At 44.0% G+C, this 121896-nt stretch overlaps 1 protein-coding gene across 4 annotated transcripts; it reads right to left on the reverse strand.

The window, feature by feature from the left end:
- Positions 1-29096: 29096 nt before the first annotated feature.
- ZCCHC2 (zinc finger CCHC-type containing 2) lies at positions 29097-116307 on the reverse strand. 4 transcript variants are annotated; one of them, XM_006122892.5, is made up of 14 exons: positions 115225-116306; positions 100940-101045; positions 96852-96928; positions 92987-93058; positions 89399-89511; positions 85932-86026; positions 77417-77500; positions 75130-75187; positions 62755-62890; positions 57584-57648; positions 55892-55986; positions 36334-36462; positions 32121-33617; positions 29097-31116 (listed from the first exon to the last, which is right to left on the reverse strand). In XM_006122892.5, exons 1-14 carry the CDS (start codon positions 116053-116055, stop codon positions 31049-31051), a joined length of 3426 nt encoding a protein of 1141 aa, XP_006122954.3. In that variant the 5' UTR covers positions 116056-116306; the 3' UTR covers positions 29097-31048. The 4 variants fall into 4 exon arrangements, with proteins under 4 accessions (XP_006122954.3, XP_075777492.1, XP_075777495.1 ...); XM_075921377.2 differs by having other exon boundaries at positions 77399-77500; XM_075921380.2 differs by lacking the exon at positions 36334-36462 and having other exon boundaries at positions 77399-77500; positions 115225-116307.
- Positions 116308-121896: the final 5589 nt, after the last annotated feature.

Here is a 121896-nt window from a genome sequence, read left to right on the forward strand (position 1 = left end):
CTGGATTGGGCAGAGGCGGGGCCGCGCATGCGCCGGTGCCCTGGGGGTGGGGCCATGCATGCGCTGCACTCTCGGGGCAGTGCCGCGCTCCTGGGTCCCGGGGCACACGAATGGCTCGGGCCAGCTCTGGGCCTCCCTCGGGGCAGCCAGACCAGCATGGCTGCAGCAGATGCTGCAAGAGAGCACGGAGCCAGGTAAGGTTCCCCCCCAATCCCATCACTTCCCTCCTCCCAAGACCCAGCAGCCCCAGCTTGCTCTGACACCCTCCCCCGTTCCTGATCCCTCCATCTGGCTAGACACACTACTGCCAGCCTGCTTGTGCACCCCAGCTCTCTCTTGCACCCCACCCAATCCCTATCCTACTTGCTGGCAGTCCAGTCTTGCACAGTGTACCCCTCATTTTTGTCCCTATCCCAGAGTGTAAGGAGGTCCATAAAATCCACTAACACCAGAACCCCAGAAAAGTAAATCTGGTCTATGGGAAGCCCTGAACCTCAGTTTCCCCCTTCCCTTTCCCTCACCCCGTGAGACTGGGGCACCAGAGGAGTGAGGTGTCTCATTTGGGGCCACATCAGTGAGCATTGGGGGGTATAGAGGAAATTTTGCTTCTTACTTGTGTGGTCCCTAACTGATTTTTTTTGTGGTCAGTGACTCCTCCCATAAATAAAGAAAACATTGAAACCTTTTGTGTTGGACATGATATTTTACTTTATTTAAAATGAAGTTTGATAAACTAACATGAGAATGTTAAAATGCTTAATCTGTTTCATAATTTAAATTAAACTGTTCTTATTAGCTGCAGCTGGTTCAGAAAATAAGGTCACCGTACCCAGCAGGGTAGTACTTAACCTCGCCCCTTCCACCCGAGGCTCCGCCCATTCTGGGTCAGCCACTTCCAAAATTTGTGAAGTGGGCCCCCTTCCAAAATTATTGCCCACCCCTGGGATAGAGAAATGAATTTTGCCAGTTCATAGCCTGCCTCCTGATACCTCACATGGCATACTTTGTGTGCAATATCACAATTATATACAAATGAGGAATATGGGTGTCACAGGGTGCTCTCCCAATGTATAGAATGTTGCAATATGAATCACTTGGACTGTCTAAGTATAAACAGGACATATGATCACTTTCATAATAATGCTGTGACGCACAGGCAGGGTGCTACCAAGAAAAAAAATGTGCTTCATGTTCCAAGTCTGGGTTAGAATTCCAAAGCTCATTACCCCCTGTGACGGGGTGCCGAGACCCCGCACCCGACACCCGGGACTCTGAGCCCTTGCAGAAGGGCAGCAGAGCGGATACCGGCGGTGCGCCGGTTGTTCCCGCGCCGTGGCTCAGCTGAGCGGCGCTGCGGCTAGGCGGAGCGGCACCGTGGCTCAGCTGATTAGCGCCGCGGCTCAGCTGGAGGAACGCCGTGGCGCAGCTGAGTCCGCCCCAGGCCCGCCAGTCAGGGGAGGCACAATGACGCGCCGTGGTAGACGTCAGGGGGTCAGGGTGCATAAACCCCTCCCGGGTCGGCGGGAACTTTAAAAGCTCGCCAGCCACCGGAGAAGGGGGGGGGACACAGAGAGGACCAGGGTTCCCCGAGGAGTGGAGAGACCTGGACGCACTCGGGACAATCTCCCGGGGGGGAGCCGACCCCGTGAGTAAAAGGCATCCTGAAGACAAAGTGGGGGAGGAAGGAAGCAGCCCAGGGCAGGGCGGTGAAGTAGCCTGTGGGCTGGTGTGTTTAGGGGCACGACCCCGCCAGCCGGACCGAGACTGGAGTGCAGTCTCTGTCCTTAGGGCCCTGGACTGGGGCTCCCCTTCCTTCCCCCAACCAAGGAAAAGGGAAATGTAGTCGGATTTGACACACAGAGATAAAATTAATTGGATTGGAGATGGCCGACCGCACCCCGGACCAGACCGAGGGAGGGGGCACGGTCACACCCCCAATCAAATGACAAAGGGTCAGCAAGCACCAATGTCAGTGGTTACTGTTACATTTATGTCCCGTCACAAGTAGGGGTACATAAAGCTGCCAAAACCCATGCATTTCCCCATGCTGGAGATCTCCAGCCTCCTCAGTAAGGCACTAAGTCAATAAAATCAGAAAGTAAGTATTTACATCTATGGCTGATGGCTACTCCCAGCCAATGTCCATCTTGCTTAATTTTCAGCAAATCTATTTTTTTTGTTCCTTTCTGATGCTTTGTTCAATTGTACTTTCCCAGTCTTTACCTCATGATCACAGACTCCCTAGACATTGTCACCATGCCTTAGTAGGTCACAACTGAGAATACCCAATTTAGGAGAAGCTGCTGAACAATAGGAAAGACAGACCCCCAAACTTATGGTTATTCTTCCATAAAATATACCTATCAGCAACAAAAGCAAACATCTGTCTCACCACACTGGCTAACAAGAAGTCAGAAATGCAGCCTCCTGAAGTATTCCAGTCTTCAATTCAGGACACAGACACTAGATTTAATGATAAATGGTTATTTAAAACCAGTTTCATTAGCCAAAGGTTTTTCTGATCCCAAAGGACCAGCCACATATCCAGGTCAATATATAATTCCCATCTTACCCAATAATCATGCTTTTGCCATTCCTTTAGTATCTAAAGTTTTATTTATAAGAAAGAAAGATGAGAGTTAAAATTGATTAAAGGAATCAGATATACACAGTAATTGCAAAGATCTTGGATCAAGCTTTAAGCAGTGATGAAATAAACTTCTAGCTTGTTAACTCTCTGGTTGCTTCCAAATGATTTTGAAGGTCCTCAGTCCCTGGTTAGAATGCTCTCATTAGTACAAGTCCAGCATCCAGAGATCAGAGTAGGACAGAAGCAAAACGGAGATGTTTCCAGGGCCTTTTATTGCTTCTAGCATGTGGAAAGAAAGCTCTTGGTCTCAATTTGTGGGAAATTACAGGCACCCAAGATGGAGTCTGCTCACAGCCCCTTTGATGATTCACAGCATGGGCCATTACCCATATTCTAGCTAGAACATTCACAGAAAGGTCCATCGGGTATGGATAAGCTTCTTTCATGGTTCATCATGTCAACTGATGGGCTGTCAACTTACATATTTCCTTCATAGTGTACTAGCTTGACTGGATGTGAATACCTTGTGGGTGTAACCTAGAAGCAAACATTTGAAATATAGGCATGTAGCCAATATTAATAATTTTAGATACATAAATGCTACATGCACACAAATAATCATAATCATCACTTTTCCATCAACACACTTTATACAAGATTTGTTGCAATTGTGTAACAGCGGTAGCAACAATGATTATATTTTAATCATAATGTCTCAGTCATCCTTGGGCTTTGTCTCATATGTCATAAGCAAGTATTTATTCACCTGTTGTGGAGGAGTTCAGCATGTTATTTTCCATTCTGCAGTGTTTTAGTTCAATAACTGAGTAGTGCTAGATATGGATCTTCTCTTACATCCATTGTGCTTTCGAGGAAGTTCTTCACTACATATGCTTCCCATTCAGGCTTGATGATTTTTGGAATTAAATGTCTTGTGATGAAAACCATACATTTAGCCAAGTCCAGGAATTTCTTTTTCTTGAAATGTGGCAGTGATATTTTGGGGTTTCATTTGGATCAGTAAGATATTATGTCACTACCTGTAACCCTGAGATCCTCCAGGCTTAGAGCCCTGATACTATGGTCTCCACCTGGCTTCTATTAGCCCAGTTACTCCTTGCAAGGTGACTCCAATAATCCTTCTAGTCCCAAGTTTTGCCAAAACCATGTCCCATGCAGCATCCAGTCCCTCTTCCTGGATACTTAACAGAGAGGTGACATTGCTGCCTCTTAAGAGCCAGTACAAACAACTGCTTGTTAGCCCAGCTGGGGTTATACATTTAACCTTAATAGAGAGGTCTGAGATGGTTTGTAATTAAACTAAGAACAAGTTTGGTAACAAAGAACAGAGACTGAAGCGATTTCAAGCAAGAGTTAGGAAAGGGTTAGAAACAACAAAAATAACAGGTTTTCTAGCATCTAAAGCTTACTTTTATAACAAGATATAGAGCTATGCCTAACAGTTCCATGCTCACATCAACTTGTCAGCACCCCTTTTAGTACAGGGGTGGGGAACCTCAGGCCCAGGAGCCAGATGCGGCCCCCAGCTTGCCTGGATCCAGCCCCTGATGCTCAGAGCCCCCCCAGCGTTGGGGAGCCTGGGCAGGCACGCCAGTCCCCGTGCTGCCCCACTGAAGGGCTGGAACACACAAAATTGAGTGGGCTGGGCCCCCCCCTAGGTTCTGGTGGTCAAGGGGAATGTGGGGAGTGTCTTTCTCCTCAGTTGGGGGCCATATCAATCAGGGATTTTTTTTTGCTTCTCACTTGTGTGGCCCCTGATTCTTCTGTAGGTCAGCAGTGCTCAGCTCCCTGTTTTAGTGGGAGGACCCATCTTTCATAGATTTTGTCTCTCAGGCTCTGTCTGCACATTAGAGCTCTTAAGAGCAAGCCTGTTATATTGAAATATAATGGGCTCGCTATTGACATCCCTGTAAACCTCATTGCATGACGGTTAAGGGATGTTTTGGAATAGCACCTTATTTCAAAATTTGGCACTGTGCAGAGAGCACCAAATTTTGAAATAAGCTTTTTTGAAGTGTGATTGAAATAAGCTACACAAGTCGCATAGCGGAAATTGCGTAGCTTATTTAAAGGAAGGGGTGCTGTGTAGATGCACCTTCAGTGAATAGGAATCTCAAAGTCTTCCCACATTTCCTTATATCCCAAAATTCATGTCTTTAAACTTAGAAAGTCATCCTGGGTGCTGAGCTTTCTGTGTCCACTAGGCAGGTAACAGCATGTTCATTTTGCAGTCTCCTGTGATTTAAGATGCATATGATCTTCCTGCAATCTCCAAGGTAAATGTCCCAGTTCCTGGCCACACTTGGCTCAATTTACAACTGAGCCAAAGGGAGGTTTGCCTTGCTCCTTTGCCTGGAAGAAAACTATTTTGCCTTCTTTGTCTGGTTACAGATTCTAAAACATAGTATCAGAAAATCTGTCATTTCACATACAGGGCTGTTACAGACACTTCACAGTGATATTAATGAGCAGTGTGGAGGTAGTTTGCAGACAATAAATAAAATAAAATAATAAATAAATGATAAAAAATAATTATAAAGATAACTGTATGTGAGGTGTATTCAGTGGGTTAGACCAGTTGAGATAAAACATTTCTTTGAGATGTGTTGCTTATGTCCATTTCACTGTGTGTGCAGGCATTCTGCATACATGGATGTCTGAAGATTTTCCCTAACAGGACCCATTGGGTCGGCTGTGGAGCCCCCTAGAGTGGTGCCAGACCCATAACAAGGGTGGGCCACTCGCCCCAGGCACAGTACATTTAGGGGCGCAAAATAAAAAATTAGAAAGTTAAAATATTATTTCATGTATATCTTTACTATCATCTATTTGCAATCTCAATATATGTGCCATTAACAACATGTGCAATGAATAAAATTAATACAAAAAAATACGAATTTTATCATTTTTTCGGGCGGGATGGGATGCAGTTCAGTAGCTTGCCCCAGGTGCAGAAAACCTTAGGTTTGGCTCTGAGTGGTGCCTCCATGAGGCAGTATATAATACCCTGCTGCCTCAGCTCCCAGTCAGTTCCTTCTTACCCGAACATTCTGACAGAGGAGAGGTGGCAGGGTTTGGAATGGACACGAGCAACACATCTCGTTGGGATGTAATCGGGAATCCCTTCATTTTCTCAGCTATAGCTATGAAGAGGTGCGGTGATTTGTGAACTAGCTTGGTGCATGTAATGTAAAAAGCCAGGGAACACCTCACTTTCAGGGAATGGAGTGTGCTCTCCCTGTTGGTAACATGGCGTTTCAGGAAGAACACCAGCAGAAAGATATCCTGATTAATGTAGAAAGGTTGGTAGGAATGCAGGGTGTGGACCCAGCTGTACCTTGTCTTTGTAAAAGAGGGTGTATGGGGGCTCTGAGGTGAGCGCCCGCAGCCTGACATCTATTTGGTCTATGTTATAGCCACTACGAAGGCCACCTTGTAGGACAAGTAGGCAAGGGGACAGCTATCCATGGGCTCAAATGGTGGTCCCACTATCTGGGAAAGGACCAGATTGGGGTCCCACTAAGGTACTTGGTGTCCTACCTGGAGATACAGTCTGTCCAGACCTTTAAGGAAGCGTCTCACCATTGGGTTACCAAAAAGGGATCTGCTCTCTGAGCTCACATGGAATGCCAAGATAGCTTCAAGGTGGACCTTAATCGATCACACACGCCAGATCTTGGTGCTTCAGGTACAGGAGATAAACAAGTAGCCAGAGGATGATAGTGGCTTGCTTCAGGTACATACTAAAGGAAAGGGACTACAGCAAAAAGTGTTTCCATTTTGCCAGGTAGGTACCATGGGTGGAGGGCTTATGACTGCCCTTTAAGATCTCCCTGATGAAGTCAGGGTGCTGCATCTCAAGTGTGTTCAACTGTGGAGTTCCTATGCTGTGAGATGGAGCAACTCCAGGTTCGGGTGCCATAGCTGGCCATGATTCTGTGTTACGAGGGCTGGGAGCAGAAGACACAGTGGCCTGTCCACCAAGAGGGGAACAGCATGGTGAACCCAGTGCTGCCTGGGCCATGCTGGTGCTATGAGGATGACTGCTGTCTTTTCCTGCCAAATCTTGAGGAGGACCTGTGGATCAATTAAAATGGGGGGAAAGCATACAGGAGTTGGTCCAACCATAAGCGATGAAAGGCAGCTGTGACGGCACCACAGATGTGGCTCTCAAAGGAGCAGAACCAGCTGTACTTTCTCTTGTGCCGTGTCGTGAACAGGTCAACCCACGAGTGATCCTCAGGAGTAGGTGGTGGTGCCAGAGCTATTAAGGTCGCTGAGCGAGGTGCCCAGGTCAATTCTGGTGGTAATCCCATGGAGCAAGATTGGTTTCATGTCGACAAGCCCGGATAGCAGTGCTGATGCACCTTTTGCTCATCTCTACGTGGTGCCAAAACTTCCAGTGCTGAGGCCAGTGTACTTCATCCGGCAGGAGCTGGCACCATGTACTGCGATTGTGGCTGGAGTGCAGACTCCATGAAAAGTTTAAGCTTCTGGTCCCTTTCTTATTTAATCTGTGACTAAACCCTCTGTAGATGCTACATTTGTCTTGCAAATGACCTTTCCCTGGGCAGTTAAGGCAAGAAGCATGTGGGTCTCCTCTGGACATATGCTTGCCACACATGCTGCACTGTTTGAAGCCCTGGACTGCTGCATGTCCCAAAAGGGGAAAGTTTTTGTAGAAAAAGGAGAGGGAACCATCCCCAAACTAACATAACTATACTACAACAACTACAAGAACAACAACTACACTAGGGAAGAACAACTGTATATACTAGAGGCCAATGACTTGCAAAGCAAGAGGTTAGGCGCTCCAACAACTTTTGCTGGCGGAAAGAAGGAACTGAGTGGGAGCCGGGTCAGCAGGGGATTATATACTACTCCATGGAGGCACTGATGGGTACTGTGCCGGGGTCCCGCACTCCCGCACTGTAAGCCGCCTGAGTGTGGCTTGTCAGCGCATCCCGGCAGGCGAACGCCGAGCCTACTGCACCTGTGTGGAAGCTACCCTCCCCAAACGTGGCGCATAATGAGGTGGTACTTATTCTTACAACAGTATAAATTTCAAGTCCTGCATAGATCGGAGCAGACCCATGGGAATGCAGATTTCTTATCTCGATGTGAAAACTGGATGGGGGATGGGGAGAGTACAGAGACACTAAAGGGGGAGGTGTGTGACAGGGTTCCGCACCCCCGCGCAGTAAGCTGCCTGGGCATGGTTTGTTGGCATGCCCTGGCAGGTGAACACTGAGCCTGCTGCTCCTGCATGGAAGCTACCCTCCCCAAATGCGGAGGCATTAGGACACGGGGGCTGCCGCACGTCCACTGCATGGGGACGCCGGGCCATGCAGAGTGGGGAGTTCAAAAGGGAAGGGGAGGAAGAGAACAGGGGGAGAGCAGGGGCTGGTTGTGCTCTCTCCTGCAAAAAGGCCGGCAGACACCGCTGTAGCGGAGGAGCTGGGAAGGCTGACACTGAGCCTCTTGAACCAAGGCTCTGTAGAGCATTGACTGGAAGACGTGGGCCAAAGCAGATGGTTGTTGGCGACCAGGAACGAACTTGTGGTGACATTGTGGGTGGAGCACCCATGAAAAAGAGGCACTAGGCGGGGCGAAGAACCTCAAGAGAGCAGTAGCAAGGCAAGGAAAAGGGGACGATCGGAGACCCTGAAACGGACCGTGCCACAGGTACCACTAGGGGAAAATCTTCCAACAACCCTGCTTGGACCATGTGCACACGCACGCACACACCCACACGCAATCAATCACTTGAAGAATTACAGTTACATACCGTGAAGGGAGCAAAGGGAGCAAGGGATGCTTAGTGTCAGAGTGGACCATTATTGCATTGGAATTCCATGATATGTAAATACAGATTCAATATGCCTAACAATTGTTGTTGCTATGATATCTTCAAGTGTGGACTCCTTCTGGGATATTAGTGAAGTAGTCTATTATAACCAGGTGATCAAGCCTCCCGAGGCTGAATGGGTCAGTTCTAAACTGTGTCCTGTGGAATTTCAAGTTCTTCATGCCATGTCTTTGGTTCTTTCTGCTTGGATTCTCTATACTGCCAACATGTTCACACCCCTGTTCACCATTTCTTTTATATCACTGGTCATCTCTGGCCAACATGCAACTTCCCTAGCTCTCTTTTTTCATTTGATCCTTCCCAGATGATCTTAATATATTTGTCCCAGTGTTTTTCCCTCCTCATCACTGCGGGAATCACAATCTGTGTCCCCTTCAAGGAAGCTTCTGAGCATAGGTGCTGGGACTAAGGGTGTGGGGAGTGCTGCTGCAGCCCCTTGTCTTGAAGTGGTTTCTGTTAGATACAGGGTTTACAGTTCAGTTCAGTGGGTCTCAGCACCCCTGCTTCTGAGATTACTGAAAGATCCTTTTTACAGTGGGAACAGGCAGATGGGAAGTGTTGATTTGTTTCCTTTATCACTGCAGCATTCATTTCTCTGGCTCTAATTCATCCCATATGCCTGGAGAGACAGCACATGACACTTACGTTCACATGTATGTCTCGATCCAGATTGTCAGGCTGGGTGTATGGCTATCAGTGGTTTGTCATCATTTTCTGTTTTGAAGCTGAACCATAGAGAAAATCATGAAATCACATACATCCCGTACTCCAGATGGAATGTCTCTGCATTGGCTATAGCCCTTGATGCCTGAGAGTGGCAACTAGTTAATGTGATGTAATCATACTGTTCCCAGCCCGCCTTTTGAGGCATCGGTGAGTGTAATAAATCTCAGTGGACCCTCCCCCCAAAAATACAGCAGTGAAGCTGATGTCAGAATATTCTTTAAATCATTGAACTCTTTCATGCTATGACATCTATGTTCATTCAGTGACTATGGAGATGTCTTGAGTTGTAGGAGCCTGTAATGGGCTGGTTATCCTGCTGGCGATCCTGGGAATTAGGTTTCTGAGGGTCTGTCTACACTACAAAGTTAATTCGAACTAACAGCCGTTATTTTGAATTAACTTTAATAGGGGCTACACATACAAACCGCTAGTTCGAATTTAAATCGAACTAGCGGAGCGCTTAATTCGAACTAGGTAAACCTCATTCTACGAGGACTAACGCCTAGTCTGAATTAAGTAGTTTGAATTAAGGGCTGTGTAGCCACTTAATTTGAACTAGTTGGAGGCTAGCCCTTCCCAGGTTGCCCTGGTGGCCACTCTGGCCCAAACCAGGGAAACTCTTCTGCCCCCCTCCCGGCCCCGGAGCCCTTAAAGGGGCACGGTCTGGCTACAGTGCTTGTGCCAGTTTTAAGCCTGCCAGCACCCAGCCAGCAGACCCTGCACCTAGCACAGCATGAGCCAGCCACCCGCTGCCACCCAGCCCTCCGCCTCTTCCCAGGACCAGGCTGGTGGCTCCCAGGAGCCCACCCGGGGCCGCAAGAGATGGGCGCCACCTGGTCTAGTGCAGAGATCATGGTCCTCACCAAGGTTTCGGGGGAGGCCTCCAACGTCCACGATCTCCACACTAGGCACAGGAAAGCGGCTGTCTAGGGCAGGATGGCTGCCAGCTTGGCCACCAAAGGCCACATGCGAACCGAGGAGCAGGTTTGCATGAAAATCAATTTGGTCCAGTGAGACCCCCGACCCTGAGCTTAGAACATAAGAATGGCCGTACTGGGTCAGACCAAAGGTCCATCTAGCCCAGTAGCCTGTCTGCCAACAGCGGCCAACACCAGGTACCCCGGAGGGGATGGACCGAAGACAATGACCAAGCGATTTGTCTCGTACCATCCATCTCCAGCCTTCCACAAACAGAGGCCAGGGACATCATTCCTACCCCCTGGCTAATAGCACTCCATGGACCCAACCTCCATGAATGTATCTAACTTCCCTTTAAACTCTGTTATAGTTCTAGCCTTCACAGCCTCCTGTGGCAAGGAGTTCCACAGGTTGACTATGCACTGTGTGAAGAAGAACTTTCTTTTATTAGTTTAAGCCTGCTACCCATTAATTTCATTTGGTGTCCTCTAGTCCTTCTATTATGGGAACTAATGAAGAACTTTTCTTTATTCACCCTCTCCGCACCACTCATGCTTTTATAGACCTCTATCCTATCCCCCCTCAGTCTCCTCTTTTCTAAGCTGAAAAGTCCCAGTTTCTTTAGCTTCTCTTCATATGGGACCTGTTCCAAACCCCTAATCATTGTTGGCAAAAAGTTGCCCTTTTCTGAACCCTTTCCAAGGCCAAAATATCTTTTTTGAGGTGAGGAGACCACATCTGTACACAGTACTGAAGATATAGCATACCATAGTTTTATACTTCCCCTCCTCCTTCTTCCCCTGGCTTTCCCCTCCCCTCTTCCACCCTCTCTTTTCCCCTCCCACCTCCTTTTCCCAGTCTCCCCAGAGGTTAATCCCCCCCTCCCAGTTTTATTAAATAAAGAGAGTTTCTATTTTTGAACACACGTGTCCTTTATTTTTTACATCAGGAAGGGGGGCTAGGCAGGGGTAAGTGGAAGGAGGTGAGGGAGGATTGGGGCATGAGCCCCTGATGGGGAGGACTGGGATGGTTCTGTGGGCTCCTCGGGGTGGAAGCTTTCCTGCTTGGCCTCCTGGATCCTGACAGCCCACCCCCCCACGGATGGCAGCCTGCGGCAAGTGCAGCCGGGCTGATGGCCGAGTGCAGTGATGTGGCGAGTGTGGGCACTCAGGGCACTCCAAGACAGGACTGTTTTGCTGTCCCTTATCAAGTTAGACAAGCAAGCGGGGAACCCTGAGAACTGTCTGTCCGGGGTGGGGGTCATGTCCCTTTAAGCACAGCCCTCGGCTAGCCTGAGGCAGCAGCTCCATACTCTAAATCCTAACCTGATGCCCTGCCGGCACTGGTTCCGGACAGCCTTAACTTCAGTTCAGGGTCCACTCAATGTGGACATGCTATTTTGAATTAGCAAAATGCTAACTCGAATTAGTTTTTAGGTCTAGATGCACTAATTAGAATTAGCTTATTTCGAATTAACTAATTCGAATTAAGTTAATTTGAATTAGTGCTGTAGTGTAGACACATCCTAACAAAGTGCCTTCCTTTAGCGGCATCTTGCTATCATCACTTCTTCTGTCTCCATGACTCTTGGACCTGCATTGCTCCCCAGACCACAGCATCCTCTTCGGGGCATAGCCCTCCAGCTATGCCTCATTCACCCTTTTCCCCCTTTCAGGGGACTGATAGTCCTCTTTCCTGCCTTTTGCCTTAGTGGCCAACTGCAATCTAGATATTGACCACTCACTGGTAAATAGGTGCCAATGGATCAGGGGAGGGGGAGAGGGAGGACTCTGGACTTATACACGACATCAGGTCCAATACACTACCCCGGGACCTTCAAAAGGAAAGCCATGCTGCATCTCCTTCAACCCTCCTCCCATCAATTTCCCTAGGCCACTTCTGTAACCCCCAGCAACTTCCCAGCCTTTTGTATCAGGAACCTCAGTCTGGTAGGCTTCAGTTTAGAGCTCTCTCTTGCTCCACTGACCCTGTCCAGCACTGCTCTGTCCATAGTGCTGGCAGTCAGCCCATCTCCCTTGCTTTCCAGATTGCCCTTTGCTCTGCTGAGGAGTCCTTTATTTATATATGGACATCACTGACCCTGATTGGATTGAAAATTAGATCTAAATAACAGCACAGAACAGAAAGTCAGGACTGATGACTCTAAACAAACTTTATGGGACTGTGAGAAACTTGGCCACACCCATGATAAGTGGACATCCAGCTAACTAAAATCATGCTGAACCATGGATCGTGCCACACCAGAGAGTGCTGGACTTGGGAGGTTCAACCTGTTGTGCTCAGTGGCTGAACTGTCCCAAAATTAATATGTTATCAATATACACTTTCACACCAGCTAGATACTCTAGTATTTTGTCCACAGCAATACTTCTGGAGATAAATATATTACAAAATGCAGTCTTAAGAAGCTGTGTCTGCCAAATAGTATGTTGAAAGTGCAGATCTTGGAGCTCTGTGTCCAAGGAGATCTGCCAAACTCCTGCTGAAGCATCTAATTTCCTGAAGAATTTAGTTCCTACTATTTCAGACAATAATTCACTTCCTGGGAGGCAATTGAAAGGGATAGTTTTATATATTTTTATTCAGCTTCCCAAGGACCCACACACAATCATAGCCTCCTTCATTTTTTTCTCTACAGTTACTGGGAAGCAAACCTAATCTATTGGTTCTTCTATTGTCCAAATGATACCATGTGCTGTCATGTTTCTCAGCTCTTGCTCTACCTTCTTTCTTAATCCCTTATTAAACTTCTTGTTTAGCATGAACCACAGACTTTGAATCTTTTCTTAACTTGTATGTTATTTCCTGTGAATACATCTTCATATGATGCTATTAATACTTTCAGGACTGATTCGATGGTGCCTGTCTCCCCATCACATACATCCTGTTAATGAGACCAAATACTTCAAGTGTGTGTAGGCCCAAGACTGGTTGCTTGTCTGGGTATACCACCCCACACACTTTGTCCCTGTTTTCTCCCTAGCACTGGAATTGTTTCTCCATTATCTTTCACAGATACTTTTGATTCATCACTTTTATGTGCTCCTTACACATCTTTCTATTTCAGTTTCTGTAACTACGTTGTCTTGTGTTTCAGCGTCTATCCTGTATGCCGCATAAGTGCCCTGTTTGCACATTTCAACAGCCCGTCTTGAGTTTTCAGCCTCCTCCATTATTGTGTTTAAGAATATCTGTTCCTCTTCACTTAAAGAATCCATTTTTTTGTTCTGAATATATGCACTTACTTGTTTTCTCTGCATTTCTTAGCACAATGGCTAGGTTTAGAGCAGTTTCTCCATTTTTTGCGGGAATGCTGAGCATGTCCTAAAATCTTGCTGAATGCTACATTCTTGAAATTATTTCCTGCTTTTCTCTTTTCTGTCCCTGCCCAGTTTAATTTCTGTGAACTTCTCCCTTGTTGATGTAACTATGCTACTCACAGTTATGCGCCGTGCCTTTTTCTAGCCTGATTATTTTGGTGGTCTGCTGCTTCGCAGATACAGATTACCCTTGGTAGTGTCAGATCCAATCTTTCATGTTTTTATTGTTATATCCAAGACAATCTGGGCACGAGACTGACTTCAGTGTTAAGACTGTGACAAACTACTTTATTATTTCCCCTTCATTTTTTTGATCTCAACCTGAGCATATATATTTCAAAAGTAAAATTTGTTGCAGGGACACAATGATCCTCAAGAACTTTCATGATTTATGTGATACTTACCTCTCCCTCCTCCCCACCCCGCCATCTGTATGGAATATGCTATCTAAATGCAGGGCTCCTGTGCCCGAAACAGTTAAGAGCAGAACAATCCTTTACTCACCACCCAGTTCATTGTGACATTGCTTTGATTTTCTCCACAGCTCAGACAAGAGGACCTCTTTCAAAAGCTACATTAGAAACAGTCAAAAGTGGACAAGTATTAATTGGGAACAATGAATCTCAGATATCATATTATGTGGAAATCCTCATATATAAAAAAATTATCTGTGATCCCTGATTTATGAAAACATGTATTACACTTGATATAAAGAATAGGCTGTTTTCTTGAAGAGAAAGAGAACCCATTCCCAGTATATATAGATACATACAGTGTATAGCTATTTAGTGTACGCAGAATACTCAATTTTTTAATCTCAATTAGCTAGCATCCCTGCTATTTACCATAGGATATTGTTCACTCAGGCTACGTCTACACTACGAGTTTTCTCGGCAAAAAATATGCTAACGAGGGACTCGTTTGCAAGAGTTGCGATCTCATTTGCACATTTTCTGCCGATCCATTTTTTTGCTAGGGTTTTTGTGCAAAAACAAGCAGTGTGGATGTTTTCTTTTTGCACAAAAACCTCTTTTCCTGCAAGATCCTTATGCCCCCAAAAAGGAAGTTTACCAATCTGACAGGAAAAGGGGTTTTTGCACAAAAAGAAAACATCCACACTACTTTTTTTCCCGGCAAAAACCTTTTGCTCAAAACCATCTTGCATAAATTATGCAAATGAGACATGGTGATATGCTAATTCACACCTCATTTGCATGCTCACTGCAGGCAAAAACGGAAGTGTAGATATAGCCTCAATGTTTAACTCTAAAGATACTAAATGATGTAACTAGAAGTTCTCTCCTCCCTGCCACTGTCATCAAATGCAATTGGCTAATCAAAGTTAGAGTCTGAGTGTGTATATAACACACATAGGTCCAACTCCAGGTGTGTATAGAGGAAGAATAAACTTATCTAATATATGCATATACCAAATCTTTCTTGCTTGTCTTGGACAAAACTAAGTTTCCATTCAGGCTCAGAAGCTAAAGAAAGACATGGGCCATCTTTCTCTATTAATATTTATACAACCAACGTGCTTACTGTTTTACTGACATGAAAGATGTCAAGATCCTTGTCCCTCAGTGTTAACTTAAACTGTTAACTCCCAAATGGCTCATGGGGGGATTCTCATTCTCTATCCACTGGTGCATCTAGTTGACCTTTATTTCTGGTTTATCATTCTGCACTTATTAATCAGGAATTGCATCCATTTATTGTGCATCAGAAGGAAGAATGAAATCACCACCACCAGATGGCACTTGTACCCTTTTAATGGTTCTAAAATATGGCCAAATTTTTCTTACTATGCAATACCTTGTGGGTCTGGATGCAATAACCAGATGGCATAAAAAAGTATGTAATGACCATGGAGTCTAGGCTTACACCTACTGAAATCAACATTCTAAAAAATGGGCACTTAAGTTAGGTGCCTCTATCTATATTTAGACACCTTGCCTAAGTTTTCAGAAGTTCTGAGCTCTCACCATAGCTATTTAAAACAAGATGCAATCAGTCACTATCCATGTTTGAAGTTTCAGTATAAGAGGTAAAAGTAAGTGGCAAGAGCTGGCTGAGCTGCGGAAAAAGCCAGCAGGGAGCTATTTAAAGAGCTAGCAGGAACCCGGGTTCCAATAGGACAGTACCTGTAAGAAATGTTAAGTTACTTTCACTGTTGCTATCCAGAGAAAATAATGCAAAATTCCAGGCCCCAGTGGCAGCAACCTCCGAGTCGGACTTAGACTACGGCTCGGTTTTGTTTTGTCTGGATGGTATAAAAGAGCTGTGCCTGCCTTGTCTCCAATGCTATCACGGGTTGGTGGTAAGGACCATGTTAGGGAAGGCTGAAGCATAGGAGGTCGGTGAGGCTGGTCGGTGCTTATTTCTTCTAGCCGAGTCTGACATGGGTCGGGAAGGCTGCAGTGCTTTGCCGAAAAGAAGCATTCTGAGCCTCATCTCTGTCTCTGTGCGCTCGCGCCGTCAATTTGAAGCAGTGAGAGAACTTCTGGGGAATGTGCCCTTCTCCGAGACATCGTATGCAACTGGAGTGCCTGTCCGATGTGGGCATAGGCTCCCTGTAGGTGTCACATTTTCTGATCTGTGGCGCTGGGACAAGCCAGACACCTACAGTGGAGCACCCACGGGAACATAACTTGAAGAAGAACTTATATTTATAAAGAAAACATTGCCTGCATTGCGTTTCTCTCCAAGACAGCCTAACCGCAACTTTGCTTTTGGATAAAGCTCTATTAAGAGCTTGCCTGAACTAATTTGAAATACAAAGGCTTTCCTTGCTCTTATTGGTGCCTATGAAACAAAATGAAGGCGGCAATTTCTTAATTTGCATCTTTTTCCCCCCCTCTTAAATACATACCATGAACATAAGAAACTAAGCTGTTTCCTTCACCTTTGCTCCTGTCCCACAGTGGATAGTTGTGTTGATGCCACGGAAAATCTTCTTCCCCTCTCCATATATTACAACTTCTATGAGGTCTGGTTTATATAGATCTGCAACAAATTCCCTCTGAACACTAACAGAGCGAAGTGGACTTCAGCTCAACATGGTTCATGACCTCATTCCCCTGCGTCCTTTACTCAACTTTGAGCTCATGCAATACCCAAAATAAAGTCCATTTACAGCCTCACCACTGAGGGGTACTTGAGTCAGCTTTTGTTTGTATAAATAATCAGCTGGAGCAGGAGAGGGTGAATTATGTCATCTCCACATATTAATATTTTCATAACCTACAGGAATTTTCCTTCACTATTATTTGGTAGAGGCCTTGTGCCATGCAGCCTTGCCCTTTACAATAGCCCACCAAACAACTGGAGACCAATAAAAACAGAAAGTTCTGAGCCTTCAGCCTGAGCTTTAAAGCCAGAGGAATGGCCCCAGTGTGCACATTCCATATACTGTACAATGGACAAGGAACAGACATGCAAATTAAAAAATCCCAGATTATACAGACACACCCAAAAGTCAACGGACAAATCTCATCATCTGAGATTATGAGACCGGAAGGAACGTGGTTGCATCGACAAAATAATTAAGGGACTTGTTGGTAGCTTTTGTACAGTCCTGGAAATGGAGTGGGCTACACATCTACATGGAGAAACTAACTGGGGAAGAGACCACATAGGATGAAAGAAAAAATAAAGATTTGGAATACACAGGCTACAATATCATAGCTAACAACTTAGAAATTTAGCATTTATTTAAGGGTGTCAATGAGTCCTAAAAATAGACCTGGTAGTTATAAAATTGTGAAATGTGGTCAGAAAATTAAAGGCAAAAAGGCCTCCTGTCATCTTGTCTTGATCCAGAGGAAATCTGACCCATGATAACAGCTGCATTTTGCTGATATAATTAAAAAGATAACGTGATTAGGAGTTTCTGCTTTACTGGAGCTGATCCCTAAACTTGGAAATAGTGTCATCTAGTGTTTAGATAGAAGTAAGGACTGGGAAGCTAAAACCTGGGTTTTATTCCTACCTCTATCACCAGTACTGTGTGATCTTGGGAGAGGCATTCGACCTTTGTATAGATAGATGCTGAAAAAGGCACACAGGCAATATTAATACTCACCCATTTTACAACATGGGGACAGACTATAGCTCTCCCATCACTGCAAGTGTAGGAACTGTCCTTTGAAAAAAATGGAGATGACAAAGATAATCATTTTCCTATCTGGAATGCGCACACCTGTTCAGTCCACAGTCCATGGCCCTGCCACTATATGGCTTTGTCCCTACAGTGTTTTCCAATACTTTGCCCTCAGTAGTTTTAAAGGACTCAACCAATAAGGTTTCCACAAGTGAATAGGGAGGTTCACACCCCCTCAGGATGTTTTCCCCAGAGTACAGTTTATTACAAGATAGAAGTACTTGGCAAAAGCCGATTGACTTGCAAGCTGAAAATTCAATCTTTTGGGTTTCATTTACTTGCATATTAGGAATTGACAAGCCTGATAGTTAAAACGGCTTAAAATCAAATGTTTGGGTTAAAGGGCATCTAGAAGATCACCTTCTTCCAGCTCCATTCAGGCTGAGTAGGTTCCTTCTTGTGCGATAATTCCTCCTGTCCTCCTTCAATATCTTCCATCCAATAAGTCTCTATGAAGTTACAGTATCTGAGTTATGGTGCAGTAAAGACAAAGCTACTTATTCATCTTCCCAGTTGCTGGATCTCGTACGTAACAGAGCCAATTCAGGTTGAGAAAGCAAAGAAGTGGATTAAAAAAAATAGGAACTCATTATAGAAGTGCAGGACAGAATGAGAAATGAGATGTAAAGAACATTTACGTAGATGGTGGTTTAAAGAAAGGTAAGTTATTGATCACAGCAGAACTCTATTCACTGACATTAGCCAAAAGTAAAAATAGCAGAACCTGTACAAAGGAACATACACGGGTGTGAAAACAGCAGCAGGGAGGTCAGGCCTAGGAAATGAACCAGGGATGGTAAATTAAACAAACTGGTTCCTCTTGACCACAAAAGTAAATCATCAGCTGCAGGCTAAGTTCCAAAAACATGTGACCTGAGTAACAGCAGACTCATATTTTTAAAAAGCAGACTTGAGGGAATGTAGGAACTGTTAAATTAGTTACTGACTCCATTTCTTTTCTGCAGATGGAAGCTGAAGGTTTCTATATACTTTCCAGTATATTGATCAAGACTCCGTGTCCTATTTGACATAGACTTAAATTAGATGTTCAGGTTCCCATACATCCATATGCCCTTCCAAGCCCTTTCCCACTCTCAGTTCCGTTCCCCAGTTGAGGTCAGCCATCCTTATTTGGAGATCAGGTTCAATTTATTTTACATTGTCCCCAGATTTTCAATATTTGGATGTAACAGGGGAAACTAGACTGGGGTAGCTGTCAGGAAGCCAAGACAAAAAGAGGGAATGTTACGGGTACTTACAACTCAGCAAGAGAGGGTAGCGAGACCGTGAATACAGTGAGAGACAATGGTAGATAATTTACCCACCAACTCACTGTGCTGCCTGGGGCAAGTTTCAAACTCTGCTTCAGTTTTCTCATTTGTCAAATGAGAACAATTCCACTTCGGTTACAGATATGGACTTAGAAATTCTCCCCCTTACCTGCTGATAGGGTTCAGAAACACTGCAAATAGCTGTTGATTCCCACCATCATTTTCTTTCTCCTTCAGAACCCTAAGCCTTTCCTTATATCAAAGGCCTGGCCAGCTGCAAAAATAATGTACTGGCAGAGCTAAAACAATTACTACCAAATATGCAAGCACCTAAGCAAACCAAAATAGCATTATGTGCAGCAAAAGACTCAAAGAGAAATGCATTTTGAATATAATTAATGGTTTACAAAGAATTGAAAGGAGCTTCCTAGATTTTAGTACAGCAATAGAACTAGTCTAGCTTTCTGCAGATATACTTCTGTTTGACTAAAAGAGCATTTCAAATGAGCATATGGAATATATTACATTGGTCATTGAAGTAAGAAGCTTTAATGAGTTCAAAAGGAAATTAGATGCATCTCTAAACAAAGAAACTGAAAAATATGGGGCAAATAATATATGGAAATGAAGAGAGCAAACAAGAGGCATTGAGTAGGCTTGCCTTTTTCTTTAATCAGTTCTGAATATTTTCATATCTAAAGCTTTAATATTTGATCCAGATATAATCTAAAAAGCCAAAAATAAAACCTTTCAAGCTGTGAAGTTACGATATAAAACATGAAACATCAAGGCATTAATAAAAGAGTTTTGAAAAAAAAGTCTTAAGAGTCCGTTACTAATCAAATATTCTATTTACTACTGTGTATACTCAGATTATATTATAATATTAAAAAGTTGTCATATATTAATAGCTTGAGTTTAAGTTTCCCAAAGTCTGTTTCTTCAAAATTTGAGCAAAACTGGTTCAGCAGTATGGGAACAAAGCTTGTGAAAAATAAGTAGAATGGACTAATGGCCAAAAATTATTGAAGAGCTTTAGCACATGGCATGAATTGGAACTATAACAGACAGGAGTGCTGACCAGGACCTGGTGACTAAGGAGATAAGTGCAGGTAGCTAGTAAAGGGGTTGGCCAGGGGGCCGGGAGAACAAATTGAGATAAGAGTGCTGAAATTTGAATTGGATATAGATTCCTTGCCTGCTTTCTTTGTTAAGAGAGAGAGAGAGAAAATGATTTAAACCCAGGCAGGACTACCATGCCTGCAAGGAATTCAGGTCATGGAAGTGGACTGAATAAAGAAAAGACTGGAAGTAAGTGAAGGAAAAGTGAATCTAGTCATGATCAGGGTATTTTTCTTTATTTTGTGATTTGGTTTAAACTGCTCTATGTGAATCTATGCCTTCCCTCTCCCTTTAACATCTCACATTGTGCCCAGAGACTTTTCTATGTGTTTTAATTTATTTCCCTTAGTTGCTATGTAACATCTAGCAGCCAAGTATGCTTTATCAAGTTTATCTTTTGTTTTGGAATAAAAACATCACTTTTTTAAGGTGATGATTTGATTAGTGTGTCTTGGAAGGTTTGTCTGTGTGTATCTGCATGCCTCAGATTGAAAGGTCAGCTACCAGAGACTGCAGCTTGTTTTTCTTTTCTTTTTTCAAGCTTGTTTGGGGCAAAAGAGCTTGGGGTACCCCTGGAGGTGGATTCAAGCAAGGCTGGCCTTACCCTGAGGTGAACTGAGGCAGCTGCTTCAGGTGCCAGACTGTGGTAGGGCACCACTAGGACCCAGGGTGTAGAAAATTGTCTGCTGCTGGTGCGCGGGGGCATGCAGGCGGCTGCCTCAGGTGCCCAAATGTTGTGGGCTGGCCCTGGGTTCAAGTGTTCACCTCTGGTTTTAGGAAGTTTTGGTCTATAGAGGCAAAGTTTTTAAGCTCTGTTGTAGGCCCTTACCTTCTGCACTTGGAGTGCCAGAGTGGGGAACAGCCCTGACAGGAGCAGAAATGGGAAGTTTGACAGTCTGCAACCTCAGGATTTCTGGTGTTCCTGGAAAAACCTATCCAGAGTCAGTCAGCTCTGAATCTATGAAAGTTGCCATCTACAAGAGCTCTCTTGCTAGTTCTTGTATGTTCTGACATTCTAACTGTGCTGCACATGCTCTCAAACCACGCTAATTCTCTTATATTCTGGGTGTTTGCCTCTGAGGACAGAGGCCTACACAGCAACAAATAAAACCACCCTCCCAAACTAACAAAAACTCCACACCAAACCCATAGCTAACTTAGGTTCATGTGGCTCCTCTGTAGACCCCTATTCCAGTTTAGAAGTCTACAAAACAATGAAACCGCCCCATAGCCCACTCCCTGGGAGCAGAGGTGAAAGGAAGGGGGGGGAGGATGCCCTAGTGTGAAGTTCTGGCAAGAGCTGGCAGGAACCCGGACTACAATAGGACAGTACCTGTAAGAAATTTTAAGTTACTTTCAACACTGCCTTTGAGCTCAAGTTGGCTGGCACAGGCCAGACCTGGGTTTTTGTTCGCTGTGAGGACATATCCTGACACAGAGCTACAGGATTTCAGATGAGACACACAGCAAAATTCATCCTCCTAATCCTCCTTCAGAAAGGTACACTGAGCTCTTCACAACCCGTATTACAAATGAGATCACATATTCCAACCTTTGGAGGCAGACAGGTATACACTTTAAAGGCATAACAGAGAAACAAGGTAATTTCTGGATAGATTTGGGGTTGTCTCTAAAATGACAGCTGTTTCACCTACCTAGATGCACTACTTCTTGGCATGCTCATATTGAATCTACATGCTTGGCTAACACAAAGGGTAATAATGTAGACCTGGTTGATGATCCCTATTTGGGGTTGTTACATTGTCTGCAAAATGTGACTGCTCTTGCATAACCTTGTTTGAAAAGAATTTTGAAACCCACAGATGCTATATAAATACAGAACATAATTAAAAAAAAGACAAAATGAGAGATATCTACCATTTAAGCCCGTTCTAACCTGTGTAGACCAAACTCCTCCCAGAGACGTAGGAAGAGCCTGTTGTCTTTGCTAGGGGAGAAGAGATACAGAGTTACTAAATACTTGTGAAGACAATGCAGGATGCAGTTGCCCTATGAGTTGAAAAGACCACAGGGGAGATTACTAGGACTAGATGATCAAAGATGTTTTAGGTGTCTAAAGCTGCAGACACACAATATTCTATTACTGTGCAGTGAACAGCTACAGATGATAGATTTTGTTTTCAATATTTTATACTCACACAGTGAAGATTACAGATATTTTGGGCAGTGATCATATCTTGATTAGTTTCTATGAAGTACCTACCATGCTTTTGATTGCTAAGAAACATACAATATATGTGCAAGCTTAAAATTTAGTAAAATTCCTTTCCTCTTACTTGTCAGGCCCCAAGTTCTCTCCCTTCATCACGCCCCTCCCCAAGCAACTGCTGACACAAAAAGCAACTACCATTGCAGGGAGTGAAAAATCAACAAGAACGTGTTCCAGGGGTGATTACAGTACTGAGTCAAGGGAACTTGATTCTATTTACAGCTCTGTCATTGATTTTTTGTGTGACCTTGGTTAAGTGAGTCAGACGCTGCCTGAGCCATTTGTATAGTTTGTTACGGAGGTACTTACTGCACCTGGAGATTGCTTCACAAACCTTGTTTCACTTTCCCTGGAGAGAAGGCAGAACTAGATATGCCAAGTATTTTTGAATAACTGTTGCAGAGAAAATAGTGCTGTGAAATGAGACAGAGGCAAGCTAGAACTTTAAATAAGTGTTTCAAAATGTAAACCTATTTATCAATTAAGACTAAGGTATGTCTACTATTATTGACCTATGTGAACTGCAAAAGCTCACCCAACATCCTCTCTTCCATTGGTTCTGAGCGTAATAAGTCTCTACGGCTTCAGGGATCTCCTGAATTCTTCAAGTTTTGAAGGCTGATTTATGTTAAAGTGGTAATTGTCTTTGAAAATAGCTGTTTAATGCCATTTCCCTGCTCAACTCAAACTGAAGAATGGCCATATTCAAGATTACTACCTCCTCCCTTGTATTCATCAGGATTTAGGGATGAGAAAAGAAAGCAACTGGCACAGGAGCAGCTAGTCTCTCCACTGTGACCCAAGCAGAGATTCTCTATCCTACGTAAGGGATGATCTAGACAGTACTGGGTCCTGCTGTGAGGTAGGGGACTGGACTCGATGACCTCTCAAGGTCCCTTCCAGGTTAGTGGTCTGTGATTCTAAGTTCTTGCACTATGTTGCATCACCATAATATCTGAGCCCTTTCTAGGAGCGCATTAAGTAATGTGATGAGCAACTGCCATGCATGGTTTATTCTCTCATCTTCTCTCCAGGGATAGAAGGCAGAGTATTTTTGGTAGATACTTTTGTTTTTAATCCACTCGTGTTTATGTTGGAGATGCTACAGTGAGAGAAATGCACCTTGAATCTAGAGCAGAAAGGTACTGAAGTTTGTGGTGGCTCTCGGTTCTTATGGAAATTTATTCTGAACGTGGCCTAGTACTGTACTTGAGAAAGCTGTCTGCTGCTCAACCAACCTTCCTCCCACAATGGAGAAATTTCCATTGTTCCAGAATCATTCTAGTCCTATAGCTGGAGAAGCTCCAACCGATTGTGTGATCCCAGGATGCAAAGAAACGAAGGAGAGAGAAACACGCTGAGAGACAAGAGTTACAGTAAAGCTTCTTGGGGAGCTCACAGTTCTCTAATTCAAAGACCCCTTTCTGTTGTGGCATATGACCTCTGAGGAAATCAGATCACCAAGTACCCAGAATATGTGCCTCAGAAGGTGGCATGTATTTGTTGCTGAGTAGATTCCTTAGTAGGCAAACAGACTGCTTCCTTTGCTACATCAAGAAATGTTCTGAAGAGAACTATATAGTAGGGTATGCCAACTACAAATACTCATCTTTCAGGTGTTCAGCAACTGCAGCTCCCAATGACTATTAAACTCTACTTATTTAGGTACCAAGAGATGGAGAGCCCAACTTTAGGCTATTTTTAAAAAAAGACAGGGAATCTGTTTGGCAGTAGTCAAAAGACTCCTGCTACCCTATCCCTAATCCGCACATGCGTTGCTATTCAGGAACATTTTCTCTCAGTATTATTCAGCGGCTTTTCTAACTTATTTTGTTCTGTGCGCTTCATCAAGGAAGTACAGTGGAGAAAACAGATGCCTGTAGATAAACTACCACACGCAGCCACTCTTTAATAATCTTTGTTTTTCTTAGGAGGGCAATACAAATCTTACATTATGATCTTAACTGGTGGATGAGCAGTGTGGGAAAATACATGCACACAGTAATATACCTCTATCCCATAACTTATATATTTTAATGCATTTGGCTAGTGCTATTTGAGTTTTTTGCCAGTTATCTAAATTAAGGTCTCTGCCTTTCCCTGCTACCGTAGCACATCCACAAATAATATAACCATAGAAAAAGGAAGCAAAAGTTGATGACTCAAAGATCCTTCAAAACTGGAAGACTGAGCAATGAGAGATGAAATTCAATGTTGGTAAGTGAAAAGCAATGGACACTGGAAAAAATAACTATACATACAGAATGGCTTCTATATATGGAGACACTAAAAACATGAATGTTCAGCTTCTAAAAGAGGTGACTGGGGTGTGAGATATAACAGTGGTCTTATAAAATCATGAATGGAGTGAAGAAAGTACTATTTAACCGTACCCATAATGCCACCAGAGTCACCTGATGAAATTAACAGGCAGCAGGTTTAAAACAAGAGAAAGTACTTTTTCATACAAAACGCACAATTAACATGTGGAACTCATTGCTCTGGGATACTGTAATGGCCAAAGGCCTCACTGGTTAAAAAAATACCCTACATACATTTATAGAGAATAGGTACATCACTGGCCATTACTCAAGCAGGATGCAATCCCTTGATCAGAGATAGACATGTAATTAGGCAATTAGCACCCATAGTGAGAATGCATATTTGGTACCCACTACTTCCCCCCCCCCCCCATCACTTTCTACCCCAGGCAATTGCCTTGCTCACCTCATCCTGGTTATAGCCCTACTAAGGGCAACCCTGAGGCTATGTCTATACTGCACCCTTCTTCTGCAAAAAACTTATGCAAATGAAGTGCAGATTAGCATATTGCTGCACTTCATCTGCATAATTAATTAGGGGCCATTTTTGCGCAAGAGGCTTTTGTGCAAAAAGGAGCTGTGTAGACAGCTCCTTTTTGAGCAAAACCCCCCTCGTGCAAGAGCCGTTCTTCCTGAAAAAAATCAGGAAGCTGTCTACCCAGCTTCTTTTTGTGCAAAATGCCCCCTAATTAATTATGCAAATATAGATTAGCATATTGCTGTATTTCATTTACATAATTAGGGGGCATGTTGAGCACGAGGCTTTTGCGCAAAAAGGAGCTGTGTAGACAGCTTTCTCTTTTGCATAAGTTTTTTGCAGAAGAAGGGTGCAGTATAGACATAGCCTCAGGGTTGCCCTTAGTAGGGCCATAACCAAGAGATGAAGTGAGCAAGGCAATTGCCTGGGTTGGAAAGTGATGGAAAAAAAAGTAGTGGGTGCCAAATATGCTTGCTCACTATGGGTGCTGTATAGATGTAGCCAAACTGATCTACAGGCAGTCCCCGGGTTACGTACAAGATAGGGACTGTAGGTTTGTTCTTAAGTTGAATCTGTATGTAAGTCGGAACTGGCGTCCAGATTCAGCCGCTGCTGAAACTGATCAGCGGCTGATTCCAGGAAGCCCGGGGCAGGGGCTTCCTGTAGTCAGCCACTGGTCAGTTTCAGCAGCGGCTGACTTGGGGACGCCTGGGGCAGAGCAGCTGGGTTGGTCCAGTAGCGCCGCTGCTCCTCGGTGCTACTGGACCAACCCAGCAGCACCCAAGCTGCTCTGCCCCAGGCGTCCTGATTCAGCCGCTGCTGAAACTGACCAGCAGTGGCTGAATCAGGACGCCTGGGGCAGAGCAGCTGGGGTGCTGCCGGGTTGGTCCAGTAGCACCCAGAGCGGCGCTACGGGACCAACCGGCAGCGCCCCAGCTGCTGTACCACAGGCGTCTGGAGCAAAGCCGTGGAGCATGGGGGAAGCAGGACAGCCCAGACGCGCCGTAGCTGTCCTGCTGCCCTTGGGCTCTGTGGCTTTGCTCTGCTTTGCTCCCCGTCCCCCGCTTTGCCTCCTCTCCCTGGTCTGCTGGAGACCAGGGAGAGGCAGTGCCCCGTTTGTAACTGCGGATCCGACATAAGTTGGATCCGCGTAACTTGGGGACGGCCTGTATTCTGTATACTTCTGATGCTTTGGTACGGGTTACTATCAGGAGACAGGATAATGGGCTAAATGCTCAGTTGGTCTGACCCAGTATTGAAATTCTCATAGATTTTAATGTTTAAAAAAAATATAGGTTGACTCCTGTGCTAATTATTCAATGAGATAATGTATTTGAGATGGTTAACTACCTAATTATAAAAACAGTTATCTGCATAGCTAATTGATACAATTGCTGGTTTTAAACTTGTCAATAACTAGATGTGGTTATGGGTAAAACAGCCAATGAAATCCAAAAGACTAGCTCATCTCTAGTGTATTCCAAACCCTACTTTTTTTTTTAAATTAAAAAACTCTACTTCTACTCCACCCACAATGTTAGCATGAAGTATAATTCAAGAATTTTGCACATTGAGGGAACGGTTTAGTGGTCTAGTTTAGAATCCATAGAAATTATAAGTATAAATCTTAGTAGGGCTGATTCAACCCTTTCTCCTTCATAAGCAAATGAGTTCCCTGACCTTTACTGATTGTAGAGACTTCTGGAGGAAATCTTAAAAACTAATGTTGTGTGGGCATACTGCATAACTACATTTCAACGCAGGGGCATATGGCTATGCTATAAAGAATTTCAGGATTCAGCCCAGATGAAAGATACTTTTACAGTAATGAATAATTAACTCTAGAGCCTCTGGAAACTTATTACAAAACTGATTTATTTCAGAAGCTTGGAGTCAATTCTAATCTGAACAGTTAGGGGGAAAAAGTCTCAAAGTTTTTACAAGTTTTAAGTTTACACATGTTCAAGAGAAGGAGTATTTATCCTTTGTTCTTTATGCTTCTCAACATGTTAATTACTTCAGGACTCCCCTCCACTCAATTATCTAAGCACTTGTTAGCTTAAAACATACACCGCATCTTCAAGTGGCTGAGCCCTCCAATATTAGGGGAAAACATGCCTTGCAACAGAGCATAGAAGTTGATAAAGCAGGACTATTTTATACCCAGGAAGAGTATTCCAAAGCTAGGGAATAAATGATATTGCAGATATAATGCACTCAAATGCTATTAAACTATCATATTTTACCAATGTAAATGATTTATTCAATGTCATTGTGCTAACCTGCTTTTCGTAAGTTTCTTTTTAAATCATTCATATGGGACATTTTTAGTTCACTTGTTCACTCACATTAGACAAGTTATACCAGTATAAAGAGAATACAAAGGGTGTTTTTGGTACATTACTGCACATCCTCACCAGGTACGTGCACAATCTGGTTGTAAGCACTGTGCTGTAGTAGATCCTAAAGTTAGGAAAGTACATTTGGAAGAATAAATGAAACTTCTAGAAGGACAAAGGAAGTCTATCAACCATTCCGAAGGTTAAGGAAATGCTACTTTTACCGTCCTAGAATCTGTCTACAATCTATGCATTTATTATATGAAATACTCAGTGTTACTAGTACCCAGATGCCTATGATACAGGTTTTGTTTTCAATTGTCCTTATTTCTTCAATTCTCACTATGATAACTGTGTATACCAAGAGCTCCATCTACTAGAGATGAGTTTAATAAACTAGCATCTTTGATGTCTCTAAGTATAGTGTTTACAATGCAGTTCTTCTACAACTGAAGGTCTTCTCAGATCATAAACCCAGCAGAGTGCAAATTAAGCAGACTGAGTGACTTGCCTTTTGCTGTTCATTACAGATCATCAATTCAAAGGTCTAGATAAAATTATTTGGTTTATGGTAGCAACTAGGAATCTTGATCACATTGCTCTTTAGAGAGGCCTAAACCTTCAATGATCAGCAACTGACAAATCTATTTGTAATTAGAAAAGGGGAAGTTAGCACTTTACAACAGGCCCATGGAGCAATTGGCAAGTATAGGGGGGGCCAAGCCAGGTGGAAATGTGAGCTTTGCCTCAGACAGCTAGTGTTAGTGTACCAGTCTTTGGACCACACATCTTATGTGTAGACACTGCATTATTTACATCACTTGTTGATGTCCAGCAGCAGGGCTCTATCCAGAGCAGACAGCCCTGGCTGTTGATGCACAAGGCAGACAGCTTGGGCTCTGAGTCCCCCCACACTGTCCAGTGGGGAAGCACTCTAGTGGCAGAAGGAAGGTAGCATGGACATGAAAAACTGCAGTAACTATTGCATTGGCTAGGAGTGAACCTAAGATTGGTGTACTTAATTGTGCAGTCATGACAAGGTGCATGGTTTTAACGCTGCTACTAAGCTCTGGAACTGTGGAGCTCTGCATATGAAAAAAGGAAAGTCAGGTGACAGAGGGAGCAGGATGCCTTCTGTTTTTTACTTAGCCAGGACTGGCTGCACAATAAGTTACCCTGTTATGGAGTTAACACTGAAGTACCACTTGGCAGAGGCTTGGATTTTCAGCCATTGCAGGCCTCTGTGCCTTCTATTTTCAGCTGCAGAATAAGGAAAATGATAAGACAACTTACTTGCCAGGTACTATGATTAGGTATGTTGATTTCTCCATAGAGCATTAGGGACTCAAAGCTTTCACTTGAGCCAAAAAAGCATATCAGAACAGAGGCTGATCTTAAGTCCAAGACATGCCCAACCTAGATTTAGCTACATTTTACTGAGATCCCTAAGGCTTTAACCCATTGTTGCCCCAGACCACCTCATTCCTTCATTTATTTTCATGTGTTTCATAATAGCCTGTATTTATTTAGCCAGTCCAAAATACCATGGCCTTACTTAGGATATGAAATCAAAGTACTTCATACAAAATGGTTCAATACATGCCACTTTCCAGTCAATCAATCAAGTTCCTTATTAAAAACAAGTGGTGCTCTGCTCCTATTTTATTAATGTTATTATGAGTGATAAAGAACAATAGTTACAGATAGATGCTTTTTTTCTTTTTTTATTGCTGTTAATTCAAGGAAAAAAGGTTGCATAAAATCCAATCTTTTCTAGAAATATAAGTGACCTTTCCAGTACATAACATTTCAAATATCAAAGTATATGGTAAACATACAAATAAAGAGAAGGTAACATACCTCCTATTTACAGTACAGTATTTTAAATCATAAAATAAGTTCCATAAAGTACAACTGGCAGGTAATTCACAATGTGAGTCCATTGGTGCTTTAACACCCTCACTTAAACTCAAATGCAGTTAATTCATTCCATAATGCGGTCCAAAAATACCCAGATCAAATAAAAGATTTTTAATGAAAATAATTTCCATTTACTACTTGCTTTTTCTTTTCTTTTTAAATTAAAGCTTTCATCTACCCTCTCCCAGCCTACCCCAAGGGGGGGGGGGGAAGAGTCAATGTATACTGATGCTATAAATATAAATGCTACCCATGAAGAAGTTTAATAAATCAAGCTTTTTTTCCCCCCTTCAAGTTTGTTTAGCAATTAGGCAGCTGAACCCCAATACAATTTTTCTTTTGTCCCTCTACTGCATACCAGCATCTTAAAAAAAAAAAATCTTTCATTTTGTGAGGAATGCCAAAAACCTATGGATATACAGTGGTATTGTTCATCGGTGTTGAATGCAGCAGTCATGAAAAATACACTCAATCTTCCAGATAACCTCAGTGCACTTCAGGAAATCAAATATTACCTGGAAGCAATTTAGTACATATTGGCTTTTAAAAATAAAAATACAGCAGCATTAAACTTACTGACATGACACCAACATGATTAATACCATCTTAGCACACGCTTTTCAGGCTCTCACATTATACCATAATCACACAGTGGTAAATTATTATAAAATAGTGACTTTGCTATTTGGTAGACAGGTCCTAAAACTAATACCTGACTATTTTGTAGAAAAACATAACTTTTGTTCAGACTGAAATAAACCATTTACATTCTAAATACGATGCAACACTAATAGTTTAGGGAAAAATCAAATCCATCAAGTAATCATTCTGTGTTCACACAGAAGTAGAATAGCTTTTTTTAAAAAAGGACTCACTGTCAGCTTTTCATGAGAAATGCGAACACATGGAATGCAACATACATACCAGTTTTCCCCCCACCCCCACTTTGTCTCTTGGAACAAAAATCAGACTAACCACTACAATGGAAGCAAAACCTTTCAGTTGAAGCTTGTTCATAAATCTATTCATGTCCACAGTTTCATTCCTTTCCCACCTGAAGTACTTCTATTTACTCTGGACCCAAGAGCTGTGTGTATGTATTACAAAGACATTACATATACATACACATACACACTATTCTGCCAGTCTTTAGTCTCACTCCTCACAGGAAGACTAAACAATTTCCCCACATAATTCAGGACTATAACAATTTAGTAAAGCATGGACAAATTCTGTACAAGTTGCCAAATATTCTCACTGTCCAATGAAACCATGAGGACACAATGAAAGTGTGAGAGAAAAATACAGCAGCATAAGGAGAATAGGCTGGAGGCAGGATGGGACAGAAGAGGGGTTTTGTGAGGGAACATAACTAAGTTTCTTCTTTCAACCATATGGCTGCTCCACCAGTGATGTCAGAGGTCATAGGACATTTTAAAAAAATGCAGTAAACATTGCACATGTCTCAAGTCTTCAGTGCAAAAGTATGGTTCAAATGCTCTTTTGATTGTTTGGCTGTGTGTTTGAGTTACATGCATTATGCAAGCTTTTTGCAGAACCAGGAGATCAAAGACTCAGTTTTCTTCTTTTGTATTGAACAGAGGTGCAAGAGCAATGAAAAATTCCAAAAAGAATATAAAACCAGGAATATCCCAAATGCAAGACCACAGGAAACATTTCCCTTCTCCCCCCACCAATTCCCCAAACTTCAGTTAGTCATGTAGGCAATGTTTACTTGTTTCAGTCTGCAGAATCCAAGGTATCATTGGAAGGGGGAGGGGGAGGTGCGTATCTCAGTCTGTAAGTGCCTAAAACAGGAAAGAGAACTACTAAGTCACAGCTTACAATTAAACAGATTACAAACCACTATAAGGTATCAAAATGGACATGCTCTTCAAAAGGCACTATCTTGTTCTCCAATCTTATTTAAAAGGAGGGCTCAAACTTCTTAGTTTTTCATCTCCTTGATGAAGTGTCAGCATAAATGAAATCCAATGTGAAAATGTAAAATACTATTTCCCCTGGAAAAATGCTAAGTAAAAACGATCCCAAAAAACACCAAGATAAATTTTTCATGTTCAAGTTTGGCAAAAATGATTGAAGTCAGACCAGACACACACACACAGAGCATCAGAAAGGAGGTAATGGAAAAAATGTATTTAATGTTCTACAGGTATAAACATTGTTTTCCCCTCTTTTTTGAATGGAAAGAGGATAGAAGTTATAAAACTGACATCACTTAAATTTTGATTTCTTAGTAGTGTCTATGTCAACATCTTTTTTTGCGGCAGCTGTCTTAGAAATCAAACAAAACCCACCTACATATAATAGGTTTTACAGAGGTAAACGTATTTGAACGACCAGTTTGTTTTCCAAATCTTCACACACTTTAGAAATCCAAGCCATGTATCATAGATAGTACCTAACAATTTCCACTCCTTTTTGCTACTGAATTCTCCCAAAACAAAGGGGATAGAAGACTTGACATTAATATCATGCAAGTCTAAAAATATTACCCAAAGCCAGAGAAAAGAGTAACAGTTTAGAACAGAGACGGGTCAATTTCCTAGCCTCTTTTCATACCCCTTTTAAAATTAGTTTAGTACCTGTGAACTCAGTTTCCCCCAGTGTTTTGATTATTGGGCCTAGATAAGCCTTTTTGCAGTTTTATAGCAGACAACTAGTGCACAACGTACATTTATACAAACACACACGCACACACCTTTCTGCATGAACAGAAACAGCATGGTCAGTAAGGTAAATAGAAACTAGTAAACTCAAAAACAAGTCCGTTGGGAGTTATCATGATTACCTTGCTGATTGGCCTCCATAGATGACTGCTTACAGTCCTGCGCATAGTGTCCACTTACACCACAATTGTAACATGAAACATTCCCATTCTTCTTGGGCCCCGATCCATTTGTGTTGGCAACTACATTAGGTGCTGGATATACAGGATAGTACCTCCCAAATCCTGCCATCTGCTGCATACCATAGTTGGCTTGGCTTCCCATTACTGGGTCATGCATCAGTCCATTTGCATATGGAGTCTGAGGCAGGAAAAAAGGAAGTTGTGTTCCATTGCTTTGATGTGCTTGGTTGAGGTAGCTGCCATTGCAAAGAGATGGCAGAGTGAAGAAAGGTGGAACTCTGTAGACTTGTCCATGAATAGGATTATGATAAAAATAGCTATTGATCTGAAGGCTTCCATTGGACCCACAGCTGCATCTACGTCCACAAGAACCACAAGCCCCAGACCCCAACGGTTGTGGAGGCATTAAAGTCCCATTAGTGTTAGTATTTCCAACAGCATTTATATAGGATGTGCTGTCACTCTGTGCAGTGCTGTGTGTTAAAGCAGGGCTTGGGCTAGGGGCAGGGCCTGGTGTGTGGGTAGGTATTGAAGGAGGAATAGTTGACTGGATCTGACCAACACCTAAACTAGCTGATTGAGGTGGTGTAGGACTTGCTACACTGTTCAGCACATTTGTATTCTGGTTGGGCAACCCACTGGTAGCATGAGGAGTGCCAGGTAAAGTATAGGAAGCTGGTGGAGGTGCTGTTGAAAGACCACCTGTGGGAAGAACTACTTTTAGACTGGTAGGCTGAGGGATTGCTCCAGTGTTCCCCTCAATATGAGGCACCATTTGATTCAGTCCTACCACTTGGGATGTCGGTTTTGTGATGGCATCTGCATTAGGAACTGGGGATCCTGGAAAACTACCTGGGCTGTGAACTGGGATAAAGGCAGTATTCGGTGAGCCAATGTTTAAGTTTCCTGTTGGTTGCTGTGTTCCATTTACCGTGCAACTTTCAGACGATCCCTGCGGAGAGGGTATTTTCAATCTATGTATTGCCAAGTGCAAAGCTGGGCTACCAGGCTGGACAGAATGTGGCAGGAAAGTGGACGGTACTGGTAGAGAGGAAGCCAACAGCTCAAGGCGTTTTTCGGATTCACCAGAAGTCACTGGCCCTATTCCAACTGGAGTTGAATTTGCAGATTCTCTCATTGGTGATATAGCAACAGGAGTGGTAACAAGCATTCCCATTGTTTTACCATCAGCAGATATAGGTGGTGGAACTACAGCTTCAGGTTTCTGTGCACCATTGTTTATCACACAGTGTAAGGCAGGCATAAATGAAATGTGTTGAAACTTAGAATTTAAAGGATCCTCTGAAATGCTTCCATTCTCGTTACTCACTGAAGAAATCTGAGCTGCTGTGTTGATGCTTGATGGACTGACAGCACCATAAACAGTAAACCTAGATGCGTTTTGTTTCCCAGAGTCCTCTGAATTGCTGTCTGTATCTGTGGATGAGAAAGCATTAGTGAAAAATTAAAAATGCAAATGAGATTTACTAAATTTCATGGCACAAATAAGTGTTATTTCATCTCAACACAGAATAAATTCAAGACTGTTTATCCACCTTTTCAATTTGAGTTACTGTTTTTCCTCACTTCAAGTAGAGGCATATCTACTTTGTTCTCCATTAGTTGCTTACACCAAATAATCTACTTGCTATTTTGTGTCTGAGACTTACATATCCATAAGTTTAAGTGGAGGGTGCAGATCATATTAAAAACTACTTCCATCCACCTGGAAAGATGGGAAGTCATTATATCCCCAGATGGCACAGTTCTCAAAATATGGGTGGCAGGGGAAGAGGAAAGATCTCAGATACACCATACATATTGTGACAACTTTTCAGCTACAGTACTTTATCTTTAAGGACAGTCAAAACATTTCCATCTGCTGCGCTGTCAAATACAACTAAATCTACAGCAGGGGCTCTCAACTGTTTTCCTTTGACAACCCCCAATGTGCTCCAAAAAATCCATGACCCAGCTGCGGCACAACTGTTTTTCTCCATCTAAAAGCCAGGGCCAGCATTAGGGAGAAGCAAGCAGGGCAAATGCCCAGGACCATACATCACAAGGGATTCTGCAAAGCTTAACTCTCCTTTGAATTCAGTCCTGGGTGATGGGGCTTGCGTGGATTTTTAGCTTTCTGCCCTGGGCCCTAATGCTGGCCATATTTGGCAAAACCCCTGAAACCTAACTCACGGCCCCCCAGAGAACCCTGGACACCTGTTTGAGAACCACTGACCTACAGCACTGGAAACAACTATGGTTAGCATTGAAATTTACATACAGAGGTTTGCTACATTTTACAACACCAAGAAATGTTTTTACTCATCTCTTAAATACAAGAAATGCTTTGAAAATTAACAGGTCTTTACATGTTAAGAGCCCAAATGTAATATTAGTGCATGAAAGCCAGAAAGCAGACTTGACTACTAGACCACCATTCAGAGCAAATAAAGCACAAGTAAATGGTGAAAAAAAAATCAATTCAGATGACAAAAGATGAAAATATTATCAGTAGGGATATTTAAAGATATATACAATAATATCTTGACAGTGTTCCTAAAAACTAAACATGTGATGAAACAATTTACTAGTGTCTACATAAAAAAAAAAGCGCTAAGTCCATCTTATGCAGTGCATGCCACAAAGCGTTACTCCCAATGGTCTCCTTTTCACATCTGGCTTCTACCCCAGCCTTGTGTTTATCCAGCTCCACAATATATTCTGTATATATCCTCACTCAACATCACATTTGGTTTTGTTTAAAAACAAAAACAAAAAAACCCACAAAAAACACTGAATGTAGACTAGTATAAGGCACTGAGATAGGGCTACTTATAAGGAACCTACAGAAGAGTTTAAAAATGCTATGCAGGAAGTCTGAGGCAGGAACGAACTGAAATCTTTTACAAAGCAAACATACAAAGTTACAGAAGGTGGAAAAACTTCATATCCCCCACAAAACAAGTTTTTCTTGACTTGTCAACTTGAGAGACATTACAGGTGAAAGAGTGATAGTGTAATTGTGACACACATTAGCAATCTTACATTCAAATCTCATTGTGAGGATTTTTTATATTTGGTATAATGCTGAGCATTGCTCCTTTTTCATCAGGGGTATGTTAGCAGCAATGTATTTATCTTATGATTTGTATAATTTATATTAAAGTAAAATTAAAAGCTATTTTAAAAAGCTTGTGAAAATAGCTGCTATAAGGAAAGCTGACAGCAGAACATTCTCCTTATTTCAAAAATAAACCTAAGTGACATTGATCCTGTAGTGAACAAATGCAATATCTGTGCATCATCTCACTGCATTTCATACAACTTGGTAATTAAAATCAACCCCCCCCCCAAAAACCAAAAGCACACCACCAAAAAAACCCACAACTTTTTTCAGTTATAAAAACTTTGAAAACTGCCAAAAAGTTGTAGCATTATTGTAAGTAAATCTTTAACTTGTTACAGAACTGTGTGTGCGTGTGTGTGCAGGAGATTTATTTCTTCACTATTTTCTGGGCGTGCCATGTTCCATGAACTATACTCCTTTACAGTCAAATCCACTGTTTATTTACTAATCTTTGGAAGACACAAATTACATTTTCCTATTTTCATAGGAATGCATGTGAGACAAGTAGTTATAATAGTATAAAATGAATGGTACAAATTAAATATTACAAGGTGAGTATTTATTGCCTCTAGGCATCAATACTTTAAAATTTATCTAGGTGTTCTTTACCATCAACACAAATGTGTACTGGGATGTAAGTTAAGTGTCACTTAATATAGCTTTAGTGTTTTGGAAAGAAGAGGAAAACCTTAGTGAAATTCCTGGGAGTACTGTTTTCATGGAGTCATAAAATTAGTGAATTGGCAAATTGAATATACCTAGAATTGTGAATTACTTAACTTTGCAAAACACTTTGAAACAGCAATGACAACTTGAATCCTGACCAACTGGCAATGTGGTAATGACAGAGGCAATCACAACTACACTACTTTTAAATAGAGTATAGGAATAAAGATTAAACCAGACCATAAGTAGAGCATTCCAGAGTAAGTAGTAAAACTCATTATTTGCCCTAATGAGGTGTACAAACAAGTACACACACACACACGCACACACACGCACACACACACAGAGCACCAATCCAACCTCTGTCTTTCTCGTCTTCACTTTCAAAGCTTTCCCTCCCATCATGTCGTGGACTAGAAGGAGAACTGTAACTCTCTGAAGATGTTTCTCCAAATGTGTCATGTCCAGATCCAACGTCCACATTCAGATCTAAAAATAAAAAGAACTTCTCTTTTTATTTTGTATCACACTGTACGGAAGTTGGGTTATTTTGGATCACTCACAAGCTAGTTCAGGTATTATAATGTCAAAAAGAATAAAAAGTATAAACGCTCAAATGGTGTCCTTTGCTGAACTGCAGTATAACAATCATGCTCTTTCCCTTGAATTTCTAGCAGTCAAATACACTGCTAAGAGGACTTTTGACTAAACACACACTTCCCCCATCTTAGACATATTGGGACAAAGTTCAATTTCCTGGGGAGTTTGAAAAGCTAAATGTGTAGTAAAAACAGTTATGATAGATCATATCACCCATCCTACCCAACAAAGTGCAAGCAGACTTTCAGACTGAGAATTTTGTATTTGATCAAGTAAGAGACTATGGAGGTTTTCCTAAGATTGTCTTAGCTATAAAATAACTCTAAAACAACAAATGGCCCTGTAGCATCTTAGAAATAAAAAAAAAAATTAAATCATATGAGCTTTCATGGCTCAGAAGAAGTGGGTTGTGCCCACGAAAGCTATATATTTTTTATTAGTCTAGGTGCTACAGGACCATTTGTTGTTTACATTTTTTAGTTACAGATTAACATGGCTACCCCTCTGAGACAGATATAAAAGTTAATTATTTGCTGCTTTGGTCACTGAAAAGATCCTGAAATGGAATGTCATAAGTAACTGACAGTATACAAAACTACAATGTAATTAACTATCACCCTTACCAGATAGGCCAAAGGGAATAATCCGGATAGGGTTTAAATTCTGAACCAGAGAGAGGCATAGTTCCCTCTAACATGCGCACTTGTGCAGCCTCACACAAAAAATTCTAGGCCTACCCACCTAGTCTGCAGAGCCGTGCAACAGTGCTCACTACTCACTTTCCTGCTGGAAGGTGAGTGGCATGGTGGTGGGTCCTGGCTACGCGGAATGCCACACAGCCTGGCTGGCTGGGGCTGCATGGATGGAGGGTGGCTGCCACTGTGTGATCTGGCTGGAGCTGGGGCATGGTGAGGCTGTCCCTACTGGGTCCCAATTCCAGCTCTGACAGGCATAACCCTGTATTACTCTTCTCTGCATATTCTCCATTTTTCCCCTTTATTCAGCCCACTGTAAGTACTTCCCCTTCTGATATTTATTGTACTATTCCAGTGAGTGTGGGTTTGCTCCAGGGGGCTTGGAACAGGTGTCCCTTGGACGGCAGGGACTCTGCCTGGTGCATTGTTGCAAGAACCTTTTCTTTTGCTTGCAGAGCAGACTCCATTTTGGGCATGAGGGCTCTCAAGTTGCAAGTGTTTACTGACTATTAAATGAAATCTTCCAGTAACAGAAGAAGAATGAAGGGTGGAATGGGGAGGAGAGTGGAATAAAAGTTCTAGGAGGTCAGTAGATGGTTGTGTTTGTTAATTTCCTCACATCTTTGAAAACAATTTCCCATGTGTAAAGGAAGTTGTACTGCTGATCAAAGTTAAGATACAAAGACAGATTAGTGTGTGACAGCAGCACAGGAAAAGAACTTCCCAAAAGGTTTCTTGCTGAATAAAACAAAGAATCCTAATCTGGAAAGTTTGTAGTGATTGGTAAGAAAATCCTTCCCTATGAAAATTGCAGTGTGGAAATAATTTTTTTTTGCTTTTTGTAATCCATGCTATGTATGCAATTTACTGTGTCAGTTTAAAAAGTGTCATTTCAGAGTTTTAAAGTGGCAAAATACATTTTTCAATTCCTTAACTGAATTCATAGCAATGTTTACGGATACACATATACATTATGGAAGGAGGCGGGATATAGATGAACTCATGGATATGCCTTCCTTACAGGCTCCAAGTGCTCTATTCTTTGGTCTTTTCTTCTGGGCCATACACTGGAGTTGAATGGAAATTGGGTCAGCTGGATTTTCTAACTGGCCTTTGATGAAGTAAGTAATTTGCATTGTTGGGGGTTTCCTTTGTTTCCTAATTGTGCACAATGTTAATGCCACAACAGACTACTTCTCACTCTCAGAAGGGCCGCCATGTTAGTCTGCAACCTTAGAAACAATGAGTAGTCCAGTGGCACTTTAGAGACTAACAAAAATATATAGAATGATGAGCTTTCATGGGTAAAACCCACTTCAACTCATCTGATGAAGTGGAAACAGAAACCAGCATATCTAATGAAGTGGATTTTACCCACGAATGATCAGGATTCTATATATTTTGTTAGTATCAAAGATGTCACAGGACTACTCATTACTTCTCAATCTGACCAGACTGAGATCTTGAACTATCTTACATATTTGCAGAAAGTCTAAAGGTGGTGGAAGCTGTGTTTTTTCTAGTGGATCAGGGAGAATATAGTATTAATGTGGGATTCAGCTCTTCTGTGAACAAGGCAAATGCTGTGCAGGCAAGGTACAAGGCACCAACTTGGTACGTCTCCCCAAAACAGAGCCTGAAACAATGCATATCACAGGATGATATGGTGCAAACCTCATATTACAAGGAAGCAAAAGGCCGCATACAGCGGTCCTCATATTCTATAGTAACCAACTGCATTAAAAAGTCCTTAACTCAAATATAGCAGTACAGGATTGCTTCCTTGGCCTCAGTGTATAAGTGACCAAACAAAAAAGTTTCTTTTTTCATTCACATGGGCATCTTTCCAGTATACAGACCTGGGCTGACCAACAGTGCAATAAATTGGCCCATTGGCTTTTATCACAAAACCTAGGGAGAGAGTTTGGCCTTATTGTGCTATCACTTAAAAACAAAGCTGTCAATTAAAATAAATGCTGACACTTATTTAAAAGTCCATGGCAAGATATAGCCCTCAGGTAACTCAAAAGAATCAAACCCTTGTTCAAATAAATCAGAAATAGAAAGCAAAACCAAGGAGTCCAAAGAGTACTGTGGAAGGACAATAAAATACATCACAAATGGGGCATAATCAAGACTGCTGAGAAAACATCCAGTTTCAGCATCTGATGAAGGGAGGACCACTTTTCCAGAAGAGAATATATACACACATTTTTGCATATAAATACACACCACATGGCTACTGAAAATTTTGCAGTATTAATTTTATTTGATTTTATATTTAAAGTCATGCACCTTGTTAATTATCACTTGTTTTAGTATTCTTTCTTCCATAATATTTAAAATAAAAATATATAAAGATATTTGTTATTAACTGGTAGGATACCCTGGTGGCACACATCCGAAGAAGTGCCCATAACCTCAATATTGGTGTACAAGACAAAACTCACTCTGCTCACAGATGGAAAATCTTAGAGGGAACAACTGGTCAGAGGCATTGCTCTAGCCTTCCCTACATGTTCTCCTTAAAAGCCCCCAGACCTTCCTTGACCAGAATTCTTGACGTATGTATTTTCAGTCTCAAACAATAAGCTCTCCAGACCAAATTAGTACCATGTAAACTTACAATGTCAAGTTACTGCTTGCCATTTTCTCAAGCCACCACTATATTTAAATACAGGATATTATCTGAGTCTCATCTGAGAGAACTTAAATCAGTTCTTTTATCCAAACAAAAAATATAAGACAGATAGGTACCGCAGCATAGAGCTGGTTGACAAAGGACATTAATTTTTTCAGTATATTTTACTGCCGAGCAAAACATCCTATATTATTCTCATACAGACTAAAAAAAAAAGACCCAAAAATAAGATTCTAGCATTTAAAAAACAAATTATGTCAACTAAGTATCTCTCTTCCAGGACAGAGTTCAGACACTAGGTCAGGGTTGGGCAAGATGGGGTCTGTAGGCAGATCCGGCCTGCAGCCCACCTGGCTCTCCTCTGGCCCCAGGCCAATCCAGGCCTGGGAACAGGGGAGCGCATGAGGTCTCCTCCCTCAACTAAGAGCGCATGGCACCAGAGGCCCCACCCCTCAGATTTAGGACAGAAGACTTAAGCGAGAGGGAAGATCTCAATTTCTCCCATATGTACAAATCATCACGAAAGTCACATCTTTGCCATTTCTGATGACAGATTATTGGTATGAGAAAGGGAAGGTAGCAAAGATAGGGAAGAAGCATGATTAGGAACAAAAGTTAAATTTGACATATAAGGTTAGATTTACTGAGACAAAATTCAATTAAGGAGGAAGGAGAGAGAAAAGTGAAAATAGTTAATGAATAACCTCTAATATTACAGTCTTGCTTTCCAACAATTTGAGCCCTTCAAAACCACAGTTTATTTGCTTTATATCCACAAATGTAGATGCAGGTATCTGCAACTCATTTTTACTGATATGTACAGGCAGTCCCCGGGTTACGTACAAGATAGGGACTGTAGGTTTGTTCTTAAGTTGAATCTGTATGTAAGTCGGAACTGGCGTCCAGATTCAGCCGCTGCTGAAACTGACCGCCAGTTCTGACTTACATACAGAATCAACTTAAGAACCCCAAGCGTCCCCAAGTCAGCTGCTGCTGAAACTGATCAGCAGCTGATTCCAGGAAGCCCGGGGCAGAGCAACTCTGCCTCGGGCTTCCTGTAGTCAATGCTGGTCAGTTTCAGCAGCGGCTAAATCAGGACGCCTGGGGCAGAGCAGCTGGGGTGCTGCTGGGTTGCTCCAGTAGCACCGCTCCTCGGCACTACTGGACCAACCCAGCAACACCCCATCTGCTCTGCCCCAGGCGTCCTGATTCAGCCGCTGCTGAAACTGACCAGCAGCGGCTGAATCAGGACCAGAGCAGCTGGGGTGCTGCTGGGTTGGACCAGTAGCGCCCAGAGCGGCGCTGCGGGACCAACTGGCAGCACCCCAGCTGCTCTGCCACAGGCGTCCGGAGAAAAGCCTAGTCTGCTGGAGGAGGGGGGGGCGTACTAACTGCGCCCCCCCCCAACCCAGCAGACCAGGAAGACACGGGCGGCGGACCGAGAAGCACCGCCGTCCCGCCGCCTGGGTCCTCCGCGGCTTTACTCCCAGTCTCCATGGTCTGCTGGAGACCAGCAGACCAGGAAGACGGGGAGCAAAGCCTGAGGACGCCGGCAGCAGGACAGCCGCAGGGCGTCTGGGCTGTCCCGCTGCCGGCTTCCCCCGCGGCTTTGCAAAGCCTCGGGGAAGCCGGCAGCGGAGCAGCTCAGGCGCGCCTGGGGTGCCCCGCTGCCCGAGCCCCCCCGCAGCTTTGCTCTGCGTCTTCTTGGTCTGCAGACCAGGGAGACGCAGAGAAAGCCCCAGAATACATGGGCGGCAGGACCGCGAGGTCCCGCAGTCCGTGTTCTCTGGGGCAGCCCCGTTCGTAACTGCGGATCCGACGTAAGTCGGATCCGCGTAAGTCGGGGACTGCCTGTATGTGGATACAAATTTTTTATCAAGAACCCTGCTAATCTGCAGATTTCACTTTGATATCTGTAGGTATGTACATCCACAGCTGTCAATGCAGATATCTGTGCCTCATTTTTGCAGATGGTAGAGCACAAATCTGCATCTGTGCTCTACCAACAATGCTTCCCGTCCCCCACACAAAACAATAGTTGGAAGAGGAGAGGAAAATAGAAAAGTGAAAATAGTACTCCTGTAGGTGTTCTGTGCCAAGAATAATTCTACAAAGTTCTCCATAACTTATCTGCTAAAACAACACTATAATCACTCTGATTCCAGTTATTTTAGTATTTAACATCAAAATACTTGTCAATACATACAATAGCAAAAAGATTTCCACAGGAATAGAGAATTAAAGAAGCCCATCAACAACCCAAGTTCCAGTTGGAGGAAGGTAGAGGGGGCTGTGCAGGTCCCCCAAAGCTCAGACACCTGCACTCCCATTCATTCAGAACCCAGCTGTGGGGCACCTCCGAGACACCAACACCATGCTCCCTGCAAAGCTCAGCTGCAGGGCAACTCAAGGCCCAGACAAAAGTACCCCGAGTGCCTTTACTGTCTCCTGATGGGACAGTATGGTGTCATCCTACCCTTCCTCATCCTTTGCCAGTGCTGGTTGGGTCCAAGTTTTAGCAGAACTAATTTTCTATCTTTACAAGCAACTGACAGATTGAGGAGCCTGTAGAACATTTTTAGAACTTCCATTTGTTAGCATAGGTGTTTCAATGAGATGGGCTCTCTGTATTTGCCTTTTCAGGCCACAGATCTCTGTAGAACTGCTATGGTCAAGGGTTTCCTAGGACATTCCAGAGCCCTAAAAATGGATGCTATTTTTCAAAGATCTTAAATAGTACCAGAAACCGATACATTAGTCATGATTGGTTCTTGCTGTTAAGGATGAGAACAAAAATCATCACTTGAGAGAAACTGGCTGCTGTGCTAAGGCAAGTTAATATATATTTACAATCTTAGCTTAACTGAAATCTACAACACCCCACTAAAAGCACTGAAAAATAGAAAATGACTCTTCTGCCCTACCTTATGCTCTGGCACAACTCCTATTGCTTTCAATATGTGTGTTGACATGTTATTTTAAATAGAACCTTTACTTCAGTCAATATGTCGTAACAGACATCAAACCACGAGGATAAATCAAAAGAGCTCGCACAAGTTTTTCCTGTGAAAAGTACACCAGCACTGCTGCAGATAGGACACCACTCACTGAAGACATCTCATTTTTTCACCTTCAACGGCATCAGAACAATTATAGACAACTGGCATACATTTTGGTTATGTTAGGCATAAACTAGGGATGTGAAAGGTTAACTAGTAACCATCACCATTAACGGGTGACATCCTAGTTCTGGTTAACTGGTGGGGGGGCTAGAGCAGTTCCCTGCCCACCATGGGCAGGGGAAGGACCTTTCGCAGACCAGGGCTGCAGACAGGAGTTGCTCCAGCAAAAACGTAATGTTTAACTGGTTAACCAATTACATGGTTTACTTCTGGTTGCTCCAGAAGTAGAACAACAAAAACAAAAAAACCGGTTACTTACCTCGTAACTATTGTTCTTCAAGATGTGCTGCTCATGTCCATTCCAGCTAGATACATGCACACGGTGTGCACAGATTCCGGAGCTTTTTCCCTTAGCAGTACCTGTCAAGCCAACCAGGGAGCCCTCCTAGAGTGGCGCCAGCAGGGGTATATATGCACTGATATACTGGTGCCACTCTAGAGGGGCTCCCTGACTGGCTCAATGGGTACTAAGGGAAAAGCTCCAGAATCCATGCACGCGGCACACACCCTTAACTTGAATGTACACGAGCAAACACTCCAAGAACTTCATGTTTAACCAGGTAACCAATTATATGGGATTTTACCTCTAGCACAAACCCAAAAAGGAAAGTGCCATTACCATCTGCGAATCACAACTCAAGGTATTTGCATAAAAATGAAGACACTAAAATGTAAAAGATTCCTGCAGTGCCTTTAACTCCATCAGCAGCTGAGGCTGCTCAGCAACTGAAGTTCCCATCAAGCACTTTCCCACAAGTTTAATGCTCTGTTAAAGAGGACAACTGAGGCCCTAGCACTACATTATTTTTCAGTTCGCAATCAGCACATTATGGTTTACAAAAATGAACCATTTAATTTCTACAAAATGCACCTTTCAAAAGAGGACAATGTGCGTGATAAAAGTTCTTTAAAAAAATACTAGTTTAAGAAGTCACCTCTGGAAGAAAGAAATGTTCATTACAAAAAGCCCATTAGCCAGACTGTTTTAGGAGTGTAAAAGAATCTCTGAAGTGATCAGATATGGAGGATTCTCACCTGCAGCTGGAGGTCCCTCAAGATGTGTGATCCCTATCTGTATGCCACAGGTGTGAATGCACGCCATGTGCCTGAGTCTAGAGATTCTCAACAAGCCATGTCCATTAGTACAGACACACACACACACACACACACACACACACACTTGCCTTCCTCATGATCCAGACTGAGGGCATAAAAAGACAGTGGGGGCCAATGGAGTATTTGATTTTGTCATCTTCCTCAATTAGAAGATAGGAGGAATTAATCCTGATAGGATAAAGGGCTCACATTCTCAGAAGTTCTGGGAACAAAAGTTGTGAGGGCAAGTTGGGTGCTATGAGATTGACTCTTGTCCTATCACAACTGAGTTTTTCTAACACCTATGGGAGCAGGGGAATGTGTGGAAAGGCGCATCAAAGTTGGCACATTCATGACAGCAGGAGAGAGTCACTGCCTATAATTGCTTTGGAGCAGTATTGGCGAAGTTTCCTCTTTGCTCGGTACAAGGAGAGCCCATTGATATACTCCCAGCTATCTGAATGTCTCACTCATGACAGAATTGCAGAGAAGTGCCTGCTTGGGTTGTCTGCTAATATATTCTGAATGCCTGGAAGGTAAGTTGCTCGGGTAACCATGTGGTTTCTGGTGTACCAATTCCAAAAGCCTGATGGCTACTATGCAAAGAGACTTTTGCTCCACCTCTGCTAGCTTTATATAAAAGACTACAGTGATGCTATATAACATTACTTGGAAACAAAGCAAATATTTAGCATGAGTTTGACTTGCTTCAGCTCAAGTGAAAGTGGGCCTACCAGATTACAAGATGTGATGACCCTGGAGACAATGGTCACTCTGGTATTTATATGGTCATCCTCTGTCAAGAAGGACAAAAGCCAGGACTATACACAGCATAAATGAAGTCTGACAAATAGTGTTTTACGTACACAAGGCCATGCAGCCCAGCAAAGAGTGTTCATTAACCATAGTCTTTTGTCTTTGAATAACCTGTTATCAGTTTGTCTATTAACTGAAATGTTTCCCCGGGGTGGGCGTTTGGGGGGGGGGGGGAAAAGAGGAGGAAGGCTTTCTGAAAATGGAGTCCAATGCCACTCTGATTAAATATATCATTGGTGTGGTGGCAAAATGGACTTTTCTTTGTTTATGCAAACACTTCACTTTGCCAGAAATGGAAGCAGGAAAAAAAAGGCCACCTGAACATGTGGCTAGAGTGACTTAATACTAGGTAAGATCTAGTCATCAAAATACAGGAAAAGTGGAAACAGCCAACAGGGAAACCTTTGAATACCCTGAGCACTAATGCTAATCCAAAGGGAAGGACTCTGAACTGGTAATGTCTGACTAATCAGGAACTGAAGCAATTCTGTAGTACAGATTATACAGCCGTGAAAGTAACTTAAAAATTTCTTACAGGTACTGTCCTATTGCAACCCAGGTTCCTGCCAGCTCAATAAATAGCATGCTTAAGCTAAGAGTGCTGCAAACAGGGGCAGTATAACTATATTCATTTGTAAATAAGGGCTGGGAGAAGTTGTAGCATATCAACATATTAACTTAGATAAAAGTGTGATATAGTTAACTCTGTGCTCACTTGCACAGTTTGGGGTTCAAAGCAAAATAAGCCTGTCTACTCCATCTGCCTCTGGGTCCTCCTATTCTTTTCCAAGAAAAAAGAAGTTTTCATATGGAGAACAATTAATCACATTTACTTTTTTTTTTGGGGGGGGGGGGGGGGAGAGATTGATTATTGATGCAAGTGTAAGCAACCTGAATTTGACGAAGATATTCAGTTGCCCAGAAAGGCCTCCACCACCCTGCTTCTATTTTGGGAAAGAAGTAACGAGGAATACCCTTGATAATGAATGGCAATTATTCTATAGCCCCTTGCTGAAAAGGGACCTGTATCCTGACAATCTCCTTGAGAGCAGTTTCTGAAGAGGGACTAGAGAGGGGAAAGTGGATGGAGAGAAATTTCAGGGTGTAACCATGGTGAATAATTTCTAGAAGCCAACTGTCTGCCATGATAAATCATAATTGTATGCAAAAAGTGAGAGATTGACCCAAAAGCTGGGGGACAGAAATGGTAGGCATCAATAAAAGAGTTGCTCATCTTGTGCAGTAATGAGAGTTCTTTGAAATGTGTTTCCCAATGAGTGCTCCACTCTAGGTGCTGGTGGGTCCTTGGCTCCAGCAATTGGAGAGCTTTCTAGCAGTGCCCTGTTGCACATGCACAGTGGTATCTCCTCGTGCTGTTAGTTGTATATGCAGCACCTCCGTTCCTTCTCTACCTTTGGGCATGCCCCAAAGCAGCTCCAAAAGTAGGGGAGGAGGATAGTGGAGCACCCACAGGAACATGTCTTGAAGAACTCCTATTACTGCACAAAGTGAGTAACTCTCTTCTTTGATTGATGTCCCCCCCCTTGTGTGCTCCACTCGAGGTACCTTAAGAGCAGTGTCCATTTCGAGGATGCGAGTTTTGGAGCTGTGAGTGAATTGCCCCAGACACTGTGGAGAGAACCTCTTGGGCCACTGATGCTGTCGGGATTAAACCAAAAATTAGAGCGCAACATTGACATTTGTCATCTTCTGTGAAAGGAAGTATTTTGAATATAAAACCCTCTTCCTTGATAGGCTGATGAAACTGGTTCTATGGCCCCAATTTGCTGCAGATGTTTAACCTCTATTTGTAGGAGGTCTTCATGAGATGGGTCCCTGAAGAGGGATGGGTAAAGGGAATGGATGTGAAGGGTTTGGAGCAGCCCAGATGATCTCTAAAACCCACCAGTCTGATGTTATTTCAGTCCATTGACGGAAAAAGGACTGCAGCTGGTGGGTAAATTGGAGATTGCACGACAGACAATAGTATGGCAGGGATGTTGCTTGAGCCCTCGACTAAATGTTAAAATTTGCTGTTTTGATGTAGACCAGGGGTTCCCAAACTTTTTGACACAGGGACCAGTAAATCCATTCACGAACTTTTGGAGGACCAGTAATGTTAATTTGCATATTCATTAATCAAATGATGAATATTCAAATAAGTTGTTTCTGGTCCTCCCAAATCTCCCAGTGCCAGCTTTAGCAAAGCTTTTGATATGGTTACCCACAATATTCTTGCCTGCAAGTTAAGGAATTTGGATTGGATAAATGGGCTGTAAGACAGACAGAAGGCTGGTTAGACCAGGGTTTCCCAAACTTTTTACTGTAATTGGAACCCTTTTTTTCCAGTTCTGCCTTTTGCAGCCCAAAAATATAAACACACAAAAAACAAACTGAGAAAATACCAGACATATAACATATCTCGTATTTTCTCAGTAGATAAGTTGTATTATTACTAGATGTATCAGTTTGTAGTTTCGAACTGCCTGGCTAGCAAATGTGCCCAGCCAGATAGTTTACAACTACTCGAGGGGTGTGGGGTGTGTGTGTGTGTGTGGGGGGGGGGGGGGGGACGACAGGACGGACAGTAGAATCCCCGTGCCAGACTAAGTCGTGCTTTGTGGAGGGGGGGGGGGAGGAGGAGAGAATGGGGTCGGGTCAGTCCCACTCCCTGCAGGCCGATTCATTCCTCCCCCCTGCTCCCCTTGCTGTGCCTCTGGCCAGCCCCCACTTCCCCCAGCCCCCGTCCCAGGCAGCCAGTTCTCCCCCGCTTCTCCTCCAAATCTCCCTTGGCCAGCCCCGCTGCCTGCATCCAGCCATCCTTCCAGCGGCCGCTTCTCCCACCCCGTCCACATCTTCCCCAGTCAGCTCCCTGCCCTCAACCTCACCGCCCCACCCCCCCGGCAGCCCTGCTTCCACCAGCCCCCCAATCCCCCCAGCCTGCCCTGATTCCCCCGTCCAGTTCTGCTTCCGGTGGCCAGCTCTCCTCTCCTCCTCACCTCAGAATCACCTGGCACCTGCACCTTCCCTTAGCCCTGCACCCTCCTGGTGCCTCCCTTTGCCCTCTTTTTCCCTAATACCCACCCCATCACCAGTCTCTGCCCCATTCCCCTCCTGCCCCTCTGTGCCCTCACACACAATTTGCTCCATCCTGACCTTCCTCATGCCCACCCCTTCTTTCAAGCCTTCTCCCAGCACCTTCCCCTCCAGCCCCCAATGCCCTTCCCCTCTTCTCTCCTCTGCCAGCATCACCCTGTCCCCCCTCCCACTTGACACCTCCCCTTTCCCTCATGGTCTGCACTTGGCTCCTGGTATTTTTGTCTCTCTCCTGCATCCGTCCCTTGGTGCCTTCCCCTCCCAAGCCCCTTCTTCCCTCCTCTCCCGCCGCATGAGCCAGTTCCCTACCTTCTCCTTCCACGTTGCGGGGCTGGAGTCCGCACTCAGGCCCCAGAGGCCGAACCCGGAGCCAGCCAGGCCCCGCCACGTGCCTTCCATGGGTTTCAAAACCCCGGGCCGTGACATTACATCAAGCCCGGGCACCCTCCCCACCCACGTGCAACGCCGCGCATGGGCAGCGAGGAGGAGGAGCCGCAAACGTGGCGGGGGGAGAGAGGAGATCTGGGGCCTGCTCCAGGCAGAGCTGGGGAGAGACCCAGTTCCACATAGTGGTGGAGCAGGGCCTCTGCTTTTAACTCGCCGGCACTTCCGGGTGCAGGGGCGTGGGGCCTGATTTGACCGAATGGATCGAATCGGCCTAAGGGCTGGCAGCCACCAGGCACGCTAAGGCCCGTCATTTTTTTTTTCCCCACGGCCTGGTACTGGGCCGCGGACCATGGTTTGGGAAACGCTGATGTAGACAGTTGGTTGATGTTAGTGTGTTCCTGACGGCGTGGTGTGCACTTCTGTTGTCTGTGCCTTTGTTTGAAGTCATATTAGGATACTTGTGTGACTCCCTTGGGCTTGAATAGGTGTTATACCTCTGGTATTTATTCGGAGGTGTATACTTCCCCAGTGTTCTGAGGGTTGTGCAAGAGTCTTCCATGGAGTGCAAGACCTCATTGGTTTGGCTAGCAAACAAGTTTGTCTTATCAAAAGAGAGGACTTCCGCTTTGAGATGCAGTTCCCTATGTACACCTGAGGCTTAGAGTTATGAGGCCCTGAGTATGACAATTTCCATGGTGGTGCTGTGTGTGGCAGCATCTGCAATGTCTACGGTTGCTTGGAGTGCTGTACAGGCTATGGTGTGACACTCTTGAATTATGGCCTGAAGTTAAGGGCACTTCTGTTCCAGGGGGAACTGTACAAGGTCTTGCAATTTTGAGTAATTGGTGTAGTCGTAATAGGTAAGGAGTGCTGAGTAACTGGCGACCCGCAACTGTAGAGTGGCCAAGGAGCAGACCTTTCTGCCCAGTATGTTGAACCGCTTATGGTCCTTTATTCTGAGGGAGGGACTAGAATTAGGGGTATTTGGCTTGGACAGAGTTGACCACTAGGAAGTTTGGGGGCGGGGGGAAGAGATAAGGGATGTGAGGAAGTCCATCCCCTTGGCAAGGACAAAGTATTTTCTAATCTGCCCTCATGTTAGTGGGCATGAGGGAATTGGGTGTCTGCCAGATGGCATCAGTTGGGTCAAGAATGGCTTCGTCCACAGGGAACTATTTTTGAGGATATGGAAGACTGCAGGATGTGGAGGAGTCTATGTTGCTTCTCCTGCACTTATTGTAGGTCTATATCTTGTGCATCAGCCACTCGTTTAAACAACCTGCTGAATTCTCCCAAGCATTTTATACAAGAGGAGTGCCCGTCTCTGCATGAATTGCACCTCTTGGATCCTGGTGAACCAGGCATCTTGAGCAGGGGAAGAACGATTTTCTTTTTTTTGGAAGAGCGGTGGGGGTGGGGGGAAATGAATACTTGCAAAAAAGACAAAAACCTAAGGAACTTTTGAACTTTTCCCCCATGTTTTAGGTCTGAGAAAGGCAACTGTGAAGGAGCTCTGTCTGCTGCGGAGGATGGTAGAAAGGGAACCGAGGCACCGCACCTTGCATGTGCAACTAACAGATACTAACTGCACAAGGAGTCACCTACACATATGCAGCAGGACACTGCTAGAAAGCTCTCCCATCACCAGTGCGAGGATGTGCCAGTACCTAGAGTGGAGCACCCCATGGTGACATCACTTGAACTAGGAAGTTCTTGACTGTGTCAAAAGTCATGGCGGTAAAGAGCTGAAAATGTAGGCCTCTGAAGGTTTTGATGCTTGTGCAGAGGCTTGTTGGATGGCAGTGGTAGAATATTTATGGAGTACTACATAGTTGCCGGTGGTATTTTCTCTTTGGGATCAAGGTGTAAATTCCCAGGAAGTGGGAGGGTTGAATTAGAGTCTTTCAAATGTGTCTAGACCCACGTCTATTAAGCACATGGCAAGTCATCTATGGTATTCTGCATTTCCCTGAGGAGCCCTGAAGAACAAAGTCAAGACTCACCTCAGTTATATCAATGGCTAACCTTCTAAATGCTGTATCTACTGCATCCACAACAGTTTGTAGGGATATTTTGCCACTAGCCTGTCTTTGTCTATGAAGAATGGCAATGGGGCTCTGTCACATTTTGGGGTATAATCCAGACTAGTGAGATAGGTATCACTGTAACCTCAGTACCTTAACATACTCTTTAGCTGTAGCAACTTGCTTGAACGCCCTGAGCTAGCATAACATGCATGCACTGTATGTGTGTGATTTTTAGTCTTGGTTCAGTAACTGTTCTAAGGGCCTGCTTATTTAAACCACAGAAATGCTCTGATCTTCACCAACCTTAGTTATTGCTAGTAAAGTGAACCTCACACACATCAGCCCAGAATTTCTCCCAAACTATCTGCGTCCTGAAGTGTCCAGCCCTTCCCAGACCACTATAAATAAGATTTGCTCTTTTAAAGAAACTATGTACAGAATCTTGCAATATTGATTGGTTCAAGTCAAGCACTGCACTTGGTTGTTTTAAATTAAAACAAAACAAGTTTACCAAGGGAGATTGGTTAAGCCATGACAAATTAAAGTAAAAGAAGAGATAGTTAAAGCAAATAGGAGAAAACATGCATCCGAAAATCTAAAACTTGATCTAGCAAAGCAGTCTTTAAGGTGGTTTTGCTCACCAATTACTCTAAATCCAGCATAGATAAGTGTGTGTCAGGACCACGCATAGAAGTATGATTCTCTGAGGTCAAAGAGTTCCCCACCACCCATTTACAGTCCAGTATAGATTTGCAAAATTGCTCTCAAGGTTTACTGATCCTGCTTCAAAAAGCGGGAAGGCTTTCTTGGGGTGTAATCCCCAACCCCTATTGATGTTTGAGTTATTTCCACTTTTTGTTAGTTCTATGGGTTTATTTATATTTTATGTAAATGATCCTTCATGGTCTCTGCCTCATGACAAGGCTTTGTTAGATAAGCAGTTACACAATTCTTTAGGATCCAAACATGCTCACGCCCCAACCAACTCCTGAGCTTTGATGGTTCCAAATAGTGCATTGCGATCACATTTTCATTGGTTAACTTGCCTTATTTATATTCAGGACCTACACTGATCTCTTCTACATCATTCAATACAGGTTTTAAAAAATATTGTATCAGAGGCCATCCATAACTCCATCTTCAGAATCGTTATGTTGAACAATGGTATTACTGACCAATGTGTAAATGTTCAAGGCAGTTTGTACTTATGTAATTGCAGTAGTGTATAGGACAGGGGTGGGCAATAATTTTGATGGAGGAGGGCCACTCCAAGAATTGGTAAGTGGTCAAGGGTCACACAATTCCATAATATTAATGGAGGAGGTGCAGGGCATAGGATGGAGGTTGAGTGCAGAAGAAAACTTGGAGTAAAGGATTAGATGCAGGAGTGGGTGGTGGAATCTGGGAGGGAGTTTGGTGAAGAAGTGTGTTGTGAGCTGAGGCAGAATATTGGGATACAAATTAGAGCAGGAGGGGGTTGTGACATTGACATATAGGTTGCAGAATGTCAGTGGGCCAGTACTGGGAATCCTGGATCACTTTCAGTGGATTTGAAAATCATACTCTCTCTCTTCAGTAGCACCTGATACTTCCTGTGGTTAACCAGTAGAGATGGTGAGGACAGAGTTATGGATTCATCTGGAGACTAGGAGGAGATCCCTTTCAGTACAATTAGTACCTGCTAATCCAAATCCTTTTCTTCTTCCTCGTACTCAGATGGATCTAGAAGTAGCCAGGCAGGAGATGCTGTATGACACTTGCATGGATCCAGTAAAGCCAATAGGAGATCTCAAACAGTTGAGAATGGTCCCACAGCATAAGGTACCAGTTGTCCCTGGGAAAGTTGTATCTGGGAGGAAAGCATCTGGACCTCCAACTCCAGGGCTCCTCTCTGAAGGGAGATGAAAGGTCTGCTGGAGCATCTTACCCATTTGATGCGGCAAGATTGCATTGCTGGGTGAATATTCCTGTAAATTGTTGTAGAGGAAATGCTTTTTAACAAAATTTCTTCATCGGAAGGATAAAACTATGTCCCTCAGGAAGACTGCAGCCAAGAAGTCAGGGAATGGGTGTAAGGGAGGAAGAGATCCTCTGATCAGGTATGTGCCTGCACATCTGGGGCTTGGGGCAATCCAGACACATTTGAGGCATCCAGTCTTTTGAAGGATGAGCCGGTAGTGCAGAAGAGTGTCTTGGATGGAGCTAGCAGGTAACTGTCTTCACATTTAGGGGTCGAAGCCACCACCAGAACAGTTTTGGATTCTTATCAGAGTTCATTTTTTTCTTTCATGCTTTACCCTTCTGCCTGAGGGTCTTAAGTGATTGTGAGCCCTTCAGAACCGAGCATGATGTTTTGCCCAATCTGAATGGTGTTGGGGAGAGATCTCTTTTCTTAGAAAGAGACTTTGAAAACATTTTTTTCCTTTTAAACTAGAGAATGCCCCTTACTCCCATGCGAATCCCTGGTGATGGGCTTAGCTGCTCTAGATTCAGTTCTCAAGCTCTTGTTCAGAGAGGTGTTGTTTGTCAATGAGGGGAGATGTCCAGAAGGGTCTCACTGGCCTAAATGAGAGAAGTTTCAGCCTTCTGCACAAGGCATTTCATCAACATATGTGTATGGCCGTGTGTTTGCAGGAGAAACGAGAACAGATGCTGCTCTTTAGAGATACAAATCTCATCCAAAGAGTAGGGGCAGTTTTGGTGGCTGTTGTGCAGGAAGGAGTAGACTGGCCAAGAGATACAATGCTTAATACTTGGGAATTAAGGCATAATCACAAACGGTGGGAGATTATTTGAAATATATGGAGTATAGATAAGAACCATGTATTAATGTTCACCATACACCAGAACAGTCATAGAATAAAACTATATTAACTATATAAAAATTTACAAGCTGTAAAAAGTAGCCTGAGAAATTGGTGGACACAGGATTCCTACTAGACACATACCAGTATGAAGAAATGGGAAAGGCATTGGCCTTCACTGTCTTTCATACCCTAGAGTCTAGAGCAAAAGCTAGGCACCTGCATGTGGGCCAACAGAAACTGCTTGTTAAGAATTTCCAGACCTGGGTGCATGATGTCCATGCATCCCAAAATCGGTGGAATACACATATGGACTATTGCAAATTTGTCATACTACACCACTGCACACGCTTTCAAAAGTCATTTCTGAGGCTGTAATTTTGAAAAAAATCAAACAGTTGAACGTTACCCACAATTCAATTGACCTTCTGCTTAGTGTTCAGCATACCTCTCCTTCCCATTTTTTCCTCCATGACTTCACTTGTTTCTGGATGAATTCTAAGCCACTGTGTACTAGGGATGTTAAATTCTGATTAATTAACTAATCAAATAGTCGATGGAATTTCCATTTAGTTGATAAGGACTTCCACATTCTGCCTCTGAAATGTACAAGAGCTCCAGCAGGGGCTCTTGTGCATTTCAAAGATTGAAATGCTGCGTGGGGCCAGTGGGCAGTCTCACTGGCCCTGGGTGGGTGCTTCTGCTTTGAAATGTACAAGAGCCCCAGCAGGGAGTCCCTGCCTTCCATTTCTGCAAGTGCAAAGCTGCCTGGCTGAAGGAGGGTGCTGCTTGCTGATTCTGCAGCTAAATTTTGCCTTCTAGCTCCTAGTGCCAGTCATGCTCCCTTTCTGCATGTTGGGATCCATCCTGTTTTCTGTACAATAGTGAGTGATTGTGGTGAGAAGGGTAAAGGGGGACAAAAGAGTAGCATTGGAGCAGGAGTAGAGGGATTGGGAACAAGGCATGCAGTATCCCCTTGGCACCAGCAACGTGCCACACCACCAAACCCCACTCCCACCAGCACTGGGTCCCACCTGCTGAGACCCCCCTACGCACCATCTAGACCCCTCCACTGAGCCCCATGCCCTCTGACACCTTTGCAGAGTCCCATTGCTGCTGTATGCAGAACCTCTCAACAAGCTCCTGTATATCCAGTCTCCTCCTCTTCCCCCTCCCAATCAAGACGCCTGCACCCAGACTGCCCCAAGAGAATCTTACCCCACACCTGGACTCCACCACACTAAGCAATGTTCCTTACATTTGGGTCCTGGTGCAGAGTGGCAAGGCTCCAGGGTGTTTCTGGAGTGGATCAGACCCACCCCTTGTGAAGCAGGGCAGGGCAGGGCAGGGCAGGGCAGGGCAGGGCAGGGCAGGGCAGGGCAGGCTCCCACCTCAAAGAAGCCAGCGGCCTGTGCTCCCCATTGCTATGCTGGGTCCCCCATATTTATTTCTTGACAAATAGAATTTGCAGAATTATAAAAATGGTGTGAATTTTTTTAGTGCAGAATTCCCTCAGTACTTCATTGAAGTTTGAATTACTATTGGTATGGGAGAAAATACCCTCTTCTCTCTGATATAAGATACCTAGAAATGGAACATTATCTCAATAAGATTGAGCCGGTAGAGAACCTGAAACCAAATGTTGAGTGCTTCACGAAAGAGAGTAGAAGCATTTAATGCAAGACTTCACATGTAAGCTTCCCATTTGAAATAAAAATGAAATGATAATTCTGCAGTTCCTGAGCATTTTGTTAAAACATTTTAGAATATTTAAATATTAAGATACTGGGGAACAAGACATTTAAACTATTGAGACAAACCAATCTTCCTAAAACAAATGTATGATTTGATGAGGATTTTCTCTATTACTTCCTTCTGCATCTACACTATGAGCAAGTTGGCATTAGTAAGAAAATTCCACTCCTTTCTCCAGTTCTACTCTTCACTTCCTCAGTCTGCACTATCCTGAATTGTTTTGATCCTTATGCTAGCCAGACTGAGGTTGTTGGGAGAGCAGCACTAACTCCTTCTTCTCAAGGTCTACACAAATAAAATAAATGGTTTTGTGCTGAGTCAGAAAGTTTCTCATTTCACTCTACTGCTTGTGTTTTAAACAGTTATTTATTCCTACCCTACAATACTTTTCCTTTGATGCTAGAGAAAGCAGCAGGGAAGCCAGCAGAAGAAACAAGCTAACAAATGTGGTAGCAATAGTTGTGTTGATATGGGAGACAAAAGGAAACAAGCTTAAGACTGGTTTTGGTCCAAAACAACTAGGAAGATGGGGAAAGGTGTTGGATACAGAGAGGCACAAGAGGAGAAACAGCTACTGAGTTTTAGATTACAGTGAAAAAAGATGCATATGGGAATTGCCTTTTAATATTAAATTAAATCAATTCCTAACTACTAGAGTCACTCTAGCAGGTGATCTAGGTATTGGGCATCCAAACATGTATGTAGTAATTGTCCAAAACCAAGACTAGATTATTGAGATGTGGCAATTTTAACCAATTTCCTCCGGGTAATTAGTACTATTATATAGCTAAGAATCAATTTCCTGAAGACAATGTCTTACCTTTTGCTGCCCCTGTATGGATGTGCTGTGTTGCTGCAACTCTAGCTCCATTAGTCCTATTGCTCAATCTGCTGTCTGTTTTCTTTATTTTATCCCTATGTGGGTAAAATTAAAGAATATTTTTCAAAGAGTTTTGGTAAAGATAAGTGTACTAGATATACAATATTACTTTTATTTGCACAAAAATATTTACTTATGACTTCAAGTGTGCTTATCAGTGAAAACAGTACCCTACACAAGTCAGTACTGGGATATATCAGGTCAAAATTAAAACTGGCATTATTCAATATATTTAGTAAAGATATAAATGAGAAAACAGGTGGAGTATTGGGAGTTAGATTAAAGTTTCTTCAGGTGGGTAACCAAAGTGTAGGGGAGACACACATCAGATTGTCTAACAAGTGAAAAGGAATATGCTTTCAATACACATGTTCTATACACACACACTGCAATACAAAATAGAGCAGCAATTGGTTTTAGTTTTCCACACTGATGAACTACCATTTTACAGAAAGATCTGAAGTAGTGGCTAGTTTAAAAATGTCCATCTTCACCAATTTACTGTAAATTGAGCAATGGCAGATGGAAAAATGTTATGACATATTATGGATAATTTTACAGCCTCTTTCACAAATTACGGAAATATTATATCCCTTTGCCGATAAAGTCAGCTTTCATTGACAAAACACTGGTGGTATATACACTGAAATACTCCTGCCACCAATATGTGAACATAATAAAAGTACATTGCTGAGAAGGTAAAAGCAGAGCAGTTAGGGCAATGCAGTGCCTGTGTACACAGTGTTCCTTGTATCGGGTGTTGGCCATGAATCTGTCAACTTCACAGCTCCAGTGGCTGCTGCTGGGTTGCCACTCCACATTGGGCTTCCACCCAGGCTCTTGGTTTGGGCTCCTGCCTTGTCATCCCACTGACTTCCTTGTTGCACTGGGCTTCTTGCTGCCTGCCAGAAGCACAGCAGCGAACTGCATACTGGGTGTGGATCTCCTTACCAGAGGTAACAAGTCCCTGGAAGCTACTCCTTGCTCCCAGCTAAAAAGCCCCAGGAGATAGATGGGCTCCTAAGGTGGAAGAGCCAAGAACTCTGGTTCTTAATCCCCCATGCTGCTCCAGTTCAGTTGTTGAAAGTGCTCCTACTAAAGATGGACTGGAAGACAGTGTGGACATCAGCCACCACAGTAATTAAGGTTGATTTAAATCAACCTATGTTATACTGTGGCTGTAAGACTGTAGCGTAGACGGCCTAATTCTTTGTCCTTCTGCCATTCCTTGTACACTTGGCTAAGTGGCAATTTGTAACATTTCACGTATTTGCATATGTTAGTTTATCATATGGAAGAATTAGAGTCTCTTCATATAGCTCTATTATATTCTTCTCAAAGTACAATAAAGCTATGGATTTCTATATTTATTGACAGAATATGCATTATTCCAGACTGAAGCAAATTATTTAAAAAAAACAATAGCGTCCAATTTACACTCAAAAAGGCAATCATTTAAAAAACACGTAAATTTGCACACTTATGAATTTGCTGGAAATAAAGTACAAGTCCTCAAATCTCAACATTAATGGAAATCAAGCTATTAGATTAATCATGAATTCTCACACATTTTTATTGAGTGCATGCATTATATTTAGGTTCTTAGTTATGAGTTGTAAAATTACAACTTACTTTTCTAGTTGTGGCTTTCCTTTCTTCTTGCTTATTGCAGATAAACCCCGTTTTTCTCCTGCAGGCTAGACACAATACCATAATAGTACTCAGAAAATAGAAGGTCACAAGAACTAACAAAACGTAAATTTATACTTAGCATTGTACAAAGTTATAAAGTTCAGAGTTTAATAAGACTTCTGACGTGGAGAGAGAAGTCTATCCCCATTTACAGTTCATGGGTAGAGTCCCCTAGGTGCTACAGTATTATGGAAACAAGAATGTTTCTAAAAAACCCAAAAGCATTGCATGATGTTCTCTTAATTTACAGGGTTAGGAACTATGTTCATATGGTCTGCCTTGAAAGAATAGTACTAGCCAGTGAAAAAGTTTTGATTGTTAGTATCAGAACATTTGGAAGAATGAACTGAACAGATGATTTGAGTGTTGGAAAGAAGCCATAAATCTTTCTGTTGAGTGTGAAACTAAATTTCAACAGGCAAAACCTAACAATCCTTTCCTTGAAAAGAATCAGTTTGCTCTCCAGAGTTGTTCACAATGCTTATGTCTATTGACACTGCTGAGGGGAGTCCTATGGCCGAATGAAGTTATTTGGTTATTCAGAAGAGCTGCAAGTAACACCACTCCATCACTTGGATGCACACTACACTTATAGTAGAGACCAACATTTAGAAGCAACCTTCAACTTCCCCCATTCTGAGTTGCTGGGTTCCAGGTATAGTTAATGTGAAAGAGTAATAAGGGTATATATGTTCTTGCACAATGCTTTTTCTCCCCCAGTTATCCCCAATCTTTCAAGACTGGTACAATGAACCAAAAAAGCTATACTTTCCTTCACTGCAAATAAGACTTTATGACTTGAAGGAGTTACAAGTTAGTTATGACAATTTAAAGTAAGTCTGCAGTTATGATACGGGAGCGGCCATCCTGAGTCAGACCATCTAGCTCAGTATCACGTCTTCTGACAGTGACAATGCCAGGTTCCCCCAGAGGGAATGAACAGAACAGGTAATCAGCAAGTGATTTATACGCTGTCACCCATTCCCAGCTCCTGACAAACAGAGTCTCGGGACACCATTCCTGCCCATCCTGGTTAATAGCAACTGAAGAACCTACCCTTTATGAATTCATCTACCTTTTTTTAAAAAACCTGTTATAGTCTTGGATTTCATAACATTCTCTAGCAAGAAATTCCACAGGTGGACTGCGAGTCGAGTGGACTGCGAGTTGAGTGAAGTACTCCCTTCTGTTTATTTTATACCTGCTACCTATTGATTTCATTTGATGACTCTAATTCTTGTATTACTCATTTTCCACACCAGATATGATTTTATAGATCTCTATCATATTCCTCCCTCTTTTCCAAGATAAAAAGTCCCAGTTTTATTAATCGGTCCTCATATGGCAGCTATTCCATATCCCTAATCCTTTGCATTGCTCTTTTATCAATGCCAAAATACCTTTTTGCAGTTTAGGTGATCACATCTGCACATAGTATTAAAAATGCTGGCATACCATGGATTTATACAGAGGCAAGAAAATATTCTGTTTCTTTTTCTCCATCTCTTTCTTAATGATTCCCAACATTGTTTGCTTTTTGACTGCTGCTGCACATGGCATGGATGTTTGCAGAGAACTATCCATAATGACTCCAAGATCTCTAAAGTGTAAACAGCTAATTTAGTCCCCATTATTTTGTATGTATAGTTGGGATTATACAGGTTGAACGTGTCTAGTCTGGCACCCTCAAATCAGAGAATTTCCCAGACCATGGGAGGTCAATATTGTCTAGCAGCATATACACACATACAGGCAGTCCCCGACTTACGCGGATCCGACTTATGTCAGATCCGCACTTACGAATGGGGCGCTCTCGCCCCGGAGCTCACAGGCAGCGGTCAGCCACCTCGACCTCCGGGGCAAGAAAAGCTGCTCCCGGTGCCCCTGGTCTGCTGGGGACCATCTCCAGCAGACCAGGGGCATCGGGAGCAAAGCCGCAGCCCCGGCGGGTTTGCTCGCGGTGCCCCTGGTCTGCTGGAGATGGTCCCCAGCAGACGAGGGGCACTACGAGCAAACCTGCAGCAGCGGCGGGTTCCCGAGCTTCTGAGGCTTTGCCAGAGCAAAGCCTTAGAAGCGGGGGACTCCTCCGCTGCTGCGGGTTTGCTCCCGGTGCCCCTGGTCTGCTGGGGACCGTCTCCAGCAGACCAGGGGCACCGCGAGCAAAGCGGTCTGGTGCCAGAGCAAAGCCTCAGAGGCGAGGCACCCCCCCCCCCCCCCGCTGCCGCATTGCTCCCTGTGTCCCTGGTCCTCTGGGGGGGGGGGGGCAGCTAGTGTGGCCCCCCCCCCCCCCCCCAGCAGACCAGGCTTTTGTTCTGGACCCTGGGGCAGAGCAGTTGGGGCGCTGTTGGTTGGTCCCGCAGCGCCGCTCTGGGCACTACTGGACCAACCCGGCAGCACCCCAGCTGCTCTGCCCCAGGCGTCCTGATTCAGCCGCTGCTGGTCAGTTTCAGCAGCGGCTGAATCAAGACTCCTGGGGCAGAGCAGCTGGGGTACTGCTGGGTTGGTCCAGTAGCGCCGAGGAGCGGTGCTACTGGAGCAACCCAGCAGCACCCCAGCTGCTCTGCCCCAGACGTCCCCAAGTCAGCCATTGCTGAAGCTGACCAGCGCTGACTACAGGAAGCCCGAGGCACAGTTGCTCTGCCCTGGGCTTCCTAGAATCAGCTGCTGATCAGTTTCAGCAGCAGCTGACTTGGGGTTCTTAAGTTGAAACTGTATGTAAGTCAGAATTAGCGGTCAGTTTCAGCAGCGGCTGAATCTGGACGCCAGTTCCGACTTACATACAGATTCAACTTAAGAACAAACCTACAGTCCCTATCTTGTACGTAACCCTGGGACTGCCTGTATATAATATGCAATACAAAATAAGAGCAGCAACTGGTTTTAGTTTTCCACACAGCGAGAACTAGTGTGGTATGGTGGCTGTAAACAAACTTCATGGGACCGTGGGAAATGTGGCCACATCCACGAAGAGTGGACATAAGGATAACAAATCATTCCAGATGATGGATGGTTTCTGGACCAGAGAGGTTCAACCTGTATTTTCCATTACTTGCATTTATCAACATTCAAATTCATCTGCCATTTTATTGCCCAGTTACCTAAGTTTTGAGAGATCCTTTTGAAGCTCTTCAGTTTGCTTTGGACTTATCTTGAACAGTTTTGTATGATCTACAAATGTTGCCACCTTACTGTTTACCCCTTACTCCCAATCGTTGATGAATATATTTAACTAGGACTGCTCCCAATAGAGACCTCTGGGAGGGCACCAATAATTACCTTTCTCCATTCTGAAAACTGACCATTTCCACCCATTGTTTCCTATCTTTTAACCAGTTATCAATCCATAAGACAACCTTGGCTCTTATCCCATGACAGTTTAGTTTACTTTAAAATAATATGCAGTATTAACCTGCTTTGGCATAGTATTTAATATTTATTGTCTCATGCTTTTACATGAATTTTTTTTACTTCTTGACTTTGGCTATGTCTAGAGTACACCCCTCTTTTGAAAGAGGGATGTAAATTAGACATATCGAAATTGCAAATGAAGCCAGGATTTGAATTTCCTGCATTCTTTTGAAAACGGGTATTTCTAAAGTGACACCGCTATCTAGACGCTGTTCTTTAGAAAAAAAAACTTTTTTGAAAGATCCTGTAAACCTGAGGAGTACAGGAGCTTTCGAAAAAGGGTTTGTTTTTATTCGAAAGAATTGCATCTAGATGGTGGTGTCACTTTAAAAATACCCGTTTTCAAAAGAACCGTTATGCAAATAAAGTGCAGGAAATTCAAATCCTGGCTTCATTTGCAATTTCGATATGTCTAATTTACATCCCTCTTTCGAAAGAGGGATGTAGTTTAGACATGCCCTTTTAGATTAATGGTCTATAAAATTTACACTTGGAAGGAAACATTTTACTGTGTATTTTGGCTTGCAATTTTGCTACATTTGTCAATACCCGCTCTGTATGGGAATGAAAAAATAGACGTAACCCCATTTATTGCCATATAAAGTACTGGTACTACAGGTTGGACCTCCCTCATCCAGCACCCTCGGAACCTCTCTGGCCCTAAACAAGGGGATTTGCCAGACCAGGAGATGCCCTTCCTATCATGACCTGTGCTGCCCTGCTGCTCCCAGCTAGAGCTCCAGCCTGGCCACCGAGCTCTGCGGCTAATGCCCCATGCCTGCCACTGTCACTCCTTCCATTACTGTCCAGCTACAGGGGCCAGAACTCCCTGCTGCACTGCCTGCCCCTCTGTGCCCTCCTCCCCCAACCCGGGGCTCTTGGCTGAATCACCGCCCTCTCCCCCTATGGATGAATCTTCCTTATACCTGGACTCTGTGATCCAGGAACATCTGTGGTCCGGTAGGACCACGGACGTTGCCAAACAAGAGAGTCCCCATTAAGGGAGGTACAACCTGTACAAGTACATTTTTTTCAGACAGTGCAGATGACTCATGAAAAGTTTAAGTATGTGTAACTATATACCAACTTAGTTCTTCCACTTTTGTAATCACTATGCTTGCTTGAAATAGTTGCATTACTCTTGCTTGAATTTCACCAAAACTCAAAGGAATGGAAACTACTGATAGCCACAAATAAATGTTCCTTCAATTGTCTTTTCAGTAAAAGACAATAGCATTTTAGTTGTGTATACCATGCAGGTGGGATACAATGGATACAAATGAAATGTTAAGTGACATCAGTTTAACCAGTTCGGTACTTCTTGAAATGTGTATCTCTATGCTGCTGTTTGTAATTAGGAAAAAAAATCCTCAAACTTTGAATTCTCTCTAATGAGAGCCCGTTAAAATAAACCACTCCCCGTAGGAAACTGAGTTGAACTGAACATTGACATTTCTGTTCAGCTGGGTCTCATTAGGACATTTTAATTATGCATCAGTAAATGCAATATGGCCATTAGCAAGGAAGTAGTAAGAATTATACAAAAAGATGAGTGTTGCTGCAAGTTACAGTTACTAAGTTGAACTTAAATAATTCTACAAAGAGATGCTGAAATGTGTATAATTAATCTTAAAGTAAAATTTCATGGTGAGCTCTGGATAATATTCTCACCTACCATTGTGAAATATATAAAAGCCACACACCTGGTCAAGTAAGTTTGTACAGTGCTCTGGATGCTGTTGAACAGTGCAGTTTTTTCTTCTCCAATCCACTACCCCATTCTGTTCAGAGTGTTTTAAGTCAAGGCCATCCAGTGAAGAACATTTTGTACTGCTAGTGCTGTTGAAAGAAACATTACACAAGTATAAAAAAACTGAGATTTCTACAACAGCATGTCCTATTTTGTGGCATACTGGAAAGACAGGTGTTTTGAGAACAATATTTTAATATGTTACAACAGATTTCTAGGCAGAACATTTTTACTGTATACACCTTACATTAAAAAAGAACATAAAAAAACCAAGAACAGCTGCAATCATATAGTAGGGATACTTATGGCGTGTGGGGTAATATGCACCATTAGAGAGCTTGATTTCTAAAGTACTCTCAATTGTTATATTATCCAACCATATAGAAAAGTCCTTACTCTGACACAAGTAGCTCATGGAAATATTTCATGATTGGTTTCCTTTTTGACACTCAAAATGGGCGAAAGGTTGAACAGGAATTGTTTTTTAAACATGTTTTCTTCTAAACCTTTATAGTAGAATTTAAAGCTATTTGGTTCTCTGTCCTCACACTAGCTACTTTTGAAGTGTGTTGAGAAAGCTAAACTATTTTTGGACATTTACTTTGGGCCTCAATGCGCCTTTTACTCAAACACTTTGCAATGGCCTGTCTGATTTGTAACTGTGTTTAGACACACTAGTCGAAATGGAATTTCTGATGGGGGTCACTACACCATATGAGTCTACAAGTTGGACCTCGCTGGTCCAGCACCCTCAGGTCCCGACTGGTGCTGAACAAGGGGATTTGCCAGACCAGGGAAGGTCCCTCCTCCTGGCCTGTGCTGCCACCAGGTTAGGATACCAACCTGCCCCTGTTGCTGCCCCAACTCCTACTGCAGCCAGGGCCAGAGCTCGGCCTCTGGAGCTGCACTGCTGGGACAGAGGTCCATGGCTGGGGACAGAGCTTCCTGGGTCACTGGGGCTGGAGCTCCCACTGCTGCTGGAGCCAGAACAGGGTCTAGGTCTGGAACTCCCTGCCATGCCACCTATTCTCCACCCCAACACTGTGCTCCTGACTGAGTTGCCAGGGAGCAAGTGCCTTTGCCCCCATCAGACCTCCCTGAGCTCTGGTCCAGGAACATCTGTGGTCCATGCCAGATCACAGATCTTCCTGGACCAGAGTCCCTGTTAAGGGAGGTACAACCTGAATAATTCACCCTTCATCTGTCACCCAGATGTGCCCCACTGACTGAAGAGAAAGAAAAAACAGTAACAAGAAAGAAAAAACAGTGTCTTTCCTTTATAAACAGTATTTTGTTATGACTTTGTGTCTTCAAATACATTTTAAAATTAAAAATTGTTCGTGCCAGCAACCCAAACCCTTCCCCCCTCTCCAGCCCCAACACCTACTTCATTGCTGGGATCAAGTTTCCCTGTAAGCAGCATGCCCACTAGGGAAGTTAAATATTGAGTAATTGACTAATTGAATAGTCGGTGCATTTTGCTTCAACTATTCAATTAGTCGATAGGGAGCCTCTGCCTTTGAAGTGTAGCAACAGCCCCTAGGCTGTATGCGGTGCTACTGCTTTGGAACACTGGAAGGAGCCTGGGGACACCCCAACTGACCCCAGGCTCCACGCAGCACTGCCACTTTGAAGTACCACTACCTCTTCCCCTCTCATAGAGGCAGCAAGGGGCAAAGTGACTAGTCCTTCACATCCCTAGTGCTCGCTTGGGCATGCAGCTATTTTCTGAGCTCCACTCAAATTCAGAGCTCCCATGCAGGGAACTCAGTTGACTGGTTGGGGAAGGGGAGGCAGGGCATTGATCCTCTGGTAGAGTAGCAGCAGCACCTGCCGCAGGCTACAGATGGAGGAGCTGGCTCCAGCCTCTACTCTGGTCTTCCCTCCTCCTCTCCCTACCCCCAGAGAGGGTCTGTACTCGCTGAGGGTAAGCGAGTTCTCCAATCAGAGAGGTAGGAAGTACTAGGAGGATCATGTGACCCAGATTGTGTTGGAGCGAGTGCTAGCAGCTGAAAGGGAGGAGGGATCAGTGCTTCACTGCCTGCCACTGGCCACGTGGAACAACCTGAGTAAGTTAGAGGCACTGCTTGATCAGATCAACTTCTCCACTTTGCTTCCAAATCCTCCCCTATCCAGTGAACTACTAACAGGATGGCAGCCCAACCACCCCTTTCTGCTTCTCCTCTAGCCCTCCCACTGGGGAATTGGCCTGACAGACATCCCGTTTTTCCCTGTTATGCTCCCCTGCTGCAAATTCAGTTGCCTGTTCACAGTCTGCTACTTTGCTCCCTTCTATTCAATTTACACCTCTCCCCACCTGCTCCATGGTAACAAGACAACACCTCTTTCTTCCCCCTTCCCTGTGCTTTCCTGCTTTCACCTAGTTTGGAATCAGGTCAGTATCTCCTCCAGGGAAAGCAAGACCAAATTTATCCCTGTGTTGTCACTGAAAAGGAAACACCCTCTCTACCTCCCCCCCCCCCCCAGTTTCAGCACTCTCTCTAATCACTTTAGGGCCCCCCCCCCCCCGCTTTCTTTTAAACTCTCTGGTGAGTTCTATGCTTAGAAAGCTTTCCCCCCTAGCTGCAGGAAACAGGACAGACAGTCTATATGTACAGAGGCTGCAAATAGGGTGGGATGGGGGATGTTTTTTGGTTGAATCAAAAGAGATTTGGTAAGGATGGGGGGGGAAGATGGAAGGGAAAGAACCTTGTAAGGAGACAGTGAGTTGAAACATATGGTAGGACAAGACTTTGGATAAAAGGAGGGTGACTGTGAAGCTGTGTGTTGCCATGGGAACAGTGCAATAGAAGCCCCCGGTAAATTGGTTGTGTAGATATTATCTTAGGGAGTTAAGCAAAGCGAGGCTACTAGAAGTTCCCTTGGAAAGGACCTGGGAGGGGGGAAGCAAACTGCTCGGGGGTGTGGAGGTATCAACGCCAGCACATTTGCATGATTATATTTCAAACAAAGTTTATATAGGGGTTAACGGCTAAAGACAAGAAAGAAAAAGATGCTTTTAACAGAACTTTTTTGGAGCGCTGTAGATATTTAAAACTGTGATACTAATGATTTTTGAAACTGTTACTAATACATACATGGTAAATTGTATTGCATTAAGGCCAGATCTTTGCTATCTGGTAGAGTTCTAACTCTTATCCGTCAGAAGTAGCATGTACTAGGCATGATGATAGCTGTTTTGGAGGATGAAACCTTATTTGCAGACTCTTTGAAACATGGATCTGTCTACAAACCCTGAACCCACGTATTAATTTGCTCTGGGCTTCTACTCTGAGCTGGTGACACACAGAAAGTGAAAGTTTCAAACCAAGAAACTTCTGTTTTTAGAGGTCTGTTTCACTTGTATTTGTATAGCATGGATCCTAAACATTCCCCAGATAAACTGTATACGTTTTAGTGAATACCTTTTACTCTTTCCACTGGCAGTAAATATTGAATTAATATTTGCAAGGAGAGCATAACGATTTCTTTAGCATCTTAAAGCTGAGCTGTGTGTAGATAATATTCATTTTGATTGGTTTACTAGCTCTGAGTTGTTAGAAAGGACGATAATACATGTACTCCAAAGGCAGTGTTAACTTTTCTTTTATTTGATTGAATAAGCATCATAAGCATTGCTCCTTGTTAATTATCCCTTGCATTAATATATTACACACCTATGGACTGTTTACTTTAAAATACATATTTATATCTAGGTTTGTTTGTACTGAAGTGCGCATCCACACAACCACCCTCTCAATATTGGTGTTTCACATCAGAAATTTCAACCTGCCCAAGATTAGAAAATGTTAGAGTGAACACTGCCTAGGATGGTGGCATTCTAGTGCATTCCAAGGTGAAAGGGATACTAGAGAGATTCAGCTGTTCATCACCAAGCACCTCTGGAAGATATTAAAGGATAAGCTTTGAAGAGATAAATGGTTCAATGAATGCTCAGGAAATGGCTTAAGTAAACCATGATCAGAACTAAAATCTTGAAATAGACATACTAAAAGGTCCACAACTAACTCTTTTGTGCTATGCACCAGAATACTCTGGAGCTTCTGCTAAATCAGGGGTCTCACTCAATGTACTATAGGGCCAGTGCCAGTTCTCAAATCCTCATAGTGGACCAGACAGCATCTACGGCAGGGCTACCATGGAGGACAGGCTCTACGGTTGCCAGATGGTTTCAACAAAAATACCGGACACATATGACATTACATCCCAATCAACATGACATCTGATTTAGAAAATACCAGACATTTATATTTTCTCAATTTGTTTCCCAGACAGAAAGCTCAAATACTGGACTGTCCGGTTCAAAACTGGACACCTGGAAACCCTAGCAGGCCCCGCCTGCCAGCCCATAAACTCCCCCCTCACCCCTGGTGTGTCCCCCATTTGCAACCCTCAAGTGATTTAACAACCCCCTTCCCCCCTCCAGTGGACCCCTAGCACCATCACTGGGAATCCAGCAGGGCTAGAGTGGCTTCTAGCTGCCTCTGTTCTGTGTTCCTGTTGGCATGTCCTTGTGGCCTGGGGGAGTTGTGCGCAGAGTGTTTCATTTGGCATGGCCAATCTAGGCCCACCGGCAGCTGCCCCAGCCATCCTATGGATGGGATGGTTCCCTGTACAGCTTAGCTCATGAGGGCTTGAGCAGGCTGAGGCTGGCAGCAGGGATTGGGCCCTCCTGCATTCACCACAGTGGTAGGAGCCACAGCGAAGCAGAGTTATGCAGCAGCATGCTCTGACACCATCTCCCAAGCCAGACCACTCTGGGGTTTGGGCACTCCACTTTCCACTGCTGCAATAAGTGCAGCGCTGCCCCTGCTGACACCCTGCTCCAGGTAAGCCCCGAGGCTATGATCCTCAGGGGAGGGTATTTTAAGGAAAGGATGCAGTGGCGGAGAGGGCAGAGCAGGGACAAGAAGAGGTGGGTGGGATGGAGTAGGGACTGCACTTAGGGAAAGGGTACAGACATCCACCCAGGGCCACAGGGACTCACATGGCAGCAGCTGGGCACAGGTTGGATTGCAGAACTGCTCAGGCCGCTGATGTTCCATGGGCCATGAGTTTGAGACCCCTGTGCTAAAAAGAGTCAGCTGATCAATGTAACCCTTATTGCTTTTCCAATTACATCAAGTAAGCTTTAAGACTGAGTATTTCAGATTCTTAACCTCTCTTTAAATAAAGTGGTACTTTTTCAAACAAAAATGATGGCAATTCTTAAATTGGAATGAGCAGAAAGTTGCTATAAGCTTTCCTATAGCGTACCATCACTAGTCCAGAGATTAATTCTTGAGTCAGAAAAAAAATGTAACTAGATTCACATGGATAAACATGAAAAGACTGATCTACAGACAAACCTATTTTACCCAGGAGATTCCATTCATATTTGAATTCATGAATGAACAGATAGACTGAACTTAACCACAAGAAGGGAGAAAACTTCAGGGGGGAAAGGGAAAGTTTACAATAGCAAGATTACTTCTGTCCGTCTTAGTTGCTGCAAGCAGGGAGAAGTTCAGACTTTTCCTCACTTCACAGAAACTAGCAGATTCTATATGTGAAAGATTATCTCTTCCATCAGCTTGTGGACAGAACACTTCAAATTTCAGATTGCTTCAAATCATGAAAGATGGACCCCTGCACCATTCCAACAACTGGGAAAAGAAAGGTGCTACTTTAAAAAAATTAACAGAATCTTCATATTATATACTCAATCGATTTCATTTAGCCTTAATTTATTATATCTATAGACAAGGTGTAGCATGGAACAATGATTTAGCTTCAAGAGTATTTAAAAAAAATAAAGGGAAATTTAGATAGAGAATGAGAATATGTATTAGCGATGTTAAAATAAGTTTATTTTTGTAAATGTTACACTGCAGAAATTTATAGAAGTTACATGTTTATATATGGCAGGCCAAGTGGGAGCTGGTAAGCTGGCTCCCCGTGAGCAGCAGCACACGGCGCAGGCAACTCCATGGGAGACTGTGTCTACCTGCCCTACCCTCCATTGCTGGCAGGTGGCTTCCCCCAGGGCATACTGGTTCCTGCCTGCCCCTTCCCCTGCTGCCTCTCTATCAGAGGCAATGGGGAAGAGGGATGGCTCGACAGGAGTTGGTACGTGTAGAAAGATGGCTTAAAAGCTGGCTCCCGGGGAGCTGCCTGCCTCCCTATGTGTAACCACAGAAACTTTCAGTGGTTACACCAGTACTTAAATGCATTTTAATATCCCTAATGGAGAGTGGAAAATTAGGACCTCTTACTCTGTACCAGGAGCCACAGAATTTAAGATACATATTCATTCTTATGCTAGACATTTTGCAGTTTCTGGTTTTGGTAGGTTTTTTGGGCAAGATACATGAAAATGTATACACAAATTATGAAGAACAAAGTAGCAGGCTATAAGGAAATTGCATATAGATTTTCTGGGAGAATTAAGCTTCTCTAAAAACCATTATAGCGCATACTTATAGCTTTTCTAAGATGAGTGACCAAAGTGGATGGCATTAAATGAGGGTATTGGAATAAGAAGCCCCACGGAAACTTGGTGGAAAGAGGATAATCAATAGTATTTGGGAAAAAAATTATATTATATTATATTATATTATATTATATTATATTATATTATATTATATTATATTATATTATATTATATTATATTATATTATATATAGACATCAATCCCCCGCCAAGATGACCTACTCTGTGAAAGAAAGCAGTCAAAATAACCAAAGTAAAGTAAAAGTCTAAAATAATCATTGTGTACCATAGAATCTCAATAGATAGAAATTCTATGCTTCATAGCAGATTGCCTATATGACCAGGACAAGCAACAGTGAATGTGAAATACTGCTTTAGGCAAAAAGATATCCTGTAACAATGAAACTTAAATCCTATGAAGAAAAAAAGGAACAAACTCTGGCAAGTCAAATATAAGGCGGCAGATCATGAAAAAACTTCCAAGAGCAACTAGTTAGAGACGGAAAAAAAAAAAAGTATATCTAAAGCAGGAATCCTGCCAAATAGTCCACGGGGCCACTGGATGATTGAGGTGCTAAAGGAAAACTCAAGGAAGATGAAGACAAATTAAATGAATTCTTTACGTTGGTCTTCACTGCAGAGGATGTCTGCATCATTTAGATGACAAAACTGAGGAACTGTCCCAGCTTGAAGTACAAATAGAAGAAACAGAAAAAATTGTAAAGTCACCAGGGCCAGGTGGTATTCACCAAAGAGATCTGAATGAATTAAAATATTAAAATTAAAGTAGTACAAACTACAGCATATAATCAAATACAGGTTGGACCTCCTTGGTCTGGCACCCTCAGGACCTGACCAGTCCCAGGGAAGGGTTATTTTCTCCTGTCACTGTCCCTCTCAGCCATGGTCTCGTTGCCAGCCTCCCAGCAAGCTTCCCCTGCCCCTCTACATGCAGGTCACCTGGCTCCACCTTGGGAGCCCCACTGCCCAACAGCTGGGCTCCCACCCTCACAGGGCAACACCGCTTGAGAGCCCCACTGCCTCCCAGTCTTAGTGGGCAGCTCTGCATGTGGCAGCGGGGCTGCCAGGCTCTTTGCTGCACCACTGGGCAAAAGCCCCATTCTTGGGTTCTTAGCTCTGCCACCAGGCAGCCCCATGTTAAGACTCCCAGCCCTGCTGGGCAGCTGCACTGCTTGGCAGTAGCAGGGCTGCTGGGCTCCTGGATGTGCAGCCAGGCAGCCCTGCTGCCTCCCAGTCTTGCTGGGCAGTTTTGCTGCTGAGCTCTATACCTGCTGATTCCCTCCTCCCCCCTCCCGCCCCAAGCTCTCCTGCAGTGTCACCACTAGGCAGCAGCCCTACTGCTGGACTCCCATTTTGCTGCCACAGAGCAGCCTTGCTACTAGGCTCTAGCCCTGCTATAGGGCTGCCAGTCACTACCTCTTCATCAAGACTCCCTGGTCCCGGGACATCTGTGGTTCTGCCAGACCAGGGATGTTGCTCGATCAGAGTGTCCCAGTTAAGAGAGGTTCAACCTGTAGCTTAAAAGAACCTTTCTACTGGGGACTGGAGGATAGATAACAAGACACTGAAGTTTAAAATGCTCTAAAGCAGCAATTCCCAACTCGCCTGCCTCCGCTACAGTAATGGTCACGCTTCCTAAAGAGGGCAGCCTTGCTCCGGGGAGTACAGGTGTACTATGGGGTGAAAAGGCAAAGGGATGTTGAGTGAGGGCATGGTGGGGTCACAGGGCAAAAGAGTGTTGCCACAGGCTGTCAAGGTCAGAGGTTAAAGGGTCAAAGGGCATGGGCGTAGGTCAAAGAATGTTAGGCGCTGGGGAGCAAAAAGCTGAAGTGGGGCTGAGGGAGGGCAGGGATTAGAAGTCAGAGGGCAAGAGGTTGTGGATAGCAGTGGGTCAGTGGTTATGTAGCCAGGTGCAGTGCATCTCATGCTTTGTCTCGGAGCAGCAGATCTGAGGACATCTGAGCAGGGTCGGGGGGGGGCCTCAGAGTTTATGGAACAGCCAGTTACAGGGTCAGTGGGACAGGATCAGGGTTTGGCACAACAGGCAGTCATGGAGTTTGGGAAGCAAGGGGCACTGGGGTAGTGGGGCAGGAGCGGGGAAAGGGAGGTTGTCAATTGAAGTCAGGGGTCTCTGGGACACAGCATGCCAAGGTTGATAGTGACAGCAGATGCAGGACAGGCTCCAGGCAAGACAGAGGTGGTTGACAAAAGTTGGCAGTAGGGGGTGTTGGGAAGTGGGAGATGGTGGGCACTGGGGTAACAGGCAAGACAGACTTGTGAGGTAATGGGGTTAGTGGGATATAGGGGGATCTCAGATGGGTTTGGCAGGTTTAATACAGACACAGAGTACCAGGTTAGCTGGACAGGGCCAGAGGATTCTGGAGTTGAAGGTAGAGGGATGTGCAGGGACAAGATGGGATAAGCATGTAGGTATTTTATTTGCATAATGAACAGGGCTCGACAACCTATTGAATCTACTTGCCCGTGGCGAGTAGATTTCAGCCCAACGCCCCATTACCGGCAGTGCGCGCATGTGCAATGTAGCTCTTGCACATGTGCAGTGCGGGGCTAGCAAGCGGCTTTCCCACGGTTCATCAAGCCCCGATAATAAATATGCACATTTGCAAATAAAATGTTACTGATTCGCTAAAAGTTTGTGAATGGGTTTACCATCTTTGGTATTAAAAAAGGTTAGGAACCACTGCTCAAAGCAATGATGGTCAAACAGGACTAGTGAGTAGGCCACGTGAGTGACCCTCCATCTCAGTGGGCTGCAAGACTGATATAAACAAGACAGTCTCCCGGGATAATAAGGTAGTTTTGTTAACTGTGTTTGTGTACCTAGAATTTGTGGGATGTGCTGACTGAACCGTAACAGCATTGTTATTGGATAGAGGGCGTGAATGGCTCACAGTCAATGTTCTATGCAATCAGCATACACCTTACTTCACGTACACGTGCTTAAGGTATGTGTCACTTTAGTAATATCGGTAGGGAAAACTATGCAGACATAAACCAGTGGAATCTGGCAGCCCTGCACATAAGCAATAGTAAACAAAATGTCTTGTGGCCACACACAGAACTTTGATGGGCCACAGGTTGCCCACCATTGCTCTAAAGGTAATTCTGGCAATTACAGGCCAGCAAGTTGAACTTCAGTGCCAGGCAAATTGGTTGAAACTACAGGGAAGAATGGAATTAAACACACAGATGAACATGATATCCAGGGGTAGGGAGGGCAATCAACTTCACTTTTGTAAAGGGAAATCATGCCTCATCCATCTATTAGAATTCTTTGAGGGAGTAATGTGTGGACAACAGTGAGCCAGTTGATGTAGTATATTTGGACTTTCAGAAAACCTTTGACAAGTTTCCTCATCAAAGGCCTTGAAGAACAGTGAACTTATGGGATAAGGGAAGGCCCTCTTATGCATCAGTAACTGGTTAAAAAGATAGTAAGCCACTATCTTATGTACTAGGTGATTCCTACTGCCCCGTGCTGTTGTAACTTTGTGTGCACCCCAGTTTCCCTGGGCACTGCACTGGTGTACAGCTGGAGATGGCTCTTACTGAGGGGAAGGCTGCCCCATCTTAGCATGTATAGAACATCAGCACAGGTTATCTTGTAACCTGAGCCTGGGTGGGGGGGAGCAACCAGGTGACACTTTGTCCAGGGAATCTGAACAAATGAGGGGGCGGAGCTGCCTCCAAGCTAGGGGATAAGTTGCTGGGTGTGTGACCTCTTTGAGCTGGTGGAGGATACAGGAAGGGGGCCAGTGTGCTGGCCCTGAGTCCCCCTCTTCCCAAGTTGGAGTGTACTGTCTGTTTCTGGTTCCTGTGTTAAACAAATCTGTGCTACACTGTGTCCCTGACAACGAATAAACCTTCTGTTCTACTTGCTGGCTGCAAGTCACATCTGGCTGTGTACACTGAGTGCAGGGCCCAGAGATTCCCCACACTCCTGAACAACAGGGTTCCCCTCAGGATCTGCACTGCCACTTAAAGCATACAACATATTCGTAAATAAGCTAGGCAAAGAGTAACAGTGAAGTGGCAAAGTGTGCAAATAATAGCTATCTTGATTAATTATATAAGTCCAAAGTAGACTGAGGCTCCTTTGTAACTCTGCACAATACTGGGTGACAAAACGACACATGAAATTCAGTATTGAGAAATGCAAAATAATGCACCTCGGAGTCATGGAATCAAAATTAACTGTTACCTTCAAAAAAAGATCTTGAAGTTACCATGGATAGTTCTCTGAAAATATCAAATCTGTGTGCAGTTAATGTTAGGAACCATTAGGAAAGGGACACCTATAGCTCAAATACTGTGTGCAGCTCTAGTCACCCTCATATAAAAACAGTACTATAATTGGGGAAAAAATAGAACATTAACAAAAATTATTATGGGTATGGAACTGCTTAATTATTATTAAGGAGAAATTAGAAAGACTGGGACAGTTCAGCTTGGAAAAAAGAGACTATTAAGGAGAGAAGGGATACAATAGATGTCTAATATTATGAAGGTTCAAACAAGATGCATTTAACCCTTCGCATAATACAAAAAAAGAGGTTATTTAATGAAATGTATAGGCAGGTTTAAAACAAACAGAAAAAAGTATAACTTTACATAATGCAGTCAACCTATGGAACTCATTAGCAGGGCATGTTGTGAAGGTCAAAAATACAACTGTATTAAAAAAAAAAAAAATCAAAGATGAGTTCATGGAGGAGAATAGCTCCAGCAATATCTTATTAGCCAAGATGGCCAGGAATGCAATTCTATGTTTCAGGTGTCCCTAAATCTTTAACTGACTGAAGCTGTGACTGGACAAGTGGGGATGAATCACTCAATTGTTCTCTTCATTTCCTCTAAAGCATCTGGCATTGGCAGAACTGGAAGACCAAATACTGGGCTAGATAGACCACTGACCTTATACAGTAGGGCCATTCTTTCAACAAATACCCTCTGCAAAATTTCTGGACAGGCTTACTGTTAGCCTTCTTCATTAATAATTCAAGGACTAAAATATACATGGGAAAGCATATTTAAGATTTGTTTCAACTGGGTTGGCAATAAAGAGAGTCAATTTACAATGGACCATAAACTAAGTAAAGACTTCAATGCTTCAGCTGATGGACAACTGTAGAAAGCTAGTAACGATTTCCTCCATAGGAAAAATTTGAGAAGCCACACGGGAGGGAAGATTCAATAATATGAAGAATTACTGAAAACTGGGGATGGGTGTATGGTGTATGTAAATATTCAATAGGTGATTATCTACTGTACACCAGAAAAGTTATTAACCCTTTCTGCTGAACACAGTTGGCAACTACTGGGCAAAGACCTATTCTTGGAGAAAAATAAAGCTAGCTTGGGGTAACAATGTTCTGTATTCTTCCTGGATAACAATGCCATTTTTTTTGCAAGACAGTCCGAAAATTCTTCAGAACTAGCTAATCAGCTTTTAAATCTGATTTCCAAGGCTTAATACCCAAAAACATGGATTACCTTTGGAAAAGAAGTTTATGGAGTTACCTGTCATACATGTTAGACAGCTACATGAAAACAAAGAACAAAAGAAAAAACCCATACTTCAGTGAGAATTTTCCAGGGATGTCTCCCAACTGAACTCCTCCTTAAAATGTGTTAAGACAACGTAACACACAGAACAGTAAGGTATACGACACTCTGAAAACACCCTGATCCAAAAAGAAACTTGCATGCTCCTGAAGTTTCAAGTAACTAATACATATGGATTTAAGTTTACTTTCAAGTCAGACATACCAGTTTTCTAAACCTTAATACCTACTTGGCAACAGGACTTGTCCCATTATGTTTTTTATGGACTGATGTGTGCTGCATTACATCTGGGGAAAAAAGAAAACAAATCAGCAATTCCAACAGCAACAATTGTTTCTATTAAGTCAAATCAGGAAAATAATCCCTACAGTAAATGTTCGACTATTTCACTGAATGTTTGGGTAATAACAGGAGAACGACAAAGGCTACTGAAGACAAAGATCCTAGTATTGGCAACATGATCCACAAAAGTGGAACCTGTACACTTTCACAGAAGGCCAGTCAAGTTCACAAACAATGCATGGAAGCAGGGTCAGTTGACATGGACAAGATAGGTAGGAGTGGGGACCTTCATACCCTGTTTCACAGAAAAGATATAAAATAGCAAAAAGCACCGGGAAAGAAGCATACTTTTCATAAACAATTGGGATTATTTCTCAAAAGACAAATCATAGGTGCTTTGGTTTTGTCAAAATGTTGCTAGATTTCTCTCAATGGGATAGAAAAAAAAAATCAGCCAAATTGAAAGGGAGAATGGAAATCCATTTCCTTTCTCCAAAAGCTGGATATTGCCACAGAAGATTAATCAGGTACAAGTAAATTGTAATCTATTGAATTATTAAATTTCTGCATTGATAGAATTTACTCAGAACTTTACAAATAAGATGCGGAAAAAATCAATTTTTATTTTTTTGGGCAGTAAACCTTGTCTTTTTACCTCTCTGAAGTACTGTATATTTATTACACTGCCAAAAATAAAATTTCCCCAGTCTCACTGCTGATTATCTTTGGCTTCCACGTAACATCTTTTGACCCCAGGCTATCATTTCCCTGAACTCCCTTAAAAATGCAAGTCAGAACAAGATCAAAATAGAGATAGGGATTATTTAGAAAGTACAAAGTTTAAAAGCATCCCCAAAGTTTATTCAAATGGCACTAAGCATGCACTGAAATGCGTTTGAAATTTAAAAGTTGAAAAAACTTCATTTAAGCACAATGTGAAAAGAACAATTTGAACCATTTTCAAACATTCCAGAGTTTTCTTAGTGTTTTTTTAATTTTAAGAGAGAGCATAATGGGCAGCATTTTCTTTCCAAAAGAGAACAAAGCCTTCTTGAATTACATATAGTTGTCTAGTGGTAAAACATTGTCTCTGCCTTGAAGGCAACCAAATTTGACACAAGTCAACCAACACTGGCATGTACAGTACAGAATCTTAAGAATCATACATTTTGCTAATGCATTGCAACACCACACAACCAGAAGATCAATAGGATAAAACATCTCCTAACAGGACCCTGTCCAAATAGCTTGCTGGACACAACTGGGTGGTAAAAACAAGAGATCCTTTGAAAAATAGTTATGTTATGTTACCATGGTATTATGATGAAATAGCTAAAATTAAAAGATTGTAACATTTCTACTAAAGAAGCAAGCAACCTATCGTGAGCTCTCTTGAAACTGGAGGTTTAAACAGGAATTTAGTCTTCAGATGTCTTTAGCAGCTGCTGCTGCCTTTTTTACATTTGACAAGAGATTCAGAAAAGTTGCATTCAGAAGTACATCACATTCTACCTTGCATTTCTGTCATCTTACGCTATATACTAGTGAAGAGTATGGTTTAACACTTCTTTGCTTTGCATGCCCTCCTTCACATATCAAAAAGGTCAAACTTGTCTACAGCTCAAATGATGCAAAACTGGCTTGACATTCCTTTCAAGATGAGAGGACATATCTACTGGGCTAATACCATAAACAATTCTGAAGGGATGTATGTGAGAAGTACCAGTCCTTATCCAGATGCTAACAGTGATTTTAATTGTTCTGAACTGGACACATGCTACAGATGTGCAGCTCTGATATAAAAATAGAGGAATTAAGAATTTCCATGTAAAGAGGATCTTCATGTTTAAGATATTTTACACAAGTGTCAACTATATAAAACTGAATACCATACTCAACATTTAACCTGGTCATTAAAAAAAGTTTTAAAAAGCACACACAAGAGGAAGTCACAAGTATCTTTGCATCCTAACAAACCCCACAACTCTTCCTGGCTGCTCAACCCTGCTTCTAAGCAACTCAAAAAGCAAACATGCCTCCAAAGCCTTCCTATTCACAAATATAATGACCATATTAAGTTACTGAAAGTGTGCAATAACAAATAAAATTTATATAGCCACTTTCATCTGAAGTCCTCTGTATTTTACAAGAGGTAGAAGTCAAATACGTAATTTCTATGACTGTAAGCCTGACAAAATTTTACTCATAAAAATAACCTTTGGGTATATGAATACCTTCCTCCTGACTTGAAGCCTCTGAACTGTCCTCCTTGAAGTGTTCTGCTGCCTTAGCTGTCTTCAAAGAGGGTTGTAAGTTACCTGCAGAGAATAAGTTTTATGTAGTTTTCTAGGGAGTTACAGTAAGTCATTCAGGGTAAAAAGTTAGCTTCTCAGTACAGAAAACTAGAAGCTAGGTTAAGGAAAAAATGATAAATTGGGCTCATGCCAACTTAAAGATACCATCTTAATTTTAGCTAATTAAATAGCAGTTAGATATACCATTAGAGCCAAAAATACATAAGACAGATGTGCCAAATGCAAGGACGCGGGACACATCATGACAACATTAAGAAAGTCAGTAACAGTAACCCTGTGCAGTAACGATTCTTTGAGATGTGCCCTCCCGTCCGTGAGTGCGCCACTGTTGGTGTTGGGCTCGTCCCAGTGCTGCAGATCAGAGGTTTTTCCAGCAGTATCTAGTCAGGCCACACGTTTGGAAAGGGGGAGAGGGCCGCATGTACGGCCCAACTCACCGATTTTTCTTTGTGTACAGTGGAACTTGTCTCTATCTGTGAGGATATTGTATAATGTCTTAAAGGTGTGGCTGGAAGACAATGTAGCTGCTGCGCAGATATCCTTAAGAGGGACTCCCCTCAGAACAGTTACAGTAGCTATGGCCCATGTAGAATGCACTCTCGGAGGTGTAGGAAGTGATGTTTTGCAATGAGTAACATTGGGGAATACATGATGTAATTATTTTGGAAATATGCTGTGACGATAATGATGTATGCCAAGAGCATCCCACAAGGGAGAGAAATAATGTTTGATTTGTGGAAAGGCCGTGTACGATCTAAATAGAATGATAATGCCCTGCGGACATCCGGGGTATGTAATAACCCCTCCTCTCGAGAAGCATGAGGCTTTGGCTAAAAGGTAGGGAGGACAATGAGTTCGTTAATGAGAAATTCTGAGCATACTTTAGGTAGAAAGGAGAGATAGGGTCAGAGGACTACTCTGTCTTTATGAAACATGGTGGAAGGTGGTGATGCCGTGAGAGCAGTAATTTCACTTAGCAATCTTATCAGCAAGACGAATATTAAAAACACCATCTTTGCTGTTAATAGGGGCAGCAAGCATGAGACCAAGGGATCAACTGGAGGTCTAGTTAGTGTGTTGAGCATGAAGTCCAGATCCCACATGCGGGCTACACATCTGTGTGAAGGATTAAGGTTATGCAGCCCTCTAAGAAGTCTGATAGGATGCACAAATATCAAAAACCTATCCATCAGAGGATGGAAAGCTGCCAGTACAGCATGATGTACTTTGAGGGAGGAAAATGATAGACCGTGATCTCTTTCAGACGCATAATGTAATCCAAGATCACATGAAGGGGAATGGCAGTCCACTGAGCACCAATGTTGATGCACCATGCTACAAAGTGGTTCCACTTCTGAAGGTAGGTATTGCACAGTCTTTCTTCTACTCTGAATCAGGACACTTCTCACTTGCTGCAAACATATCTTTTCGATCTTCAAGAGTCAGAGAGAAACCATGCCATCAGGTGTACCGTTTGTGTTGGGGGGGTGGACAAACCTGCCTGCCTTTGGAGACAGGCGGTCTTTCCAACTTGGAAGGGGGTTAAAAGGAGGTCGATGAGACATCTGATAAAGACAAGGAAACCAAGTCTGTCTGGCCAAGGCACCAGCTATAAGGATGACTAGGGCACCATCCACCTCGATCTTCCTGATGACTCTGGGTATAAGAGTAGAGGGAATGCGTAATAGAGGCGAGCCTCCCATGTGATAAGGAAGGCGTTTCCCAGAGACCCTGGCCCTATCCCCATCCTGGAATAATATTGGGGACACTTGGAATTCTGGTATGTTGCAAAAAGATCTACCACTGGAAATCTCCATCAACGAATCAGGGCATGCAGGACATCTGTATGAAGTTTCCATTAATTGTCTAGAGAAATGATGGCTTAGAGCATCTTCAGCTGCATTGCTGACCCCCCCCCCCCCCTCAACCCAGGAGGTACGATGCAACGCGATTGATGTTGTTGCAGATGCACCAATTCAATAGGTGTACCGCCTCTACAGAGGGATGGAGAACGGGCACACACGTTGGCAATAGACATAAATCATAGTGGTGATGTTGTCTGAGAATATGCATTGCAGAGATGCAAATGTACTGGACAAAATATTTGCAAGCATTGCTCACCACATGGAACTCTAGGAGGTTGATTTGCCAGTAGGATTCGTGAGCTAACCATCTGCCCTAACCACAGTGACCCTGCATGTGTGCATCCCACCCGAGGAGGGAAGCATCTGTAGCGATTTGTATAGAGGGCTGTGGCTGGAATGGAACACCTGCAAGGAGGTTGCTTGGATTCACCATCACTGAAGGAGACACGAACCTTCATAGGGACAGTTACCTGCTTATGTGGGTGCTGCCTGAATGGGATGTAAACTGAGGACAGCCAATGCCAGAGACAGAGAAAGTGCAGATGTGCATATGGGACATACGTTGTGGCAGCCATATGGCCCATGAGCCAAAGAGGTTAATACAGTCACAGCAGGGCTGGACATTAAGATCGCAATAAAGCTTCTTATGGCTTCGAAACGTGGGGTGGGGAGATGTGCTCTTGCTGTCGTGGAATCCAGACAAGCTCCTATGAACTCTAGAGACTGTGCAGGACATAGGGTGGATTTTTGTTCCTTTACGATGAGGCCAAGAGATCTGAAAAGCCTTTTGGTAAAAAGGATTAAGTCCCATGTCGTTTGTTGAGGTGGACCATGTATAAGACAGTTGTGGAGGCAGGGAAAATTCATGCTACCGTCACGACTTAAGCACCACAGTGAGTGGCTTTGAGAAGACTCTAGGGACAGAAGAAACTCTGAAAGGCAGGACTTGATGTTCCGGGATGACCGTAAAATGGAGGAAATGTCTTGGGAGGTGGGCATACGGTTACATGAAAATAAGCATCTTGCAGGTCAAGAGCTGCAAACCAATCTCCTTTGTCTAGTGCTGGAATAATGGATGTGAGCATGATTATTTTGAATCATTGTTTGTGGAGATATTTATTTAAACAGCACAGATCAAGAATGGGTCTCCAACCTTCAGTTCTCTTCTCCGTGAGAAAGTAATTTGAGTAAAATCCCCTGCCCCAATATTGCTCGGGCACGGTCTCTGTGGCACCTATTATCCACCTCTTGACATAGAAGTGACTTGTGAGGGGGTCCCTGAAGGGGGATGGGGGAACTGATAAGTGGAACAGAATATTTGCATTTTATGATCCCTAGGACCCAACAGTCTGTAGTTATTGCTGCCCATTGGTTATAAAAAGGGCACAGACAATAATAGAAAATTGCATGATCGTGAGGCACTGGTGGAGATGCTGCATTAGCTCAGTCAGCTTAGTGTTATTATCAAAGTCATGATTGGCAAGTAATTTGCTATACGAAGTTGTAATGTGGATGACAAATTTTTCTGCCAAATAAATCCAGGCGCTTGTCATGATTGGATGATTTATATTTTGGATTCTTGGACCTTTGGTTTGCAACATCTACAACCAGAGAACTGGGTTGCGGGTGGAGGAATAAAAAGCCCATGCCTCTTGATGGAACAAAGTATTTTCTGCCAGAGCACTTAGTGGGGAGAGCTGAGACTGGTGTCTGCCAGACCTTGTCCGCTGCCTCCATAATGGCTTTGTCAATTAGTAGTCCATTTGTGTTTTTGCAGATGGCTGTAGGTTTTTTTTTTTTTTTTTTTTTTAAGTGTGTTGCTTTTCTTGCACCTCAGATAGCATGACCTCTTGACTAGTGGCATCCCTCTTGAAAAGTTCTTGAAATTGTTTTAAGGAGATGTATTGACTGGGATGACCGCCTCGTCTGGTGAGGAAGAGTTTTTATCCATCAGAGAGGTTCCCAAACATTCAATGTCAACGCCATCAATAATCTGTCCCTCTTTGGTCTCCAAATCCTCTGTTGGAGGAGGACTATGAATGTGAGTCTAGTACCAATCTGTGGGTAGGTGTTGATGGTGCCATCAGTTAATGTCTGCATGGTGTCCAGTGCCTACATATGGAGACCACCGTGATGAGTAGTGAGGGAAGTAAGACCAATCCAGATGCCACAGAGGCTGGTGAGAATACTCTGGTCGATCCCCTTCAAGAGGGTGTAATTGATCTGACTGGGGAGGAGTGTTGGGAGAAAAACCACTCTTGTGATTGTCGTCGTATTCACTGTCGTATGAAATGACCAGTGGTCTTGGTGAACAGGAGGATGCCAGGATGGGAACCAAAGAGGCTGTCTGTGGGAGACCTTGTGCAGTGATCTCGAACATGTCCTCAACATCAACACATAACAACCGTGCTTCTGAGCAGAGCGGTGGCAAACAGAGGAATGCTCCAGCATGCCAATGAACGTGGTGCCAGTGGGGAAGGCACCAGTTCCGGGCTGGGAGAGACAGGCAAGTCTCAGGTTGACTCTGCTGCCAGCCCACGCTGCTGCCTCTGTATTAGAGGAAGCAGCACAGGGTAACAGGCAACTGGTCCACAAGGGGAAAGGTTTTTTAAATTTGCTTCCATTCCGGACCAGCTCCCATCTGGTGCCCCACACTGCTGCCTTTGATACAGAGGCAGCAGCACAAAGATGCAGGGAGTGGGGCCAGAGTGCACTGGTTGCCGGCTCCATCCCCCAGGAACTATAGAATAGTCGAGTAACCAATAAGGATTCATGAGGTTAATCGACTATACAATTAAGCAATATTTAACATCCCTAGCAAATACATGACCCATGGCCATCTAGAGCAGGCATAGGGGTCACGACACTTGTTGCACTTAACCCAGGAGAGCCAAGCATTTTTTTGGAAGTGTTCTTCCTTCTCTCTTTTTTGACTCAGAGTTGTCTACTTGATTCTTGTATGTTATAGTAGACTCTTGTAATCTCTGTGCCTATTCTGTAGACAATGCTTTCTTATTTTCTCTCCGTCTTCTGAAAGGGCTGCTGGCAGGCCCAGTTTCACTATGCTGCCTCATGACAGCGTTGACGCAATAACTATTTACATGAGAAATAAGTCTTATTTTTTTAAAGTAAAAAGTGGAAGTAAGGAACAACAAGAACTTTAAGTGCAAACTAAATTCTTATCTACAGGTACTCAAAAGGGAGGAGGGAACTGGACTCTGTCTGTGACCAAGGGCAGTACAGAAAAAAAAAAAACCACACCTAAGGGGAGTTGGGCCATGCATGTGAACTCCAAATGCGCAAACAGCAAATGCTCCCCCTTGCTGTACATGCGTGACCTGACTAGATACTGCTGGAAAAGTCTCCGATCTACGGCACCAGGACGAGTCTGACACCAACAGCGGAGAGCACCCATGGGGACACTAGTTGAAGAAGTTGTATTTCTTTGCAATTCTAACACTTTCAACTCCAACTATGACACATTAACATGAACTATACCAGTAACACACTCAGGACAAAACCTTTCCAGGACCAGCAATTTTGAGACAAAGAGTGAACAAGTGCGCCATTTTAAAACTGTTGCACAGTTTTAAGATTAGTTTTAATCTTCTTCACACACTTTAAAATCTAAGACCATCCCTGACAGGTTTCACCTAACGTGCTTTTAATCTCCAATGACAGAGATCCCACAACCTCCCTAGGCAATTTCAATGGCTCACCCCCATGTTTAACCATTTATTTAGTGGTTAACTTTGCTATAGTTGCTTCTCTAGTCTGCAGAGGGAGGTGTGGGGTGTGTGCTGTGATACCAGGGCTTCTATATCATGTTGCCAACTTTTCCCAGGCCAGCACTAAAAATTTCCCAAATCTGATGAAAAATTCCCAGATTTTTTATGTTATAGTTATAAAGGCTATTTTATGTTTAGTTAATTCATTGGTTTTCCTAATAATTATATATCCAAATAAAAGTAAACTCAAAATATGACAATAAATTTTGATGATTACAGGATGCTCCCTATAATTAAAAATATAGTTTTATTAAAGCTGAACTTTTCAGCCAAAAATAATTATTTTTTATATATCCACATATCCTTAATTACTTCATGGATGGTATTTCATAAAATGAAAGAATAATAAAACAATTATTTTACTCCTGCAAGATAAAATCAGTGCAGTATACACTTCAGTTATATACGATAAAGAAACTGGTCATATATAAAACGTTTGTTTCATATAAAATGAACAGAATATTTAATACATAATACTGAACTATCACGATGAGTTTTACTCATCAGATAAGTCATGACTTGACTCCTCTCTAGAAATGTTATCACCATCATTAATATTTTTATCAGTCTGACCTCCAGTTTTTCTGGCATATTCGTACATATTTTTATTATGTAAACTTAAATGCTTCTTTGTAATTACAAAACTAGAACTTTTTGTTTTTGCTTTAAAAGCTGATCTGAGAATTACACTAGAATTAAGTGTTTTAGTTTTCATACTACTCCTTTTCTTAGTTTTCATGTCTGTAACCATTGAAAAAATTCTCACATTCTGCATTTGAATGTGACATGCTAAAACCTTTTGAGCTAGTTTACAAATGTTTGAAAACGTAAATAATCTGGAACATCTAACACCAGTTCCGGCTTCAGGGCAACTGCATTCAGCCCTGCCGCCATATATAGTAGAGCTGCACAGCACATGACGGAGGGTAAAAGTCATGTGACAATGTTGACCAATTGAGAGCTGTTTTTGATAAATTTGAATCATCCACAAATTTTTATTTCAAAGGAACGACAAATGAACAGAAATTTTAATTTCATTGAAAATTTCCCAGGATTTAACAATTTCAAGAAGATTCCCAATTTCCCATTTGGACACATTTTACTCAAAAATTCCCAGAATTCTGGAAATTTCCCAGGATATAGAAGCACTGTGTGACACTTAACCAAAACTCAGAGCTAGCAGTCCATCTCATCGCTGGTGCCCTGGCAGCCCATGTGACTGCTCACAGAATGGTTACCCATCAATTTCTTTATCCGCCGTATGTGGCTCCATTTTATTTACCATACAAAATCTGCCTTGAACACAAATTTCCCTCATACTTTTATGGTATTTATCCCTATAGAAAACAGGAATACTTTATAAACATTTTATCTTCAAAACAGCTGTGCGATGCAAGATATATAGTTACCCCACTGTAGAGTGGGCACGGGGGTCATCTAAGGCAGGGATTCAGGCCCAGGTTGTCAAACACATCCACTATTTTGAACATCTGAAGTGCTATAAGCACTGCTCCTATTGACTTCAGTTGCAAATGCTCACCACTTCTGTGAGCCACAGCACGGTGTCCGAGATATTGCACCCAGAACAATCACCACTAAATTTCGGTTTATGCAACTTGCTTCGCAAAGGAACTATGAAAAGGGTAGCAATAGAATCCATTTCACAGCAGCTTCCTTAAGCAGAAAACTACCCTTTTGCGTCCTACAGTAACCTGCCTCATTTGCAACTTAACTTCAAACATTTGCAACAACTGATTTAGTAATCTTACAGAGACTTCCAACTCCCAATACACAAACATGGCCCACCTCATGCACTTAGTGCAGCAGGGTGTCCTTCGGAAAAAGAAATGATCATATTATTAGGCTGTACCCTAATACATTTGCATCAGAGGGCCAACTGTCCTGCATGACCAACCTATGCTGCATAAAAGATTTCCCACGAGGGAAATCTACTGTAAGATTCATATCTCTGTTGGGTGGGAGCCCAAAAGAGACTCTGGGCAAGATCCAACACCTTTTGGAGATCAGTTTGCCCCAACATTTACAAAGTACATAGCTGGTACAAATCCTGCTTTAAGCACCAAGCATCTACAAAAACATGAGGAACAGAGATAAGAAGTTGCAGCTTATCCAAAATCAACCCAGTTGAATCCATAATTGGTCTGTTGGAAATTTGTGAAGGTGTTTATCATTCACTTTACAGGGCTGATAAACATGATAGCAGCCTTGTTACAGAAGGATTCAGGGAGGGTAGTAAAGACGATGTGCAAATTAATAGTTAACAAGAAGCTAATATGCTCCCCACACGCATTGCAGTTCTACAAATATATGGGAAGGTCTGCACAGGCAAAAAGTCTGCACATTGCAGTTTTCAGTCTAGCATGGGAGAAAAAATAATTCTCCCCCCAAAAAGTCAGAAACAAACATTGACTGATATGACCCAAAGCAAGAAGTCTGATTCAATTTTGTCCACCTCCACTAGTTCTATTGATGGAGGGGAAGCCAGGCCATAAACAGAAGGTGGTTTTATTGGGTACCCAAAATCAGGAAGCCCCAAATTGCTGCATATACCTAATCAGCGTTGCAAGCCTGATTAAAAACCTCAAAGAAAGCAAAGACTATTCTACAGAATCTTCCATCTCATTCGATATTTGTTCCAATTGTAGAAGTGGCCTCACTCTTGAGAATACGAAGTTCATCAAAAGTATAAAGTTAACTGAATGGCAGGAAGGAAGTCTTACAGCTTATTCATATTATACAAAACATTTAGAAACTGCTTACTGTGAGTATGCAAAGATTCTGATGAAATTGATTGGAAGAAGTTGTACACTCTCTGATTCTGCAGAAAAGCTTGTGATGTATTTGAAAATAGCTGCCTGAAATGAAATAAAAGTTAGTTACTTTAACACACTGTTTTTTAAATGCTAAACCACAAGTCAATTAAAACCAGCCTAAATTAGACATGGAACTTAAGCTTAACACTTAAATTTGGCATAGATAATATAAAATGGCCCATCATTGTCTTTTGGACTAGTACAGTGTTGCTTCAGTACATGAAGATATAAATTGGTCTACTAAAAAAAGTTCAGGAGGTCTGAATTTCAAATTTAATTAAGAATAAGGACTGTATTTTCAAAATCATTCAGTGTTCATCTACATTTGCTTCCACTGAGTCAGTGACTAGACTATGAGCCTTCAAATGGGTTAGGGCCAACATCAAGTACTTTGAAAATCCCACCCCAGTTTTTTGTTACTGAAAAGTATTACCCAATTCCATTTTTCCAGAAAACTATACTTTTCATTGTTGAAAAACTTCAAGTTGTGTCACATTTAACACACCAAAAAATTTAATGATCCTGCAGTGACATCACAAGGGGAAATAAAGTTAGTTTAATTTAACCTGGAACCACAAAAACCAAAACACCATTATCATATGGTTAATGCATGGCATCACAGGATATTTAGCAATATAGTATGGAAATGTGCTTAAGATGCCCAAATAATACATTTGGATGTAAGAGTAACCTTAAAAGAATGTCATGCCTTTGTAATTATTTCATAACCATGCAGTAGTGCCTTCCTATCATGCTATTAGCCTTAAAATATATGCACTTTCTAAAACAGAGTTTAGGTCGGAGAGTGTGTATGTCTTGAATTTTCTATTAAAACCAATTTGGATGATTTGGGACTATCAAATTCTGCACATAGATAACCAACTGAATTCCATAAGTGCACATTACTACTCTTATCCACTCTTCCAAGCAGTGTGGTCACGCACTGCCTCTTATCTTATATGGAACTATTAGCCCTTTGATATACAGCAACAATAGGCAAGCTAGGCTAGTAAGTGGGCTGCTCGAGTGGCACTCCATCCAAGCGAGCCACGAAATCATCTTAACCAAGAGTCTCCTAAGATAGGATAGCTTTGCTAACTGCACTTGTGTGCCTAGAACTTGGAGCATTCCAGCGTTCCCTCTAATTTTTTCCTTCCATGTGTGAAATAAATATTGTTTTGTACACCTAGGCATGTGCGGACGTGTATCACCAATAGAAACACATGCTGCCAGCTGTAGTTGCTTGCCAGCATTTGAATCTTCTTGGGTGGCCACCCAAGCACTCAGTTTATAGGGAACACTGGGACCAACTGAACCATAGGAGTGCTTTCACAATACATGCAATCAGCACATCTCACTTCATGTACCCTTATTTTGTTTGTGTCACTTTAGTAATACAGGCAGTCCCCGAGTTATGCGGATCCGACTTATGTTGGATCCGCAGTTACGAACTGGGATTTTCTCGCCCCGGAGGACTGGAGCAGCGGGACGCCCAGATGCGCTGCAGTCCTGCCGCCCGCGTCCTCCGGGGCAAGAAAAGCTGCTCCACATCTCCCTGGTCTCCCCCCCAGCAGGCCAGGGAGACGCGGAGCAAAGCCGCGGAGCACGCCCACAGCGGGACAGCCCGGGCGCGCCTGGGCTTTCCCGCTGCAGGCATGCTCCAAGGCTTTGCTCCCCTTCTCCCTGCAGACCAGCAGCACCCCAGCTGCTCTGCCCCAGGCGTCCCCAAGTCAGCCACTGCTGAAACTGACCAGGGGTTGACTACAGGAAGCCCAAGGCATAGTTTCTCTGCCCCAGGCTTCCTGGAATCAGCCGCTGATCAGTTTCAGCAGCAGCTGACCTGGGGACGCCTGGGTTTCTTAAGTTGAATCCGTATGTAAGTCAGAACTGGCGTCCAGATTCAGCCGCTGTTGAAACTGATCAGTTTCAGCAGCAGCTGATGCCAGTTCCGACTTACATACAGATTCAACTTAAGAACAAACCTACAGTCCCTATCTTGTACATAACCCGGGGACTGCCTGTACCAGTAGGAAATAAACCCACACAGATGGAAACCAGTGGAATCTGGCAACCCGTGTTTGGGCAATGGTAAACAATGTCTTGCTGGCCCACATTTAGAGACCATATGGGCTGCATGTAGCCTTCAGGTTGCCCACCATGTGCTGCTTTCCTGTAGTGTTTGTACAGCTCATAATACAATGGAGATCTGCTCCCTGGACATGATGCTATCATATAATGTTAACCAAAGATAAGCATTTTCTATTAAAATTTTCTTGAGAACAGGCTAATTAGTATCTTCCAAGTAATATCCCAGTTGAATACCAGGCTTGCAAAAGAAACACTTAGGTCTTCACTTCCTGGAAAATCAACACTGCAGCGGTCAATCTTCCGGAGTTCGATTTAGAGGGCCTAGTAAAGACCTGATAAATTGAACGCTGAGGATGCCACCGTCAATGCCAGAACGCTGACTCCTCATGAGGAGTAAGGGAAATCAACAGGAATGTTTCTTCCATTGGCCTTCCACTGTGATGATGGCCCTGAAGCTTGGCTTAAGGTATGTTGAGTCTAGCTATGTTTTTTCCATAGGGATTGCATACCTTAAGCTGACCTTCAACTGTAGAGTGGACCTGGCCTTACCGTTTCACTTACCCACGGAAAGCCCATTTTGCCCACTAGTATTCTGCTCCATGAACCCAATTAATTCCCACTAAAGTCAACAGAGTAAGTCTGGTATAAGGATGTAAGCTACTAGTCAGCTAACTGTTAAGCAGGAGCTTAGCAGTTAGAGCTATCGACTTGTCGCATCACCCCCCACCTCTGCAATATTAAGAGACAGAGGAGTCAGTGTGCAAAGACGTCTGCTCACCAGACCTCTGTAATGCAGAGCAGCAGCAGGGGAGTTTATGCTGGGATCTACAAGCCAGACTGAGCACTGTAATGGCGATCCTTATCAACAAATTGAGTAGTTGATTATTTTAAAAAAAAAAAAAAGTCTAGTGACTACTTAATTAGGAAAGTAACCACATTTTAACATCCTTAGTCTGGAAACCTCTACAGATTTCAAAATGAAGTTCTGCAGTACATGTTCACAAAAGATTTGAGAAGGAGGGAAGAAAGCAAAGACAAAATGGGATCTTTGTGGCAGGGAATAAAGACAGACTGAACATTGGTGGAGGGAAAGAAATGCTTATTTGACCTGTAAAATAGGAATCAATTTTTTTTCTTCAATGTTAAAGGGAGGAAAAAAAGTAAATCAGACAAGGAAATGGAGAAACTTTATATAATAAGATACGAGGCACACGTGGAAACCTCCATATCTCCTTATACTTTTCTGAAGAAGTAGAGAGCTCCTGAAAAATCTTAGAGAATGCTGTGCAGTTAACAGCTCACTTGACAGACTGCTCAGTTGGTTACCTTAATATTGGCTCTAGATCTGGGTGCCGCCGTTCTTCTTTCTTCTGGAAACCCTGATTTAGTGCTCGTAAAATGGTCTTGTCAAACGCTTCAGAAGACAGTTCCTTTGGAAGCTGGTGAAAATGTCCCAAATATGAGTTATGCATTTGTATATTCAAAGTCTTGACAACAGTATTCTTTTATACATGTAATTACCGTACTCTTTACCAACCAGCACCGAGCTTGGATTTGCTATTTTTAAAACCGATCTCATTGCTCTAGAAGTATGCACCATGGTTAATAGCAAAATAATGTTAGAGAAGTGTGAATACTAAAGTGTCTGAGGCTGATCAGAAATTCCAATCTAGTTGGAAAAAATTCTGTTAATCTTCACACTAAAGCTTCTAAATTACATACTTTGGTAAGAAAGTATGAGAGAGATTGAGAATAAGCTTAAGTAAAATAAATAAAAAGAACAGTGTTTTTTCAATTGGAGAAATGCTAGTAGTTCAATATCAATTTTCAAAATTTAACTCAATGGTAACACACAGCTTTTAATATCTACTTAAATCAATTATAATCAATGGGTTATATAGTTTACAAAGAAGCAATTGTCTGTCAGTAGCATCCCCTGGCACATTTGAAGACACTGGAGTCAGAGTGCTAGCTAGGAACTGCAAGTTGTTCACTGGACAGGAATTAAGTACCTGCATTAATACAAAGTGTCATATGAGAAGTTTTCAATGCCTGTAATGAGTTCTTTCTCTGAATTGCTCTAGGACAGGGATGGGAAACTTTTTATGGATTGGGGGCTGCTGACCTACAAAAAAAGTCAGTTGGGGACCATGCACTCAGAAGAGAGAAGTAAAGAGAGATGCTCCTGACGGAGAAGCAGACACTTCCCACATACCCCTTGCACACCAGAGCCAAGGGGGGCCCAGTCTATTAGATTTTGTTTCAGCCCCATGGGCGGGTGGCAAGGAGGCTGGGGCACCAGCATGGGCTCTCCAATGCTGAGCCTTGGTGGCCGGATCCAGGCACATTCGGCCTCTGGGCCTGAGGTTCCCCACCCCTGCTCTAGTACAAGAGGACCTAGAGATATTAAAAGAGATATCAAATACAAAAGCTGCAACCTGGAGTATGTGTATAGGAAAGTTACTTCCAGTAACTGTGCACTCACACTGTTACTGTGAGATGCACAAGTAGAGCAATGTAAACTAAAAGCAGTGCCCTGTCCTGCCAGATGTTATTCCACATGCTTTGAATCAAAAGGATAGAAGAGGAAAGCAATAGAAATCTCTTCAATTAAGCTGACCTGTTGTAGGCTAGATGAAGCCATTAATCATAACCCTGACATAGGTATTGGTCATGTCACAACCATCAGATCTTCCCCTACCAGAAAAATATTCATTTTGCAACAGACTTTCAGGGATCATGCCAGTACCACTGATTCTGGCTGAATTAGGTCGGCCAGGATGTGGACCCTCCCTATCAAAGGATGTAATATCACTACAACTATCCTGTGGCTCATGACAGAGCCACTACCTCCTTGCACCACATTGATGAGCCAAGTGATTGGCCAGCACCATAATGGTAAAATACTGTGGTTAATAGGGAAGGATTCACACCAGCCAAGTCTGCAATCTGGACCAGGTTCATACATACACCAACTAAATTCATACCTACTGTGTTCTTAAGGGCTAAATCTCCAAGCTTAGCTTTGCATCTGGAAGCAGACAAACAGGTATATCAGGGTATCCCTATTTATCACTTGAGAGGCTACTGGAAAGCTGAGAAACATCTTAGAACCCTTCACATTTTTCATGAATCCAGAAGACTCTCAAATGAAAAAGTGTACAACAGTAAAAAGTCTGGAACTCTATGCTGTGCAAGAAGGGCTTTTCACTATGAAATTAAAATCTTAAGTCCCCTTTTAGAGTAGTAAAGCTCCACCAACATGATAATTCCTATGCAACGGAGTCCATCAAGATGCTCTTTGTATAAAGGTACATGTACCACAATTTTACTATTACCCTCTTAATTAACATCAGAAGCTATTAGAGACAAGTTCTTGTTAATGCTTGGAATCACTGGAAGGGGTGCTTTGTTTTTACAAAACAGATTCCCTAGGGTAGTCCCAACCTAAGAATAGCTTCTGAGGAATGGATACAGAACACTGTTGCTAGAATGATGGTACTATTTTAACCCAGTTTACAGGACAATTAATATGCAGCATAAATATCCACTAGTTTATTCACATTTTCTGAGTTCCTCAGAGAAGAGGACTGCATTTATCCTTATAACACAGAATATAAAAAGGTTTGGTATTCTTGGCTTTGCATCAGTAATTAAGAAATTTTCTTATAGCAACACTAACTGTGTTAGCAACTTCAGGGAGTAGCCAACTTAGTTTGTACAGGATAAACTTTGCCCCTTGTTTCCCTGTCCCCTTTCTTTCCTTCCCCCCTCTCCCTTGTCCCCTATTTATTTTGGGTCTGCACATTCTAAACTCAAAACTCCGGTCATCTGAAGTGGGCTGTGCCCACAAAAGCTCATACTACCATCTACATGTTTTGTTAGTCTATAAAGTGCTACCAGACCATTTGTTGTTGTTAGTTAGCATCCATGTAGCACAGGCCTTCACAACATGCGGCCTGCAGGGGCTCACTGTGCGGCCTGTGATGACTACGGGTGGCATGGCCTCATCCAATCCACCAGCTGGGCGGAGGAGTGGAGTGCCACCGGGGAGGGGGAAGTGCGGCGATTCTCGTCACCGGGTTGCCTGCATGCAGCTCCAGTGGGAGGAGGCGGGGCGTGAGCCAGAGGGCAGGACACCGTCAGACACCAGGACGCTGTCGTGACATGGTGTCGTGATATCACAGCCGGCAACTGCCAGATTCAAGAAGGCTCCAGCAGCCCCGCAAACTGGAAGGCAGAAGCCAGGTAGGGTAGGGGAAGGGGCTTGTGCTGAGGGAAGGGAGGCAGGTCAGGAGAAAGGGGAAGGCACCAAGGGGCAGGGTGCAGGAAACACAAATGCCAGGGGGTCAAGTGGAAACAATGAGGAAAAGGGCAGGAGGGGAGCTGTCAGTGGGAGGGGGGACAGGGTGATGCTGGGAGAGAAGAGGGTAAGGGCATTGGGAGCCTTATATTGTTCAGGCCTGATTTTTAATTGAAAAATTCTTAATAAAGTATCACTCCCCCTAAAACCTACCCTTGCGGCCCGCAGCTGTTTTCTTTGGAGTAATATGGCCCTCACCGCTTTCCAAGTTGTGCAGGCCTGATGTAGTACATGTAGCAATGTCCAGTGTTAAGCTCTAAGCTCCACTGTGAACATAAATAAATCCAGCTTTGCAGTTATGACACTTAGAACTTTGGTTAGCAAGGCTAGCAAGATTAGTCTCCCATCTTATGCCAACCAAGGGCCTTATCTTGTAGACCTGCTTAGACAGGATGGTCAACATACCTTGGAAAATAATATATCACAATAGAATGAACATTCCTTTAAATAGAATGGCTAATAAGAGCCAGAATCATCTAGTAATGCCATACCCCATGAAATTGCAGCATGATGTACAGTACTGTGAAGATTGCTTACACGTGAATACATACTTTTAGTAGGAATTCCTGCAGCTCCTGGTGTGTTTTTGTTACACATGTTATGGAAAGATCAGACCAGGTTACCTGATAGCAGGAGATAGAAAAAAAAATTAGATAATGTTTCTTTACTTGTATCATACTATTCAATTATGTTTAGTACATCTACAGAACTATCCATTTCAAACTGGCATACAAATACCAACTGCAATTAAGTATTATTAACCATTTTGGCAAAATAAAGGTAGTAAGAGCTACATTTTCAAAAAGACTCCAAGTTGACCCAGCCACTGATCAGGTCCTTACGGTGATGAACCAGAGAATTTGCTGAACTACAGGAGGTCAATATCGTAGTGAGTAAGGATGTTAGCATGTAGTCATTTACACAAGCCTAGGCTTATCAGTTAATTATCAGTAAAATTAACTACATGCCCTCACCCCCTTTGCTACTTCTGTATCAGAGGCAGCAAGGGAGAGGAAGGGGGAGCTGGCTCCCGTGGAGCCGTCTGCCCCTGTTTGTGCTGCCTCCCACCCGAGCACTGCCAAGTCCTTTGGAGCCACCTGTCCCTCCCCAGAGCTGACAGAGAAGCAGCAGCATGGGTGCTGTATGTGGGGGGAGGGGGCAGACAGGAACCGGTACATGCGGGAAGCAGCTTTCAAGCCAGTTCCCCATGTTTATTGACTCCCCTCCTGCAGAGATGCGTGCCCCTGGCACTGCTGCCTCCTTATCAGAGGCAGCAGGGGGAGAAGAACGTGTGGCAGCTGGTGCTCATGGGGAGCAGACTTAAAAGCCGGCTCCCTGAGAGCACCAACTCCCACTCCATGAACATGTAACCGCTAAAATTTCCAGCTGTTACACATTAACATAGATAACTGTCAGTTAACATCTCTAGTAGTGAGTTGGTCTCTATTTCACCAAGGCAAATAAATAAAACAGCACTTGCAATGCTGCTCAATAAGGTACGACTATTGACAGACCCTATATATGCCTATGCATAGGCAAAGATTATCAGCTCTTCATAAAACTGTTCGTGCTGTTACACAATTTTACTGTATTGGAACAAAGAAAAAAGTAGCTAAAGGGTTTAAAAAAAGCATGCTTCCACTGTTTGCTGGTCTCTTAGGATTTAGTGATTATGTAGCTCTAAATTACAACACAGAACACAGAGCCAGGACTGGTAGCTATAAATAAAACTTTATGGGACTGCAGGAAACTGACCATACCCATGACAACTGACAAACTTAAATCATGTTGCCAGACCAGAGGTTCAACTTGTACTAACTTTGGATGCACTCTACAAACACAACTCAGACATCATTTCTGGAGGAACAAGCACCAATAATTTCAAGTGAAATCCATCATCTCTAGTGTGCCCAGGAATGCTAGGGCAAAGGGGAAGGAGATGGGAATCTACCTGGGCACACAAGACTTGCAGACTCCTGAAAATTTAGGCCTAAATCACTCAGAGGCTACCCAACTAATTACTAGATGCAGTCTTAGCGCTCAGTAATTACTAGTTCCAGGCATAAGAACAGCAAACCACACTGCTTCTTTAGAGGAGAAGACTCATTGTCAGGCATACAAAGTTTAGTTCCACTATTCTTGCTTAGGAAGTCAAACCATCTATTAACGTACTCTAGTTGTATTATATATTAGCTATTTCAAAGTTAGAGTTTTAAAGTTTTAATGTTTAAAAAAACATACAAGACATGGCTGTAGGATGCAACATAAGTATGCCTCAAGAAGTACTATGAAATTAGAGTAGGCCCCAAATTCTGGTATGTGTTTATACATTGAAATCAGTGCTTCTCCACGCTTTGCTGCACTAGTCCAAAATGTGATCAGCAAAATAAAGCCTCTAAATATTTACTTTAAGTGAAGAGTAAATTATTTTCCACTCCTCTGCTAAGTTCAGTTCCATTTCTTGGGTTCAAACCTAACCTTAGAAGATCGTATACATCACAAAGTAGAGCTGATAGCTCAAAGAGGGTATTTAGCAATAACTGAATGGTACTAAGTATGATTTCCAATCCAGACTCAGGAGAACCTTATAAGATGGTAGGGACTATGGAGGACGACAGCTTCCTTGTGTCTATTGAAGACTAGAGAAGAACTTAAAAGGCACGCATCTCAACTGGTTTGGAGCAAGAGACAAAAGTTGGAGAGAAGATTTTATTCCCAGATGCACCGGAGAAGGAGCTATCCTCCTCCCTACTGGAACAAAGGAAGAGGAGCTGAAGAATTCACTTAATGCTTTCCAGCAAGTCTCTGCCTCCTTCATGTCGTTGGATTTGGAAACTGCTATCATGATAATCTGCAGACTGGCTCTCTGAAACACCTTTGGGTTATTCATGTTAATGTCACCAATAAAATGATTTTGCAACGGCTAGAGATGGCTGTCTAAAAGGTATGTCTACGCTGAAGATGGGAGCATGCCTCTTAGCCAAGGGGGGTGGGATAGGAGAGGGGTGACTCACATTACATTTATTCAAGCTAGTGCATTATAAGTAGCAGTTTGGAAATCATGGCATGGGCATCTGCTTGGACTTGCCTCTAGAGTCCAACCCTGCAAACCCCCCTGGATCTGAACTGATAGCTAGACTGAATCTTTGCCCATGCCACAATATCCAAACTCCTACTTTTAGCATCCCAATACAAGTAGAGCAAGTACAAAGTCTGTTTATCAGGCTGGGAGGCTCACTTCCAGCTGAAAAAGACAATCCAAGTTTCTGGTTGTTCTCAGTTAAGATTGCTTCAGCTACATCATCCTGTGCATTTGCAGTGTATTCCACATTTTGTAGACTAAATTCTAAGTTAACGTTCTGTACAACATTTTATTTCAGGGGAAGAAAGACAAACTGAGGTTTTTTTTAACTTTAGCTCCAAATTTAAAAGTTTTTGAAAGGGAATATAGTTACATTTTTATGGTCTACTTGCTAGTGGTCTGTAAGTTTAGATTCTGAAATACCTTGCTTTTATATAGCATTTTATTAGCAGACGTCAAAATGCTTTCCAAAAGATCAGTATCCTTATCACATTTTACAGCTGGGGAAACTAACTGAGGGAGGTGAAATGACTTGCATTACCCAGCATGGAAGTAGCAGAGCCAGGAAAAAGTCAGGCATCTGAACCCCAATCTAGTGCTTTATGTACTTGGTCACATTACACAGTATCGGCTAAGGGCAAATTAATTGTCTTAATTGAATCGAAGTAGATTACAGAATTCAAGGTCATTGATGCACAGCCACAATAGTCTAACACTGCACTTCAGTATAGTAGCAAAGCACTACTCATTTAATCAACCCCCAATCCTCAGTAGCCATCACATAATTCTCTGGGTATTTTCATGCTTCTAGGATGCACCTTCCAGAAAGCAGTGCTTGTAAGGACCACTGCTTGTACTACCAAACATTAGAACATAGTTCTTAAAGGTTAACATGACTTTGACCACCTTTCTGATATCTTTCCTAGAGGCAGATGCAGACAAGAACCTCAGAACATCTGTGCAATGAAACAATTTTAGTATACATATTTTAGTAGCACTCTGTTTTTGTTTTAGAATTTTCACAGACATATAGCTCTCCAGGTCTGGGTTAGATACAAAAAGGTCAAGATTTTCAAGCATATCAGCACTTGGAGGTCTAACTGATGCTCAGTATGTTGCATCTTCACAACTCAAGCCCGGAAATAAGGCAGTACTTGTGCCATGCCTAAATGAAAGAAGTAGAGAGCATGTGTCTTGGAATATGTAGACACCGCTTTGACAGAACTAGTAGCGAGAGAAATCTAACATTATTTTTAAAGACATTTTTATATCCCTAAGCCACGTTAACTTTATATTCAAAATGTATTTTTAAAAGCCAGCTATTATTTGCTTACTTTAAACGTGTACTCCAAATGTTTGTCAGCCCTTTTTCTTGATACTCCTTTCAGTGTTATCTTCTCAATGTGGACAGCTGAAAAAAAAAAAAAACACCACAGCAATTTGTTGTACTAGGTACAGGTCTAGTTTAAATTTTTATTTGTCTGTTATGATAGCATCACCATGTTAGAGAATCATGCACCTTCACTGCCAGTTACTCTGAGGCAAACAGGAGCAGAAGCCCATAGCCCTGCTATTCAAGGATGCAAGTGTCTCAGATCTGAAAATTACTCTTCAAATATCAGATTCTCAATAAAAGAGATTAGTCCTGTGACACCACAGAGAGTAACAAAAATATATAGAACCACAAGCTTTCATGGGTAAAACCTATTTCATCAGATGAACTGAGTAAAAGTAACAGAAAGATCTGTCTATCCATCCATCCCCCTTCTCCCCCCAGCAGAAGTAGTACCAGTCAACTGTAGGACCCATGTTAGCAAGGCTAAGTAAGTGGCCTGGATGTATCCCATTCATAGTTTCTGCTGTGAAAAAGTACATGTTAGAGACAGGAACAATTGGATTTGTAATGTGCCAGCTAGTTAATGTCTTTGTTCTTCCAGGGCAGGGGTGCCTAGTGGGAACAGGGGGCAAAGGGGCTCCTCCACCCCCAGACCAATAGTGGTCTGGGGCTGGGGTAGCCCTGCCCCTTCCCATTTAGGCCCCATCCCAGCCCCGGGCCACCTTGGAAGGGCGACTTCAAAATTTTTTGAAGCAGCCTCCGGGCAAACATTATTGCCCACCCCGGCCTAGATCATCCCTGATAGATGTCTATCCAACCTACTCTTAAGTATCTCCAGTGATGGAGATTCCACAACCTCCCTAAACAATTTATTCCAATGTTTAACCACACTGACAATTAGCAAGTTTTTCCTAATGTCCAACCTAAACCTCCCTTGCTGCAATATAAGCCCACTGTTTCTTGTCCTGTCATTAGAGGCCCAGGAGAACAGTTTGTCTCCCTCCTCCTTGGCCGTGTCCACACTCAGGGGTTCTTTCGAAAAAAGTACCCTTTTTTCGAAAGAACTTCCCCTGCATCCAGACTCAAGCCGCGTTCTTTCGAAATTATTTTGAAAGAACGCGGCTTTTCTTTCGATGGCGGTAAACCTCGTTTCACGAGGAAGAACGCCTTCCTTCGAAAGTTCTTCTTTCGAAGGAAGGCGTTCTTCAATGTAAAGAGGCCGTCTTCGAAAGAGAGCATCCAGACTCGCTGGGTGCTCTTTCGAAAAAGCGGATTTCCTCTATCGAAAGATCCGCCTGCAGTCTAGACGCGATCTTTCGAAAGAGGCTCTTTCGAAAGATGCTTTCGAAAGAGCCTCTTTCGAAAGAAGCCTGCAGTCTAGACACACCCCTTGTGACACCTTTTTAGATACTTGAAAACCACTGTCATGTCTCCTCTCAGTCTTCTCCTTTCTAGAAGAAAGGAGCCCAGTTCCTTAAGCCTTGTGTCTCATGTTTTCTAGACCTTTAATCATTTTTGTTGCTCTTCTCTGGACCTTTGCAAATTTCTCAACATCTTTCTTGAAATGTGGTGCCCAGAACTGGACATAATACTCCAACGTGGCCTATCAGTGCAGAGTAAAGTAGAAGAATGACTTCTGTCTCAACGCTCTTTTTAATGCACTCCAGAATCATGGGGTTTTTTTTTTTTTTGGAACAGTGTCACACTGTTGACTCATCTAGCTTGTGGTCCACTATGACCGCTAGATCCTTTTCTGCAGTACTTCCTAGACAATCACTTCCCATTCTGTGTGTGTGAAACTGATTGTTCCTAAGTGGAGTACTTTGCATTTGTCCTTATTAAACTTCATCCTATTTACCTCAGACCATTTCTCTAGTTTTCCCAGATCCTTTTGAATTATGGCCCTACCCTCCAGAGCAGTTGCAACCCCTCTCAGCTTGGTTCTGCAAACTTAATAAAAGTACTCTCTATGCCAACATTCAAATTTTTGATGAAAATATTGAACAGAACGGGTCTCAAAATAGACCCCTGCAGAACCCCACTTGTTATGTTCTTCCAGCATGATTGTGAACTGTTAATAACTACTCTGAGAACAGTTACCCAGCCAGTTATGCACCCACCTTATAGTAGCCTCATCTAGGTTGTTTTTCCCAAGTTTATTGATAAGGTCATCAGAGACCATATCAGATGCTTTACATTAAAGTCTAGGTATACCATATCCACTGCTTTCCCCTTACCCATAAGACTTGTTAGCTTTCTTTGATACCATATTAGATTGGTTTGACATGATTAGTTCTTTACAAATCAATGCTAACTTATCTTCTAGATGTTTGGAGACAAATTCCTTAATTACTTGCTCCATTCAGGAGCGGCCCGTCCATAGAGGCGAAGTAGGCAGTCGCCAAGGGTCCCAAGTTAAATGGGGTGCCAAATGGTGGCACAATATCATTGAGGGGTTTGGAGGTGGGAGCTCCAATTGCATGGTTCGCCTGGGGTGCCAGTTGCTGGCAGCTAGTCTAGGGCTGCCTCTGGCTCCATTGTCTTCCCTGGCACAGAAGTTAAACTGACTGGTCTGTAGTTGTTCTTATTTCCCTTTCATAGATGGGCACTATATTTGTCCTTTTCCAGTCTTCCAGTCTCTCTCCCGACTTCCACAACTTTTCGAGGAAGATTGCTAAAGGCTCAGATATCGCCTCTATCAGCTCCTTGAGTATTCTAGGATGCATTCCATCAGGCCCTGGTGACGTTAAGACATCTAAGTAATTTTTAACTTTTTTCCTATTTTAACTTCTAAACCTACCCCATTTTCATTAGCATTCTCTATATTAAGCATCCCATCACCATCAAACTTCTTGGTGAAAACCAAGACAAATCCATAAGCACCTCTGCCATATCCAAGTATCCTGTTATTTTTTCCTCCCTCTTTACTGAGCTTGGCTTACCCTGCTGTTGGTCTGCAAATATATTAGAAGCCAGAGGAAGAATATCTTGTTACCCTTTATGTCTCTAGCTAGATTGAGCTCATTTTGTGCCTTTGCCTTTCTAATCTTGCCTCCACATATTTATGTTGTTTACTCATATTCATCCTTTGTTTTTTGACCTAGGTTCCACTTTTCATACAACTCCTTTTTTATTTTAAATCACGTAAGATCTCCTGGTTAAGCATGGTGGTCTCTTGCCATGCTTTTTTAATCTTTCCTGCACAGTGGAGTAGTTTGCTTTTAGGCCCTTAATGTTCCTTTGAAAAACTACCAACTCTCTTCTGTTTTTCCTCATTTTACTTCCCATGGTGGATTCTTCATAACTTGAAATCTTTAAATCATGATTTGAGGACTGCTGTAATTCAGACACAGATCATAGGTCTGTAACAGGAGCAGGTGGGTGAGGTTCTAGGGCCTGCAACATGCAGGAGGACAGATTAAATTGAGCGGCAAAATGTACTGATCCTTCTAGCCACATATGATTATCTTTTTAAGTTGGAGAGCTAAGCGTGCCTGCTTGGAAGTTTTACCCTGTGGCAGGATATTAGGGCTTTGGTCATCAACCACACTGGAGAGGTCTGCTGGTGCTCAGAGCTTCAGAAAGAGACGTGCTAAGGCTCTAAGATCTGGCAGGTGCCTCCACCAGGATTGAAGCCTTTAGGTCCCCTCCTAATTGGGCAGAAGCCCCTGAACTTCCTCTTCCACAGGGTAAGAGCCCTGAACTACCTTCCATTTGGTAGGTGAAAAATGGCAGGCTGGAGAAAAGGGGGCTCTGTAAGCTGCACTCTAACTGTAAAAGAGCAGCACGTGGCTTGAGAGCCAGTCTGGTCACCTCTGAACTAGATAAACACAAAGCCTTATGGCCTTAAAGTCTGAGTTTTAGGTAGGAAAAGTGAATCAAGCAAGCAACAATTCTCTACTACTTCTCAACATCTTTATTCATAAAATGTTTTGCAATATTGGTTTCTGTAGTGATGCAGATGAAGTGGTCCAGCTGCACATAGGTTAACTGAAGGGAGAAGCAAAACATAGGTGTCCCACTACACTAGCTTAAATTTAACATGCAAATAATATCAAAACCATTCAAACCATTTTATTTACATACCTTCCCGTTGAGGTCTACGAGAGGCCATCGAAAGTCCATCATGAGGTGTGAAGTGATCCAAACAGTTCTCATTACTTGGCATGCAGTCACTACAGGAAAAGTCATTCTATATGAAAGGTGAAAAAAAATTGAAAGGAAGATCCTTCAAATAATTATACTCTCAGAAAACCCCCACCAACTGAAATTATGCAAGACAAATGGTCAAATCTGAGAGTGTGTGTTTTTCTATTAGTAGCAACCAAGCAAGCAATTTATTTTTTCTTATGGGTAAACAGCACACGTTACTGACAATAACTAAGATTTTTAAGAAGTGACTAGTGACAGTAACTCAATTTTCAAGATGTTCAACATGAGACATTTTCAAAGGGACTTTTTTTTAAAAATAAAATGTTGTCTACTTACCAGGTTCCTTTAAAATGTCTCAAGTTGGACAATCAAGATCATTAGTAGGGATGTAAAAATCAGTTTAATTAGTTAACTGGTTAAACTTATAATTTAATATCACCTGTTAATGGGTGATGCTAACTGGGTAACCGGTTAATTGTTTGCATCCCTAAACACTAGTCTTTTTTTTAAAAAATTGACAAATACAGTAATACCATAAAATAGATTGGCATTAAATAATTTATTCTCTTAATTCTAAACACTCAAATACAAGTGTATAAACAATGTCCAGTAAGAAGCGTGTAAGTCGTCAATCAATAAGGATTAGCACCGCAAGCATTCAGTCCCAGCTTGTGCTTGATCTGGCATCTACTCCCGCTGCAGTTCTGCACTAAGAGTATTTAAGGATCTGGGGGCAGGCAACCTGATTCAGTCCCAGCTCGCACTAGGCCCCAAAAGCTACCCCTGCTGCGGCTCTGCAAGGAAAGTATTATTGCAGAGCCGCAGCAGGGTTAGCTCCTGGAATCAGTGGGAGTTGGGACTGAGCCAGGCTGCTGGCCAGTCCTCTAATAAATTTACTGGGAGCCCACTCTCCCCTGGGGGTTGTAGTCTGCATGTAGCCAATAGCATTAACCAATAAGTTTTCATTTACTGGTTAATCGTTTAGCCAACTACACTATTACATCTGTAGTATAAACACCCCTCATATTACTTAGCTATGATTTTGCTACTAAAATAAATATGTATACAACTCCGTTCAAACCATCATAAAATAAGATGATAAACACCTGTATGTCTCCAGTCACAAAGTAACTAGGGCAAGTGAAATGAACCAAGGAACTATCAAATATGGCATCTGGAAAGATTAGGCAGTGAGTCTGAGATTGGTTATTTCATTGTAGTGGATGCTTCAACTGCTATGCACGTCACAAGTCAATATATACACACTGCCTTTTCAATTTCTTCCTGGATCAAAAAAAGCTTATGGCATGGAAATATTTCAGGAGAGATCTGCAAGGACCACTGTGACTGAATTTTTTGAATTTAACTGTACTAAGTTTGTGTTTTTTTAGTAAACAGCATGTTCACCCCTATTAGGGTAAACGGTACAAAATCCTAAAATTTTATATTTTAATATACAGGCAGTCCCTGGGTTACGTACAAGATAGGGACTGTAGGTTTGTTCTTAAGTTGAATTTGTATGTAAGTCGGAACTGGTACATATTGTAGGGGAAACTCTAGCCAAACACGTCTCCAGAGCTCAGTTTTATTCTCCCACACCTCACTTCCCTCAGTCCTTTATTCTCAAGCTGAGGTGTCTGCTGAGAAAAGCCGCTCCACGTCTCCCTGGTCTGCTGGGAGGGGTGCTAGCTTTGCGTCTCCCTGGTCTGCTGGGGGAAGCAGCTAGTGCGGGGTTGCCTCACCCCGTTTGTAAGTAGGGATCTGATGGAAGTCGGATCCATGTAACCCGGGGACTGCCTGTACTGAAAGTGGGGTTCCTAGGAATTCAACTTCAGAGTACATTTTAAGGGAACCAAAAGGGTATGGCATTGAAGCGCAACATGCTAAACTGTCTTTAATATTTGGAGTTGCACTCCAATTGCCACTCACATTGGAAAGCTAGAAGAGTGAGTGATCAGTTGAAAATAACTTTGAAATGCTGATGATTCACAGGGTATTTTTCCCCGCAGCACCAAGCCTGGATGCTGCTACTTCTGCTAAGCTTAGTTTTCCTTGCAGATTGAATTCCTGTTAAACAGAAATACCTTCACCAACAGTTCTGATTTACATATTCTCAACTCTCAAGTCCATTTGTTTTCAAATGTGGATGTACTCATCATAGTATCAGTGCAGCTTTTACAGGTGTTAACGATATCCCAGAGTGTGTTACCACTACTTCAGATAAGCAAAGAACGAGTCAAATTAAAAATATGGAGATGTGAATGGTACTACAGGCAAGGGAAAAAGAGGTATAGAGTCATATGAAGTGCTTCCTCTAGTCTTCACCTTGATCAGGGGCAGACAATAACATTTCTCACTATAGATTTCAGAGTTTTATATGCATTATGTATACAAAAGATAAGATGCTCACCCTTGTCTTAGCCCTCTTTATACCTACTCTGGTCTTCTCTACCTGCATAAAGGAGCATTAAAACATTTAAACCAGGGGTCTCAAACTCAATTTACCTTAGGATCAGTGCCAGTCCTCAAGTCCTGCTAGTGGGCCAACAGGTGGGCTACGGGGATGTGTGTGTCTCAGTATGTTCCCTGCCCCACGCATCTCCAGGCCCCGCCTACTAGCAAGCATGTCCCCCTGCCCCCATGCATCCCCTGGGCAATTAAACTCCCCTTGGATTCCCCAGATGACACCACTGGTAATGGAGCTAGAGCAGCTTACAGCTGCTAGCTCTGCACCACTGTTGGCATGTCTCTCTGGCCTGAGAGAGTAGGTGCACAGCTCTCCCATCCATAATACTATTTGGCAAAGCCACCCCAGGTCCCATGTCAGCTGTCCCAACCATCCTATGGACATGATGGTCCCCCATATTCACTGTAGCCTGCAGAGCCCTGGCTAAGCTGGGGTCAGTAGCAGGAACCACCCATCTGCCTGCACAAGGGCAGCAGCAGCTGCAGAGAAGAAGAGCTATGTAGCAGCCTGCTCCACTCCACCTCCCAAGTCAGCCCACCCTAGGATTGGGGTGCTTTGCTTTCTGCCACTGCACTGAGTGCAGGGGGAGGGACCCCAATCCCCTGCTGCCACTCCCTCAGTAAGCCCTGAGGCTATGTCCCTTGGGAGAGGAGGCTTTAACAAAGGGGTTCAATGGTGGGAAGAGGACAAAACAGGGATGGGAAGAGGCAGGATGGGGGCAGAACAGGGACTGGAGCTGGGGAAAGAGTACAAATACCCCTCCCAAGGCTGAGGGGACTCACGTGCCAGCAGCTGTGCACAGGCCACATTGTAGAACTTCTTGGGACACAAATGGCCCATGGGCTGTGTGTTTTAGACCCCTGCCTTAAATATATGAGTGTATTTTCCCCAAACACAAACTGGTCTTGTAAGGACCCATTCATACATCTTGCAACAGAGGCACGTAAGGAATAGGACAAAAGTTAAGTTCTATGCAGTGCCACAGGCAACAAGCACTCAGGGACAAGATACTATAACTTAGACAGCCCTACTCCCCACCCCCACAGTTAGTGGCATCAAGGGCTGTGGAGCAGTCCAGAACCAGAACAGTGTAAATATGGGTTCAAGGCACCATAAGCATCCCTGCTCCTATTTTACACTGAATCAGACCGGCACAAAAATCTCATTCAATTGCTTATTTAAATCAACACACCATTGTTGTACTTGGTCTATTCTGGGTGAGCTTTATTAGGCTTGAGAAATTTTTCTGTTTTCAAGCTTATGACTTCTCTATTAATAGGAAAAATTGCGAGAGTCTTCTGAACATTAAAATGCTTTGAACAGATGCTTAGTCATTCAACTGCAATCCTTAGCCTACTCCACTCTAACATCCATCATTCCAGCCTGCTGAGATGTATAATAAATTCAGAATACAATATGAGTATTGAACCAATTATAATTTTAACAGCTTTACGAATTGCAATTTTTCTACAATTAAAAATAAAAATGCTTTGGATAGAGAGAGGCATTTTTAAACAGACCTCTTCACTACTCCAGTAAAATGGAAGTGGTTTGTCAACTAGGCCATAACATCACTGGATACAATGGACAGCCAAACACAAGAGACTTTTGATGGAGGCCAAGCTACTTCAAACTCTGTCTTTCTGCTTTCATCTAAATTCCTGGTCTCACTTTCTATTAGATCATAGAACTGTTAGCATCTGGACACTGAATGGAAGTTGACAAAAACAAGTTATTATGGCTGTAGTTAAGCAAGATATTTGAACTGACAATTTTTAGCATGTTTTGGGAAAAGCAGAAGTGACTTCTTGCTATCCAACTTTCAAAAGACAAATACAGCTGCCAGAAGATTATTATGGCTCTGTTTAAGTCACAGCCTAATGCCTTGAAAGATACAGCATTAAAGTTATCTGTACCACAGACATCAGAAAGACTATTAACAATTTCGAATAACTAACTTATTTCTAGGGATGAGAGAGCCTCATCTGTTAACCTTTACAGTTACATGCAAGCCCCCACCCTCTTCACTGCCTCTGATACAGAAGTAGCAGCACTGGAGAGGGGGCAGGTGGGAGCCCATACACATGGGGAGCAGGCTTAAAAGCTGACTCCTGGTGAGCACCTGCTCTCACCTGCCTGCCCTCTCCTCAGATGCACTAGCTCCCAGGGAGCTCCCCCCGCCTGCATGTAAACATTTAACCACTGAATTTTTCCAGTGGTTACACATTTAGTTGAATACACACATTTTAACATCCTTAGTTATTTCCTGCTATAATATACTCTGTTGGCTTTAAAACTAGGAGATTTAGGAAACAAAGCTATAGTAAAAGCATTCATTTTAGAAAGCTGGATCTTCTGTATTTGCCAGCATTTTCTAAAACTGACCTAAAAACCACCAAAAGCAGGAACTGGCTTTCTGCTTACAGGTCAGACCCAAGATACTCAAATTTAAAATGTGAGTGACAAAAGGCACTACTGTACAGCCTATTTCCTTAATATAGTCTATCCCCAGGCATACTTAAGAGACCATATAACCTATGGAATTTCCACTGGTTACGTGATTAATTTTTAACATTTTTCACATCCCTAATTTATATTTGAACTGTCACCTTTTAATTAAAATAATTTTTTTGGTTAATGGTCTATAGGTTTCATGTTTTTCTTTTTAAAACATGGGAAGAAAAAAAGATTAGATTAAGTGAAACGGAATGCTCACATAATCAGAGTAGCAGACTAAATGGCCAATTACAGAAGAAATATACTGTTATGACAAGCAGCTGCTAATCAATAGTTCTTTTTAGAAGTTTTTCCAGGCTACTTATTTACTGGTACAATAAACAAATGAAGTTAATCATCTTAATTAGGTGTAAACCCACTGCTGTGCTACCTTGAAATTTCCTATTTATGACCAATTGTGGCAATGTTTCCAAGAAATGTTTTCCTAGAGTAATCGGGGATCTGTAAATGCCTTGTTTTATTTGCATTACAAGTGAAAAGACTATCCAATGGTTAGGACAGAAGTCAAGAACTAAGATCTCACACAACCAATTCCCTGTAGGAACTTCTTGTGTGACTTCAGGCAAACCACTTAGCCTTTATGCCTAATTTTCTCATTTGTAAAATAGGGATAACACTTCCTCTCTCACAAGGGTGGTGTGAGAATAAATACATTGAAGACTGAGGTACATTGACAAAAAGCACTATATAGATATAGATATAGACACACAATCTGAAAAGTCAACTAATAGAAAGCTGACAAGCTCTCATCGGAGGTCAAGAGTGCAATGAGTTATCCATCTTGTTCTCAATGGCACAGTACAACCACCATTTGTCCTCTTGTTTGCCACTAAAACAGATTACATTAACATAGGAGATTTTAATAAATTTTACTTTAGGCTTCTAATAAGAAAGGCTTACAGGGATAATGATAAATATATTTTCTAAATATGCCCATTTTTAGTCACTGCTCAACTACTTGCCTCAGTTTTATCTATAGCAGTGTATTCTATGGGCTAATTTTGCAGTGTCAAGTTATCCGTTGCTTCTTCCTTGGCAAATGAAAAAACAAGGCATAAGGAGGTTAGGGATATAATAGTGTAGTCAATTAACCGATAAGCAAAAGCTTACTGGTTAATGTTACCAACTACAAGCCTTCTCTCCTCCCACCCCCCATTTTTTAGAGGGGTGGCCAGCAGTCTGACTCGTTCCAGGGTGGTGCTGGGTCTGAGAGCTATCCCTGCTGTGGCTGTGCATTAAAAGTATTTTAGGAGCTGGTGGGCAGGCAGCCCAGCTCAGACCTGGCTCATGCTAGGTCTGCAAGCGAGCTAACTCCATTATAGCTGCTGAGCCACAGCAGGGATAGCTCCCAGGAATCAGCAGAAGCCAGGATGAGTGCTTGCAGTGCTAACCCTTATCCATTAAAACAAAATTTTGTCAACTACACGATTAATCAATTACATGCTTCTTCTTAACATTCCTCAAGATACAAGAACCTACAGAGATGACAACAGAATGAACCAACTACTTTCACTGTACCGCATGTCAAAAAACACTCCACAAAGCAAGATTCTCAATAATACTGATGTTGGACGATGATACTTTGTATCTTGACATGGAGTGCTGACAACTTCCTTGTTAACAGTTACAAAGCTTTAACAGCTTGAATGTCAATGTCTATTGTCACTACATAATTTGTCAGGCCACCCATAGTTTCCTGCAATTATGAAAATTTAAAATGATAAAAAAACCATACTTCCAAGTGTTGACATTATCCCTCAAATCTATGCCAAAAATTTTTTTAAAAAAATCTGCCCAATCTAAATGTTTTATTTCAAAACTCGTTATCTATTAGGACAAGCAAAATTATTGGATTTAGGACACTAGTCCATGGGGGTTTGTCCCTGTATGTATGTTATTTCTAGCAGTGTTAGTCGGTCAGTATTAATTTTGACTGCAAAAAACAAGTCTTGTGGCATTGTAAAGACTAACAGATGCAATCTGACTTTTTAACACACCAAAGCTTACGCCTAAATAAATCTGGTGGTCTTTACGGCGCCACAGGGCTCTTGGTTGTTTTAGTAGGTATTTTGGGGGATTTACCAGCTGAGCATGAGTCAGGTGAGGAAACTTAGGGTTACAGGACTCTGCATAAGGAGATTGGCGAGGGAGAGGGTGGGACAAAGCTCTTGGAAGACAAAGCCACAGACCGTCCCCCCGCCCCCCGCCCTTGCGGTAGCCCCGTCAGCTAGAGACCTCCCGCCTCTGGCGGGATCAGAGCTCTGGAGCCAGTCCCTGCTGCTGCTGCCGCCCTGCTCGCCAGGTTAGCAGGCGGGCGGGCCGCAGGGAGAGGCGGCCACAAACAACGCCTCGCCGGCTGCCGGGGAAAACCTCTGCCCGCTCCTCACCCCACCGGTTCTAGCCTGTGACGCAGCCCCCAGGGGGCGAGGCAGACACTCGGCTCTACGGCCGCCAACCCCCCTTAAGCAGCTTGTCTCCGCCTCGCGACCCACGGCTCCCATCCTCCGCCCGAAAAAGCGACCTGCACGCGCCGACACTGCGCCCTCCCATTGGCTGGACGCGCGCCACAATCGCGCCGGCCAGCGCCCCCGCCCGCACACATATCCCCGCGCCGGAACCAGCCAGAGCCAGCTCGTTATATAAGGAAGGCTCCGCCCTTAGGGCAGGCATAAGGTCACGTGACTCGGGCCCAACTTCCCTGCCGCCATTTTGAATCGGGGCGGGAAGCCACAAAGACAACCAAACACTGACTCGCTCTGCCCCTCCCCCCTACCAACGCGACAGGGCAGCGCAAGCCTCCCCCAGTGAAACATGGGGGTTCGCCTCCCCACACATCTTCCCCGTATCGCTGCCCTCCCCGCGATGCACCACAGGGGCAGCCGCGCTCTCCTGGGCACGGTCCCTGCAGGGCAGCCGGGTGGTGAAGATCCGGCTCCTCCCAGCACCCCTCCTCCACAGCAACAGCCCGGCCCCTTGGTAGGTCCCCCCTGAAGTGCGCACTTCTCTGCTCTCTGGCTAGGAGGGTTCTCCAGCCCGTCGCTGGCACAGAAGCGGCTGGGGCTGCGTTCAGGGGGAAGCGACATTTGGACAGGTCTGAGTTTAGCTGCCACATCTACAATGAAGGATGGAAGTAAAACACCTGCCTTTGGGGCTCCCACGTGTAACTGACAAACTGAATGACTGCAGCAGTGGAACTAACCTGGCAGAAACAAACACTCTAGAAACGCCCAGTACAAACTACTGCAAACTCTATCCCGCTGGAGCTTATAAAACCAAATGTGCAGGTAGTCCCTTAAATTTCCAATAATTAGCATCTCACCCACCAGAAGAGGTGCAGACAAACCCATGACTCCCTTGGGAAAAAGGGCATTTACCTCCTATGTGTAAATTGGGACCTACAGGTTACATGAATTGCTGTGTGGCCTTAAGCATGTAAATGGCAAACCCATGCCTCCAACCACACTGTCTCCCCTGGTTTAACTGTAAGTTATTTGATTGGGAGCCCACAGCATTTATAGGCAAGATCCATCCACCCAGTCATAGGAAATGCTCAGTGTTATTTATTATAAAAATTGGAGGGAAAAGGTGATGCTGCAGCTTTAGTTCTATGTACCCCAGGCCTGGGCAAGATGGAGGAGGGGGTAAGAGGGGGAAGAGATCTAGACTGCATCTGGCTGCTTTCTACTTATAGCCTGCTGCCTGTGCCACCAAATTTCCAGGCAACAAGAGTCTATTTAAATGGCTCCTGGCTGTGATGCTACCAGAGCAGGAGCCAGAGGCACGAGCCCTTTTAATTCCCACAATAAAACGATTAGGGGTCACCACATGAAATTAATAGGCAGCAGGTTTGAAACAAATAAAAGGAAGTTTTTCTTCACTCAGTGCACAGTCAACCTGTGGAACTCCTTTGCCAGAGGATGTGGTGAAGGTTAGAACTTTAACAGGGTTCAAAAAAGAGCTAGATAGATTCATGGAGGTTAGGCCTATCAACGGCTATTAGCCAGGATGGGTAGGAATGGTATCCCTAGCCTCTGTTTCTCTGCAGGTGGGTGACAGGGGAGGGATCACATGAGAATTACCTGTTGTGATCCCTCCCTCTAGGGCATCTGGTATTGGCCACTGTCAGGAGACAGGGCTAGATGGACCTTTGGTCTGATCCAGTATGGCCGTTCTTATGTTCTTAAAGCCTCCAGCCCCAGATTACTCATTCATTAAATGCCCCCCCCCCCTGCAAAAATGACTGTCCACCACTGTTGTAAGTTATACAAAGTGACTGTAGGGGTGAGCCAACCTGATTTGGTTACCACTCCATTTTACTTAGAATAGAGTATGTTAACTATGCTAACAAGGCTTTTTTAAACCACAGCTTTTAAGCTAAAGCTGAACTGTTATACAAAGGGACATGAACTGCTGAGCATTAGGGCGTCAAGAAAATCATGGGAACCCCGTAATCTACAAAGCTGAGTTAGGGTCCGTACACAGTGAATTCTGACTTTGGCCCAGAGGATCTACTATGGATATATAGAGCACACAAGTCAAGAGTAACTACACTAGTGATTAGAGTATCTACCTCAGAGATGGGAGATCTAGAGTTCAGTCCCCATGCTCTAATTATTCATTCTTTATCCATGGTGAAACTACTTCAACATGAGGGGGCTCCCCTCCCAAGAATCCCATACGTCAGAGGACTTTGAGGTAGGAAATCACTGTTCAAGTACTCTCCCCCTTGCAACAGAAAGGGGAATTGAATCGGGGTCTCCTGCATCCCAGCTGAGTGATCTAACCACAAAAATAAATTATAAAGGTGGGCATCACCAATATCACCTCCTTCAGTGGCTACATTCTGAATGGGACCCAACATAATATGCAGCCTCTATCACACCTATCGGATTAAGCCCCACAAACCATTCAGGCAGGCAAACATACAAATCACTAGTCTGGGGCATAGACTGGGAGACATGTAGAGGGAGGGAACAGCATACAAGTCCAGTAGCAGAAACACAAGCACCTACATGATTTGGCAGGAATTGGCATCCTAAGGCAGGGTTTAGATCGATATAGGGGATCCATATTTTCCTGTGCTAAATACAGAACACTTGTAAAATTATTCATATTCAAGTGAGGTCAATGGCAATCAGAACTACACAGTACAACATTCATATCAACATTAAGCTGACTTGACTGACCACTTAAGGAAATACTGTGTTGTAAGATTCTTTATTTAACTTATCTTTAAGTTTAGGATTCACACAAAGAGAGGTGATACATCTCCATCCTCCCCCCCCCCCCACGCCTATCTCACCGGGGGGAGGGAGGGGGGAGAAGAGAAAGAGAGATGAACAACCAGCTGACCCTGTTCTTGCTCAGCTCTCTCCTCCGTCTATTTCGCTGGGCCCCCAGGATGGACCTCTCTCACCTGGTTCTGCATCTTCCCAAGGCAACACATGGGAAAGGGGCATTAATAATCACATGTTCCCCCAGATTTCTGCTAGTGTGCACACTAGAACAGATCACCAGATCTCAGCGCTGTGTGTTAGAGAAGGGATAGCAACTGCTTCCAGCCACAAGGGAAGAAAGGATGACCTGGCCCATGTGTTTTCAAAGCTCATCCCTTCCTGCCCACATGTCAAAAGGCAACTAGCACCTCCAACCTGCTGCTGGCCACTGACAGAACCCAGTTGTCTCCTGTCCACCAGCAACAGCATGGGCACATATGGTGCACCAGGACTCAGGAGCTTCTGTGGCTATTAAGTCTTGCCAGAGAGATGACTCGGCTATGAAAGGATACCTAGAAAAAGGAGCAGCTCTGTGCTCCCTGGGGGCAAGATCCAGGGCACTGGGGGAGGGAAAAGGTGAAGCAAGTACCAAAACTCTGCAGGTTTCAGGTGGCAACAGGCTGGAAATCACTTTCCCCTCTCTACTACTGCTGGAGGAGGAAGCAGAAAATACTGGACAATTTGCTCATTTTAAGAAAAAGTTGGGACAGCTGCAGGAGGCCTTAAATCAGGGGTGGGCAAAAAGGCCTCTGCAGGCCAGACCCAGCATGCCAAGCAGGTGGATACAGCCCTCAGAGGCTCTGCCACTCCCCTGCCCCCAAACCAATTAGGGCCTGGAGGTGGATGGAGCACATGAAGTTTCCTCCACCCTGCCAGGAGCACACAGTGCTTGGAAGTGCCAAGTACTCCTGGCATGGTGGGAGAAGGCTTCCCACGCTCCCCTGCCCTCAGGCCAATCAGGACCAGGAGGAAAGGGGGGGCATGAAAAGTGTCCTCCGCTCTGTCCCCACCCTGTGAGCAGCACATGACACCTAAAAGCAGCATGTGCTCCTGGCAGGGTGGGAGGAGATTTTGCACACTCCCCTGCCCGCAGGTCCTGATTGGCCTGGGGAAGTTTCCTCCCAGCCAGAGGCATGAGAACCTAGGAGGAGCCTGGCAGGTGGGGGGGGTAGAAGAGAGAGCAAAGGCACTACCCCTACCCCCCAGACTAATCATGGTATGGGGGTGGTGAACCCAGAAATATCCTGGCCCCACTCCTTTCCACTGAGGCCCAGCCCCTTCCAGAGCAGCCCGGGGCCACTTCAGAAATTTTGAAGTGGCCCCCTGGCAAAAAAATATTGCCCATCTCCGCCTTAAATACATTACTGCTCCTTTAAAATAGGACATCTGGTTACCCTATTTAGATGCCTTAGCACTGCTGTGGACTTGAACCCTTATCAATAAAACTAACTTAATGGTCTGGTTAAGGCTCTCATACTATCGCTCATCTAGTTATAAGTGCTTATTGTGTTCTAATTTCAGTTGAAGTAGTCACACCCAACAGAAAAAAGTTCCCAGCTAATTTATTTTTTATCAGAACCCTTTCCCCTCACATAGTGAATCCTGGCAGGTCTTTGTTATAGCCAAACTTGATGCAGATGATTTTGCCAAAATAAGGCACACATCTTCCCAACTTTATTGAACAGCTTATGTGAATTCATTAAGATTTTACCATCCGAACATCTACTCACTGCTGCAGACCTGCCAACTGAATAATTCAAAGACAGAGTTGAATGTTTACTTAAAATGTATGAAATCTTAAAAAATTGATGACCATCTGGTCCTTAGGTATCTCAAGACACACTGCAATAAGAGTTTTCCTTGGTATCTTTGGAAAGAAGTGCTTATTCTCTTTTGTTCAGGATGCCATGGATTTTTTTACCCAACTACTGCTTGTCCCATCCCCTTGATAGCTGCATATTGACACTATTGTAGGTAGTCAAACACTTTAACGAAAGTTCTTCACTGTAGAACAAACAAGATCATTTCTATACATGGAACAAGTTGCAGACACCCAGTCCATATGCTTTGTTCCTCAAATGGGGGGTGGGGTGGGGTGGGGGAGAGAAGAAGCTTTTTTGGGTCAGAGACCGCTGAGCCCCCCCCCCCCACCACACACAATCAGTCAGTCATTGCACACAAGTGAGAAAGAAAAACACAAACAAACCCTCACTGATGTGTCCCCAAAGTAAAAAGGAGAAATACACTCCCTACATTCCCTTTGCACACCAGAGCCTAAGGGGGACCAGGCTAGTAGATTGTGTGCTCCAGCCCCACAGAGAGGCAGCGAGAGAGGCTGGAGCACCAGTGAGGGCTCCACAATGCTGGGGGGAGCCCTGAGTCTCAGAGGCCAGATCCAGGCAAGCCAAGGGCCGCACCTGGCCTGAGGTTTCCCACCCTTGCTCTTAAGAATGCTATCTTGAGACAAAAATCCATAGAGCCATAAAAAATGGTAGTCTGATAAATGAGAAATTGTTTCAAAGTTTAAAAAAAAATTTCAAAAACGCTGAGTATAAATTAAGGCTACCGAGTGAAATTTTGAGTTTCACTATAGCTGATTTTTAGGGAAAGAAGACTTGTGTCATTAAGTGAAAGACTTCACTCTCACTTATGAGCCACTTGTGGCTGCAATAGAGGTTATTTAACTTTATTTAACAGTTACTAAGAAGTTAAGCTGTCCACTTGGAACAGAAAATCTAGTTTTGGAAATTTTAATTTGGTCCCATAGTAAAATGATCACTATCCACTAGGGATGTTAAAATGTATTTAAGTAACCATTTAACGGCTGAAATTTTCAGCCATTACACAGTTACATATGGGAGGGTGGGGGGGATGACAGGTGCCTCTCCTGGGAGCCAGTATGTGTGGGGAGACAGCTTAAAAGCTGGCTCCCCGTGCATATCGGCTCCTGCCTGCCCTCCACTCTGCTGCCTCTGATACAGAGCAGTAGTGGGGCGCAGCAGGCAGTTCTCTGGGAGCTGGTGAACATCAGGAGCTAGCTTACCATACAAGGGGCCTGTATGTAATTGTAAACATTAACCAATGAGTCCAGGCTCATGGGTTAACCATGTAAACAGTTACACTAGGAATGGACAGTAGGGATATGAAAGTGTAACTTGGTCTTCAGCCTTCTTACAGAATGTTGGTGTTTTGGGGGCAAATCTTAGGCTTGAGCTAAAAGTTAAGTTGATATAACTAACTCAGGAGTGTGAAAAAACCAGAATCCACAGTGACATAATTATGCCAACATAATCCCTAGTGTAAACGTAAATGTGTTAAGGCAAAACTATTTCTGTTCTGACTGTTTGGGACAGTGGTGTTGCTTCTCTGACAAAAATCCCTTCCATCAGCATAGGGTGCATTAGTGTTATGGTGCCATGGCAGTATAGCTATACTTACATAGTCTCTAACAAGAGAGGGCTTTATACTCCTGAGCCCTGCCAATTCAAGAGTCCCTTTGAGTCTGTCATACAACCCACTGTCCCATTAAAAAGCTAAGATCTCTTGCCTACATGTACATTGGCATTTGGCCATTCAGTTGCTACAACACACTGGATATATCACTAAAGCCTATGTGAAATCCCTTTTCAACAGTGGGCCAAAGCTTTTGATATTGTTATCTATTTAAACTTTGGCAAATAAGTGTAATTTAGATTGCACTAGTGATGTTTTGCATCCTAAAACTCTAGACAGTAATCAGCTCTGCCTGAAGCTACCAAGAAGAACTCCCTCTCCTCCCAGAACTACCTTGGGGGCATTATTATGTCACAAGGGGAAATTCCTACAGTAACAGCCAGAGGATGGGGGGGTGGGATGGGGGTGGGCCTCACTAGCTAAGAAGATGGAGGAAGCAAGAGTGGAGCCCAAGAGAGCACATGCGGTAGGATGCTGCCTGGAAACTGGGGTGGGAGTTCTGGTACCTGAGCTGCAGGGCTGAAGCCATCCTCCTCCTGGTCCCCATGGAGGGTGCTCCGCAGCCGCTCCAGGTGCTCCCTCAGGGTGACCCGCTGGTGGAAAGAAAAGGCTGGGTGCAGCGAGGCCATGGTGAACAGCAGCAACAGCTGCTCCTGAGCCCCTAAGTCCAGGCTCTCAACAGACAAGGCCTGGCCGTTTTCGCCATGCCCGTCTATGTCCTCCTCGGACCCATCCTCCTCCCCCCCCAGCCGGGCCCCGAAGCTCTTCAGGACCGAGTCCACCTGGGGCAGCAGGCAGTGGAGGCGGCCGGCGGCCTCTCGGTTCTCGGAGCCCAGCAGCGCCAGATAGACGATGAGCTTGGAGCGCACGGCCGGGTCTCGGAAGTCCCTCAGCTGCCCGGGGTCGCTGAGCCCGTTGGCCTTGGCCTCGGCATCGCGCAGGCAGTGATAGTCCTTGCGGGCCAAGTCCTCCAGGCAGGAGCCCAGGAAACGCAGCTCCAGCGGGTTGCACAGGTCCAGCAGCCCCACCATGAACTCCAGCCGCTGCGCCGGGCCCAGCACCAGCCCGAACCACTCGTACACCGTCTCCTTGTCCGTGCGGCAGGCCGCCGCGCCCGCAGCAGGAGCCGGCGGCGGCCCAGGCCCAGGCCCCAAGCCAGGCAACTGGCTGGGCCGCTCCCGCCCGCACCCCGCCGATGTCCCGCCTCGGGCAGGCAGCCGGGGCACCTGCTGCAGCTGGAGGTGGCAGTCCAGGCTGCCGGGCTCCTTCAGCCCCATCCCCGCCGCCTCCTCCGCCCGCTGGTTCGTCTGCTTCAGCGGCAGCTTCATCTTCAGCATCCTCAGCCCGTGGGGGGCGCGAGCATCCGCGAGGCCCGGGCGGGCGGGGCTCAGCGGTGGGCGCGCCCGGAGGAGCCGCTCATACTGCTGCCCGGGCTGCGGGGAGGAGGGGGGGGGTGTCTGGCTCCGGGGCGGGTCCTGGCGGTTCCCGACGCGCGCCGCCACCCCAGTGCGTGCGCGGAGCGAGGCCCGGGCGCTGCTGCTCTGCTACTCGCCGGCGCGGACTGAACACGGCCGGGAGGGGCGGGGGAAAGGGGAGAAGAGCAGAACGCCTCGCCTCAGCCTATCAGCGGGCAGCGTGGTGGCTCTTTTGCCTACGTCATCCCGCTCCTCTCTCCGACCTCCACTCCCTGATTCCGCTGGGTCCTAAACGAGCCCCTGGTTTAGGTTGAGAGCGCCCGGGTGGGGTCTCGCAGCCGCTTGGTGCTGGGACGGGCAGGTCACAGCGCTGCTCCAGCGCGGCCCGCCGCAGTGTGGTACAGAGCAGAGCACGAATGCGCAGCCGTGGCCAGGGGAAGCCTGTCCCCGGCTGCCTAGGGAGAGGAGCCCGAGCCCCATCTGTGCCTTTCGGGGGGACAGCGCTCCTAGCCTCAAGTCCTAGCTCCTGCCGTGATTTGATGTGCTCACACAGGCCCATGCGCGGGAATTTGTGTGTTCTTGCGCAAGAGGGCCAGTGTAGACAGGGAAGGAAATGTTTTGTGTAAGAAAGCCCCGATGGCGAAAATGGCCGCCGGAGCTTTCTTGCGCAAAATCGCATCTATACTGGCCACAGATGCTTTTGCGCAAAAGCATTCGTGCCAATCTAGACGCTCTTTTGCGGAAATACTTTTAACAGAAAAACTTTTCCGTTAAAAGTATTTCCGCAAAATCATGCCAGGCTAGATGCAGCCATGGTGTATAGCCAGAGATTATGCCACACACTTGCAAACAAACTCAGGAATCACCTTATCAGCATTCTATACAACAAACAGGAAAAAAAAATCAAGGAAGAGTTCTCCACATTAGAAACTATCATAAAAAAACCAAGCATCCACACACACTTCATCATTTCCAGACTTTACTACAATTGAACCACCTACAAGGACCACTTTATCTCCCTTTGGAGGAAAAAGGACAATAAATTATCCAAACTGCTACATGCCTTAGGATCTCTCATTCCAGATACTTTCAACTCACCCAGCAACACTGTCAACTTATCTAACCACTCTGAGCCCAACAGAGGAATCTGTCCTATCTCGAGGACTCTCCTTCTGCCCCACTACTCCTACAAATATGATTCAGTTCTGTGGAGATCTGGAATCCTATTTTTGCCACCTCCGCCTAAAGGAATATTTCCAACACACAGATGTACAATACACTGACATTGCTGCCCCCCCTACCAGTCCCACAAGAGGAAGGCTTCTACGTGGACCCCTACTAACAGTCACGAGAGGCTTGACTACTACATCGACTGTTTCCACAAACGTGCTCGAGCTGACATTGTCAGCAAACAAAAACATATAGTATATAACCTGAGTCATGTAGAACTCAATGCTATACACAGCTTCGAAAGCAATCCTAACACCATAATCAAAGAGGCTGACAAAGGAAGTGCTGTAGTCATCATGAACAGAACAGATTATGAACAGGAGGCAACCAGACAACTCACCAACACCAGATTCTATAAGCCTCTCTCCTGTGATCCCATTAAAGAATACCAAAAAAACCTGAAACAACTGCTCATGAAGTTCCCTGATGCTGCTCAGGAACAAATTTATACTAATACCCCCCCCCCCCAATCCACGACCAGGAGCTTTCTATCTGCTACTCAAGATACACAAACCTGGAAATCCCGGACCACCCATCATCTCAAGCATAGGTACGCTCACCACATGATTATCTGTCTATATCGACTCCCTCCTCAGACCCTATGCTACCAGCACTCCTAGCTACCTCTGCAACACCACTGACTACCTGAGGAAACTTCAAAACATCAGTAATCTACCTGAAAATACCATCCTGGCCACTATGGATGTAGAAGCCCTTTACACCAATGTTCCATATGAAGACGGATTACAGGCCATCAGGAACACCATCCCCAATGACAGCACTACACACCTGATTACAGAACTCTGTGACTTTGTCCTCACTCACAACTACTTCCGATTCAGAGACAATTGGTATCTTCAAGTCAGTGGCACAGCCAAGGGCACCCGCATGGCAACGCATTATGCCAGCATCTTTATGGCCGACCTTGAAAAACGTTTCCTCAGCTCTCGCCCCCTAACACCTTTACTCTACTTATGCTACATTGATGACATCTTCATCATATGGACCCACGAAAAAGAGACTCTTGAAGAATTTCACAAGGATTTCAACAACTTCTGCCTTACCATCAACCTCAGCCTGGACCTGTCCACACGAGAAATCCACTTCCTTGACACTACAGTACAATTATATTTCCACCACCCTATGCCAGAAATCTACCAACTGCTACACTTAACTTCATGCCTCCAGCCTCCATCCCAGACACATTTCTCAATCTATTGTATACAGCCAAGCCCTAACATATAACTGGATTTGCTCCGATCCCACAGAGAGAGACACAAACACCTACAGGATCTATATAGACTCATGGAGCATTCCTAAAACTGAAATACCCACCTGGAGAAGTGCAAAAACAGATTGACAGGGCCAAAAAAGTACCTAGACATGAACTACTTCAAGACAGAACCAAAAGAGAAAACACCACAATTCCACTTGTCATTACCTACAGAACACACCTTAATCCCCTCCAACACATTATCCACAATCTACAACCTATTTTGGAAAATGATCCCTCACTTTCAGAGGCCTGGGGGGGAAAGGCCTATTCTTGCTTACAGACAACCCCCCAACCTGAAACAAATTATTTCCGGTAACAGTACTACACAGCTACATCGTAAGCATCCAGGAACCCAGCTCTGCAATCAGTTCCGGTCCTAACTCTGCCCACATATCTATACAAGAGAATTCATCTCGGGAGCCAACCACACACACAGGGGCGGATATAGGGCAGGGCGAACGGGGCGGCCGCCCCAGGCCCCGCGCTTCAAAAAGCCCCGCGCATGCGCCGTGGCACCGCTGCGCATGCGCATGGCGTCACTGCGCATGCGCCGTGGCAAAGGGGGGGCCCCGCAGAATTATGCTGCCCGGGGCCCTGCAAAACTGTCATCTGCCCCTGCACATACACCACCAAATCAGAGGCTCATTTAACTGCACATCCAGTAATGTGATCTATGCCATCAAATGCCAGCAATGCCCCACTTCTATATATATTGGACAAACTGGACAGTCCCTACGGGAAAGAATCAATGGACACAAATCAGATATCCGTAAAAGGAACATACAGAAACCTGTTGGTGAACACTGTAATCTACCTGGACACTCATTAAGAGATCTTCAAAGCTGCTGTTTCGTTACAGACCAATCCCACAAGCCAAATACACAGGGAAGGGTTGGAACTACAATTCATTCACAAATTTAATTTTCATGCCAATGGTCTGAATCGAGATACCTGTCAACCAACCAACCAACGAAGGTGCCAATGGTTCTTTGTCTGTGTAGAATCTGGTGTTAGTACTCTTCCTCTTTGTGACGGGGTAGGCGGAACCCCCACCCGACCTCGCACTGAGATAAGCCCCGACGAGGGAGGCAGAGACCGGGAGGGGAGATTGGATGACGGGATTTGCGCCGCGGAGCACGGGGCGATAGCGCCGAGCACTGGCGTGACTGATAATGGACGGCCCGAGCCGGCGCCTGGGGATGACGTCAGCGAAGGCGCCGGCCAAGACGCCAAGCAGGGCGGGGGCCGGGACGCAGTGGTGACGTCAGGCCAAGGCGCCAAGGAGCAGGGAATTCAAAAAGGCCCTGGCCTCGGCCGGGAGGAGGAGGAGGGTGTCCGACTCCAGGGGCAGTCCCAGGTCCGGCGGAAGGATCTTGACCCCAAGGAGACCGGGCGGACAGGAGGCCTCCGAAGCGGACGGAGGGTAAGCTTGTCTCCACGCTGGGGGAATCCGTACAAACATTGACGCGAGTGGAGGGTTTGGGGGAAACTTGACTCCCTCCACTGACAGGGGACGCACGTCCTCTTTCTCAGGGCCCTGGGTTGGGGCCCAGGGCGGGGCCGCGAAACCCCGCGAGTGGAGGGTTTGGGGGAAACTTGACCCTCTCCACTGACAGGGGATGCACGTCCTCTTTCTCAGGGCCCTGGGTTGGGGCTCGGAGTGAGGGAGGGCCCGAGCCCCCTTCCCGGTCCCCCTGGGGATACACCTAGGCTCGACCCGCCCCCACGGCGCGAGTGCTTCCATAAGGCCGGAGGCCCAGACGAGGAGCGGAGCTCCCACTTAGGACGGCGTACCACCCAGACTCGGGGTGGGCTTTAAGAAAACAGTTACACGTGGTGGAGAATGTGGGCACGACCCTATCTCTGGTTAGGGGGGCGAGCACGGTCAGAAGTGACCCAAGGAAAAAGGTGAGGGAGGACCCCCTCCCTGATCCAACAAACTGCTAATTCCCTTCAGGCAGAGATGGAGTTGAATAAGGTACTCGACTGGTTGGTCGAGAACCAAAAGCAGTTGCAGCAGCAGCAAACCCAGGCGCTGCAACAAATCTTAGCCAATTTCCAGGAGCAACAGAGCGGGGCCAACGCCAGAAACAGCGGGGCCACACTGATGGGAGTGGAAGAAGATGTGGTGGGCCGGCAGCTCCCGATCCGACTGACAAAATTGGGGCCCAAAGATGACCCTGAAGCCTTCCTCGTCACGTTCGAACGGGTAGCGACCACCGCAAAATGGCCACAGGACCAATTGGCGACCCCGTTGGCCCCTTACCTATCAGGAGCTAGGCAGCTCGCATACCGGGGGATGTCAGCGCGAGAGGCGCTGTGCTATTATAAAGTCAAAGAAACCATTCTAGACCAGCTAGGAGTCTCCCCCGAGTCACATCGCCAATGATTCCGGGAAGCCCGGTACAACCTGGGGGAACGCCCCAGGGCGGTGACCCAGAGAATCAGAGAATCGGGGATGCGATGGCTCGAGCCGGAGAATAAGTCCGGGATCCAAGTGGCCGAGGCCGTCATCCTCGAACAATACGTGAAAGTTTTGCCATCAGAAGGCCAACGCTGGGTGCGGAGACACTTACCCGAAACCCTGGATGAGGCGGTCACCCTGATGGAACGCTTCCTGGCTGCCGAGGGATCAGAAGTACCCCGCCCCAGGTCTATACCCAAGGAAGCACACGCCGGAGGACCCCTCCTGCCGAGGGCTGGAGCGCGCCCACAAACAGGGTATGGACGCCGAGCCTCGGTGGGCCCAACCCCGATGAGAGGCCTGGCCCCGCGCTGGAACCACCCAGAGGGACGAACCCCAGGCGCAGAGGCACCAGCCCCTGGACCCGAGAGGAATCCCAGACATGAAGAGGGGGCAAGGGGCGCTTGCTTCCAGTGTGGGCAAGAAGGGCACTTTAAGAAGGACTGTCCCCTTATGGACTGCACCTTCGGCCAGGGGCCAAACCAGAAGGTAACAAGGGACAGGTGGGGACGGGAACCAATAACACATAAGATAAGGGTGGATGGGCGCTGGGTGACAGCGGTACTAGACTCAGGATGTGGCCAGATGATGGTGAGGGCCAGCCTCCTCAAACTCCGAAAATCCCGGGGCCCCAAGGTATACATGAAATGCGTCCACGGGGACATCCACCCGTATGAGACAATGACGGTAGAGGTCGATGATGGGCGAAGACGGGACTTATGGAGGGTAGCCATAGCCCCCCGACTAGCATATCCCGCCCTCCTAGGCCGGGATTGGCCTGGCCTAGGGCCCC

This window comes from Pelodiscus sinensis, chromosome 2 (genome assembly GCF_052426305.1).
Source record: "Pelodiscus sinensis isolate ZL-2025 chromosome 2, ASM5242630v1, whole genome shotgun sequence".
In the NCBI taxonomy this organism is placed as follows: Eukaryota; Metazoa; Chordata; order Testudines; family Trionychidae; genus Pelodiscus; species Pelodiscus sinensis.

Excerpts from the sequence above, each read along its gene's own strand:
- ZCCHC2 (XM_075921377.2), bottom strand. The coding sequence starts at position 116,055 with ATGCTGAAGATGAAGCTGCCGCTGAAGCAGACGAACCAGCGGGCGGAG. Across the intron at positions 75,188-77,398 it reads AGGTATTCATATACCCAAAG|ATGTAATGCAGCACACATCA; the intron begins GTTATTTTTATG and ends TTTTTTCCCCAG. Across the intron at positions 57,649-62,754 it reads GTACAAACTTACTTGACCAG|CCTGCAGGAGAAAAACGGGG; the intron begins GTGTGTGGCTTT and ends TATTGTGTCTAG.